This window comes from Salmo salar, chromosome 08 (assembly GCF_965601325.2).
Source record: "Salmo salar chromosome 08, fSalSal1, whole genome shotgun sequence".
In the NCBI taxonomy this organism is placed as follows: Eukaryota; Metazoa; Chordata; class Actinopteri; order Salmoniformes; family Salmonidae; genus Salmo; species Salmo salar.
In genome coordinates, this window is record NC_138298.1 from 17,197,712 (window position 1) to 17,318,987 (window position 121,276).

The following is a 121,276-nucleotide window of genomic DNA, read 5'->3' on the forward strand; positions in this document are numbered from 1 at the left end:
CAACCCTGTCGAACACCTTTGGGATCAATTGGAATGCCGCCTGCGAGCCTGGCCTAATCGTCCAACATCAGTCAAAATTGTATTTGTCACATACACGTGTTTAGCAGATGTTATTGTGGGTGTAGCGAAATGCTTGTCCCCGACCTCACTAACGCTCTTGTGACTGAATGGAAGCAAGTCCCTGCAGCAATGTTCCAACATCTAGTGGAAAGCCTTCCCAGAAGAGTGGAGGCTGTTATAGCAGCAAAGGGGGGACCAACTCCGTATTAATGCCCATGATTTTGGAATGAGATGTTCAACGAGCATGTAGTGGTCATGTAGTGTATTAGGTCAGGGCCCGTATCCACAAAGCATCTCAGAGTAGGAGTGATGATCTAGGGTCAGTTTAGCCTTTTAGATCATAATGAATAAGTCTATGATGGGGACCTGATCCTCTCGATGAGCACTTCTACTCTTGAGACCCTTTGTGGCTACAGGGCCAGGTTTTGATAAATGTTGTCTTAAAGATGGACTATGCAGAAAATGCTTCACCATTTCCTGGTAGCTAAAATTCTAAAAGTTCGCTTAATTTCAGTTTGCGACTAAACAAGCAAATATTTGACTTAATATTAACAACATTTGAAATGTAGATTTTGACAGACCAATGTATCAGCTATTACTCCATGTAAAGGTTTGTTGAATTTGTTGAAATTAGGACAGGGATTGAGGTGTTTTACTCTGAGCCAAAACTAACTGGAAAATGGACTTCATGCTCAAGTTAGCCTTTGAAACGTTTAACTCCATAGAAGAGCCAACCCGCAACTTTCAATAAAAAAACACACTTGCAAATGAAACATCTAATCAATCCGATTTAATCAAAGAGAACTTGAACAAGACTTAGAAAAGTTTAGGATGAGGGGGATGAAGTAGTTGTTGTTTGGCAGCGTGGGATTGGTGTCAACTGCAAAGAAACTTCCCTTAATGTATCCTGTAAACAAACAGAGAGAGCATGTGACAGTGGAGGGATCATTCAAATTCTGTGAAAGGGACACAGTCTAACAAATAGGTAACAAGTAAATAGCCTGATGTGGACACCAATTGAGGCAAACTATGGATGAAGTTCATGATGATCTGCTCAGATGCCATACTGTGCCATACTAACTAAGTTAGCTACAGAATGTAATGGAGAAATGTCACCTTTCTGCATCAAGTATCCTCTGGCTGGGCAGCTTCATCTTAGCAGGTTGAGGGACTAACTTACTTCTACTAGCTACTTCTTGCTAACATGACTATAGCCAGACGTTAGCCAGCTTACTAGCTTGCAAGCATTAACATTAGCTAGCTAGCCACCTAGTGCAAGCCAATTTCAGTTGTTGATTTCATTATATTTGCATGCTAATTTCATGGTAAATTCAGCATCTTAGCTAACATTACTATTTTTAACTTCCTGTCACACAAAGGTCTAATCCTTTCTATGTGCTGCCGACAGTGCAGATCAACCCAGACTGTAAACAAACCCCCTATGCACTGTGAATAACTAACGTGTACTTCTGGGTATGAACGAAACAAAAAATGGGATACATTTTGTTGTCTGTTACTCGACGCACAATTTTGAAACCATAAACGAGAAAAATTGTTTATATTCAATTTTCGTTCTTAAAATGATGAAACCAAACACAATAAATGAGCCATTTCCCAGCAAAGCTGTCATCAAGGCAAAGGGTGGCTACTTTGAAGAATCTCAAATATAAAATGTATTTTGATTTGTTTAACACTTTTTTTGGTTATTACATGATTCCATGTGTTATTTCATAGGTTTGATGTCTTCACTGTTATTATACAATGTAGAAAATAGTAAAAATAAAGAAAACCCTAGAATGAGTAGGCGTGTCCAAACTTTTGACTGGTACTGTATATATATATATATATAATTTCTTTTTTGTCAAGTGCCAGTTTCATCAGAATAACCCAGATGAGCTTGTGTTGTGAGCTCTATTGAGAAACAGTTAAGAGGGACGTGACTTTAGCATATTTTGGTTGTTGTTGCATTGATATACACAGTGACTACATCAGTATAAATACAGCCAACTTTGAGTGTGTGACTTGTGTGGCTGAGTAAGTCAATTATTGAGTGGCAATGTTTGCTACAGCCATGGGAGATTTTTGTCGCCATGGTGCCATAATAGCAGCCAGAGGTTGATCCCTTCTGTACAATTTTTTTATATTTGTAATAATTAGTTGTTGTTTTTTGTAATGGAATTGTTTCAATTGACTTCCTGTTTTCTTTTTATTAATTAAAAAAAAAATCATAATCTGATCATTTTGATGATTCAAATCAGTTAGTTGGCTTGAGGGGAAAAGAGGAGAGGGGACTGCGTTGGCTCGTAGAAGTGGCAACTGAAGTGTGATAAACTATTCTGACCTTTGTGTGGCTGCTCTTGAGTAGCATCACTCAGGTGGGTGCTACACGGTGTAAAGCCGTGTACACACCGGTTGCGTCAAACTGTATGCTTTCAGGCAGAAGTCTATTCATTTCATTGGGAGGCAATCCGCACTGGTGCAACTCAATTCAATTTAAATGTCAATATAAGGGCTTTATTGGCATGGGAAACATATGTTAACATTGCCAAAGAAAGTGAAGTAGATAATAAACAAAAGTGAATAAAACAATACTTATTAACAGTAAACATTACTCACAGAAGTTCCAAAAGAATAAAGACATTTCAAATGTCATATGTCTACATACAGTGTTGTAATGATGTGAAAATAGTACAAAAGGGGAAAAAAATAAACATACATATAGGTTGTATTTACAATGGTGTTTGTTCTTCACTGGTTACCCTTTTCTTGTGGCAACTCATCTGCTGGACTAGGATGCTGTGCATGACACTGCATGCAGTATGTCGCATACATTTGTTTCAACTTGTAGTAAACCACCGAAGAAGTTGCTAATGTGTGATTCTTTTTGATGTGATGCGTCTCGTGGATTGTGAAGACTATGTCAAATGTACAGTACAATAATAACCTGTGTGAGCGAGGCATTATGCCTCATTCACAAGCACTCCATTACCTTGCGTTGGATGTCATTCACAGAGCGGATCGCAACGTCCCCCTGCAAGTGAAGGGTCCGTTTGAATTTTTCCAAACTGTGCAGTCTTCTTTAGTCCGGCCAGAGTCCGTCGAAGAATCGGAAGTTACCAAAACACAGATGAAAATATGGGGTTTTCGAAGATGGGTTTAAGTGAGTACTATTTTAGTAGTATTTAAAAAAATATAATACGCGTTGGCTGTTAAGCCAATTATACATTGACTGTTGCCTCCTGCCTTAGTTTGTTGTGATAATTATTAGGGTTGAAGGTCACTAGCTACAATATAGCCTAGCTTTTAGCTAGCTAGCTAGTAATATAGCTTGACTTGCTGGAAAGTTATAGAAACAAGTGAAGGAAAAAGTAAGTAACCACATGTTTTATTATAAACTGAAACAATGTTTCTCCTGTCCTGAATGAAATGGTCATATTTTGTAACTTCACAAAATAAATGCGATCTCTGACGAGACTCTACCCTCTCCTCCATCTATGCTCTCCGTCCAGTAGCGGAACGAGAATGTATTAAGATGACTTATAGTGTAATGAAATACAGTACCAGTCAGAAGTTTGGACACACCTACTCATTCCATTGTTTTTCTTTATTTTTACTATTTTTCTACATTGTATCTGTGAACCCATACAAACATAGTCACTGTTCTATTACCAAAGTCAGTTAGAATAGGTGATATCTCACACACAAACAGATACTATGTTGAAGTTTGAACAGGTCAGACTAAACCTACCTGAGCGATGTGGATGGGTAGTCAGGCATGAAGTGAACAGTGAATTACATTTGGAGGTCTAAACCATTGCAATCATATTGATTTACAATACCAACCGTTGCTCCTTCTGGTAGGTCCTGGCGTCCATTCATGACAAGTGGATCAGTCTTTCTGGTTAAGTCTCTAGAGCTTTCCACACCTGGATTGTGCAACACTTGCCCATTATTCTTTAAGCTCTGTCAAATTGTTTGTTGATCATTGCTAGACAACCATTTTCAGGCCTCGCCATAGTTTCAACTTAAATCTGCTTGAAAACCTGTAACTCGGTCACTCAAGAACATTCACTGTCTTCTTGGTAAGCAGGCTGTATCACATCCGGCAGTGATTGTGAGTCCCATTATTGTAAATAAGAATTTGTTCTTAACTGACTTTTCTAGTTAAATATAGGTTAAATGGAGAAAAAAAAGCAACTCCAGTGTAGATTTGGTCTTGTGTTTTAAGTTATTGTGCAGCTGAAAGGTAAATTAATCTCCCAGTGTCTGGTGGAAAGTAGACTGAACCAGGTTTTCCTCTAGGATTTTACCTGTGCTTAGCTCTATTCTGTTTCTTTTTTTATGCTGAAAAACTCCTCAGTCCTTAACGATTACAAGCAAACCCATAACATGATGCAGCCACCACTATGCTTGAAAATATGGAGAGTGATGTTTCCTGTTGGATTTGCCCTAAACATAACACTTTGTATTCAGGAGAAAAAGTGAATTGCTTTGCCACAATTTTTGCAGTATTACTTTAGTGCCTTATTCTGTACAGGACTCCTCCTTTTCACTTGGTGAATTAGGTAAGTATTGTGGAGTAACTGCAATGTTGTTGACCATGCATAGTTTGCTCCTATCACAGCCATTACACTCTGTAACTGGTTTAAAGTCACCATTGGCCTCATGGTGAAATCCCTGAGCGGTTTCCTTCCACTCCGGAAACTGAGTTAGGAAGGACGCCTGTATCTTTGTAGTGACTGAGTGTATTGATACACTTTCCAAAGTGTAATTATATAATAACGTCACCATTTTGAAAGGGATATTCAATGTCTGCTTTTTTTCATTTAATCTACCAATAGGTACCCTTCTTTGTGATGAATTGGAAAACCTCCCTGGTCTTTGTGGTTGAATCTGTGTTTGAAACTCACTGCTCAACTGAGGTAGTCATGCAAAAAATCATGTTAAAACACAATTATTGCACACAGAGTGAGTCCATGCAACTTATTATGTGAGTTAAACAAATTTGTACTCCTGAACTGTTACTTGCCATAACAAAGGGTTTGAATACTTACCGATTCAAGACATTTCAGCTTTTCTTAATTAATTTGTAAAAACATAATTCCACTGTAGATCAGTGACAAAAAAATAAATCTGAACCTTTTTCAAATTTTTGCAAGTATGGCCCTGGAGTGTTTACCCATCCCCACTACATTTGAGTCCTATACTGTAGTTACAGAATTACTTAATTGTTGTTAAACCCATCATGGTGGACATAAATTATGATGATGTGGGTAAAAATAAGTCAGCTACGATAAGTTAAAAGTCAGACAAACATGACAAAACTATTTTGACGTGTTACAGTAAGTGTTTGTTAGTGTGTGGGTATATTTAGCAAGTGTATATTGGTTATAAAGTTCTGTTTATGCAGAATAGGGTGAAATCAGAAATCAGTGATTTATACTAAAGAGTCTCAATGATGGTCTTAGAAAAATATCATTTTATGTTCATTAAACATAAGTGTTAAATACACCATATGAAAACCACATATACACGTCTCAACTAAAAACCTGCATGAACTTGATAAATTGTATTCATTTCTTCATTAAAAATGTATTGGGAAAGCAGTTCAATGGATGTAATGAAATAGGCATTTGTGAACATCATATAGCCTACACAGTACACATACAATACGTAACAGACTTTTTAGGCTTATGTTCTTTATACACTGAGTGTACAAAATATTTAGAACACCTGCTCATTCCATGACAGACTGACCAGGTGAAAGCTGTCTTATTGATGTCAGCTGTTAAATCCACTTCAATCACTGTATATGAAGGGGAGGAGACAGGTTAAAGAAGGATGTTTAAGCCTGGAGACAATTGAGACTTGGATTGTGTATGTGTGCCATTCAGAGGGTAAATGGGAAAGACAAAAGATGTAAGTGCCTTTGAAGGAGGTATGGTAGTAGGTGCCAGGCGCACCGGTTTGTGTCAAGAACTGCTACGCTGCTGTGTTTTTCACACTCAACAGTTATCTGTGAGTATCAAGAATGGTCCACCACCTAAAGGACATACAGCCAACTTGATTACTGTGGGAAGCATTGGAGTCAACATGGGCCAGCATCCCTGTAGAACGCTTTCGAGTCCATGTCCGACTAATTGAGGTTGTTTTGAAGGCAAAAGGGAGGGTGCAACTCGATATTAGCAATGCGTTCTTAATGTTTTGTACACTCAGTGTATATCACACAATGTCTGGATACAATATTCTACCCAGGAATATTCAACAATGAAATATTTTACTCTCGTTATTCAAAATGCATCTGTGGATCTTTTCTGCTCACTACAATGAAGGGTTTGATCTAAACGTAATAAGCTATGAAGTGGAATAGTTTTTCTGCTAGGGTATCCTGAGGTAGCTCCTCTCTGAGAACCTCAGGCGAACAGCCTTTCTCCCATGTGGACCTTCAGGTGCCTCTTCAGGCTGCCAGCCTGGGTGAAGCGCATGTGACACTGGGTACAGCTGTAGGGTTTCTCCCCTGTGTGGACCCTCTGGTGCCTCTTCAGGCTGCCAGCCTCAGCGAAGCGCATATCACATTGGGTACAGCTGAAGGGTTTCACACCTGTGTGGACCCTCTGGTGGATCTCCACCTTCTGGAGGCAGCTGAAGCCTTTGTTACAGAACATGCAGAGGAACCGTTTATCTTTACTATTGCCTGATGTTGCTCCCCTTCCCTGAGCCTGGGCTCTAGCCCTGTCATTTGAGTTCAATACCTGATTGAAAAGGACGCGGCCGTGTGAATCGGAAGGCCCCTTCGACGTGGACACTGGGGCACGATCACTGAGCGTGTGTAAAGGGGAGAGGCTCGAGACATTTGGATTAGTCTCTAAGCTTTCCCTGTAATCTAAGAAATCTCTGCCTTGTGAGTGTCCTTCTCCTAAGTGAGTCTCGTCTGCATTCCATGTAAGAGGAGCGTCGCCCTCCACTTTCACACTCACTTCATCTACCTCTATAACCTCCCCTTTCTTATCTAGGCACCCTTCAGAGTATACACTACTACTGTACTGGTTCCAGTCCCCTCTAGACAGATCAGTCTGGTTCTCTAAACCCAAGGATATGTTGCCAGGGTCCATCTCTGTAGTGTAAAAACAAGACAGATCATCACCGCCAGTGTCTAACGCATCACCATCAGTATTTCCATGGGAATTAGTCTTCAGGCTCTGGTGAAATACCGGTAGGTACTCTGAGCCAGGAGCAGGACAGCCCAGTGGCCCCAGCCCCAGTCTCTCTGGATCTGATCTGTGGTCAGATCCTGTTTGTAAAAGCCTTTGTGCTACAGTTATGGTCTCAGTGTCGGTCTCGGACTTGAGGACAGCGGTCGGCGTTCCACTGACCTCCGTGGTGCTGCGTTGGGTTCTGGGCGGCGTGGTGGTGGGGTCCTCCGTGGCTACAGGGAGCACTCCAGCCGCTCCAGTCTGGATGTCTCTGCTTTGCCCTGGGTCCTCTCCTGCAGACCTCTCCAGCTTGACCCCAGGCCCTGCATCTACAGACTGACACATGAAGAGGAGGTTATTACCGGTACATGATTTGTATAGGATAACAATGTCATAGGGAAGTCTCACAAGCTCCTCTATGGCAGATAAATAAGGATGTACATGGAAGCAAGTGAATAGCTGAGGGGAGTCTTTCTGAAATAAAACGTGCCACATTTGATATGCTGTTCAAAGTAACATTTTATATGCAACACTAACCTCTATCACAATAACGTGCTGGGTTGAGGGTCCACTCCCCTCATCAACAGTGATTGGTTGATCATCTTGCCATGTATTGCGTCCTGCTGGCTTCACAAAGCTCCTGTGGCCTCCAGTGAGATGTCCTTCACCTGAGAGAGTGATTGGGGGGAAAAGAGGTGGTTAGGTTAGCTACTGTCAATGCTCAACGGTATATTGTACACTATTGACTAGGGATGCACGATATATCGGTGAACGTCGGCCGATATTATCTAAAAATGCCAACATCGGTATCAGCCCGATGTCTAGTATAACGGCAATGATTAAAAACCGATGTCAAAGCTACCGTGCATACCTATATAACGTAGGTACATGACGTAATGACACTAAGTCGAGCAGTCATTTGAAAGAGTAATACAATTTCAGTGAGACAACTCAAAGGCCAAATCCATTAAAGCCAAGATAATGGAATTCATTGCCCTTGAAAATCAACCGTTCCCTGTCGTGGGCGATGTTGGCTTTCGTCGACTGGTCGAGCACTGGTACACACTACTAAGTACGCTATTTTTCAGATGTTGCCCTACCGGAGTTACACAGTAATAGCGTCACTGCTATTAGCTTCACAACATGCATACTATGTAAAGCAGTTTGGGTATTTGGTGGTCAAAAAAAGATACAGTAGCACTGTCAAAGCTGTACAAAAAAGTCTGCAAACAAGCAAACACCGGCCACGAACAATGTTTTTACAATACCGCGTTGGTAATAAAGCATAATTTGTTTGACCGCAACTTCTGGGTAGCTAGCTTTAGCTTGGTACCAAGCTAGCACCAATACAACCACCCTGAAAACAATGACCAGGAGAAACTGCAGTAATTTTCATTATTCTTAGCAATGATTAAGGAATCCTTGTGAGTAAGTATTAGCTAGGTTGCTACTTGTTGTTCACCTATTGAAATTGAACTTCAGTTCATGAAAATAAATAGCTAGCCAGCTACTTAACCCTGTTGCCCAAAGTTAACGTTATAAGCAGCCAGCTAGCTTCATCTGGCTAGTGATGCTCAACCGGACCGGTTTGTGTGTTGTGAAGCTAGCCACAATAAGGACTAGGCACAATATTGGACTTTGCGGTTTGCCTTCAAAATAAAAGTATGTCATTGACAGAGATGCAAATTAATACAAAGAATTATGCCATACTTTTATTTTGAAGGCTAACCGCAAAGTCCAAAGTGGCTAATCCTTATGGTGGCTAGCGTCACCTAGATGGGTCCGACCACCATTAATGAAATAAAAACTGTCTTATAAATTAAGGTTATTTTAGATGATGATACCTAGCTATATAAACTTGGCAAAAAAAGAAACGTCCCTTTTCAGGACCTTGTCTTTCAAAGATAATTCGTAAAAATCAAAATAACTTCACAGATCTTCATTGTAAAGGGTTTAAACACTGTTTCCCATGCTTGTTTAATGAACCATAAACAATTAATGAACATGCACCTGTGGAACGATCGTTAACCTCTCTGGGGTATGTGGGACACTAGTCCCACCTGCGGGACACACTGCCAACAGCCAGTGAAATAGCAGGGCGCCAAATTCAAAACAACAAAAATCTCATAATTCAAATTTCTCAAACATACAACTATTATATCCCATTTTAAAGATACACTTCTCGTTAATCCAACCACATTGTCCGATTTCAAAAAGGCTTTACGGCGAAAGCATAGCATTAGATTATGTTAGGACAGCGCCTATACAAGAAAAACCACACAGCCATTTTCCAAGCAAGGAGAGGCATCACAAAAAACAGAAATACAGCTAAAATTAATCACTTACCTTTGATGAGCTTCATCAGATGGCACTCATAGGACTTCATGTTACACAATACAGTGAGGGAAAAAAGTATTTGATCCCCTGCTGATTTTGTACGTTTGCCCACCGACAAAGAAATTATCAGTCTATAATTTTAATGGTAGGTTTATTTGAACAGTGAGAGACAGAATAACAAAAAAAATCCAGAAAAACGCATGTCAAAAATGTTATAAAATGATTTGCATTTTAATGAGGGAAATAAGTAGAAATATGTCAAACGATGTATAGCATCAGTCTTTAGGATGTTTTTAACATAAATCTTCAGTAATATTTCAACCGGACGATTCCAATGTCTTCAAAAAAGAAAAGAAACACAGCTAACTCTCACGTGATTGCGCGCCACTGAGCTCATGTCATTTTCTCACTCATGTACTTCCAGGAGCTCTTGTTATCTCCCTATTCACAGTAGAAGCATGAAACAACGTTCTAAAGACTGTTGACATCTAGTGGAAGCCTTAGGAAGTTCAAAATGAGCCCTAAGTCACTGTATACTGTATTGGCAATCACTTGAAAAACTACAAACCTCAGATTTCCACACTTCCTGGTTGGATTTTTCTCAGGTTTTTGCCTGCCATATGAGTTCTGTTATACTCACAGACATCATTCAAACAGTTTTAGAAACTTCAGAGTGTTTTCTATCAAAATCTACTAATAATATGCACATCCTACCTTCTGAGCCTGAGTAGCAGGCAGTTTACTAAGGGCACGCCTTTCATCCGGATATCAAAATCATAATACTGCCCCCTACCCTAGAGAAGTTAAGACACTAACAGCTTACCAATAGTAGACAATTAAAGGTCACAGTTATGAAAACGTAGGACACTAAAAGAGGTCTTTCTACTGACTCTGAAAAACACCAACGTGCGTCAACGTGCCTTAGGCAAGCTGCAAGGAGGCATGAGGACTGCAGATGTGAACAGGGCAATAAAATGCAATGTCCGTACTGTGAGACGCCTAAGACAGCGCTACAGGGAGACAGGACGGACAGCGGATCGTCCTCGCAGTGGCAGGCCACGTGTAACAACACCTGCACAGGATCGGTACATCCGAACATCACACCTGCAGGACAGATACAGGATGGTAACAACAACTGCCCGAGTTACACCAGGAACGCACAATCCCACCATCAGTGTGCAGACTGTCCGCAATAGGTGGAGAGAGGCTGGACTGAGGGCTTGTAAGCCAGGTCCTCACCAGACATCACCGGCAGCAACGTCGCCTATGGGCACAAACCCACCGTCGCTGGACCAAACAGGACTGGCAAAAAGTGCTCTTCACTGACGAGTCGCGGTTTTGTCTCACCACGGGTGATGGTCGGATTCACGCTTATCGTCGAAGGAATGAGCGTTACACCGAGGCCTGTTGTACTCTGGAGCGGGATTGATTTGGAGGTGGAGGGTCTGTCATGGTCTGGGGCGGTGTCACAGCATCATCAGACTGAGCTTGTTGTCATTGCAGACAATCTCAACGCTGTGCGTTACAGGGAAGACATCCTCCTCCCTCATGTGGTACCCTTCCTGCAGGCTCCTCCTGACATGACCCTCCAGCATGACAATGCCACCAGCCATACTACTCATTCTGTGTGTGATTTCCTGCAAGACAGGAATGTCAGTGTTCTGCCATGGCCAGCGAAGAGCCCGGATCTCAATCCCATTGAGCACGTCTGGGACCTGTTGAATTGGAGAACTGGCAAATCTGGTGCTGTCCATGAGGAGGAGATGCACTGTAGTACTTAATGCAGCTGGTGGCCACACCAGATACTGACTTTTACTTTTGATTTTGACCCCCCCCTTTGTTCAGGGACACATTATTCCATTTCTGTTAGTCACATGTCTGTGGAACTTTTTCAGTTTATGTCTCAGTTGTTGAATCTTATGTTCATAGAAATATTTACACATGTTAAGTTTGCTGGAAATAAACTCAGTTGACAGTGAGAGGACGTTTCTTTTTTTGCTGAGTTTAGTTAGCTAGCTGGGCCAATTGTGCGCCGCCCTATGGGACTCCCAATCACGGCAGGATGTGATACAGCCTGGATTCGAACCAGGGACTGTTGTTACGCCTCTTCTTGCACTGAGATGCAGTGCCTTAGACCGCTGTGTCGATGTGTGTGTTAACTATACTAGAATGCTTAAAAGGATGCAAACATTTTAAATATCGGGTTATTGGTATTGTTCTTTTTAGGAAAATATCAGATATCTGTATCTGCCAAAAATGTCCTATCGGTGCATCACTACTATTGACACTGGCCGTATCCAAATACTAATTCTACCATACTACATACTTAAATTGTATACTTATTTTGGTGTTTTATCTAGTAGAATTCACTTATATTTTCTGACTCAAGTCAATCTTTTTTTGCATACTATTTAGTACAAAAATATGGGTATTTGGACAGTGTCTAAAATTGGCAGGGATGTAAGATGACACGCATACCTCCTTGATATACTATTTAGAGATTAATTATGTCCCATGCATTATTTTGTTTTCGATTAGTAAATAATAGAAAATGCAGTAAATTAAGAATCTGGGTAGAATATGATAGCTAAGTAATCAGGGGAATTATTGTATACTATCCAAAAACTTAACAAGACCGAATGCTGGTTAACCATGGTGGTTAATAACGCATCTAAGGTCACACATGCGCAAAGAGAAACGGGGCGACAGGCCCCGCAGCCTCCAGCAAAATGTACCTCTCGCCATTCCTCTGTGTCTGTCGAGGATCTTGACACTACAGGGACGACTGGCGAGGACGCGCTCCCGTGACACCTTCAGTTCCAGTAGCTGTAGTTTCCTCCGCAATGCCCTGTTCTCTTTTTGGCTTTGAGTCATTTCCAAACGAAACACTGCATAGTCGTCGTCTACGAGTTTACAGATATCTGCCACGGCTGCATTCGCTAGAACCTCCATGATGGAGGCTATTTGAGTGTGAAAAACCATACAGTTAGCCATGTTAGCAGTTAGCTAACGTTACCTAGATAACGTATATCAACCAAGTCCTGTCTCCAACGTGAATTAAAGACTACCTGACGTGATGCTGTACAGTTAAATCAGTCATATTTTGAGTTCCAGAGTGTTAATAAACGTCTAAAGAACAACAAAAATGCTAACGTGGAAATTATTCTTGGTCACCGTTCACTTCCGTTTACGCACTGAAGATAAATTATTTTTGTATTGGCGGATCGCAACCGTGATGTGCATACAACGCCACCTACTGTACTGGAATGTGAGGCCATTCACGGCCTACCCTTCTTCGACGAGGTTTAAACTGCGGTTGGCATCCAATATGTTGTATTACTGCCACCTACTAGACGAGTACAACTCCCTTCTACTTTATTTGAAACATTTCTGATCCCCAGTCCCATGGGCACCCCTACAATTAACACATACCACTACTTTCCCTAATGCTACACATTCCTTTGTCTCATGCCCTTCAGCACACTTCTCACACCTAGGAACCTCCCTCCTACACACTGCTGCCACATGCCCATAAGCTTGACACCTGTAACAACGTAATGTATTTGGCACAAAAGCTCGTACAGGATAACTTATATATCCTAACATCACTTTGTCGGGCAAAGACAACATCAAAACACAAAAGAACAGACAATGACTTTTGTTTCACCACTTTCACCACCCTCTCTGCGTCGCACCAAACAACGAGTATCACAAACACCGGGAATCTTCCCCTTCAGTTGGTCAACTTTTACATTTACTGCTACCCCAGTAATCACTCTTTTCAATGGCGCCCTTTTCTTGAGAGCAAAACAATTCACATTTCTTGCCACAATTCATTTAAAGCCAAGCGCCTTCTCCCTCTGATCAGCAGAAACACAAACAATTATCACAAGACCACATCTGGTTACCCTCGCGGATTCTACCATACCCAACTCTGTTTTCACCCACCCTGAACCCACAAATGGATCAGCCAAAAGGCAAGGGTCCACTTTTTCCAAAAACTTCATTCCTACTGTCAGACTCATCTTTATCCTGATCCTCAAACATGATCCTCAAACAAACATGCCAACACAGACCGTCGGGTTAACTTGGAAAAGTACTCTGCTAGCGGCTGTGAACAAGAGATTCTGTGGCATTCTCTCTGAGCCTATACTGTGTCACCACCATACTCAATGCTAGGTACAAGGACTGCTACTTCGATGCAGACAAGAAACAGGGTTTACATGAAATGTTAGACATAGCTGGACAAGATGGAAACGGACACAGTGACAGTGCGCACCGAGGAAGAGAGGCCACGGATAGACAGAGCTGAAACAGCTTGACATGTATGATGAAATCCTGGTTGAGACTGAACAAATGAACAACGAAACAGCACAGCAAGTAAGTGAAAGAAATAGGTTTTGATTATGTTTTACTGGTAGTGGGGACATACGTAAATGCCAACAAAATAACTATTTGGTCAGTATGTGTGTGTGTGTGTGTGTGTGTTTCAACTATTTAACAGTACTAGAATGCATAAAAGGCAATTAAAATGTTTAATATCGGTTATCGGTATCGTTCTTTTGGGGCAAGGATAATATTGCATATTGGTATCGGCCAAAAATGTCATATCAGTGCATCCCTAATTGTAATCCTTTTAAAAATATTAAATTAGGGTTGTATTCAATGGAGAGAGATGCTATGCTACTAGCCTCATTCTATGAATATGCATATCCATCTCGGGACAACTCTAATATCGACTTATACCCTGATTCGGTGAGTGAGTTTATAAGGAAGTGTATAGGAGATGTTGTACCCACTGTGACTATTAAAACCTACCTTAACCAGAAACCGTGGATAGATGGCAGCATTCGCGCAAAACTGAAAGTGCGTACCACCGCAATTAACCAGGGCAAGGCAATGGCAGAATATAAACAGAGTAGTCATTGCCTCCGCAAGGAAATCAAACAAGCAAAATGTCAGTATAGAGACAAAATAGAGTCGCAATTCAATGGCTCAAACACGAGACGTATGTGTCAGGGTCTACAGATAATTTTTTTATTTAACCTTTATTTAAGTATGCAAGTCAGTTAAGAACAAATTCTTATTTACAATGACGGCCTAGGAACAGTGGACCTTGTTCAGGGGCAGAACGACAGATTCTTACCTTGTCAGCTCAGGGATTCGATCTAGCAACCTTTAGGTTACTGGCCCAACACTTTAACCACTAGGTTACCTGCCGTCCCAATAACAGACTACAAAAGGAAAACCAGCCACGTCTTGCTTCCAGACAAACTAAACACCTTCTTTGCCCACTTTGAGGATAATACAGTGCCACCGACGTCGCCCACTACCATGGACTGTGAGCTCTCCTTCTCCGTGGCCGATGTGAGTAAGACATTTAAACGTGTTAACCCTTGCAAGGCTGCCGGCCCAGACGGCATCCTTAGCTGCATCCTCAGAGCATGCGCAGACCAACTGGCTGGTGTGTTTACAGACATGTGTTTACAGACATTTTCAATCTCTCCCTATCCCTGTCTGCTGTCCCCACATGCTTCAAGATGGCCATCATTGTTCCTGTACCCAAGAATGCAAAGGTAACTGAACTAAATGACTATCGCCCCGTAGAACTCACTTCAGTCATCATGAAGTGCTTTGAGAGACGAGTCAAGGATTATATCACCTCTACCTTACCTGACACCCTAGACCCACTTCAAATTGCTTACCGCCCCAATAGGTCCACAGACGATGCAATTGCCATCACACTGCCCTATCCCATCTGGACAAGAGGAATACCTATGTAAGAATGCTGTTTATTGACTATAGCTCAGCATTCAACACCATAGTACCCTCCAAGCTCATCATTAAGCTTGAGGCCCTGGGTCTCAACTCCGCCATGTGCAATTGGGTCCTGGACTTCCTGATGGGCCGCCCCCAGGTGGTGAAGGTAGGAAACAACATCTCCATTTCACTGATCCTCAACACTGGGGCCCCACAAGGGTGCGTGCTCAGCCCCCTCCTGTACTCCCTGTTCACCCATGACTGCGTGGCCATGCACGCTTCCAACTCAATCATCAAGTTTGCAGATAACACAACTGTAATAGGCTTGATTACCAACGACAACGAGACAGCCTACAGGGAGGAGGTGAGGGCTCTTGGAGTGTGGTGTCAGGAAAACAACCTCTCACTTAACATCAACAAAACAAAGGAGATGATCGTGGACTTCAGGAAACAGCAGCATCCCCCTATCCACATCGACAGGACAGCAGTGGAGAAGGTGGAAAGTTCCTCAGCGTACATATCACTGACAAACTGAATGGTCCACCCACACAGACCGTGTGGTGAAGAAGGCGCAACAGCGCCTCTTCAACCTCAAGAGGCTGAAGAAATTTGGCTTGTCACCTAAAACCCTCAAACTTTTACAGATGCACAATTGAGAGCATCCTGTCTGGCTGTATCACTGCCTGGTACGGCAACTGCACCGCCCACAACCGCAGGGCTCTCCAGAGGGTGGTGGGGTCTGCACAACGCATCACCGGGGGAAAACTACCTGCCTTCCAAGACACCTACAACACCCGATGTCACAGGAAGGCCAATAATATCAAGGATAACAACCACCCAAGCCACTCCCTGTTCACCCCACTACCATTCAGAAGGCAAGGTCAGTACAGGTGCATCAAAGCTGAGACCAAGAGACTGAAAAACAGCTTCTATCTCAAGGCCATCAGACTGTTAAACAGCCATCACTAACACAGAGAGGCTGCTGGCTACATAAGACTTGAAATCATTGGCCACTTTAATAAATGGAACACTAGTCACTTTAATAATCCATTGTAATAATATGTACATATCTTGCATTACTCATCTCATATGTATATACTGTATTCTATATTATCTATTGCATCTTAGCCTATGCCACTCTGACATTGCTCATCCATATATTTATAAACGGGACAGTTTTATCTCCATCTCTTCATGGACGCTCTTACTGACAGTTGTGGCTGCTTTGTGTGATGTATTGTCTCTACCTTCTTGCCCTTTGTGCTGTTGTCTGTGGCCAATAATGTTTGTACCACGTTTTGTGCTGCTACCATGTTGTTGTCATGTTGTGTTGCTGCCTTGCTATGTTGTTGTCTTAGGTCTCTCTTTATGTAGTGTTGTCTCTTTTGTCAGCAGGAGGCTTTTTGGTAGGCCGTCATTGTAAATAAGAATTTGTTCTTAACTGTCTTACCTAGTTAAAGGTTAGATAAAAAAAAATAAACAAATCCATTCCTTTACTTAGATTTGTGTGTATCATTGACCATACAAAAACTCCTTGCTTGATTGGCGAAACAAAGAAAAAACGTCACCTGCTGGAAGGAGACAGATTTTCTGCCGAGTTGGGCCTGCCTCTTCCTCTTTCTATGGTATTTGAAACTGTGAAAAAAGCGGTTAGTCTGCCGGAAAATCCCACGAAGAAGAAAACGGAAGTGAACAGTGACCAAGAACAATTTCCACTTTAGCGTTTTTATTGTTGTCATTTAGACGTTTATGAACACCCTGGAACTCAAAATAGGACTCATTTAACGGCACAGCATCACATACTTACCAAAGGTAGTGTTTAATTCGCATTGCAGACAGGATTTGGTTGATAGATTGTATCTAGGTAACGCTAGCTAGCTGCTAACAATGGCTAACTGTATGGTTTTCCACACTCAAATAGCCTCCATCATGGAGGTGCTAGCGAATACAGCCGTGGCAGAGATCTGTAAACTCGTAGACGACGACTATGCAGTGTTTCGTTTGGAAATAACTCAAAGCCAGAAAGAAAACAGGACATTGCGGAGGAAATTACAGCTATTGGAACAGAAGGTGACACGGGAGCGCGTCCTCGCCAGTCGTCCCAGTAGTGTCAAGATCCTCGACCGATACAGAGGAATGGCAAGAGGTACATTTTGCACAAGACCATGGCTGTCGCCCCGTTCCCGTCTGCGCATGTGTTCAGATGTATTACCCAGAATTGTGTCTTGGTCAGTTTTTGGATAGTATGCAATTCTACCCCTGATTACTTACTTAGCTATCTTGCACAAAGACACAATATTTCCCGGAAGGCCGAGGCTGCGCTGCCTGTCGCCGTTCAGATATAGCTTAGTGCCTGTCGCCCCGTTCCCCTCTGCACATGTTTTTATATGTGTTACCCATAATTGGGTGATGATCCGTTTTTGAATAGTATGCAATAATTCCTATGATTACTTATTTTGTGCAAAGACACTATCATATTCATACCATATTCTTGATTTACTGCATTTCCTATTATTTACTCAATGAAAACAATATGATGCATGAAACATAATCAATCAACCTATAAATAGTATATCAATAAGTTATGAGGTGTTACCTTATATCCTTGCCAATTCTAGACATTGTCAATAGTGTACAATATACCATTGAGCATTGACAGCTAATCTAACCACCCTTTTTCCCCCCAATTAATCTCCGGTGAAGGACATCTCACTGGAGGCCACAGGAGCTTTGTGAAGCCAGCGATGGACAATACATGGAGAGATGACCAACCAATCACTGTTGAGGGGAGTGGAACCTCAACCCAGCATGTTATTGTGATAGAGGTTTGTGTAATCGTATTACATACAGTACATCAAATATGGCCAGTTTATTTCAGAAAGGCTCCCTTCAGCTATTTACTTCTTTACATGTACAATACCAGTCAAAAGTTTGGACACACCTACTCATTCAAGGGTTTTTCTTTATTTTTACTATTTTATACATTGTAGAATAATAGTGAAGACATCAAACTATAAAATAACACATATGGAATCATGTAGTAACCAAATAAAGTGTTAAACAAATCAAAATATATTTTAGATTCTTCAAAGTAGCCACCCTTTTCCTTGGTGACAGCTTTGCACACGCTTGGCATTCTCTCAACCAGCTTCAGCTGGAATGCTTTTCCAACACTCGTGAAGGAGTTCCCACATATGCTGAACACTTGTTGGATGCTTTTCCTTCACTCTGCGGTCCAACTCATCCCATACCATCTCAATTGGGTTGAGGTCTGGTGATTGTGGAGGCCAGGTTGTCTGATGCAGCACTCAATCACTCTCCTTGTTCAAATAGTCCTTATGGGTCATTGTAAAACTAAGCGCAAACCAGATGGGATGGCAATTCGTTGCAGAATGCTGTGGTAGCCATGCTGGTTAAGTGTGCCTTGAATTCTAAATAAATCACTGACAGTGTCACCAGCAAAACACCCCCAAACATCACACCTCCATGCTTCACGGTGGGAACCACGCATGCGGAGATCATCCGTTCACCTACTCTGCGTCTCACAAAGATATGGCGGTTGGAACCAAAAATCTAAAATTTGGACTCATCAGACCAAAGGACAGATTTCCACCAGTCTTATGTCCATTGCCCGTGTTTCTTGGCCCAAGCAAGTCTCTTCTCATTGGTGTCCTTTAATAGTGGTTTCTTTGCAGCAGTTCGACCATGAAGGCCTGATTCATGGGGCGGCAGGTAGCCTAGTGGTTAGAGCATTGTATCCCCGAGCTGACAAGGTAAACATCTGTCGTTCAGCCCCTGAACAAGGCAGTTAACCCACTGTTCCAAGGCCGTCATTGAAAATAAGAATTTGTTCTTAACTGACTTGCCTAGTTAAATAAAGTTGAAATAAAAATTCACGCAGTCTCCTCTGAACAGTTGATGTTGAGATGTGTCTGTTACTTAAACTCTGAAGCATTTATTTGGGCTGCAATTTCTGAGGCTGGTAACTAATGAACTTATCCTCTGCAGCAAAGGTAACTCTCGGTCTTCCTATTCTGTGGCAGTCCTCGTGAGAGCCAGTTTCATCATAGCGCTGGATGGTTTTTGCGACTGCACTTGAAGAAACTTTAAAAGCTCTTGAAATGTTCCGTATTGACTGACCTTCATGTCTTAAAGTAATGATGGACTGTTGTTTCTCTTTGCTTATTTGAGCTGTTCTTGCCATAATATGGACTTGGTCTTCTACCAAATAGGTCTATCTTCTGTATAACCCCTACCTTGTCACAACACAACTGATTGGCTCAAACGCATTAAGAAGGAAAGAAATTCCACAAATTATCTTTTAACAAGGCACACATGTTAATTGAAATGTATTCCAGGTGACTACTTCATGAAGCTGGTTGAGAGAATGCCAAGCTTGTGCAATGCTGTCATCAAGGCAAAGGGTGGCTACTTTGAAGGTTCTCAAATATAAAATATTTAAATTTGTTTAACACTTTTTTTGGTTACTACATATGTGGTATTTCATAGTTTTGATGTCTTCACTATTATTCTACAATGTAGAAAATAGTAAAAATAAAGAAAAACCCTTGAATGAGTAGGTGTGTCCAAACTTTTGACTGGTACTGTACATCCTTATTTATTTGCCATAGGGGAGCTTGTGAGACTTCCCTACGACATTGTTATCCAATTCCACTCATGTACCAGTAATAACCTCCACTCTTTTTGTGTCAGTCTGCAGATACAGAGGTTTCAGGTCCTGGGGTCAAGCAGGAGAGAACTGAAAGAGAGGACACAAGACACAGAAGAGACGTCCAGACTGGAGCGCCCCCTGTATCCAGGGAGGACCCCGCCGCCTCGCCTCAGCCCAGGACACGACAGAGCATCACGGAGGTCAGTGGAACGCCGAACGCCGTCCTCAAGTCAGAGACAGACACCAAGACTTTAACTGTAACACACAGGCTCTTACCCACAGAATCTGACCACAGATCAGACTCAGAGAAACTGGAGCTGGGGCCACTGGGCTGTCCTCCTGCTTCCAGCTCAGAGTACTTACCGGTAATTCACCAGAGCCAGAGGACGGTTCTTTCCTGTGGAGATGGGGATACGTTAGACACTGGTGTTGATGATCTGTCTTGTTCTTACGCTACAGAGATGGACCCTGGCAACATATCCTTGGGTTTAGAGACACAGACTCATCTGTTTAGAGGGGACTGGAACCAGTACAGTAGTAGTGTATACTCTGAAGGGTGCCTAGATAAGAAACGGGAGCTTGTAGTGGTAGACAAGGTGAAAGTGGAGGGCGACGCACCTCCCACATGGAATGCAGATAGTCACCTAGGAGACGGACACTCACAGGGTAGAGATTTCTTAGATTACAGAGAAAGCTTAGACACAAATATAAATGTTGTCACCCACTCCCCTTTACATGCATTCAGGGATTGTGACCCAGTGTCCACGTTGATGGCACCTTCCGATTCACAACGCTGTGTCGTTTTCGATCAAGTGTTGAACTCAAATGACCAAAGGGCCATGGCTCGTGGAGGGGGAGCAACATCAGGCAATAGTAAAGAGAAACGGTTCCTCTGCATGTTCTGTAACAAAGGCTTCAGCTGCCCCCAGAAGGTGGAGATCCACCAGAGGGTCCACACAGGGGAGAAACCCTACAGCTGTACCCAGTGTCATATGTGCTTTTCCCAGGCTTGTCACTTGAAGAGGCACCATAGGGTCCACACAGGGGAGAAACCCTACAGCTGCCCCCATTGTGAGAAGAGGTTCTCCCGCCAGGACCAGCTGAAGATGCACCTGAAGGTCCACACTGGAGAGAGGCCATTTGCCTGTACGCACTGCAGGAAGAGGTTCTCAGAGAGGAGCAACCTCAGGATACACCAGCAGAAACACCATTCCACTATGTAACATAGAAAGTAACCATTCCACTCTATAGCGTCTGACGTTTAGATCAAACCCTGCATTAAAAATATAGATTCATTTTCAGTGTTATCAGCAGAAAAGATCCACAGATGCATTCAGAATAATGAGAAACAGATTTTAGTGTTGAATATTTGTGGGTAGAATATTGTATCCAGATATTGTGTTATATATATATATATATATATGTATGCAATAAGTGCTTGAGGTGTTCCAGAAGACTTTTCTAAAAAATGGACCTCTGTAGGAGATGAAAAATTGGCCTAGTCTTGTACAGAAAAAAGGGGTGTGGAGATCTGTGCCAGTTCTTGTGGAGTAGTGGTGGACCTGAGTATTAAATATGAATAGTGATTGAAAAGAAACAGGGAGTACATATATTTTTTTAATTGAAGTGCATAGAGATTTTAAGTTGGTTGATGTCATAAATATTAAGAACTTGAAAGCGATGGAAAAGTGGAGAGGAACTGGCACGACTGTCTGAAATGAGTTGCCAGCATCACAAAATGTTTTTGGAGAATTAGTATGTTAACGTTACTTTTGTAAGTATTGGCCTAGACCAGGGCTATTCAACTCTTACCCTACGAGGTCCAGAGCTTGCTGGTTTTCTGTTCTACCTGATAATTAATTGCACCCACCTGTTGTTTCAGGTCTAAATCTGTCCGTGAGTAGAGGGGAGTTTGAGTTGAGTTTGAGGGGCCTAGACTATATTGCAACATAAGGATGCATTAAGGTGTATTACAGATTTAATATTATTTTACTTGGGATGAGATGTTGAATTCATCTGATGACACCAATTCCTCTCGCAATTTTATTGCAGACAAATGAAGTGGGATTTGCCCAGTTTATTTTTTTCGTCAATGAGAACACCTAGGAATTTGGTAGTTTTAACACTGGGTAGTAAAGGAAATGTATAATTTTTTTTATTCGACTCTTGGACCGAGGACAGACACTGGTTACAATATGCCAGTTGATTATATTCCAATCGGCTAAATTCTGTAGGCTACCCGTAAAAGGCGTTGCATGGTCAATCCGACGTCTGCATTGGCCATGTAGCATTTACGGTGATACGGCCTCTGCAGAAGTCAGGGAATTCATATTTTTTGTGCATCGCAGAGCTGTTGTGAAGGAACTTGTCAAGGAAGTGAGTTTGTGTTTATACAGGACCTTCCGCCGCCCAAATTCCGTCAGACAATCATGTCAATGCGGAGATATACGGAGCCCTCTGCATTGTTACAAAATTTGGGAGGCGCAAGGCGATGCGGTACGGAGCTCAATTTGGCCTCTGCATGCTTCCGTAGGCGCCGCTATTGCTTCACACCTTCCATACGGAGCCTCCGACCACATTTTCAGATAAAGCATAAATTGGTTTTTAGCCTATCCATTGTCACATTATGAAAGGTGTGAAAACTTTTTGTGTCCCTGGCTGAATTGATGAGCTGATTTGGGCAATCAGTTGATTGACAGATGTAGTGTAGAATGATACATTTTCCTCCAGTGTTGAAGCTCGCCTACGTTTTATAGTTAGGCTGTGTATAATTTGTCAACTTAGTTATTGTCTTTGGTGTGGATTGAAAGCCTGTATTGTGTGGCCTTAATTTTTCATTTTGTAAAGCTGTCAAGATGTTTGAGCCTATCCAAAGATGATTTTGTTGAGCTGAGACACTTTTCTCTGGATAGTAAATTATCAGACTTTGTTTTACTTCTTGAAAACATTGAAATAAATGCAATTCACTTGTGGGCCTAATGTAGACTCAGGCTTGCCACTAGATCACCCAGCACTGGGCGAGAACTCATGAGGCTCGGAGCTGGAGCATGCTGCTTAGACCTCTGCACTACTGCAGGTCACAATGCAAGCCGTAAGAATGCTATGAATACCAGTGGCGGTCAATGTCGTTTAAGATGAGGGAGGTCAATTATATTTTTTTACGAGCATGGCCTTATTTATATTACAGCATATTGGATGCCAGTCATTCATATTCCATTCACCCAGTTCAATGTAACATCGATAGGTTTAGGCTACAACGTGTTACTCTATACCCATCATGAGGTTGATACAACCTAGCCTATGAATGAAAGTTTACAACGTAGGTGCACACAGGTTGAGAGAAAGATTTGAGGTGACAGACACTGACACACGGACAGACAGTGACACTGTCGTAGAAGCTTTTATACAGGGAGACGCAGTCAATCTTAAATTAATCATTGTTTATTTTCATGCATGTGACAGACCAATACCTCATGAGACTTCTTCTCTCTAAGCTGAAACCTTGAAACTGAGATATCCCTTTCTCTAAACAAAGTTCTGGGCATACTGCCAAATTGCAGATACTGATAGTGAGGATTCGTTCAATCAGTCACTTGCATGAACACAGAAATTGGTTGTTAGAAAAGCACACACTTAAAAATGTCTATCACATTATCAGTTGTGGGACAATAATCGTTACATTTTAAGGTAAGCATTCGATTTTAGCTTCTATATCATATTTATATCATTTCAAACCCATCTTTCTGGGTTCGGCAATCATTCTGGGTTGTACTTGTAAAACCATTGCATTATAATGTTTTAACTTAACCTTCGCTTCATACAGTTACACATACAGTTGAAGTCGGAAGTTTACATACACTTAGGTTGGAGTCATTAAAACTCATTTTTCAATCACTTCACAAATTTCTTGTTACCAAACTATAGTTTTGGCAAGTCGGTTAGGACATCTACTTTGTGCATGACACAAGTAATTTTTCCAACAATTGTTTACAGACAGATTATTTCACTTATAATTCAACGTATCACAATTGCAGTGGGTCAGACATTTACATACACTAAGTTGACTGTGCCTTTAAACAGCTTGTAAAATTCCCGAAAATGTCATGGCTTTAGAAGCGTCTGATAGGCTAATTGACATCATTTGAGTCAATTGGAGGTGTACCTGTGGATGTATTTCAAGGCCTACCTTCAAACTCAGTGCCCCTTTGCTTGACATAATAGGAGAGTCAAAAGAAATCAGCCAAGACCTCAGAAAAAAAATTGTAGACCTCCACAATTCTGGTTCATCCTTGGGAGCAATTTCCAAACGCCTGAAGGTACCACGTTCATCTGTACAAGCAATAGTACGCAAGTATAAACACCATGGGACCACGCAGCAGTCATACCGCTCAGGAAGGAGACGCGTTCTGTCTCCTAGACAAAAAAGTGCAAATCAATCTCAGAACAGCAGCAAAGGACCATGTGAAGATGCTGGAGGAAACGGGTAAAAAAGTATTTATATCCACAGTAAAACAAGTCCTATATCGACATAACCTGAAAGGCCACTCAGCAAGGAAGAAGCCACTGCTCCAAAACCGCCATAAAAAAGCCAGACTACGGTTTGCAACTGCACATGGGGACAAAGATTGTACTTTTTGGAGAAATGTCTGATGAAACAAAAATAGAACTGTTTGGCCATAATGACCATCGTTATGTTTGGAGGAAAACGAAGGATGCTTGCAAGCTGAAGAACACCATCCCAACCGTGAAGCACGGGGGTGGCAGCATCATGTTGTGGGGGTGCTTTGCTGCAGGAGGGAATGGTCCACTTTAGAAAATAGATGGCATCATGAGGGAGGAAAATGATGTGGATATATTGAAGCAACATCTCAAGACATAAGTCAAGAAGTTAAAGCTTGGCTGCAAATGGGTCTTCCAAATGGACAATGACCCAAGCATACTTCCAAAGTTGTTGCAAAATGGCTTAAGGACAACAAAGTCAAGGTGTTGAAGTGGCCCTCACAAAGCCCTGACCTCAATCCTATAGAAAATGTGTGGGCAGAACTGAAAAAGCATGTGCGAGCAAGGAGGCCTACAAACCTGACTCCGTTACACCAGCTATGTCAGTAGGTATGGGCCAAAATCCACCCAACTTATTGTGGGATGCTTGTGGAAGGCTACCCATAACGTTTGACCCAAGTTAAACAATTTAAAGGCAATGCTACCAAATACGAATTGAGTGTATGTAAACTTCTGACCCACTGGGAATGTGATGAAAGAAATAAAAGCTGAAATAAATAATTCTCTCTACTATTATTCTGACATTTCACATTCTTAAAATAAAGTGGTCATCCTAACTGACCTAAGAGAGGGAATTTTTACTAGGATTAAATGTCAGGAATTGTGAAAACTGAGTTTAAAGGTATTTGGCTAAGGTGTATGTAAACTTCCGACTTCAACTGTATGCTTCATTACACAATTTCATTTATGGATTCTGGCCATGACATTTCAGCTGGAGCTTTTGTTGCGAGTGGTATGTTAATGACAGATCGTTATCTCAATGCATTTCTAGTCTAAATTACTATACATTTCGCAACATGCAGACTAGACGTCGGCCGATTTATGATTTTTCAACACCGATACCGATTATTGGAGGACCAAAAAAGCCGATACCGATTAATCGGCCGATTTATTATTATGCTCTGAAGTGACAACGATACTGAAGAGTCTGCTTAGGAGACAAATACTCTCAACTGTTTGAATAATAAAAATAGAGTTTAAGTTACCTGTGATGAATGCTGAAAACAAAAACTGTAATTTCTATATGCAGAAAATCCTATTTTAATAATGGGCATGGTAAGAATTGACTACCAAAGTTCGAGTCATAATTCCCATGACACCTTCTAGCAAAATCTGAAAAGCGGTTCCGTCATTTATTCCATAGGATATTTTTAGATTAACTTAAAATAAGGTCTGTGTTTGGTTTAGGCTTACACCACCTTGCCAATTTTAAAACGGTGTAGATATCCATAGGATATAACTCTGATCAATATAAGCGAAGATCATTTTTTTTGTAGAGTGGATTTATGAAAATATGTTGACAAACGTTACCTAGTGAGATTTACACGGGTATCAAAACGCCGAGGCGGTTTAAGCACAAAACACAGACCTTATTTGAAGTAGATCAAGACATTCTCTATGGAAGACATGAACGGTAAAATAACGAAGGAACCCCTTTCAAGTTCAGCCGCAAGTTATTACAGGAATTATGACGCGTAGACTATTTCTCTCTAAACCATATACCTTTGACTATTACGAGCCTGCTGCTGCCTACCACCGCTCAGACTGCTCTATCAAATCATAGACTTAACTATAATATAATAAACCTTAGGTCATTAATATGTTCAAATCTGGAAACTATCATCTCGAAAACATTTTTCTTTCAGTGACATACGGAACCGTTCCGTATTTTATCTAACGGGTGGCATCTATAAGTCTAAATATCCCTGTTACATCGCACAACCAACAATGTTATTTCATAGTTCCGTAAAATTCTGGCAAATTAGTTCGCAACGAGCCAGATTCTGTATACCCTGATTCTGCGTGCAACGTACGCAAGAGAACTGACACAATTTCACCTGGTTAATATTGCCTGCTAACCTGGATTTCTTTTAGCTAAATATGCAGGTTTAAAAATATATACTTCTGTGTATTGATTTTAAGAAAGGCATTGATGTTTATGGTTAGGTACAGTCGTGCAACGATTGTGCTTTTTTTCCGCCAATGCGCTTTTGTTAAATCATCCCCGTTTGGCGAAGTCTGCTGTCTTTGTTAGGAAGAAATAGTCTTCACAGTTCGCAACAAGCCAGGCGGCCCAAACTGCTTCATATACCCTGACTCTGTTTGCAAGAGAAGTGACACATTTTCCCTAGTTAAAATAAATTAATGTTAGCAGGCAATATTAACTAAATATGCAGGTTTAAAAATATATACTTGTGTATTGATTTTAAGAAAGACATTGATGTTTATGGTTAGGTACACGTCGGAGCAAAGACAGTCCTTTTTCGCGAATGCGCACCACATCGATGATATGCAAGCAGGACAGGCTAGATAAATTAGTAATATCATCAACCATGTGTAGTTAACTAGTGTTTATGATTGATTGATTGTTTTTTTATAAGATAAGTTTAATGCTAGCTAGCAACTTACCTTGGCAACGTAAAGCAGGTGGTTAGAGCGTTGGGCTAGTTAACGTAAGGTTGCATCCCCAAGCTGACAAGGTAAAAATCTGTCGTTCTGCCCCTGAACAAGGCAGTTAACCCACCGTTCTTAGGCCGTCATTGAAAATAAGAATGTGTTCTTTAACTGACTTGCCTAGTTAAATAAAGGTTTTAAAAAAATAAAAAATCTCAATCTGCAAATCGGTGGCCAAAAATACCGATTTACCGATTATGAAAACTTGAAATCGTCCCTAATTAATCGGCCATTCCGATTAATCGGTCGACCTCTAATGCAGACCTCCCCAATCAATCTGATACTCCAAATAAACAATTTTGGATAAGCCTAAATTAATTACGAGCACAGTTGACCAACCCCCTCCCTCCCGGAACTCATCCTTCTGCCGTTTCTTCATGTTCTTCTTCAGATAGTGTTTCAGTTCGTCCTCCCACTTTCACATGTACAAAGTGGATGGCCCTTGATAATGTCCTCACCTGAGCCGCCACTGTCCTTAAGTCTTATGTCTTGTCCATTTTCCTACCAGTATACCAGCAGCATGAGAGAAATTTAGGTGGGATCTCTCTCCATGCTCACTCCACATGGACTCATGTCGCACCCCTGAGAGAAAAAGCAGTTGATAGCTTCGACTGGACACTGTGCACAGGTTGCTGGCTCGGACTCAGGTCTCACGGTAGAAGTTGTGAAGGATCGTACTGAACGCCATTACTTCAGCCGGTTAGGGGGAGTTGAGATTCACACTGTTCTTGGTCAAATTATCCCTTCCATGTGTTGGTTCCGGTTTTCTGTGCTCCATTTTTTACTTAACAAATAAGGAACACTCAATGTGCACTTATAAATCATAACAATTTTAATCAAAATACAGCTGTAGACAGAAGTCAAACATCACACATAAAACTGATGTCTCCTGAGTTCTGCAAAATAGGAAAAGTCCCAAGTTATTTTATTAAGCCAGAAGTCCAGCCCTAGTGATGTCACTGCATACGTCATTACCTTCTACTCATCAGACCAAGCCCATGCATACACAGCTATACAAACTTGCAAGAGAGATACAATAGTTCCAGTGTTTTCTAAGGGCTCAGCAGTAAATGTCCACTCCCCAAGTTGATTTATAGTGGTATGTCTGACTAGTCTCTTATCTCTTTTACTCCCATGCAGGGTTCTGTGTTTATCTTTGAAGTGCTTTCTCACAGACCCCATGCAATAACTCACACATCTCTGACCTTTTCTTTATAAGAGGCAGAGACTAGAAAAGAACTGAAACAATTTTAAACCTTATGTATATATATTGTTAATCTGTAGTCTAGGACCCAATAAATGTAGTGGGGGAGGGGTCTTAACCCTTCCCCTTCTATTAATATAACATAAGCATAATCAATTTTTATAATACATAAAAAAATTGGTACAGCCCCTATCATGACTCCAATTTGACCCCATCACATGCATCTAGATACCATCTGTGGTTACCTTCACCATAACCTTGAGCGAGGACAGACCAGAACAACTGTTTAGTTTAGAGCATTTCTTATTTGGGAAATCCAGTTATTTGCTGTATAACAAATACTAAATTATTCACTGTATGATACATTACTACTACCAATATTCTTAATACACATTTCTAAGACAAATGTCAAAGATAATAACAACACAGTTGAATATTATTTTATTTTCAAATTGGTTTATACTCGCCTATCTTGGCGATCTCACTGCAGAGTTACAGGGTCGGGGAGTTGAGGGCTAATCCTTAGGCAGAAATCCCGACCATCCAGCAGACCCAATCTGGTGAAATTTGTTATTGAAGCAAGACAAAAAACAAAGAAAACAAAAACAACAGCAATATACATATCACTTGATGTGGGGAAAACTTCAATCCATTTGGAGTAACTGTCAACCATTACCAACACATATGTTCCTTTTACAAGCAGGCATGTGAAGAAAATCTATTTGCATATTTACCAAAGGGCTACAGGGGACTGGTAATTACCCCTTTGGACACGACTCACATCGTGATTCATGCGTCCAAAAAAACAACACTGCCTTTTCCCTTGATGACTCCATCTTAACTTAATTGTATTCCATAAGGTAATGGTAAAATAGACTAGAGACAGGTGTCACTCATTCAGGGGCAGCGCTCTCTCTCTCTCCTTCTCGTGTTCCAAATCACACACAGGACTGTTGATAAATTATAAAACGTATTCTTAATTATTGTTTCCATATTACATTTAAATGTCACCCAATGTCTCCAGTCTAGTGAGGGTGATCGGGCCTCACCAGAAAGTCAGATCAAAAGGTCATTCAACCCCATTAACCTCTCTCGGACATATGGGACGGTAGCGTCCCACCTCGCCAACAGCCAGTGAAATAGCAGAGCGCCAAATTCAAAACAACAAATCTCATTCAAATTTCTCACACATACAAGTATTATACACCATTTTAAAGATAATCTTCTCGTTAATCCAACCACATTGTCCAATTTCAAAAAGGCTTTACAGCGAAAGCATAGCATTAGATTATGTTAGGACAGCACCTAGACAAGAAAAACCACAGTCATTTTCCAAGCAAAGAGAGGCGTCACAAAAACCAGAAATACAGCTAAAATTAATCACTAACCTTTGATGATCTTCATCAGATGGCACTCATAGGACTTCATGTTACACAATACATGTATGTTTTGCTCAATAAAGTTCATATTTATATCCAAAAAACGCATTTTACATTGGCGTGTAATGTTCAGAAATGTTTTGCCTCCAAAACCTCAGGTGAATGAGCACATCAATTTACAGAAATACTCATCATAAACTTTGATAAAAGATACAAGTGTTATGCACAGAATTATAGATAAACTTCTCCTTAATGCAACTGCTGTGTCAGATTTCAAAAAAGCTTTACGGCGAAAGCAAACTTTGCAATAATCTGAGTACAGCGCTCAGACATCAAAACAAGCCATACAGATACCCGCCATTTTGGAGTCAACAGAAGTCACAAATAAGATTATAAATATTCACTTACCTTTGATCTTCATCAGAATGCAATCCCAGGAATCCCAGTTCCACAATAAATGTTTGTTTTGTTCGATAAAGTTCATATTTATGTCCAAATACCTACATTTTGTTCGCGCGTTTAGTCCAGCACTCCAAATTCACTAAGCGCGTGAGTTTAGTCCAGACGAAAAGTCAAAATAGTTCCATTACAGTTCGTAGAAACATGTCAAACGATGTATAGAATCAATCTTTAGGATGTTTTTATCATAAATCTGCAATAATATTCCAACCGGACAATTCCATTGTCTTTAGAATTGAAAGGAAAGGCAGCTCGCTCTCACGGCCGCGCGCATGTTTGAGCTCATGCCAATTTTCCAGACACATGACTGAATCAGCTCTTATTCTCTTCCCATTCACAGTAGAAGCCTGAAACAAGGTTCTAAAGAGTGTTGACATCTAGTGGAAGCCTTAGAAAGTGCAATATGACCCCACAGACACTGTATACTGGAGAAGCAATCACTTGAAAAACTACAAACCTCAGATTTCCCACTTCCTGGTTGGATTTTTCTCAGGTTTTTGCCTGCCATATGAGTTCTGTTATACTCACAGACATCATTCAAACAGTTTTAGAAACTTCAGAGTGTTTTCTATCCAAATCTACTAATTAAATGCATATTCTAGCTTTTGTGCCTGAGTAGCAGGCATTTTACTTTGGGCATGTTTTTCATCCAAGCTACTCAATACTGCCCCCTTTCCGAGAGAAGTTAAGTGAGTGTTTGTTTCCCTGTACCTCAGACATTATTTAAAGATATTTCAAACATTCTGTGTACCAGGTTTACATTCAGTTTTTCAGTACATTTCATATCAAGAGAATTTACATGTGCAACCAGAACTCTGAAAATTTAAACTTCCAAAAATTTGATGTGTACCCTTTAAGTTGCATAATTTCTAACCCGTGAAAAACCACTAAAACAAAAGACCCCACACAATAAATCAGAGTATAAACCACTAACAAATATTCATTAACAAGTGGGTTGTGTGTGGGTGCTGGAGTGTGTGTGGTAAAAACAAACAAAATGGCCAGGCCTTAGCAGTCAAGCTGAATAGGCCTCTTCTAAAGTAAACAATCCCAGAGCTTGTCTCTTGTAATCATTGTCATTTTGACCTGTTCCATTGACATACAGTTCTGTACAAACTCTCCCTGGGACATAAACTAGTCAAAATAAGAAACCTGTTGTTTAACAAATGTACTAGGACCTTCAAAAAGTTGGTGCTAGCTTATCAGCTCAATATTCGTGACTACAAACATTTACTTGGATCTACTTCAATTCTGGACACAGTTCCATGTAATGGAAACAGATTGTTTTAAATGATATTACCTTCTTACTTAAATCACTGGTGCTACCCAAACTAGATTTCCCCACCGTGTCCTTTACAGACAGGTTTTTTTTTCAGTGAGTACTGGCGGCTAGCTGTTGTTCCACAGGAAGCTTATCTCTAACCCAAACACCAGGTGTCGGCCTCTAATTTAATATCAGTCCTAATACTCAATCCCTCTGTTCATAATGTGACCTTGTATTGAAACATTTACTTATTCAAATTACTAAGATATTGCATTAGAGAGGCCATCTGAAAGCCACTTACCATTCACTTTGTTCCGTCACACTTATTAAATGTCTATTTTAAGATTCATATGTAATGCTTTGGAGGGATTAATATGTATTAACTGGGCTGGCACTGTCTATCAATCCCCTGTATATCGCATGCTCTGTCCATAATGCGTCTCTACCTAGCATGTTCTGTATTCACCTACTCAACCGTTTAACATCATTGGTTCTATTTAACAGGGTATGGGGTTTATTTCAAAATGTATTACCAGGGTGAAAGGAATCTCACAAGTGTTTATGGTTTTACTGGTTAGGGGTAAGTCAAATCCCATACAATGCTTTAACCTTATCTTTCTCAAATGATCCATAAAGGGACCACTGAACATTTCTCAGAATACATCTACGTGTGGGTGTGCAAGTTGTATATATATTTTTTCTATTGTTACTAGAGTCTTCTAGAGTCACAAACTCCTCCTCTACACCAGTGTTCTATTCATACAGGGGTTTACATATTCCCTCTAGTGTTCTATATAACAGCATATTCGGGAATAATACTCTATCTCCATACAGAATCCCTATATAATGTTATAGATCAGAACTGGTTGGGGTATTCATTATTTTCCTTATATAACTATACTTAGGTATTCACATTCACACCACGTGCATCTTCAACGATTCTAAATTCCTACAATAACACCTTCTGCTATTATCAGTGGTTCTAAAACCACGTAGACTTTTCTATCGTTACATCCTATGCACCATATGTATCTTCAACGGTTCTCTTGCCACTACTTCCTGTACACTTGTAGTCCCAGGCTACAATGGGCGGTGGTAGATGGAACCCCTAGATTGAAAAACTCTAACACAGAACTGGAAAACTCAGCTTACACAGAACTGGAAAACTCGGCTCACATTCACTCCATATTCACACTGGAGCTAGTCCCCAGACTCAGTACGTTATAGCTACATTTCAATCTCTTACTATCCAATTTTCTATCAGCTTATTATCCAAATTTCAATCTTAATAGTAATAATTTCAATCCATTTATTATCTAAATTTCAATCAGCTTAATGTCATCTTTTACAATCACACAACTTTCACATCCACATTCACTTAGTACTAGTCCCAAACACACTCTAATCTCCATTATTACCCCATGTGCATCTTCAATGATTCTCTTGTCGTTACTTCCTATGCACCATATGTATCTCCTATATACAGTGCCTTCGGAAAGTATTCAGACCCCTTGACTTTTTCCACATTGTTAGGTTACAGCCTTATTCTAAAACGTATTAAATAGTTTTTTCCCTCATCAAGCTACACACAATACCCCAGAATGACAAAGCAAAAACAGGTTTTTAGAAATGTTTGCTAATTTATAAAAAATACAAAAAATATCACATTTACATAACTATTCAGACCCTTGTCCCATAGCCACTCCTGCATTGTATTGGCTTTGTGCTTAGGGTCGTTGTCCTGTTGGAAGGTTAACCTTTTTTGTCACAGTCTGAGATCCTGAGCGCTCTGGAGCAGGGTTTCATCAAGGATCTCTCTGTACTGCTCTGGTCATCTTTGCCTTGATCCTGACTAGGGTTGCACATTTTGGGGAATATTCAGAGGTGGAAACTTTCCCTGGGAATTAACAGAAATATATGGGAATTGACGGAAATATATGCAAATTAATATTAACACCATTTAAGTGTAGCTGTTTTTTTTGCATTGGATATATTTACCATATCATATGGAGACAGAAACATAATCCTTTTACCTTATAAGTAGACATAATTGCAAATTATTAAATAAAATAAAACGATTTAGTTACGAATTGAACTTTAAGTGAGTTGACTCTAAACATGGGATGATTTTACTGAACAACAAAAGAAAGGGAATATTGAATGATCCCCAATGATCCATCGCATCTCCCAAAAATGTTTAACATACATCTGTAAAATGACAGTCTAGAAACTAAAGCTTTGGTTGTCTTCCTCTCAGGCTTTCATGTCTTCTCCCTAAACCTCCTCAATGTCCACCTCTTGAACATCAGACTCTGAGGCCTCATCTTCACTGTCACTTTCCAACCTTATTGAGGATGGCTCATTGTCAGGCTCAAAAAGCCTAAAATTTGCCCGGATGGCCACCAATTTTTCAACCCTTGTATTGGTCAGCCTGTTATGTGCTTTGGTGTGTGTGTTCCCAAACAAGGACCAGTTGCGCTCTGAGGCGGCTGATGTTGGTGGGATTTGGAGGATGATGGAGGCAACAGGGGAAAGAGCCTCAGATCCGCAAAGTCCCTTCCACCAGGTGGCTGATGAGATACACTACCGTTCAAAAGTTTGGGGTCACTTAGAAATGTCCTTGTTTTTGAAAGAAAAGCAAAAAAATGTGTCCATTATAATAACATCAAATTGATCAGAAATACAGTGTAGACATTTAATGTTGTAAATTACTATTGTAGCTGGAAATATATACAGCAACCATCACTCCTGTGTTCCAATGGCACGTTGTGTTAGCTAATCCAAGTTTATAATTTTAAAAGGCTAATTGCTCATTAGAAAACCCTTTTGCAATTCTTAGCACAGCTGAAAATTGTTGTTCTGATTAAAGAAGCAATAAAACTGGCCTAATTTAGACTAGTTGAGTATTTGGAGCATCAGCATTTGTTGGTTCGATTACAGGCTCAAAATGGCCAGAAACCAAGTACTTTCTGATGAAACTCGTCAGTCTATTCTTGTTCTGAGATATTTAGGCTATGCCATGCGATAAATTGCCAAGAAACTGAAGATCTCGTACAACGCTGTGTACTACTCCCTTCACAGAAGAGCGCAAACTGCTTCTAACCTGAATAGAAAGAGTGGGAGGCCCCGGTGCTGGCCTTCTAGGCAGAGTTCCTCTGTTAAGTGTCTGTGTTCTTTTGCCTATCTTAATCTTTTATTGGCCAGTCTGAGATATGGCTTTTTCTTTGCAACTTTGCCTAGAAGGCCAGCAACCCGGAGTTGCCTCTTCATTGTTGACGTTGAGACTGGTGTTTTGTGGGTACTATTTAATGAAGCTGCCAGTTGAGGACTTGTGAGGCGTCTGTTGATATTTATTTTTAGGTGGGGGGTAGGATTCATTTAAGAGGTAGGGTTTAACTCTCAGACCAAGAGAAACCAGATTCTCTGGTCTGACGAAACCAAGATTGAACTCTTTGGCCTGAATACCAAGAGTCACATCTGGAGGAAACCTGGCACCATCCCTACGGTGAAGCATGTTGGTGGCAGCATCATGCTGTGGGGATGTTTTTCGGCAGCCGGGACTGGGAGACTATTCAGGATCGAGGGAAAGATGAACGGAGCACAGAGATCCTTGACGAAACCTGTTCCAGAGCGCTCAGGACCTCCGGCTGAGGCGAAGGTTCACCTTCCAACAGAACAATGACCCTAAGCACACAGCCAAGACAACGCAGGAGTGGCTTCGGGACAAGTCTCTGAATATCCTTGAGTGGCCCAGCCAGAGCCCGGACTTGAAGCCGATCGAACATCTCTGGAGAGACCTGAAAAAAACTGTGCAGGGATGCTCCCCATCTAAACTGACAGAGCTTGAGAGGATCTGCAGAGAAGAAACTCCAAGTATAGGTGCGCCAAACTTGTAGCTTCATACCCAAGAAGACGCGAGGCTGTAATTGCTGCCAAAGGTGCTTCAATAAAGTACTGAGTAAAGGGTCTGAATACTTATATAAAACATTACATTTGTTTATACATTTGCAAAAATGTCTAAACCTGTTTTTGCTTTGTCATTATGGGGTATTGTGTGTAGATTGAGGGGAAAAAAACGATTTAATACATTTTGGAAAAAGTAGGTGGATACTTTCCAAATGCACTGTGTAGTGTACACATACTAACGAACACGTCAATATAGTTTAGTCAGGTTTGTATGATGTTGACTTGACTTCATAGCTGACTCATATTTACCCACATCATATTTATGTCAACCATGATGGGTTTAACAACAATGAAGTCATTCTGTAACTACAGTATAGGACTCAAATGTCGTCGGGATGGGTAAACACTCCATGTTGAAAGTGTGTTTATTATCTGTGTGTACGTACCTGAGGGAGTGTACGTCTGTGTAATCTGTATCACATCTCTGTACCAGGAGGAGGAGGGTCCAGAGGTGCTGTTGGTGAAGGACGAGGGCTGTGAGGAGGGTCTGGGGAACCCTGAGGGGACCATAGTCATGGAGGACAACAAGACTACACCTCCTGAACCCACAGAGGAACCAGCTGAGCAGCACAGGACCACACACAGTCTCACTGAGGTGAGCCCACTGTGAACTACTGTCTGAATGGTATTAGTTCGGACCGTATTCCACTAAGCCTCTCAGAGTAGGAGTGCTGAAGTAGGATCAGTTTTGTAATTTTAGATCACAAGACTATATAGACAGGTGCGGGACCTGATCCTCGATCACCACTTCTACTCTGAGACTCTTTGTGTATAAGGGCACAGGTCTTGATATATTGTCTGGTAGTGTGGAACCATGCCTTTGATTTATCAAACCATTAATTAAAGAAGGTCAAGTAATCAAATCAACTAACACGTTTGTATAGGACTCATAGCAATCCCTCATTGCCCAATCAGAAGATGCTCCATAGCAGGGTGCTCATATCAGATTTCTTGATCCAACATCCTCTCACTCTGTATCTCTTACAGTCAGTAGACATGGAGGATGGGAAGCCTGATCTGCTGCTGGTCAAAGAGGAGACAATAGAAGATGAACCAGAGAGCATTGATCTGCTGAGTGGACTAAAGATGAGGGAGCAAGGTAAGGGAGAAATACATATATCCTACATACAGTAATAGATCTTCAATGGAAACAGTGATGCACCTGGCTATTATTTTTCCTTAATTTTCTTAATTCATAAAATGCAATTTATGTTTACATACAAAATAAACAATGTATGAAAATGCTCAGGTAATTGACAAAGAAATCCATGTAGAATGTTCTCTGCCATGTTTGTGAAGTCTATTTTGTAACCTCTTCCTGTAGGTGGTTGGCTGGAGGCTAACAGAGGAGACTGGGCAGCCATCTTGGATTCCCAGACCCAGACCGGTGCAGCCAAAGGCCTAAGAGACAACATCACTGATCAGGCCAGGACCAGAGGCGATATAATGGAGGTCAGTGGATGGGACAGCATCCTCAACTCTCAGCGGGGGAACTACACTGTTAACCAGAAAAAGACAGTCGAACACAAAACAAAAAACAAACTTAGTCTCCATGACAACAGACTGGCTGAGACCAGGGCAAGGTGTAGATTTGGTCTGCAGGGTCAGGGAGGTGTCCGTATGCGGCTGGAGAGAACAGACACAGACTCGGCTAGCGATGCTCCATCCTGCTCCTATAGTTGTGATTCAGAGAGACTGATGGAGCCTCAGGTTAACCCCCTAACAGGTGCTGCCTTCAGCCTGCCTTCTATAGGTTCTATCAACTGGAACATGGACCCTGCGACAACACAGACACTTCCTGGCCTTCATCCTCCTCACACTCTCCTAATGTTAAACCAGACCTCAGACAATGCCAGTGACTCAACACTAAATGGCTACACAAGCCCATTGACAAATAACCATAGTAGAGACGGAATCTGTAAAGCTGGCAGCACCAAAGAAAAGCGCTTCCCATGTTCATTCTGTGGGAAAGCCTTCAGTTTTCCCAAACAGGTGGAGATCCACCAGAGGACTCACACAGGGGAGAAACCATTCAGCTGTACACAGTGTTATATGCGCTTCGCCCGGGCTGGCCACCTGAAGAGCCATCAGAGGGTCCACACAGGGGAGAAACCCTTCAGCTGCCCCCAGTGTGAGAAGAGGTTCTCCCACCAGCACCAGCTGAAGAGGCACCTGAAGGTCCACACGGGAGAGAGACCGTTTGCCTGTAGCCACTGCGAGAAGAGGTTCTCAGAGAGGAGCTACCTCAGGATACACCAGCAGAAAATGCACACAGCCCATGTATAGAGTATAGTGACATGTAATTTAGTACTAGTTAGTTTGTAGTTAATTCTGTTGGTTTAGGATGTAGTAGGGAACTGGATGAGGTAACATGAGGGAAGAATGAGTATGATAAGGTAGAGTAGATGATATGGTGATGGTTGGTGTGATGGTGTCTGTAAAAATGCTTCACTGATGTAAAGTGACCCTTGTCCTGTTTGATGCTGGTGTTTTATAATGAGAAAATGTTAGTGCCTTAATTCATTTTTACTTAAAATGAAGTAGAAGATGTGTGTAATGTTGAACCTTTTCCAAAGTATTCTAAAATGTATTTTATCAAAGCGATGGTTCCAGATGTATATAAAAGTGTTACCATAGTGAAGTTATTCTCCTTGTGATTGCCATTTTGTTTAAATGAAATACTAAATTGACTCTGCTGACTGACTTGGTTATTTTGTATAATTTTTTATATTGATTTTAGAATACACTGCAATGGCTCCATCCAAGGCTTGACATTTTATAATGTCATGTTTCTGTGTGTACAGGAAAGAGTTTTTAAATAAAGTTTTCTGCTTTTCAGTACAATCTTTGTTTGCAGTCAATGAAGACCTGCTGATCCGGTGTTACTGGCGACTGGTCCTATGAAGTGACTGGTCAGGATCATGGATCAGGAGCTGTCGCTCTTCCTTCCCAAGTCAGAACAAAGGTCCCAACCGTGAGGGACAGACTCCACCACAACCACTACATAGAACACAACCAGTGGACTGAACCACCTCAGTCCTGGTGGTCATCAGAGAGATGGATGGTCCAGTCAGGGATCCAGTCTGCAGCACAGACCCTTCCCAGTCTCAGTGCAGGGATGAAGCAGGGCCTGGGGCTGGTAGAGATAGACCCTCCTGTTCCCATGATACAAACACCACAGTATCCATGATGAACAGAGCAGGTCACCCTGGGCTTCAGCCTTCAGAGAGAGCTGTGGGAGACCCCCCTGGTGGGAGTCTAACAGCAAGTCTGTCTTCTCCTTCAGGGTTTCGTCTAATGCCTGGTGAATGGGTTTTTCCACCTGAGGGAGCTAGCTCCTGCTTCTACCTTCTCTGATGTCACTCGGTCACAACGTGGGAGGCCGAGCATTAGGACGGACGTCGACAAGCCGAAAACCTGCCCCACCTGTACAGCGCGTCACTAATGCGAACTATGTGAAGGCACACCAGACCGTTCACACCAAGGAGAGGCCCTTAAAGTTGCAAGCTGTGTTACAAGAGCTTCTCCTTCCGGAGTAACCTTACCAGACATAGGAGTGTCCACAATGGGGAGAAATCGTAGCACTCTGGCTTGAGATGTAAGCACTTCTGGGAACAATTCTTTACCGGAAATATTATAGTTATCATGTGAAGGGTCTTGGGTAAGAGGGGAATTAACCACATACACCTCATTAACCCTTTGTTAACATATACTTTGAAACAGGCTTGTGTAAATACCTGTTTTTAAGCAACAGTAAGCCTAGACTAGAACAAGCACTTAAATATTTACCTACTGAGTAGATGGAATAAAGTAATTTTATTATTGTATTTTATCACACTGTTCGTTCTTAACAAGTCTGCTCTGAACTTGAAAGATAGTGATCATGAATAGGAGATTTGATATGTAACGTAATAAGCAGTACCGTATTTCAAAGAACAAAGCGCATACGTTTTTCAGTTAACAGACTTTGAGCTATGACGCCAACCAATAAGATATTTTCTCTTCAGTGTAAACGGAAGTAAACAGTTTCCCAAAACAATTATCACGATAGCGTTGTTAGTATTGTTATTTAGACGTTTATTAACACATTTCAACTCAAAATATGCTTAACTGCACCGCATTACATACTTACCTCAGGTAGTGTTTACTTCGCGTTGGAGACAGGACTTGGTTGGGTAAGGTAGGTAAGGCTAGCTAACAATGGCTAACTGTATGGTTTTTCATACTCAAATAGCCTCCGTCTTGGAGGTGCTAGCGAATGCCGCTGTGGCTGACATCTGTAAACTCGTAGACGACGACTATGCAGTGTTTCGTTTGGAAATTACTCAAAGCCAGAAAGAAAACAGGGCATTGCGGAGGAAACTACAGCTGCTGGAACTGAAGGTAGCACGGGAGCGCGCAGAGAGGACCAGTCGTCCTAGAAGTGTCAAGATCCTCGACCGATACAGAGGAATGGCAAGAGGTACATTTTGCAGCAGGCCGAGGTTGCGCTGCTTGTCGCCCCATTCCCCTCTGCACATGTGTGACCTTAGATGTGTTAAACACATACTGTAGAATAGATGGTTAATTTCTTAGGGATAGACCCCTTTTTTTTTACATTTTCGCCTAAATGACATACCCAAATCTAACTGCCTGTAACTCAGGCCCTGAAACAAGGATATGTATATTCTTGGTACCATTTGAAAGGAAACACTTTGAAGTTTGTGGAAATGTGAATTCAATGTAGGAGAATATAACACAATAGATCTGGTAAAAGAAAAAACAATTGTTTTTTTTTCTACCACCATCTTTGAAATGCAACAGAAAGGTCCCTGTTCCAGCCATTACTCTGGTTGTAATTCCGATGGTGTCCACAAGAAGACAGCAGTGTATGTGCGGATAATTTGAAGTATGAGCGAACTACATGACATTTAGTATGAAGTCACCCAGGTACATTTGGTCAAATCGTGAAGGAGACATTTGCATTCATATTACATTTTTCTGCAAGAATATCGTAAAATCTGTATACTTGGACTTTGATTTAGCTTTTCCAGTATTAGTAGCCATATTAAAAGTTCAACATTTGCTAAACAACCAGTTTTCATAACTCTGAATATTCGTATAATTTTTGTCCAAAAGGAAAAGGCATGCTATCGTACAAGGTTAGTAGCTACATTTTACGACAGATAAAAGGTTTGCTCTCGTAAAGCCCAGCTCATTGGCTATCTAGCTAGCTTTGTTTGACCCTGATTGGTCAAATTTGACAACGTTAGAGTTGTTCAAGTGAAGACCATGAAGGCGTCGCTCTCTGACCAAATATGGTGTCCTATAGGATATACAACACCCCAAATGATATAGTGAAGTCTTGTTACGTTCTAGGATCTCTGAGGAATACATACGGACTCGGATTTGACTGGTTGAAACAACTTTTAGGGTTAGATTTTCACAGATTCCTTTCTTTGCAAATTGAACAAGTGGAAATACAAAATCCATCGTGCATGCTATATGGACCTTTTTAGGATATGAAAAAGGATTTTATCTAACAAAACGACACTTCATGTTATCTCTGGGACCCTTTGGATAATAAATCAGAGCAAGATTTCAGACTGTAAGTACACATTTCACCTTCAGAGGTGAATTTATCAAACCTATCGTGGTGAAAAAAGTGTTATGTTTAGGAGCTTTCCTCAAACAATAGCATGGCATTTTTTTGCAGTAATAGCTACTGTAAATTGGACAGTGCAGTTATATTAACAAGAATTGAAGCTTTCAGCCGATATAAGACACTTATATGGTGACACAAGGCGCTGCATGATTTACAACTGTCCAGTTGATGGGACTTAACCAGAATTGGGTGTTGGTCAGTTTTTTTATAGTATGCAATAACTCCCCTGATTACTTGGTTGTCTTGCGCAAAGACACTCATATTATAACCAGATTCTTGTTTTCTGCACTTCATATTATTTACCCAATGAAAACAATGTGATGCATGGAACATAATACATCAATCAATAAATAGTATATCAAGAAGTTATGAGAAGTGTTACCTTACATCCTTGCCAACTCTAGACATTATCACTTGTTTACAATATACCATTGAGCATTGACAGTACCTAACCTAACCACCTCTTTTCCCCCAATCACTCTCTCAGGTGAAGGACATCTTACTGGAGGCCACAGGAGGGTTGTGAAGCCAGCTGAACACAATACATGGAGAGATGACCAACCAATCTCTGTTGATGAGGGGAGTGGAACCTCAACCCAGCACTTTATCATGATAGAGGTTAGTGTAATAGTATTACATCAAAATTACAGTTACTTTGTTAATCAAATGTGGCCCACTTATTTCAGAAAGGCTGCCCTCAGCTATTCACTTGCTTACATGTATCTGCCATAGGGGAGCTTGTGAGACTTCTCTGACGCAGTGTTTTCGCGGCAGTCATTTATCTATGGTGTTCTCTTTACCTACTTGGCTTGTTGTTGTGTGTTCTATGCGAGAGAGATATTCCTCTCAAGGCGCATTCAAGTTATGAGTGCCATAGGGAGGGAAACATGAATTCTGCTAAGCAGTCAATGCATAACAATTCTTGCAATCACCGGGAAAACAGCAGTTTTAATGTTAAATGGCCTTTGTTAAAAATAGGGGATCCCAGTTTTCCATTCCAACTTTATTTATTTCTCAACTCCTTAGCGAACTGCACCATTTTAAACCCATAGTTTTTAACAGTGGCATGGTTAAGCACATTACCACTCCAATTCCCTGTGAGTGTATCGGGGAGAGTGGGGCTAAATGTAACACGGGTCAATTGTATGGTAACTTGGGGTAAAACACAACTCTTCCTCTAAATATTTTTGGGGAGTGACTTAAAAAAATAGTGATGAGACAGATAACATTTTTAGTTGAGCAAGAGTAGTGGCAACCAGGGAAAGTGTTGGGGGTGAAATGGTGACATGAAATGGTTTCTGGGGGGGGGTTACTCCAAGTTACAATAACAGGTAGACCTACATTATATTCGCTGTGTTTATTCAATTTTTTGGGGATTTAAAATTCAGCAATAGGATGCTAACTATTTAAAAGATAATATTTGGGATCTAGCTAATGATTAGCCCAATAGGGTAAATGCAGATAGGCAACCCCATGCTTCAGCCTATTTGTTTATAGTCACTATGCTCCATCAGTTGGGCTACAGGTGATAATGCTTATTACTAATAGCACATTTGATACTATGGACAATGCATAGGCTATATTTATGGTCCAATATGTTAAAATAAAAAAAATTGTCAACCGGGAGTCGTCCTGTTATTTCGACCAATCAATTGGTTGAAATGTTGAAACTTATTTTTCCATATATAGACAGACATGTGTTTGAATAAAATGAACTACGTGTGCACTGAGCTTGTCTAATGCTTTAAGCACACTGTTTGATTAAATAATTAAGACACAAAAATGACTTAAGAAAGAGCCTGATGATCACACTGTGCTAAAGGAAATGACAGCGAGTGCCTGTGTGGCTGGCTCACGTAGTCTCGCTTTCCTCCCTACTGCAGTGAAAAGGTACCACAGCACAGCATGTGTTTATTGCGCTGTCCGTGCTGATGCTGCGAACTCATTTCAGGCATTTTGTTTCTTACTGAAAAGTTATTTTACCGAAATCCCTAATTTGTTTAGGAAAAACATTCCCTCAACGCTTGCTTTCTTTACGTGAAACATGTAAGCATCGCATGCGACCAATATGGCCTGACCTATAGCCTATCATAATGACGTAATTCAATTGGTTATAACAAACTACAAACACAGTAACACGTGACAGCAAAACGGATGCGGAGGACGTGAAAAATAAACTTGAAATGGGTGAATGTTTACTGGTTGCTCAGGAGGTAAACGGGAAGTCAGATCTGTGGAAGACATTTGACCTAGTGGTGGAAACGACTGGGGATCAAGAATAATGAGGGTCTAGGAGCAAGCGTTGCATAAATATTATGTGTGCCAAACAGTTGCTGTTAGATTACAATATCATTATTTTTTTCTGACAATTTGGATCAATGTAAACATCACAAAATAATAACACTAATGATTTAAAAAGCCTTTATTACAGCATAGCAAAGATTACAAACAGCCGAATCTGTGAAATTGCTTTATGCAACATTTTGCTGTTGCACGAGGCTTGGTGCCAAAGGTATCAGTAGGCTATTAAACAAACACTCAAACAGGCAACAGAAGCACAATCTGTCTTCTTTCTGTAGATATACAGTGAGGGAAAAAAGTATTTGATCCCCTGCTGATTTTGTACGTTTGCCCACAGACAAAGAAAGGATCAGTCAATAATTTTAATGGTAGGTTTATTTAAACAGTGAGAGACAGAATAACAACAAAAATATCCAGAAAAACACATGTCAAAAATGTTATAAATTGATTTGCATTTTAATGATGTTTGACCCAAGTTAATCAATGTAAAGGATTAAATGTCAGGAATTGTGAAAAACTGAGTTTAAATGTATTTGGCTAAGGTGCATGTAAACTTCTGACTCCAACTGTAATATAACCACATACAACTTCTGTATCACGTCTTAGAGTAATGGACAGTGTCGTCCCCGTGGCCTCCACAATGGATTAGTCCACTGAAACAGGTGCGAATCAGACAGGTGTCTTGTGCACCATGAAATTAAAAACATTTAGACTGCTCGACTAAAGAAATCTCGGTCGACCAACAGCCTATGTGGCAAATTTCTGGAGGTATAAATTATATTTTAGATGGTGTCAGCATAATTTTACTTTCATTCATTTTGGATTAGAATTCAACCTTTTCCCCCCACTGCTACGACATTGTTATCCAATTCTACTCATGTACCTTTAATAAACTCCTCTCTTCTTGTCAGTCTGAAGATGCAGAAGTTGCAGGTCCTGGAGGATCGTCTCTGGTCAAGCAGGAGAGGACTGAGGGAGAGGATCCACGACACAGCAGAGACATCCAGGCTGGAGCAGCGGCACCCCCTGAATCCATGGAGGACCTCACCGCCTTACCCCAGCCCAGGACCCGACACAGCATTGCGGAGGTCAGTGGAAAGCCGAACGGCGTCTTCAAGACAGAGACGAACACAGAGAATTTAATTGTAACACAAAGGCTCTTACACACAGGATCTGACCTCAAGTCAGACCCAGGGAGACTGGGCTGTCCTCCAGCTCCTGCCTCAGTGTATTTACTTTATGGTGACTCGAGGACAGTTAATTCCCATCTGGACTCAGGTGACGCGTTTGAGACTGGCAATGATCCATCTTGTTCTTACGCTACAGAAATGGGCCCTGGCAACATGCCCTTGGGTTTAGAGACACAGACTGATCTGTCTAGAGGGGACTGGAACCTGTACAGTAGTAGTGTATACTCTGAAGGGTGCCTAGATAAGGGGAGGTTATAGTGGTAGATGAGGTGACTGTGAAAGTAGAGGGTGACGCTCCTCCCACATGGAATGCAGATACTCACAGGGCTGAGATTTCTTAGACTACAGGAAAAGCTTAGAGACAAATCGAAATGTCGCGACCCACTCCAAATTTACACACACTCAGGGATCGCGACCCAGTGTTCACGTCAATTGGGCCTTCCCATTCACATAGCTGCTTCCTTTTCGATCAGGTATTGAACTCAAACGAAAGGGCTAGAGCCCAGGTTCAGGAAGGGGGAGCAACATCAGGCGGTAGTAAAAAGAAGCAGTTCCTTTGCATGTTCTGTAACAAAGGCTTCAGCTGCCCCCAGAAGGTGGAGATCCACCAGAGGGTCCACACAGGGGTGAAACCCTTCAGCTGTACCCAGTGTCACATGCGCTTCGCAGAGTCTGGCACACTGAAGAGGCACCAGAGGGTCCACACAGGGGAGAATCCTACAGCTGCCCCCGGTGTGAGAAGTTCTCCCATCAGCTGAAGATGCACCTATAGGTCCACATGGGAGAGAGGCCGTTTGCCTGTGCGCACTGCGGGAAGAGATTCTCAGAGGGGAGCTACCTCAGGATACACCAACAGAAAAAACATTCCACTCTATAACATAGAAAGTAACCATTTGATTCCATTGCTTCTGATGTTTAGATCAAATCCTGGATTAAAGACAAATATTCATTTTCATTGTTCTCAACAAAAAAGATCCACAAATTCATTTGGATTAACGATAGTAACAGATTTGAATATATCTGCGTTGAATTTTTTTATCCAGACATTGTGTGATATATAAGCCTAAAAAGTCTGTTACATATTGTGTAGGCTATATGATGTTCACAAATGCCTATTTCATTACTTCCATTTAACTACTTTAATGTTTTCCAATACACTTTTAATGAGTATATTAAGGCAGTTTATCAAGTCCATGCAGATTTTTAGTTTAAACATGACCTGTATGTGTTGATTTCATATAGTGTAATTTAAAACTTGTTCATGTTTTAATAAACACAAAATGAGACTTCTGAGCAGTTCCCCCATGGTTATATCTGCAGGGCAGGTTTAAGGGTCATGAAATGTTGTGTGGTTGATGGCGGGTGGTTTGAATAAAGAGAAAACGCTAGCTTTAAAAAATCCATCATGTTTAATTATTGTGTAATTTATATCTATAGGGTACATTTAGCCTAAAATAATTAAATTAAAACCTATCTGGCTTTAGTGTATAAGCCAAAGTTTTAGCCTACACGCAAAAACGGGCAGAAAAAAAATTAAAGCTGCAACAACTTTTTGAGCGACCCAACCAAATTCACATAGAAATGTGTTATCTAGCTGTCATTCTCATTTAAATCAAGTTTAAGAAGCGGTAGATATGTTCTATTTGCGCTATTTCTATGCTTCCCATTAAGTAGCGTTTTTGCGTCTTTTTACGTTCTTTTTTTTACACCAGCTTCAAAAAGCTGTAAATACAACATTTCTGGTTATGGAAAATATATTTCTCAGCGGTTTAGATGCGACAATGAATATCTTCACTATAATTGCTTGTTTTGTCACAAACTAAAATTAGGCGAACTACTACTATAGCAACCAGGAAATGGCAGAGCGATTTCTGCATAGTCCATCTTTTAACGTTAACCCACGGAGGCTAAAAGCTGCGAAATGAATTGTTGAAAATTAAGAGAAGGGAGGGCATGAAAAGTAATGTTTGGGAAGGATTTGGTGAAGTGGTAAAAGAGGATGATAGCAGTGCCGGCTATGTTATGCGTGATGATTGTGAGGCGCTATACAAATTTGACAGTTACAAGACTGGGACTTCAAATAGGCCTATGGCAGGTCAAGGGAACTATAGCCTACTGTTCAGATGGGTTCAATGGAAACTGAAATCTGGACACTGACTGTAGTTCCTTAACCTCTCACATAGCCTCAATATTAACTCCTGCAGAATTACAGTGCCTTTGGAAAATATTCAGACCCTTTGACTTTTTCAACATTTGGTTACGTTGCAGCCTTATTCTAAAATTGATTAAATAGTTTCCCCCAATTTACACACAATACCATATAAATGACAAAGGAAAAACAGGTTTTTAGAAATGTTTGCAAATTTATTATAAATAAAAATATCACATTTATATAAGTATTCAGACCCTTTACTCAGTACTTTGTTGAAGCACCTTTGGCAGCGATTTCAGCATCAAGTCTTCTTGGGTATGACGCTACAAGCTTGGCACACCTGTATTTGGGGAGTTTCTCCCATTCTTCTCTGCAGATCCTCTCAAGCTCTGTCAGGTTGGAAGGGGAGCATCGCTGCACAGCTATTTTCAGGTCTCTCCAGAGATGTTCGATCGGGTTCAAGTCCGGGCTCTGACTGGGCCAATCAAGGACATTCAGAGACTTGTCCCGAAGCCACTCCTGCGTTGTGTTGTCTTGGCTGTGTTCTTAAGGTCGTTGTCCTGTTGGAAGGTGCAACTTCAGCCGAGTCTGAGGTCCTGAGTGGTCTGGAGCAGGTTTTCATCAAGGATCTCTCTGTACTGTGAGTGGACCAAGTCATTTGGTGTCACTCTAAAGTGGAAAGGTGGAATAAACAAGTCCAGAGTAGGTTTTCTTGATTCAACACAGTTTTCTATTGAGGGATTTCTGACAATACAAACACTCCAACACAGTCAATGAGAATCTCCAAAGGAACAACATACATCTTCTTTAGATGACACAGGATCACATTACGATTATCTTCAAACTATAACAACAATCACATATTCATCACCGTCTTAATGGCTCTTCATGGATAGCACCTCGCTCCGTAGCCATTCTCCAAAGATAGTTTATCTTCCTCCTTTCTTGCTGGTTCCATCCTCTCTCTTGTAGGGGAAAGAGAATATCTCATTAGTACCGTCAGCTGTGCTTAATTGACTCTGGTTACCTTGTCTCACATGCCTTGTTGGGCTACTATCCGTGAGCCCAGCCTGCCCTCTGGTGGTCCTTCCACAGTACTTTGCTCCGTTCATCTTTGCCTCAATACTGACTAATCTCCCAGTCCCTGCCGCTGAAAAACATCCCCACCGCATGATGTTGCAACCACCATGCTTCACCGTAGGGATGGTGCCAGGTTTCCTCCAGACTTGGCATTCAGGCCAAAGAGTTCAATCTTGGTTTCATCAGACCAGAGAATCTTGTTTCTCATGGTCAGAGTCCTTTAGGTGTCTTTTGGCAAACTCCATGCAAGCTGTCGTGCATTTTACTGATGAGTGGCTTCCGTCTGGCCACTATACAACAAAGGCCTGATTGGTGGAGTGCTGCAGAGATGGTTGTCCTTGTGGAAGTTTCTCTCCACAGAGGAACTCTAGAGCTCAGAGTGACTATCGGGTTCTTGGTCACCCCCCTGACCAAGGCTTTTCTCCCCCGATTGCTTAGTTTGGAACTAAACTAAGCAATCTGGCCAAACTTCTTCCATTTAAGAATGATGGGCACTGTGTTCTTGGGGACCTTCAATGCCGCAGAAATGTTTTGGTACCCTTCCCCAGATCTGTGCCTCGACACAATGTTTCTGAGCATCCTGTTTCTGAGCATCTACGGACAATTTCTTCGACCTCATGGCTTGGTTTTTGCTCTGACATGCACTAACAACTGTGGGACCTTTATATAGACAGTTGTGTGCCTTTCCAAATCATGTCCAATCAGTTGAATTTACCACAGGTAGACTCCAATCAAGTTATAGAAACATCTCAAGGATGATCAATGAAAACAGGGTGCACCTGAGCTCATTTTCGAGTCTCATAGCAAAGGGTCTGAATACTTACAGTACCAGTCAAAAGTTTGGACACACCTACTCATTCAATAATTATTCTTTATTTTTACTCTTTTCTACATTGTAGAATGATAGTGAAGACATCAACATTATGAAATAACCCAAAAAGTGTTTAACAAATCAAAATATATTCTATGTTTTAGATTCTTCAAAGTAGCCACCCTTTGCCTTTGACAACTTTGCACACTCTTGGCATTCTCTCAACCAGCTTCATGAGGAATGCTTTTCCAACAGTCTTGAAGGAGTTCCCACATATGCTGAGCTCTTGTTGGCTGCTTTTCCTTCACTCTGCGGTCCAACTCATCCCAAACCATCTCAATTGGGTTGAGGTTGGGTGATTGTGGAGGCCAGGTCATCTGATGCAGCACTCCATCACTCTCCTTCTTGGTCAAAGAGCCCTTACACAGCCTGGAGGTGTTTTGGGTCATTGTCTTGTTGAAAAACAAATTATAGTCCCACAAAGCGCAAACCAGATGGGATGGCGTATCGCTGCAGAATGCTATGGTAGCCATGCTGGTTAAGTGTGCCTTGAATTCCAAATTCATCACTGACCGTGTCACCAGCAAAGCACTATCACACCTCCTCCTCCATGCTTCACGGTGGGAACCACACGTGCAGAGATCATCCGTTTAACCTACTCTGCGTCTCACAAAGACACAGCAATTGGAACCAAAAATCAAAAAATGTGGACTCATCATACCAAAGGACAAATTTCCACCGGTCTAATCTCCATTGCTCATGTTTCTTGGCCCAAGCAATTCTATTTTTCTTATTGGTGTCCTTTAATCGTGGTTTCTTTACAGCAATTCGACCATGAAGGCCTGATTCACGCAGTCTCCTCTGAACAGTTGATGTTGTGATGTGTCTGTTACTTGAACTCTGTGAAGCATTTATTTGGGCTGTAATCTGAGGTGCAGTTAAATTCATTAGAGTTATTATTCTCTGCAGCAGAGGTAACTCTGGGTCTTCCTTTCCTGTGACGGTCCTCATGAGAGCCAGTTTCATCATAGCGCTTGATGTTTTTTGTGACTGTACTTCAAATCAAAGTTTATTTGTCACGTGCACCGAATACAACAGGTGTAGACCTTACAGGGAAATGCTTACTTACAGGCCCTAACCAACAGTGCAATTTTTAAGTAAAAAATAGGTATTAGGTGAACAATAGATAAGGAAATAAAAAACAACAGTAAAAAGACAGTGAATAATAACAGTAACGAGGCTATATACAGTAGCAAGGCTATAACAGTAGAGAGGCTATATACAGGCACCGGTTAGTCGGGCTAATTCAGGTAGTATGTACATGTAGGTATGGTTAAAGTGACTATGCATATATGATAAATAGAGAGTAGCAGCAGCATAAAAGAGGGGGTTGGGGGGTGGCGGGACACAATACAAATAGTCTAGGTAGCCATTTGACCTATTTAGGAGTCTTATGGCTTGGGGGTAAAAGCTGTTGAGAAGCCTTTTGGTCCTAGACTTGGCGCTCCGGATACCGCTTGCTATGCGGTAGTAGAGAGAACAGTCTATGACTGGGGTAGGTGGGGTCTTTGAAAATTTTTACGGCCTTCCTCTGACACCGCATGGCGTAGAGGTCCTGCATGGCAGGCAGCTTAGCCTCAGTTGATGTACTGGGCCATACGCACTACCCTCTGTAGTGCCTTGCGGTCGGAGGCTGAACAGTTGCCGTACCAGGCAGTGATGCAACCAGTCAGGATGCTCTCGATGTTGCAGCTGTAAAACATTTTGAGGATCTGAGGACCCAGTTTCCTTTAGGGGGAATAGGCTTTGTCGTGCCCTCTTTACGACTGTCTTGGTGTGTTTGGACCATTCTAGTTTGTTGGTGATGTGGACACCAAGGAACGTGAAGCTCTCAACCTGCTCCACTACAGCCCTGTCGATGAGAATGGGGGCGTGCTTTGTCCTCCTTTTCCTGTCGTCCACAATCATCTCAGTCTTGGTTACGTTGAGGGATAGGTTGTTATTCTGGCACCACCCGGCCAGGTCTCTGACCTCCTCCCTATAGGCTGGCTCGTCGTTGTAAGGTGATCAGACCTACCACTGTTGTGTCGTCTGCAAACTTAATGATGGTGTTGGAGTCGTACCTGGCCATGCAGTCATGGGTGAACAGGGAGTACAGGAGGGGACTGAGCACGCGCCCCTGAGGGGCTCCAGTGTTGAGGATCAGCATGGCAAATGTGTTGCTACCTACCCTCACCATCTGGGGAGCGGCCCGTCAGGAAGTCCAGGATCCAGTTGCAGAGGGAGGTGTTTAGTCCCAGGATCCTTAGCTTAGTGATGAGCTTTGAGGGTATTATGGTGTTGAACGCTGAGCTGTAGTCAATGCATAGCATGCTCACGTAGGTGTTCCTACATGGGGGGGGGGGCTCATTCTGATTGGCTGGGACTGGCTACCAAGTGGGTGGGCCTATGCCTTCCAAGGCCCATCCATGGCTGCGCCCCTGCCGTCATGTGAAATGCATAGATTAGGGCCCAATTTATTTCAATTGACTGATTTCCTTATATGAACTGTAACTCAGTAAAATCTTTGAAATTGTTGCATTTTGCATTTATATTATTGATCAGTATAGTTACAGATAAGTTGACTAACAAATAGCATACCAAAATGTGGGAAGGTATAAGCAGAATCAGGCAAAAAACAAAAACACCCCCTGTCAATTTTTTGTTGTTTCCGTCTCTGACTGTAGCCTATAGCGCATTTTCTACATTTACGTGTTATGGCTGGGTGCGGGGCCTCTGATTTTCACTTTATTACATATGGTCAGGAGGATGGGGTGGGTTATTAGCAATTGCTTGCTGGTGCGAGTGAACAAACCCATACACCAATGTCTGTGTAATTTGTACCACCTCTCTCTTCCAGGAGGAGGGTCTGAAGGGGCTACTGGGGAAGGAGGAGGGGTGTGAGGAGGGTCTGGGAAACCCTGAGTGGACCATGGTCATGGAGGACAACCAAATTACACCTCCTTCTAAACCCACAGAGGAACCAGCTGAGCAACACAGGACCACACGCAGTCTCACTGAGGTGAGCCCACTGTGAACTACTGTCTGAATGGTATTAGGTCAGGGCCTGTATCCACAAAGCCTCTCAGAGTAGGAGTGCTGATCTAGGATCAGTTTATTCTTTTAGATCATAATGAATAAGATTATATGGAAAGATCCTCGATTAGCACTTCTACTCTAAGATTCTTTGTAGATATGGGCCCAGGTCTTGATTGATTTTGTCTTAAGTGTGGGACCATGCCTTTGAATGATCAAACCATTAAAGAGTGTGAAGTAATCCAATCAACTAACATGTTTGCATAGTATACAATTTGCATGCATTGCCCAATCAGAAGATGCTCCATAGCAGGGTGCTCATATCATATTTCTTGATCCAACATCCTCTCACTCTATCTCTTACAGTCAGTAGACATGGAGGATGGGAAGCCTGATCTGCTGCTGGTCAAAGAGGAGACAATAGAAGGTGGATCAGAGAGCATTAATCTGCTGAGTAGACTAAAGATGGGGGAGCAAGGTAAGGGAGAAATACATATAGCCTACAGTCGTGGCCAAAAGTTTTGAGAATGACACAAAAATTAATTTTCACCAAGTCTGCTGCCTCAGTTTGTATGATGGCAATTTGCATAAACTCCAGAATGTTATGAAGAGTGATCAGATGATTTGCAATTAATTGCAAAGTCCCTCTTTGCCATGCAAATGAATTGAATCCCAAAAAAACATTTCCACTGCATTTCAGCCCTGCCGCAAAAGGACCAGCTGACATCATGTCAGTGATTCTCTCGTTAACACAGGTGTGAGTGTTGACGAGGACAAAGCTGGAGATCACTCTGTCATGCTGATTGAGTTTGAATGACAGACTGGAAGCTTCAAAAGGAGGGTGGTGCTTGGAATCATTGTTCTTCCTTCCTCAACCATGGTTACCTGCAAGGAAACACGTGCCGCCATCATTGCTTTGCACAAAAAGGGCTTCACAGGCAAGGATATTGCTGCCAGTAAGATTGCACCTGAACCAACCATTTATCGTATCATCAAGAACTTCAAGGAGAGCGGTTCAATTGTTGTGAAGAAGGCTTCAGGGCACCCAAGAAAGTCCAGCAAGCGCCAGGACCGTCTCCTATTGTTGATTCAGCTGCGGGATCGGGGCACCACCAGTACAGAGCTTGCTCAGGAATGGCAGCAGGCAGGTGTGAGTGCATCTGCATGCACAGTGAGGTGAAGACTTTTGGAGGATGGCCTGGTGTGAAGAAGGGCAGCAAAGAAGCCACTTCTCTCCAGAAAAAACATCAGGGACAAACTGATATTCTACAAAAGGTACAGGGATTGGACTGTTGAGGACTGGGGTAAAGTCATTTTCTCTGATGAATCCCCTTTCCGATCGTTTGGGGCATCTGGAAAAAAGCTTGTCCGGAGAAGACAGGGTGAGCGCTACCATCAGTCCTGTGTCATGCCAACAGTAAAGCATCCTGAGACCATTCATGTGTGGGGTTGCTTCTCAGCCAAGGGAGTGGGCTCACTCACAATTTTGCCTAAGAACACAGCCATGAATAAAGAATGGTACCAACACATCCTCCGAGAGCAACTTCTCCCAACCATCCAGGAACAGTTTGGTGACGAACAATGCCTTTTCCAGCATGATGGAGCGCCTTGCCATAAGGCAAAAGTGATAACTAAGTGGCTCGGGGAACAAAGCATCATTATTTTGGGTCCATGGCCAGGAAACTCCCCAGACCTTAATCCCATTGAGAACTTGTGGTCAATCCTCAAGAGGCAGGTGGACAAACAAAAACCCACAAATTCTGACAAACTCCAGGCGTTGATTATGCAAGAATGGGCTGCCATCAGTCAGGATGTGGCCCAGAAGTTAATTGACAGCATGCCAGGGCGGATTGCAGAGGTCTTGAAAAAGAAGGGTCAACACTGCAAATATTGACTCTTTGCATCAACTTCATGTAATTGTCAATAAAAGCCTTTGACACTTATGAAATGCTTGTAATTATACTTCAGTATTCCTTAGTAACATCTGACAAAAATATCTAAAAACACTGAAGCAGCAAACTTTGTGGAAATTAATATTTTTGTGTCATTCTCAATCCTTTTGGCCACGACTGTACATATAGTAATATACAATATCTTCAATGGGAATAGATGAACTGCTTGGCTATTTTTGAAATCAATACAACTTGTATTTACATACAAAAACACACATTATAGTCTATGAACTGGACCAGGTAATGGACAAACAAAACCCTCCATATGTAGTTTTCTGCCGTGTTTTTAAAGTCTAACCTCTTCCTGCAGGTGGTTGGCTGGAGGCTAACAGAGGAGACTGGACGACTATCTTGGATTCCCAGACCCAGACGGGTGCAGCTATGGGCCCAGGGGATAACATCACCGAGCAGGGCTTGACCAGAGGCGACATAGTGGAGGTCAGTGGATGGGACAGCGTCCTCAATTCTGGGCCGGGGAACAACACTGTTAACCACAACCAGAAACACAAAACAACATATCCATGACAACAGACTGGCTGAGACTAGAGCGAGGCGTATATTAGGTCTGCGAGGATGGGGAGGTGTCTGTATTCAGCGGGAGAGAACAGACACAGACTCGGCTAGCGATGCTCCGTCCTGCTCCTATAGTTGTGATTCAGAGAGACTGATGGGGCCTCAGGTTAACCCCCTAACAGGTGCTGCCTTCAGCCTGCCTTCTATAGGATCTATCAACTGGAACATGGACCCCTGCAACAACACAGAGAGGAGCTACCTCAGGATAACCCAGCAGAAAATGATTAGTGTATGGTGATATGTAGTAATAATAATACATGTATTTCTTTATTTTATATAGTGCTTTTCATACAGAATGTCAGTCTCTTTTAAAAAACAAACTAAAACAAATTCAGGGAGCTGGCAGTTCATGGGAGAGGGTCTTCCACAGCTAGATGATGATGCAGTTCAGTAAAGGAGTAGCTTGATTGGAGGTGGCATCGATGGTACAGCCAGGGAGGGAGACACATCAGTCAGACAGGCCCGGAGTTTTCATCATGCACCTCTGTCTCTACAGTTCACAGCTCCTCCTCCTCTGTAGGTAGGCTGGAACATCCACCACTGAATGTGTAGCCTCCATCTGGGTGATGTATCGGCAGCAATAAGTGCCTGAGAGACCACCACACCTGGGCAGTAATCAGCAACAGTCGAGCCTGTGTCATCCCCTCACACCACAGTCCACATCGTTCCATGTAGTACTAGTTAGTTAGTAGTTAATTCTGTTGGTTGTGGATGTATAAGGAACTGGATGAGGTGAACTGAGGAAAGATTGAGTATGATGAGGCAGAGTAGATGATATGGTGATGGTTGGTGTGATGGTGTCTGTAAAAATGCTTCACTGATGAAGAGTGACAAAAGTTGACCCTTTAGTTTGATACTGATGTTTTATAGTGAGTTAAGGATAGTGCGTTAATTTATGTTTACTTGACATAAAATAGTGAAGCTGTGTGTGTAATGTAATGTTGAACCTTTTCCGAAGTCCTCAAAATTTCATTTTATCAAACCAAGGGTGCCATATTTACAGAAAAATGTATATTACCATAGTGAGAAAAGTTATTCTACTTGTCACATGCATGGTTTTGTGCAATAAAAGTACTGCACTTCACGTTATGACCATTTAGTTGAAATAAAATAGAAACTTGACTGTGCTGACTGACAATCTTTTTTAAAATAATTGCAGGGACTGAGTTTACTTTCTCAGTCGAACCAAAACATTATACTTAATTCTTGAATCAACACAAATGGAAATGTTTTATAATAAACTCCAATCGCTACATATTGTTAGGTACTTTAATTACTGTTAGAGATGGGCTTGAGTGTGGTTTTATAATATCATGTCATGTTTGTGTGTACAACAAAGACTTTCTTATATAAACTTTCATGCTTTTCTGTTCAATTTGTCTTTACAGTCTGCAATTCATGAGGACCTGCTGATATCCAATGTTGCTGGCGGGATAGAGTGGACCTCTGAAGGGGCTGGTGTCAAACCCTGGACCCGGATCTGGACCCTGGATCAGGAGCCTTCGCTCTTCCATCCCAAGTCGGAAACAGGACCGAACCACGAGGGACAGAGACTCCACCACCACCACACAGAACACAACCAGTGGACAGGTGAACTGAACAACCTCAATCCTGGTGGTCATCAGAGAGACAGAAGTTCCAGTCTGCAGCCCAGGCCCTTCTCTTCACAGTCTCAGTGCAGGGATGGAGTAGGACCTGAGGCTGATAGAGATAGACCCTCCTGTTCCTATGATACAAACACCACAGTATCCATGATGAACAGAGCAGGTCACCCTGGGCTTCAGCCTTCACAGAGAGTAGTGGGAGACACCCCTGGTGGTAGTCTAACAGGAAGTCTGTCTTATCCTTCAGGGTCTCGTCTAATGCCTGGTGACTGGGTCCATAGAAGGCCTGGGTCAAGCCTTCCTCAGGTACCTCATGGTTACCCCACCATTACAGACCGAGTCAGGATGGGCGTTCACCACAAGATGTACTTAACCTATAACACAGAGCACCATCCCAACAACACCCAAACAATGGCTAGAGGTCAAGGAGGGAGCTCAAAGACTAACCACCTGAGGTTGGTGACTCCTGCTTCTTCCTCCTCTGGTGTCATTGGGTCACAACGTGGGAGGCAGAGCATTAAGACAGACGCCGACAAGCCGTATGCCTGCCCCACGTGTGGGAAGTGCTTCGCTGAGGCGAACTATGTGAAGGAGCACCAGACCGTTCACACCAAGGAGAGGCCCTTCAAGTGTAAACTATGTTACAAGAGCTTCTCCTTCCGGAGTAACCTTATCAGACATAGGAGTGTCCACAATGGGAAGAAACCTTTCAGCTGTACCCAGTGTCATATGCGCTTCTCCCACTCGTCCAACCTGAAGAGGCACCAGAGGGTCCACACAGGGGAGAGCCCTAAAGCTGCCCCCAGTGTTAGAACAGGTTCTCCCACCAGAACCAGCTGAAGATGCACCTGAAGGTCCACACCGGAGAAAGGCTGTTTGCCAGGAAGATGTTCTCAGAAAGGAGCTACCTCAGGATACACGAGCAGAAAAACAATTCCACTCTATAACATAGAATAGAACCATTCCACTCGATAGCTTCTGACGTTTAGATCAAACCCTGCATTAAAGACAAAGATGAATTTTCATCGTCAGCAGAAAAGATTCAGACACATTTGAAATAACTAGAGTAGCAGATTTCAGTGTTGAATTGGGTAAAATACTGCATCCAGACATTGTGTGATATTTAAGCCTAAAAAGTATATTACATATCGTTTTTGTACTGTGTAGGCTATATGATGTTCACAAATGCCTATATTTGATCAAGTTCATCTATATTTTCTGTTGAGATATTACACTGACATTTTTGTCATTTAGCAGACTTAAAATGTGTGCATTCTTAAGAAATGCATCTTCAGAAAGCTGGGTAAGACAACCACAACACAGTCATAGCAAGTACATTTTTCCTCAAAGTACTTCATACCTTCAGAAAGTATTCACACCCCTTGACTTTTTCCACATTTTGTTCTGTTACAGCCTACATTTTAAATTGATTAATTGTCAAAGTGGAAATGTGTTTTTCGCAATTGTTTTAAGTCAATGAGTATTCATGCCATTTATTATGGCAAGCCTAAATAAGTTCAGGAGTTAAACTGTGTTTAGCAAATCACAAGTTATATGGACTCATTCTGTGTTCAATAATAGTGATTAGCATGATTTTTCAATGACTACCTCATCTCTGTACCCCACACATACAATTACATGTAATGTCCTTCAGTTGAGCTGTGAATTTCAAACACAGATTCACACACAAACACCAGGGAGATGTTCCAATGCCTCACAATGAATGGCACCTATTGGTAGATGGATTTTTTAAAAAGCAGACATTTAATATCCGTTTGAGCATGGTGAATTTATTAATTACATTTTGGATGGTTTCTCAGTACACCCAGTCACTACACAGATACAGGCAACCTTCCTAAGTCAGTTGCCGGAGAAGAAGGAAACCGCTCAGGGATTTCACCATGAGGCCAATGTTAACTTTAAAACAGTTACAAAGTGTAATGGTTGTGATAGGAGAACTGAGGATGGATCAACACCACTGTAGTTACTCCACAATACTAACCTAATTAACAAAGTGAAAGAAGGAAGCCTGTACAGAATAAAACTATTCCGAAACATCCATCCCGTTTGCAAATGTGGCAAAGCAATTCACATGTTATGTTTGGTGCAAATCCAATAAAACGCATTACTGAGTACCACTCTCCATATTTTCAAGCATAATGGTTGCTGCATCATGTTATGAGTATGCTTGGAATCGTTAAGGACTGGGGAGTTTTTCAGGATAAAAAAAACAGAAAAAGAATGGAGCTAAGCACAGGAAAAACCCTAGTTCAGTCTGCTTTCCACCAGACACAGATTATTTCACCTTTCAGCAGGACAGTAACCCAAAGTACGAGGCCAAATCTACACTGAAGTTGATTACCAAGACGACAGTGAATGTTCCTGAGTGGCCGAGTTACAGTTTTGACTTAAATCTACTTGAAAATCAGGCAAGACCTGAAAATAGTTATCTAGGATTGATCAACAACCAATCTGACAGAGCTTGAAGATTTTTGAAAATAATAATGGTCAAATGTTGCACAATCCAGGTGTGCAAAGCTCTTAGAGATGTACTCAGAAAGACTCACAGCTGTAATCACTACCAAAGGTGATTCTAACACATTGACTCAAGGGTGTGAATACTTATGTAAATTAAATATTTCTGTATTTTATTAATACATTTGCACACTTCTAAAAAAAAACATTTTCACTTTGCCATTATGGGGTATTGTGTGTAGATGGGTGATAAAACAAATCTATTTAATCCATTTTGAATTCAGGTTGTAACACAAAATGTGGAATACTTCAAGGGATATGAATGCTTTCTGAAGGCGCTGTATCAGCAAAATCTGTGCTAGTAGGAAGAGACATTTAAATGTTTTGGTGGTGGGAAGGGGCACCATGGGATTCATTTAAGGTACTCTTTGAAGAGGTAGGGTTTTAGGTGTTTTTGGAAGATGGGCAAGAACTGCTGTCCTAGCTTTAAGGGGATGCTTGTTCCACCATTGAGCTGCCAGGATAGAGAAGAGCTTTGACTTGGCTGAGTGGGGAGCTGATCCCCATTAGGGGTGGGACGGCCAAGAAACCAGAGGTGGCAGAGCAGAGTGCTCAGGTTGGGGTGTAGGGTTTTAGCATAGCCTGAAGGTAGGGAGGGGCAGTTCACCTTGCTGCTCTGTAGGCAAACACCATGGTCTTGTAGTGGATGCAAGCTTCGACTGGAAGCCAGTGGAGTGTGCGGAGGAGCAGGGTGGCATGGAAGAACTTGGGAAGGTTAAACACCAGGCAGACTGTGGTGTTCTGGATAAATTGCAGGGGTTTGATGGCACAAGCAGGGAGCCCAGCCAACAGAGAGTTTCAGTAGTCTAGACGGGAGATGACGAGCCTGGATTAGGAACTGCACTGCTTCCTGTGTGAGTAAGGGTTGTTCTCTACGGATGTTGTAGAGCATGAACCTGCAGGAGAGAGTCACTGCTTTGATGTTTGCAGAGAATGTCAGTGTTGTCCACAAGGTTCTTTGCACTCTGGGGAGGTGGACACCGTGGAGTTGTCAACCATAATAGTTGTGTCACGAACAGCAATGCTGCTGGGTTTTTCACGCTCAACAGTTTCCCATGTGTATCAATAATGGTCCACCACCCAAAGGACATCCAGCCAACTTGACACAACTGTGGGAAGTATTGGAGTCAACATGGGCCAGCATTCCTTGTGGAACATTTCGACACCTTGTATTGTGCACCGACGAATTGAGGCTGTTCTGAGGGCAATGTTTTGTACACTCAGTGTATACTTAAATATACCTACACATACCCACACACTAACAAACACCTACTGTACACGTCAAAATAGTTTAGTCAGGTTTGTCTGACTTTTGACTTTGTATAGCTGACTCATTTACCCACATCATAAGTATACTGCTCAAAAAAATAAAGGGAACACTTAAACAACACAATGTAACTCCAAGTCAATCACACTTCTGTGAAATCAAACTGTCCACTTAGGAAGCAACACTGATTGACAAATTTCACATGCTGTTGTGCAAATGGAATAGACAACAGGTGGAAATTATAGGCAATTAGCAAGACACCCCCAATAAAGGAGTGGTTCTGCAGGTGGTGACCACAGACCACTTCTCAGTTCCTATGCTTCCTGGCTGATGTTTTGGTCACTTTTGAATGCTGGCGGTGCTTTCACTCTAGTGGTAGCATGAGACGGAGTCTACAACCCACACAAGTGGCTCAGGTAGTGCAGCTCATCCAGGATGGCACATCAATGCGAGCTGTGGCAAGAAGGTTTGCTTTGTCTGTCAGCGTAGTGTCCAGAGCATGGAGGCGCTACCAGGAGACAGGCCAGTACATCAGGAGACGTGGAGGAGGCCGTAGGAGGGCAACAACCCAGCAGCAGGACCGCTACCTCCGCCTTTGTGCAAGGAGGAGCAGGAGGAGCACTGCCAGAGTCCTGCAAAATGACCTCCAGCAGGCCACAAATGTGCATGTGTCTGCTCAAACGGTCAGAAACAGACTCCATGAGGGTGGTATGAGGGCCCGACGTCCACAGGTGGGTGTTGTGCTTACAGCCCAACACCGTGCAGGACGTTTGGCATTTGCCAGAGAGCACCAAGATTGGCAAATTCGCCACTGGCGCCCTGTGCTCTTCACAGATGAAAGCAGGTTCACACTGAGCACATGTGACAGACGTGACAGAGTCTGGAGACGCCGTGGAGAACGTTCTGCTGCCTGCAACATCCTCCAGCATGACCGGTTTGGCGGTGGGTCAGTCATGGTGTGGGGTGGCATTTCTTTGGGGGGCCGCACAGCCCTCCATGTGCTCGCCAGAGGTAGCCTGACTGCCATTAGGTCAGACCCCTTGTGAGTCCATATGCTGGTGCGGTTGGCCCTGAATCCAATTGAGCACATCTGGGACATCATGTCTCGCTCCATCCACCAACGCCACGTTGCACCACAGACTGTCCAGGAGTTGGCGGATGCTTTAGTCCAGGTCTGGGAGGAGATCCCTCAGGAGACCATCCGCCACCTCATCAGGAGCATGCCCAGGCGTTGTAGGGAGGTCATACAGGCACGTGGAGGCCACACACACTACTGAGCCTCATTTTGACTTGTTTTAAGGACATTACATCAAAGTTGGATCAGCCTGTAGTGTGGTTTTCCACTTTAATTTTGAGTGTGACTCCAAATCCAGACCTCCATGGGTTGATAAATTGGATTTCCATTGATTATTTTTGTGTGATTTTGTTGTCAGCACATTCAACTATGTAAAGAAAAAAGTATTTAATAAGATTATTTCATTCATTCAGATCTAGGATGTGTTATTTTAGTGTTCCCTTTTTTTTTTTGAGCAGTGTATTTACCATGATGGATTTGATACAGAAAAATCCCTCAGTCACTTTGATAGGTGACAAAACATTTTTTGAAAGGAAACTCTATCGTTTGCCTCACATCTTAATTAAACTCGCAATAAAAAAAATAGTAGACTTGGAAAAGCATTACTCTAGTTGAAAATGAGCAGAAACAAACATTTACAGAGCAAAAAGGGAAGATTTGAACAGCGTTAAAACATGAGTATAACAGCTTACTACGATCTAATTTATAAATGCGTCGCACAAGAGTAACATACTATTCTCAGGGGGAGATTGCTAGTAGACTTTTGGCTGCAAGGCTTAAGCTAAATTAAGCCTTTTCTTGTATCAATACAATTCAAACACCATCTGGTAAGATATCACATGACCCAACAGAAATTAATGATATGTTTAGGCAATTTTATACATCAGAGGTTGACCCTGATCATAGAGAGATGACACATTTCTTATCAACATTCGAAGGCCCCAAACTCAATAGAGGGCAATCTGAATTCCATGATTCCCCACTTAGTCATGAGGAACTCAGGAGCACATTAACATCTATAAGAAGAGGCAAATCACCAGGGCTTGATGGTTTTCCTCCTGAGACGTTTCTTGAAATATGGAATATTGTGGGGCAATAGTTCTTCAATGTATTTGAAAAATATTTTCAGCTCTCCCTTTCGATAACTCTCCCTTTTTGGGCTTCCGAGTGGCGCAGCGGTCTAAGGCACTGCATCTCAGTGCTAGAGGCATTACTACAGACCCTGGTTTGATTTCAGGCTGTATCATAACCGGCCGTCATTAGGAGTCCCATAGAGCAGAGCACAATTGGCCCAGCGTCGTCCGGGTTAGGGTTTGGCCGGGGTAGGCCCTCATTGTAAATCATAATTTGTTCTTAACTGACTTGCCTAGTTAAATAAAATTAAAATAAATAATTAACCACTCAGCGTGAACGGTTATGTCATTCTCTGATCCAGTGGAAACGTCATAAAATAGGCCTACCTGATTACTTCTTATCCCTTGCACAAATAGCCTACAGCGGTGTCTGTCTCGACCTCGCTGGTGCAAGAGACTGAGGGCCCCAAACATTCTATACAGTGTTGCAAGTTTGTAAGTCGCTCTGGATAAGAGCGTCTGCTAAATGACTAAAATGTAAAATGTAAATGTAAGTTTGATATCGGGGCTTCGGGCTGGACCCAAGTTATTATACTGAACAATTTCTAAGATTTTACTGAGTTACAGTTCATATAAGGAAATCAGTCAATTGAAATAAATGCATTAGGCCCACAGAGAGAGAACTACTCCTTAAAACTTCTTCAGGATTGGTGGGTCCCCTGCGGGACGGTTGAGCTAACGTAGGCTAATGCGATTAGCCTGAGGTTGTAAGTAACAAGATCATTTCCAAGGACATAGACATCTGATATTGGCAGAAAGCTTAAATTCTTGTTAATCTAACTGCACGGTCCAATTTACAGTAGCTATTACAGTGAAATAATACCATGCTATTATTTGAGGAGAGTGCACAGTTTTGAACATGAAAAGTTATTAATAAACAAATTAGGCACATTTGGGCAGTCTTGATAGAACATTTAACAGAAATGCAATGGTTCCTTGGATCAGTCTGAAACTTTGCACATACACTGCTGCCATCTAGTGGCCAAATTCTAAATTGCACATGGGCTGGAATAATACATTATGGCTTTTCTCTTGCATTTCAAAGATGGTACAAAAAAGTTTTTTTTTTCTTTGTATTATCTTTTACCAGATCTAATGTGTTATATTCTTCTACATTCCTTTCACATTTTCACAAACTTCAAAGTGTTTCCTTTCAAATAGTACCAAGAATACGCATATACTTGCTTCAGGGCCTGAGCTACAGGCAGTTAGATTTGGGTATGTCATTTTAGGCAAAAATTGAAAAAAGGGTCCGATCCATAAGAGTCTGAGTGCACTTATTTCTCATTTGCCTGAACGAAAGCCTGACTGGCCTGAGTATGCGTGTGCCGAGCCTTTTGCCAAATACAATTCTTGAGGTGGAGTAACTCTGCAAGATCACGGTCGAACCAGGGGCTGAACCTGTTTTTAATTCTCATTTTCTTTATGGGAGCTTGTTTGTTAACAATACCACTGAAAATATGAAAAAAAATAAGGTCCAAGCGTCTTCGCGGCCAGTTCATGAAGGAAGGCGTGCTCATTACAATTTTTTAGCAAGCATCTATGACAAATCAGGACAGGTCATTTCACTGAGCAGCCATTATGAACACAGGCTGTAAAACAGTGACCATTACAGAAAACACCAGACTGATACCAATCAGGATTATTTGTGAGGATAACATTGAGGAGAGTAGCTTTTTCTGGGTGTTTGGAGTTATATCTTGTGGGATTGGTAATAATCTGAGAAAGATTTAGGGAGTCCCATTGCTTTAGGACTTGGTCAGGTGGTTTAAGCATGTCCCAGTTTAGGTCACCAAGCAGGACAAATTCAGACTTAGTGTAAGGGGCCAGGAGAGAGCTTAGGGCAGGTAGGGTACAGGCCGGTACTGATGGAGGACGATAGCACCCAGCAACAGTCAACAAAGAGCTATTTGAACGTTTAATGCTTAAAGCCAGCAAGTCATATTGTTTGGGGACAGACTTGGTGGAGACAACCGAGCACTGAAGGTGATCCTTGGTAAAGATTGCCACCACCTTTGGAAGATCTGTCTTGCCGAAAAAGGTTATAACCAGAAAAGGTTAACATCAGTATTCAAAACACTCTTCCTTAACCATGTCTCAGTAATGACCAACCCATCTGGATTGGAGCTGTGAACCCACACTTTCAATTGATCCATTTTAGGTAATAAGCTTCTAGTGTTAACGTGCAGAAAACCCAGGCTTTTACGAGAGCAGAAATCAGTGAAGCAGATATCAGAGCACAAGTCAGAATTGGGGCTGGCAACAGTAGATGGGTCAGAGTGTACATGCACATTTCCAGATATCATCAGCAGTAATACAATCAAGGCACGGCATAGGACAGGGAGAGCTCTGCAGTGATGATTTATGACATCTGAATGCATCAGATGGCAACAAGATCATATTGTACAGCATTTTCATCAGGTAACATGAATACAAAGCCGGCGAGAGGTGGTTAGAATAGGATGGGAGTCCAAAAGTCTGTGTAACCAATAGAGAGTCAGAGTCCCGAGTGTGGGAACAAACATAGTCTGTCCCACGGATGGGTAAACAAAGTTTGTAATCAACAAAGTATGCAGGAGTCATGAGGTAAATAGCTAAATACATAAGAAAAAATAAAATATATAACGACTTTGGGCTAGCCATTGTAAGTTCAGAGTCACTCGCCCCAACAGTGCGTGAGTGCTGTAGGCGAGCGAAAGCTCGGGAGAGAGGGGTGAGTGTGGTAGGGATACCTGTACTAGACAGGGGAGACAGGCCAGGGCAGACAGTGAACAGATTTCCAGGTGGAATCCAAGCAGCACTGCAGCAGGCAACGGGAGTAGGTGTCACACCCACTTGGGAGAAGCTTTTATTTCTGGAGGCAGATTTCTTGTAGAAAATGCCAGTGAATGATCTTCAGCATGTTAAATGTGCAACCAGAGGGAACAAATGCTGGACCAACTATACTCCACACACAGAGACGCATACAAAGCTCTCCCTCGCCCTCCATTTGTCAAATCTGACCATAATTCTATCCTCCTTATTCCTGCTTACAAGCTAAAATGAAAGCAGTAAGCACCAGTGACTAGATCAATAAAAAAGTGGTCAGATGAAGCAGATGCTAAGCTACAGGACTGTTTTGCTAACACAGACTGGAATATGTTCCGGGATTCCTCCAATGGCATTGAGGAATACACAACATCAGTCATTGGCTTCATCAATAAGTGCATCGGTGATGTCTTCCCAACAGTGACCGTACATACATACCCCAACCAGAAGCCATGGATTACAGGCATCATCCACACTGAGCTAAAGGCTAGAGCTGCTACTTTCAAAGTGCGGGACTCTAACCCAGAAGCTTATAAAAAAATCCCGCTATGCCCTCCGACGAACCATCACACAGGCAAAGCATCAATATAGGACTAAGATCGAATCGAACTACACCGGCTCTGACGCTCATCGGATGTGGCAGGGCTTGCAAACCATTACAGACTACAAAGGGAAGCACAGCCGAGAGCTGCCCAGCGACAAGAGCCTACCAGACGAGCCAAACTACTTCTATGCTCGCTTCGAGGCAAATAACACGGAAACATGCATGAGAGCACCAGCTGTGCCGGAAGACTGTGTGATCACACTCTCCGCAGCCGATGTGAGTAAGACCTTTAAACAGGTCAACATTCACAAGGCCGCAGGGCCAGATGGATTACCAGGATGTGTACTGCGAGCATGCGCTGACCAACTGGCAAGTGTCTTCACTGACATTTTCAACCTCTCCCTGTCCGAGTCTGTAATACCAACATGTTTTAAGCAGACCACCAAAATGCCTGTGCCCAAGAACACTAGGTAACCTGCCTAAATGACTACTGACCTGTGGCACTCACGTCTGTAGCCATGAAGTGCTTTGAAAGGCTAGTCATTGCTCACATCAATACCATCATCCCAGAAACCCTAGACCCACTCCAATTTGCATACCGCCCCAACAGATCCAAAGATGATGTACTCTGTATTGCACTCTACACTGCCCTTTCCCACCTGGACAAAATGAACACCTATGTGAGAATGCTATTCATTGACTACAGCTCAGCGTTCAACACCATAGTACATTTACATTTTACATTTACGTCATTTAGCAGACGCTCTTATCCAGAGCGACTTACATAGTACCCTCAAAGCTCATCAATAAGCTAAGGACCCTGGGACTAAACGCCTCCCTCTGCAACTGGATCCTGGACTTCCTGATGGGCCACCCAAAGGTGGTAAGGGTAGGTAACAACACATCCGCCACGCTGATTCTCAGCTACTCTCTGTTGCTAGTATCTATGCATAGTCACTTTAATAACTCTACCTACATGTACATACTACCTCAACTAACCGGTGCCCCTGCACATTGACTCTGTATTGGTACCACCCTGTATATAGTTTCGCTATTGCTATTTTACTGCTGCTCTTTAATTACTTGTTACTTTTATCTCTTATTCTTATCCATATTTTTTTTAAACTGCATTGTTGGTTGGGGCTCGTAAGTAAGCATTTCACTGTAAGGTCTATACCTGTTGTATCCGGCGCATGTGACTAATACAATTTGATTTGAACAGCAGGAGGGGGCTTCAGAGGACACTTCAAAGACTCCTGCCACTTGTTGGGCCCAAAGGCCTCGACACCTTTTATTTCACACATTAGTGCTAATTGAATTTGTATCTGGTCTGTCCTTGCAAGCCTGGGAGCCTTAACTCAGCATTCAGTCCCCATAAAATAAAATATATCATTGTAATGTACTTTCTTTTTCTTTTTTTCTTCTTGGCTTTCAAAATAGCATCAGACCAAACACTATTCACTAACTTCCACATTGGATGGTGTCCTCAGGTCTTTGCTCTTTGCACCCTCCGTATAGCTTGTAAAAAGAAAACCTTGGAAGCAGTAATCTCTCCAGTTAATTTTGATCAAAATTAGGTTGTAGGTTTGGAGTTTTGATCTGGAGCGAAGGCCATGCTGTGGAGGGTAGCATCCTGCATATGTACCTGCCAAAAAACCAAGTTTATCTAACTCCAAATCTATCTTTTTGTAAAAAACACGTACAAAAAAATGTGTGAGCTCACATGCAGCTGTCTCTCTCAATGGGGGGGGGGGGGGGGGGGGGGGGGGGAGTGTCCTACTTGTTTGTATGTACTGACATGCATGTGTAACTGATAGATGCACACGCACACATGTTCATAAAAACGTATGTAAATTGTTAAGTCTTTTGTCTGTAATGTCTTCTTCCTTATGTGTCGGACACCAGTGAGACTAGCCGTTGCCATTGGCATCGGCTAATGGGGATCCTAATAAATCAAATCAAATATGCTTCCAAGCCGAACTGAAATCTTATCAGAAACATGTTGGGTCGATTTCAAAGGTTTCTATTTCCTTACAACCGGTCAAATGGAAATTTTGCACAGAACATATTTGGGATTTTGCATTTTCTCCCTGGTCCCTAAATGAAAGAAGCAGAATTGCCAGTGAAAAATTCACCCATTGAAACATTAATTCAATCATTTATGACATTCTGTTGAGCAAGGGTTTATTTCGTCTTCTAGGGCAACATATCAAAATCAAATGTTATAGGTCTCATACACATTTTTAGCAGATGTTATTGTGGGTGTAGCGAAATTATTGTAATATAATAACAGGAGACAAGCTACATGTATACAATTATATATTGACTAACAAATAGCCTACCAAAATGTCGGAAATGACAAGCAGAAACATATCTAAATTAGGCAGCAACAAAATAATCATGCGGCCTCTGTCAAAAAATCGTTCCGCCATATTTGACAGTAGCCTACTGCAGATTTTCTATATTTGCGGGTGAGGGTCGGGTGCAGGACTCAGATGTTCACTTTATCACGTATAGTCGGGCGTTTGCAGATAAGTTATTAGCAATTGCGGGTGAACAAAAAACTGACCCGCACATGACTGGCGAGCATACAGTTTTCATTTAACCACACCCTTTGAGCTATGACGCCAACCAATAACGTCGTTTCTCTTCAGTGTAAACGGAAGTGAACAGTGACCAAGAACAATTTCCACATTAGCGTTTTTATTTTTACGTTTATTGACACCATGGAAATCAAAATATGACAAATTTAACCGCACAGCATCACATACTTAGCCCATGTAGTCTTTAATTCTCGTTGGATAGAGGATTTGGTTGATAGATGTTATCTAGCTAGCTGCTAACTTTGGCTAACAATGGCTAACTGTTTGGTTTTTCACACTCAAATAGCCTCCATCATGGAGGTGCTAGCAAATGCAGCCGTGGCAGACATTTGTAAACTCGTAGACGACGACTATGCAGTGTTTCGTTTGGAAATAACTCAAAGCCAGAAAGAAAACAGGGCATTGCGGAGGAAACTACAGCTACTGGAACTGAAGGTGGCACGGGAGCGCGTCCCCGCCAGTCGTCCCAGCAGTGTCAAGATCCTCGACCGACACAGAAACATAGCAAGAGGTACATTTCCCGGAAGGCAGAGGCAGCGCAGCCTGTCGATGTTCATATGGTTTAGTGCCTGTTCCCCTCTGCACGTGTTCATATGTGTTACCCAGAATTGGGTCTTGGTCAGTTTTTGAATAGTGTGCAGTAATTCCTCTAATTACTTATCTTGCGCAAAGACGCATCATATTCTAACCAGATTCTTGATTAACTGCATTTCCTATTATTTACTCAATGAAAACAATGTGATACGTGGAACACAACATATCAATAATAGTATTTTAAGAAGTTATGAGAAGTGTTACCTTACATCCTTTACAAATCTTGTCAAAACTGCCAATAGTTTACAATATACCACTGAGCATTGACAGTAGCTAACCATCCACCTCTTCTCCCCCAATCACTCTCTCAGGTGAAGGACATCTCACTGGAGGCCACAGGAGTTTTTTGAAGCCAGCAGGACAAAATACATGGAGAGGTGACCAACCAATCACTGTTGATGAGGGGAGTGGAACCTCAACCCAGCATGTTATCGTGATAGAGGTTAGTGTAATAGTGTTGCATTAAAAATGAGTTACTTTGTAAATAAAATTGCAGTAAGGCTCCCCTCAGCGATTAATTTGCTTACATGATCATCCTTATTTATCTGCCATAGGGGAGCTTGTGAGACTTCCCTACGACATTGTTATCGAATTCTTAAGAGCCAGTAGCAAACTGCTCGCCCACAGGACGCCATACACATGGTCTGCGGTTGTGAGGCTGGTTGGACATACTGCCAAATTCTCTAAAACAACATTGGAGGTGGCTTATGGTAGAGAAATGAACCTTCAATTATCTGGCAACAGCTCTGGTGGACATTCCTGTAGTCAGTATACCAATTGCATGCTCCCTCAAACATCTGTGGCATTGTGTTGTGTGACAAAACTGCACATTTTAGAGTGGCCTTTTTATTGTCCGCAGCACAAGGTGAACATGTGCAATGACTCCTGTCATGTGGATGGATTATTTTGGCAAAGCAGAAATGCTCACTAACAGAGATGTAAACACATTTGTGCACATTTGAGAGAGAGATGTTTTTTGTGTGTATGGAAAATGTCTGGGATCTTTTATTTCAGCTCATGAAACATTGGTCCAACACTTTACATGTTGCTTTTATATTTTTGTACAGTGTAGCTAAAATTGTCCGTGATGAGATTCAAAATCGCAACCCTTGGTTTGTTTTTGCATTAAGTAACCATCTGTCTTCAGTACACTCAAAACAACCTAATTATTGTAAATTCTATTCAGTCAAATAAGTCACATGTAGCAAATAAGGCATAACATTTGTTAACCAAATTCGACACTCACTGAACTCCATATAAAACTACAGTGAGCAAAAAACAGATTTTGGGCCCAGTTATCCCTTTGAGACATCTCTCTAATTGTACACGCATTATGTTTGCTGTTTGTAAGTGTGGGATATGGGGTTATAGAATAGTTCATTTTAACATTCATACAGACAAACTTTTTTATAAACAATAGAAGCTATTTGGACATTACCATGTTAATCTGAGCCTTGCTGTTGGAAAACCACTACAGTGCCTGACTTTTGGCTTTGGCAGATGCACCTCCAGACTTCACTCCTCGACTTTCGTCTAGTGGGTTCCTTACCGCTCAAACAAGCCCATTGTTGTACACCATGAAAGTTGTACTTTATTGTTTTATAGGTTAATACTTTGCATCGTAAAATTCATAAAATGCGGTCATATAAGACATCAAAATGTATGTGTTTCCGAGTGAACAGGTTTTTGTCCTGTGAGGCTGCTGAGTTGTAGTTCAAATTAGACTAACTTTCGCCAATGTGTCTTAAGCGTCAAATGTTTTCAGGTATGATCAAATGAAAACACTAATATCATTTGTGTTACGCACGCCTCTAGTAAGAGGGAACGCAACACCCTGCTACAACTCAACTCTCCGTGGTGTGAAAGAGGTATGGACTGTAGGTGTGAGTAAGGATGACAAAAAGGCAGAGAACACCGTTTACAGGGAATTTATTCCTTCACACGGTAAGTTTGGGGAAAAGGGGCTGGACGGAACCAAAGCAAAGAAAGTAAATATCAAAGCCCCCTCTCCTACCTTACCTGCCTACCCACTACTTAACTAGTACCACCTGGTGCACTAACCAAAACACAGGGGATGGTCCGCCCAGGTCTTTCCTAGTGTGCATAGACAATAAATTACTACGGGTATATGTATGCCCGCGGGCCTCTTGCCTAAGCACTCCCTAGGTCCCTTCCCCTTCCCCCCCGGGAACAAAGGAAACAGAATAACAAACAATTTCACAACAAAACTGAGAAAACACTAACCCAGGACATTAAAGAAAACTCTCTCTGAGCACCAAACACAGAACGTAACAATAAGCTTTCTCAGCAACAACTAATTAAGTACATACCAAATCTCTGTCTGAGAAACAACCAACATATATCCCTCTGCCATCAACCTTCTCTCTCAGCAATTATCTCTCTGAAATCATCTCCCTCTGAGCAACAGAACACTGGCTTATAAAGCTTTAGCTGGGGTTGGTAATTGGAGACAGCTGCGTCCTGACAAGGGGGCGGGGTCAGCTCTCCAATCAGCAATGGGGGCCGACCAATCAGCTGCTTGGAGAACTTCAGGAAGCCATTACCTGAAACACACTCACAAATACACAAACTACAACACAGAAACTGGGGAACGTAACAATTTGCCAGCCCCAGTCTGCTAACTGCTAGCTTGTTTAGCCCCGGCCTACTAACTGTTAGCATCGGCCTGCTAACTGTCTGAATCGCCGTGTCCCCAGTCAGCCCAACAACTCACTGGACCCATATGTTCACTTGGCTATGCATGCCTCTCTCTAATATCGATATGCCTCGTCCATTACTGTCCTAGTTAGTGATTACTGTCTTATTTCACTGTAGAGCCTCTAGCTCTGCTCAATATGTCTTAACCAACCATGTTGTTCCACCTCCTACATATGCGATGACATCACGATGTCAAGTTTTCATAACAATCGGTAATCGGTATTTTTGGACACCGATTTGCCGATTTTAATTTATTTTAATTTTATTTATTTAAAAAATGTTTACACCTTTATTTAACTAGGCAAGTCAGTTAAGAACACATTCTTATTTTCAATGACGGCCTAGGAACGGTGGGTTAACTGCCTTGTTCAGGGGCAGAACGACAGATTTTTACCTTGTCAGCTTGGGGATTCAATCTTGCAACCTTACGGTTAACTAGTCCAACGCTCTAACCACCTGCTTTACATTGCACTCCATGAGGAGCCTGCCTGTTACGCGAATGTAGTAAGAAGCCAAGGTAAGTTGCTAGCTAGCATTAAACTTATCTTATAAAAACAATCAATCAATCAATCAGTCATAATCACTAGTTAACTACACATGGTTGATGATATTACTAGTTTATCTAGCCTGTCCTGCATTGCATATAATCGATGTGGTGCGCTTTCGTGAAAAAGGACTGTCTTTGCTCCAACATGTACCTAACCATAAACATCAATGCCTTTCTTAAAATCAATACACAGAAGTATATATTTTTAAACCTGCATATTTAGCTAAAAGAAATCCAGGTTAGCAGGCAATATTAACCAGGTGAAATTGTGTCACTTCTCTTGCGTTCATTGCACGCAGAGTCAGGGTATATGCAACAGTTTGGGCCGCCTGGCTCGTTGCAAACTTAATTGCCAGAATTTTACGTAATGATGACATAACATTGAAGGTTGTGCAATGTAACAGGAATATTTAGACTTAGGGATGCCGCCCGTTAGATAAAATACGGAACGGTTCCGTATTTCACTGAAAGAAAAAACGTTTTGTTTTTGAGATGATAGTTTCCGGATTTGACCATATTAATGACCTAAGGCTCGTATTTCTGTGTGTTTATTATATTATAATTAAGTCTATGATTTGATAGAGCAGTCTGACTGAGTGGTGGTAGGCCCAGCAGGCTCGTAAGCATTCATTCAAACAGCACTTTCGTGCGTTTTGCCAGCGGCTCTAAGCAATGCTTCAAGCATTGCGCTGTTTATGACTTCAAGCCTATCAACTCCCAAGATTAGGCTGGTGTAACCGATGTGAAATGGCTAGCTAGTTAGCGGGGTGCGCGCTAATAGCGTTTCCAACGTCACTCGCTCTGAGACTTGGAGTAGTTGTTCCCCTTGCTCTGCATGGGTAACGCTGCTTCGAAGGTGTCTGTTGTCGATGTGTTCCTGGTTCGAGCCCAGGTAGGAGCGAGGAGAGGGACGGAAGCTATACTGTTACACTGGCAATGCTAAAGTGCCTATAAGAACATCCAATAGTCAAAGGTATATGAAATACAAATCGTATAGAGAGAAATAGTCCTATAATTCCTATTATAACTACAACCTAAAACTTCTTACCTGGGAATATTGAAGACTCATGTTAAAAGGAACCACCAGCTTTCATATGTTCTCATGTTCTGAGCAAGGCACTTAAACGTTAGCTTTCTTACATGGCACATATTGCACTTTTACTTTCTTCTCCAACACTTTGTTTTTGCATTATTTAAACCAAATTGAACATGTTTCATTATTTATTTGAGGCTAAATTGATTTTGTTGATGTATTATATTAAGTTAAAATAAGTGTTCATTCAGTATTGTTGTAATTGTCATTATTACAAACAAAAATTTTTTTTTTTTTAAAACGTCCGATTAATCGGTATCGCCTTTTTTTGGTCCTCCAATTATCGGTATCGGCGTTGAAAAATCAATCAGTCGACCTCTACTACAGACTATATCTCTCTCATCATTACTCAATGCCTAGGTTTACCTCCAATGTACTCACATCCTACCTTACCTTTGTCTGTACACTATGCCTTGAATCTATGCTATCGTGCCCAGAAACCTGCTCCTTTTACTCTCTGTTCCGAACGTGCTAAACGGCCAGTTCGTATAGCCTTTAGCCGTACACTTATTCTACTTCTCCTCTGTTCCTCTGGTGATGTGGAGGTTAATCCAGGTCCTGCAGTGCCTAGCTCCACTCCCACTCCCCAGGTGCTCTTATTTGTTGACTTCTGTAACCGTAAAAGCCTTGGTTTCATGCATGTTAACATTAGAAGCCTCCTCCCTAAGTTTGTTTTACTCACTGCTTTAGCACACTCTGCCAACCCGGATGTCTTAGCCGTGTCTGAATCCTGGCTTAGGAAAACCACCAAAAACCCTGAAATCTCCATCGCTAACTATAACATTTTCCGCCAAGATAGAACTGCCAAAGGGGGCGGTGTTGCAATCTACTGCAAAGATAGCCTGCAGAGTTCTGTATTACTATCCAAGTCTGTACCCAAACAATTCGAGCTTCTACTTCTAAAAATTCACCTTTCCAGAAACAAGTCTCTCACTGTTGCCGCTTGCTATAGACCTCCCTCTGCCCCCAGCTGTGCCCTCAATACCATATGTGAATTGATTGCCCCCATCTATCTTCTGAGCTCATGCTACTAGGTGACCTAAACTGGGACATGCTTAACACCCCAGTCATCCTACAATCTAAGCTTGATGCCCTCAATCTCACACAAATGATCAATGAACCTACCAGGTACAACCCCAAATCTGTAAGCACGGGCACCCTCATAAATGTCATCCTAACTAACTCGCCCTCCAAATACACCTCTGCTGTTGTCAATCAAGATCTCAGCGATCACTGCCTCATTGCCTGCATCCGTAATGGGTCTGCGACCAAACGACCACCCCTCATCACTGTCAAACGCTCCCTAAAACAGTTCTGTGAGCAGGCCTTTCTAATCGACCTGGCCGGGGTATCCTGGAATGACATTGACCTCATCTCGTCAGTAGATGATGCCTGGCTATTCTTTAAAAGTGCCTTCCTCACCATCTTAAATAAGCATGCCCCACTCCAAAAATTTAGAACTAGGAATAGATAGAGTCCTTGGTTCACTCCAGACCTGTCTGCCCTTGACCAGCACAAAAACATCCTGTGGCGTTCTGCATTAGCATCGAATAGCCCCCATGATATGCAACTTTTCAGGGAAGTTAGGAACAAATATACACAGGCAGTTAGAAAACCTAAGGCTATCTTTTTCAAACAGAAATTTGCATCCTGTAGTACTAACTCAAAAAAGTTCTGTGACACTGTAAAGTCCATGGAGAATAAGAGCACCTCCTCCCAGCTGCCCACTGCTCTGAGGCTAGGAAACACTGTTACCACCGATAAATCCACTGTAATTGAGAATTTCAATAAGCATTTCTCTACGGCTGGCCATCCTTTCCACCTGGCTACCCCTACCCCGGTCAACTGGCCGGCACCCTCCACAGCAACCTGCCAATGCCCCCACCATTTCTCCTTCACCCAAATCCAGATAGCTGATGTTCTGAAAGAGCTGCAAAATCTGGACCCATACAAATCAGCCGGGCTAGACAATCTGGTCCCTCTCTTTCTAAAATGATCTGCCGAAATTGTTGCTACCTCTTTCGTATCGTCTGAGATTCCCAAAGATTGGAAAGCTGCCGCGGTCACCCCCCTCTTCAAAGGGGGTGACACTCTAGGCCCAAACTGCTACAGACCTATATCTATCCTACCCTGCCTTTCTAAGGTCTTCGAAAGCCAAGTTAACAAACAGATTACCGACCATTTCGAATCCCACCGTACCTTCTCCGCTATGCAATCTGGTTTCAGAGCTGGTCATGGGTGCACCTCAGCCACGCTCAAGGTCCTAAACGACATCATAACCGCCATCGATAAGAGACATTACTGTGCAGCCGTATTCATCGACCTGGCCAAGGCTTTCGACTCTGTCAATCACCACATTCTTATTGGCAGACTCGACATCCTTGGTTTCTCAAATGATTGCCTCGCCTGGTTTACCAACTACTTCTCTGATAGAGTTAGGTGTGTGAAATTGGAGGGCCTGTTGTCCGGACCTCTGGCAGTCTCTATGGGTGTGCCACAGGGTTCAATTCTCGGGCCGACTCTCTTCTCTGTATACATCAATGATGTTGCTCTTGCTGCTGGTGATTCTCTGATCCACCTCTACGCAGACGACACCATTCTGTATACTTCTGGCCCCTCTTTGGACACTGTTAACTAATCTCCAGACGAGCTTCAATGCCATACAACTCTCATTCCGTGGCCTCCAACTGCTCTTAAACGCAAGTAAAACTAAATGCATGCTATTCAATCGATCACTGCCCGCAACTGCTCGCTCGTCCAGCATCACTACTCTGGACGGTTCTGACTTAGAATACGTGGACAACTACAAATACCTGGGTGTCTGGTTAGACTGTAAATCCTCCTTCCAGACTCACATTAAGCATCTCCAATCCAAAATGAAATCTAGAATCGGTTTCCAATATCGCAACAAAGCATCCTTCACTCATGCTGCCAAACATACCCTCGTAAAACTGACCATCCTACTGATCCTCGACTTCGGTGATGTCATCTATAAAATAGCCTTCAACACTCTACTCAACAAACTGGATGCAGTCTATCACAGTGCCATACGTTTTGTCACCAAAGCCCCATACACTACCCACCATTACGTCCTGTACGCTCTCGTTGGTTGGCCCTCGCTTCATACTGGTCGCCAAACCCACTGGCTACAGGTTATCTAAAAGTCTCTGCTAGGTAAGGCCCTGCCTTATCTCAGCTCACTGGTCACCATAGCAGCACCCACCTGTAGCACGCGCTCCAGCAGGTATATCTCACTGGTCACCCCCAAAGCCAATTCCTCCTTTGGTCGTCTTTCCTTACAGTTCTCTGCTGCCAATGACTGGAACGAACTGCAAAAATCTCTGAAGCTGGAGACTCATATCTCCCTCACTAGCTTTAAGCACCAGCTGTCAGAGCAGCTCACAGATCACTGCACCTGTACATAGCCCATCTGTAAACAGCACATCTGTCTACCTACCTCATCCCCAAACTGTAATTATATATTTATCTTGCTCCTTTGCACCCCAGTATCTCTACTTGCACATTCATCTTCTGCACATCTACCATTCCAGTGTTTAATTGCTATATTGTAATTACTTCTCCACCATGGCCTATTTATTGCCATAACTTACCTCATTTGCACTCACTGTATATAGACTTTTTGTTTTCTTTTGTTCTACTGTATTATTGACTGTATGTTTTCTTTATTCCATGTGTAACTCTGTGTTGTTGTATGTGTCGAATTGCTATGCTTTATCTTGGCCAGGTCGCAGTTGCAAATGAGAACTTGTTCTCAACTAGCCTACCTAGTGAAATAAAAAATATATATATTTTATGACTGTGTCATGAATTTGATGATATAAGGTTGAAGCCCATGCAAAAACCGTATGGGACTGGAAACAGGAAGTAGGCAGGACTTTCATAATAACCTCCTCTCTTGTGTCAGTCTGCAGATGCAGAGGCTGCAGGTCCTGGAGTCAAACAGGAGAGGTCTGAAGGAGAGGATGACCCACGGCACAGCAGAGCCATCCAGACTGGAGCAGCTGGAGCGCCCCCTGTAGCCATGGAGGACCCCACCACCACCCCAGTGCAGCCCAGGACCCGACACAGCATCACGGAGGTCAGTGGAACGCCGAACACCGTCCTCAAGTCAGAGACAGATACAGAGACTTTAACGGTGCTGGAGCAACTGGGCTGTCCTCCTGCTCCTCGCTCAGAGTATTTACTTCACGGTAACCTGAGCCCGAGGATGGTTCTGTCCCATCGGGACTCAGGTGACGCGCTACAGACTGGCAATGATCTGTCCTGTTCATATGCTACAGAGATGATACCTGGTGACATGCCTGTGGGCTTAGATACACAGACTAATCCAATGAGAGGGAACTGGAACCGGTACAGTAGTAGTGTATACTCTGAAGGGTGCCTGGATAAGAAAGGGGCGGGTCTGGTCGAAGATGAGGTGACTGTGAAAGTGGAGGGCGACACTCCTCTGATATATAATCCAGACGAAACTCACTTAGGAGAACGACACTCGCAGGGCAACAACAGTGACTTCTTAGACTACAGGAAAAGTTTAGAGACAAATCTAAATGTCGCGACCCACTCCCCTTTACATGTGTTCAGGGAATGCGACCCAGTGTCCACGTCGATGGAGCCTTCTGATTCACACAGCCACGTCCTTTTTGATCAGGTATTGAACTCAGATGACAGGGCGAGAGCCCAGGTTCAGGGAGGGGGCGCAACATCAGGCAATAGTAAAGAGAAACCGTTCCTCTGCATGTTCTGTAACAAAGGCTTCAGCTGCCTCCAGAAGGTGGAGATTCACCAGAGGGTCCACACAGGGGAGAAACCATTCAACTGTACCCAGTGTCATATGCGCTTCGCTGAGGCTGGCAACCTGAAGAGGCATCAGAGGGTCCACACAGGGGAGAAACCGTTCGTCTGCCACCTTTGCCAGGCCAGTTTCTCACACTCGTTCAACCTGAAGAGGCACCAGAGGGTCCACACAGGGGAGAACTCTACAGCGGCCCCCAGTGTGAGAAGAGGTTCTCCCACCAGCACCAGCTGAAAATGCACTAGAAGGTCCACACGGGAGAGAGGCCCTTTGCCTGTACGCACTGCGGGAAGAGGTTCTCAGAGAAGAGAGACCTCAGGATAAACCAGCAGAAAAAACATTCAACTGGATAGCTGCTGACATTTAGATCAAACCCTGCATTAAAGACAAAGTTTAATTTTCATTGTTGTCAGCAGAAAGTATCCACAGATGCATCTGGAATAACGAGAGTGACAGATTTCAATGTTCAATATTTCTGGGTAGAATATTGCATCCAGATATTGTGTGATATATATATATATATACTACATACATACATACATACATACATACATACATACATACATACAGTTGAAGTCGGAAGTTTATATACACTTAGGTTGGAGTTATTAAAACTCGTTTTTCAACCACTCCACAAATTTCTTGTTAACAAACTATAGTTTTGGCAAGTCGGATAGGACATCTACTTTGTGCATGACACAAGAAAGTTTTCCAACAATTGTTTACAGACAGATTATTTAACTTATAATTCATTGTATCACAATTCCAGTGGGTCAGAAGTTTACAAAAGCTTGGAAAATTCCAAAAATGTCATGGCTTGAGAAGCTTCTGTTAGGCTAATTGACATCATTTGAATCAATTGGAGGTGTACCTGTGGATGTATTTCAAGGCCTACCTTCAAACTCAGTGCCTCTTTGCTTGACATCATGGGAAAATCAAAAGAAATCAGCCAAGACCTCAGAAAAAAAATTGTAGACCTCCACAAGTCTGGTTCATCCTTGGGAGCAATTTCCAAATGCCTGAAGGTACCAGGTTCATCTGTACAAACAATAGTACGCAAGTATAAACACCATGGGACCACGCAGCCTTCATACCGCTCAGGAAGGAGACGTGTTCTGTCTCCTAGAGATGAACGTACTTTAGTGCGAAAAGTGCAAATCATTGCCAGAACAACAGCAAAGGACCTTGTGAAGATGCTGGAGGAAACGGGTACAATAGTATCAATATCCACAGTAAAAGGAGTCCTCTATCAACATAACCTGAAAGGCCGCTCAGCAAGGAAGAAGCCACTGCTTCAAAACCGCCATAAAAAAGCCAGACTACGGTTTGCAACTGAACATGGGGACAAAGATCGTACTTTTTGTAGAAATGTCCTCTGGTCTGATGAAACAAAAATAGAACTGTTTGGCCATAATGACCATCGTTATGTTTGGAGGCAAAAGGGGGAGGCTTGGAAGCCGAAGAACACCATCCCAACCGTAAAGCACGGGGGTGGCAGCATCATGTTGTGGGGGTGCTTTGCTGGTGCACTTCACAAAATAGATGGCATCATGAGGCAGGAAAATTATGTGGCTATATTGAAACAACATCTCAAGACATCAGTTAGGAAGTTAAAGCTTGGTCGCAAATGGGTCTTCCAAATGGACAATGACCCCAAGCATACTTCCAAAGTTGATTCAAAATGGCTTAAGGACAACAAAGTCAAGGTATTAGAGTGGCCATCACAAAGCCCTGACCTCAATCCTATAGAAAATGTGTGGGCAGAACTGAAAAAGCATGTGTGAGCAAGAAGGCCTACAAACCTGACTCAGTTACACCAGCTCTGTCAGGAGGAATGGGCCAAAATTACCCCAACTTATTGTGGGAAGCTTGTGGAAGGCTACCTGAAACGTTTGACCCAAGTTAAACAATTTAAAGGCAATGCTACCAAATACGAATTGAGTGTATGTAAACTTCTGACCCACTGGGAATGTGATGAAAATAAAAGCTGAAATAATTCATTCTCTCTACTATTATTCTGACATTTCACATTCTTAAAATGAAGTGGTAATCCTAACTGACCTAAGACAGGGAATTTTTACTAGGATTAAATGTCAGGAATTGTTAAAAACTGAGTTTAAAGGTATTTGGCTAAGGTGTATGTAAACTTCTGACTTCAACTGTATATCCAGGTGAAAGCTATGATCCCTTGTTATTATCACTTGTTAAATCCACTTCAGTTAGTGTCGATGAAGGGGAGGAGACAGGTTAAAGAAGGTTTTTTAAGCCTTGAGACAAGTGAGGCATGGATTATGCATGTCTGCCATTCAGAGGGTGAATGGGCAAGACAATAGATTTAAATGCCTTTGAACGGGGTTCGGTAGTAGGTGCCAGGCGCACAGGTTTGAGTGTGTCAAGAACTGCAACGCTGCTGGGTTTTTCACACACAACAATTTCCCGTGTGTATCAAGAATGGTCCACCACCCAAAGGACATCCAGCCAACTTGACAGAACTTCGGGAAGCCTTGGAGTCAACATGGACCAGCATCCCTGCGGCACTCTTTCAACACCTTGTGGAGTCCAAGCCCTGACGAATTGAGGCTGTTCTGAGGGTGGGGCAGGGGGGTGCAACTCTGTATTAGAAAGATGTTCCTAATGTTTTGTACACTACATGTATATGCCTAAAAAGTCTTGTTACATAGTGTTTGTACAGTGTAGCCTATATGATGTTCACATTTCATTACTTCCGTTCAACTACTTACTTTTAAAAATAACTTTTAATGAGAAAATGAATGTAGTTTAAGTGATTTTTTTTTTTTTTGACACATGCATGTGTGGTTTTCATGTGGTGTATTTTAAAACTTTGTTTAATAAAGACAAAATGGGACTTTTCATTCTAAGACTTTCATTGAGACTCTCTTTAGTATACATCACATCTGATCTCACACTATTCTGCATACATCCAACAGCGCTTTATAACCAATATACACTAAATATACCTACACATACACACACACACTAACAAACACCTACTGTGCACGTCAAAATAGTTTAGTCAGGTTTGTCTGACTTTTGACTTATCATAGCTGACTTATATTTACCTACATCATATTTATGTCCACCATGATGGGTTTAACAACAATGAAGTCATTATGTAACTACAGTACAGGAATCAAACGTAGTGTGGATGGGTAAACACTAAGTTTAAAGTGTGTTTATTATCTGTGTACGTACCTGAGGGAGTGTATGTCTGTATCACCTGTCTCTTCCAGGAGGGACTAGAGGTGCTGCTAGTAAAGGAGGAGAGTCTGGGGAACCCTGAGGGGACCATGGTCATGGAGGACAACCAGACTACACCTCCTCCTGAACCCACAGAGGAACCAGCTGAGCAACACAGGACCACACACAGTCTCACTGGGGTGAGCCCACTGTGAACTACTGTCTGTATGGTTTTAGGTCAGGGCCTGTATCCACAAAGTCTCCCCATAGCAAGGTGCTCATATCAGATTTCTTGATCCAACATCCTCTCACTCTGTATCTCTTACAGTCAGTAGACATGGAGGATGAGAAGCCTGATCTGCTGCTAGTCAAAGAGGAGACAATAGAAGACGGACCAAAGAGCATTGATCTGCTGAGTGGACCTAAGATGGGGGAGCAAGGTAAGGGTGAAATACATATAGCACATTGTCTTCCGACAGGTGGTGTCACTCCTACAAGACGCTAGCTCCTCATTGTACTGGTTTCAATCCAAGTACCAATCTCATTTAGCAAACTCCAGAAGGTGCTCTGGTCAGTTGACAGGAAAATAGAGCTCTTTGGCCATGCACACCAGTGGTGGGTTTGGTGTCGAAGCATATGGTGGTGGATCTTTGATGTTATGGGGGTATTTAGCTTCCTTTGGTCCTGGGGCCCTTGTTAACGGCATCATGAACTTTACCCGGTAGCAGGACATTTTAGCCAAAAACCTTGTTGCCTCTGCCAGGAGGGTGAAACTAGTCCGCAAGTGGATCTTCCAGCAAGACAATAACCCCAAGCACACATGAAAATCCACAAAGAAATGGTTAATTGACCACAAAAATCCACATTTTGCAAAGGCCATTTCAGTCTCCGGACTTCAACCCCATTGAAAACCTGTGGTTTGAAGAGGACAGTCCATAAGCACAAACAAAGGATATCAAGGATCTGGGAGGATTCTGTATGTAGAAATGGTGTAAGATTCCTCCCAATGTGTTCTCCAACTCATAAAACATTTTTGAAAAAGTCTCTGTGTTGTTATCCTCGCAAAGGGTGTGTGCTGGAGTATTGAAAACAGGGGTGCCAATAACTTTGACACCCATCTTTGAGATGTATTTTTATTATTTGTTAAACAAATCTCTGACCAATTGTGTTATTATAATATAATCTGAGCATACAATATCTCAGTATTTGAATTATTTATTGTATACAGTCTTTTATGCTCATCTTTATCAAGGATGTCAATAATTTGAGGTGACTGTACATATTAGAACATAATATTGGATGTTCACCAATAAACAAAATGTAATTCAAGGTTTATAACATCAGAAAAACAATAGTATAGCAACGGACGTTTGGTTCATTACGTAGGCCGGTCAAAATTTTGAAAGTTCTACCAACAGCCCTAGCAACGGAAGCTAGAACTCATCGAATCCCATTGTGATGCTGGGGGACACTATTTGGCATGACATGTTCACCCATACAATTATTCTTTCTTTCATGGTTTAATAAAATATGTCAATTCAATAATGATTTACAGCAGAAAAACAATAGTCCACTCCCTATGTCTCTACCATATATGGTTCAAATGTTAGATGATTTACTCAGAGAATTTAGCAAAATTAGAGTGAATAGAATGCCAGCACGGACATGGTCAAAAAGTGGTCACTGCTAATAGATATACCTCAATGTGAATAGTGATGCGCCTGGCTATTCTTTTTTCTTCATTCATAAAATGAAATCAATACAACTTATGTTTACATACAAAAACACATTATAATGTATGAACTTCACCAGGTAATTGACTTAAGTACATTTTTTTAACCTCTTCCTGCAGGTGATTGGCTGGAGGCTAACAGAGAAGACTGGGTGGCCATCTTGGATTCCCAGACTCAGACGGGTGCAGCCAAGGGCCCAGGTGACAACATCCCTGAGCAGGCCAGGACCAGAGGTGACATAGTGGAGGTCAGTGGATGGGACAGCGTCCTCAACTCTGGGCTGGGGAACAACACTGTTAACCACAACCAGAAACAGACAGTGGAACACAAAACAACATCCGAACTTAGTCTCCATGACAACAGACTGGCTGAGACCAAGGCGAGGTGTAGATTTGGTCCACAGGGACAGAGAGGTGTCCATATGCAGCGGGAGAGAATAGAAACAGACTCTGTTAACGATACTCCATCCTGCTCCTATAGTTGTGATTCAGAGAGACTGATGGAGCCTCAGGTTAACCCCCTAACAGATTCTGCCTTCAGCCTGCCTTCTATAGGATCTATCAACTGGAACATGAACGCTGTGACAACACAGACACTCCCTGGCCTTCATCCTCCTCACACTCTCCTAATGTTAAACCAGACCTCAGACAATGCCAGTGCCTCAACACTAAATGGCTACACAAGTCCATTGACAAATGATAGTATTAGGATTAATACTGTCAGTCGATCTGGTGGCAAAGAGAAGCGCTTCCCGTGTTCATTCTGTGGGAAAGCCTTCAGTTTCCCAAAACAGGTGCAGATCCACCAGAGGGTCCACACAGGGGTAAAACCCTTCAGCTGTACCCAGTGTCACATGTGCTTCGCTCAGACTGGTGACCTGAAGAGGCATCAGAGGGTCCACACAGGGGAGAAACCCTACAGCTGCCCCCAGTGTGAGAAGAGGTTCTCCCGCAAGCACCAGCTGAATAGGCACCTGAATGTCCACACGGGAGAGAGACCATTCGCCTGTACACACTGCAGGAAGAGGTTCTCAGAGAGGAGCTACCTCAGGATACACCAGCAGAAAGACCATTCCACTCTATGACATAGAAAGGAACCGTATCACTCAATACCTTCTGAGGTTTAGATCAAACCCAGCATTAAAGAGAAAGAATAATTGTCATTCTTGTCAGCAGAAAAGATCCACAGATGCATTTGGAATAGCGAGAGTAGCAGATTTCAAGGTTGAATATTCCTGGGTAGAATATTGCATCCAGACATTGTGTAATATACACTGAGTGCACAAAACATTAAGAATACCTTCCTAATATTTAGTGTCACCCCACCTTTTTGCCCTCAGAACAGCCTCAATTCGTCGGGGCATTGACTCTACAAGGTGTCGAAAGTGGAAGCTGGCCCATATTGACTCCAATGCTTCCCACAGTTGTGTCAAATTGTCTGGATGTCCTTTGGCTGGTGGACCATTCTTGATACATACGGGAAACTGTTGGGTGTGAAAAACCCACTAATCTACACTGATTGAAGTGGATTTAACAAGTGACAACAATAAGAGATCATATCTTTCACCTGGTCAGTCTATGTCATGGAAAGAACAGGTGTTCATAATTGTACACTCACTGTATAAGGCATTTATACAATGAACAAAAATATAAACGCTACATGCAACAATTCCAAAGATTTTACTGAGTTACAGAAATCAGTCAATTGAAATAAATGAATTAGGCCCTAATCTATGGATTTCACATGACTGGGCAGGGGTGCAGCCATGGGTGGGCCTTGGAAGGCATAGGCCCACCCACTTGGAAGCCAAGTTTGTTGTTCAGTGTATATATGATGTTCACAAATGCCTGTTACGTTACATCCATTCAACTACTTTATTTTTTTCCCCAAGACACTTTTAATGAGAATTTTTTTATCCATGCAGATGTTTAGTTGATACATGTGTATTTGTAGTTTTCATATGGTGTATTTAACACTTCTTTATGTTTAATAAACACAAAATGGGACTTTTCATTCTAAGACTTTCATTGAGAAGCTCTTTAATATACACTGCTCAAAAAAATAAAGGGAACACTAAAATAACACATCCTAGATCTGAATGAATGAAATAATCTTATTAAATACTTTTTTCTTTACATAGTTGAATGTGCTGACAACAAAATGACACAAAAATAATCAATGGAAATCCAATTTATCAACCCATGGAGGTCTGGATTTGGAGTCACACTCAAAATTAAAGTGGAAAACTACACTACAGGCTGATCCAACTTTGATGTAATGTCCTTAAAACAAGTAAAAATGAGGCTCAGTAGTGTGTGTGGCCTCCACGTGCCTGTATGACCTCCCTACAATGCCTGGGCATGCTCCTGATGAGGTGGCGGATGGTCTCCTGAGGGATCTCCTCCCAGACCTGGACTAAAGCATCCGCCAACTCCTGGACAGTCTGTGGTGCAACGTGGTGTTGGTGGATGGAGCGAGACATGATGTCCCAGATGTGCTCAATTGGATTCAGGTCTGGGGAACGGGCGGACCAGTCCATAGCATCAATGCCTTCCTCTTGCAGGAACTGCTGACACACTCCAGCCACATGAGGTCTAGCATTGTCTTGCATTAGGAGGAACCCAGGGCCAACCGCACCAGCATATGGTCTCACAAGGGGTCTGAGGATCTCATCTCGGTAACTAATGGCAGTCAGGCTACCTCTGGTGAGCACATGGAGGGCTGTGCGGCTAACTAAAGAAATGCCACCCCACACCATGACTGACCCACCGCCAAACCAGTCATGCTGGAGGATGTTGCAGGCAGCAGAACGTTCTCCACGGCGTCTCCAGACTCTGTCACGTCTGTCACATGTGCTCAGTGTGAACCTGCTTTCATCTGTGAAGAGCACAGGGTACCAGTGGCAAATTTGCCAATCTTGGTGTTCACTGGCAAATGCCAAACGTCCTGCACGGTGTTGGGCTGTAAGCACAACCCCCACCTGTGGACGTCGGGCCCTCATACCACCCTCATGGAGTCTGTTTCTGACTGTTTGAGCAGACACATGCACATTTGTGGCCTGCTGGAGGTCATTTTGCAGGGCTCTGGCAGTGCTCCTCCTGCTCCTCCTTGCACAAAGGCGGAGGTAGCGGTCCTGCTGCTGGGATGTTGCCCTCCTACGGCCTCCTCCACATCTGATGTACAGGCCTGTCTCCTGGTAGCGCCTCCATGCTCTGGACACTACGCTGACAGACACAGCAAACCTTCTTGCCACAGCTCGCATTGACGTGCCATCCTGGATGAGCTGCACTACCTGAGCCACTTGTGTGGGTTGTAGACTCCCGTCTCATGCTACCACTAGAGTGAAAGCACCGCCAGCATTCAAAAGTGACCAAAACATCAGCCAGGAAGCATAGGATCTGAGAAGTGGTCTGTGGTCACCACCTGCAGAACCACTCCTTTATTGGGGGTGTCTTGCTAATTGCCTATAATTTCCACCTGTTGTCTATTCCATTTGCACAACAGCATGTGAAATTTATTGTCAATCAGTGTTGCTTCCTAAGTGGACAGTTTGATTTCACAGAAGTGTGATTGACTTGGAGTTACATTGTGTTGTTTAAGTGTTCCCTTTATTTTTTTGAGCAGTGTACATCACTTCTGATCTCACCCTATTCTACAGTCGTGGCCAAACGTTTTGAGAATGACACAAATATTCATTTTCACAAAGTCTGCTGCCTCAGTGTCTTTAGATATTTTTGTCAGATGTTACTAAGGAATACCGAAGTATAATTACAAGCATATCATAAGTGTGAAAGGCTTTTATTGACAATTACATGAAGTTGATGCAAAGAGTCAATATTTGCAGTGTTGACCCTTCTTTTTCAAGACCTCTGCAATCCGCCCATGGCATGCTGTCAATTAACTTCTGGGCCACATCCTGACTGATGGCAGCCCATTCTTGCATAATCAATGCCTGGAGTTTGTCATAATTTGTGGGTTTTTGTTTGTCCACCCGCCTCTTGAGGATTGACCACAAGTTCTCAATGGGATTAAGGTCTGGGGAGTTTCCTGGCCATGGACCCAAAATATCGATGTTTTGTTCCCCGAGCCACTTAGTTTTCACTTTTGCCTTATGGCAAGGTGCTCCATCATGCTGGAAAAGGCATTGTTCGTCACCAAACTGTTCCTGGATGGTTGGGAGAAGTTGATCTCGGAGGATGTGTTGGTACCATTCTTTATTCATGGCTGTGTTCTAAGGCAAAATTGTGAGTGAGCCCACTCCCTTGGCTGAGAAGCAACCCCACACATGAATGGTCTCAGGATGCTTTACTGTTGGCATGACACAGGACTGATGGTAGCGCTCACCTTGTCTTCTCCGGACAAGCATTTTTCCAGATGCCCCAAACAATCGGAAAGGGGATTCATCAGAGAAAATGACTTGACCCCAGTCCTCAGCAGTCCAATCCCTGTACCTTTTGCAGAATATCAGTCTGTCCCTGATGTTTTTCCTGGAGAGAAGTGGCTTCTTTGCTGCCCTTCTTGACACCAGGTCATCCTCCAAAAGTATTTGCCTCACTGTGCATGCAGATGCACTCACACCTGCCTGCTGCCATTCCTGCGCAAGCTCTGTACTGGTGGTGCCCTGATCCCGCAGCTGAATCAACTTTAGGAGATGGTCCTGGTTCTTGCTGGACTTTCTTGGGCGCCCTGAAGCCTTCTTTACAACAATTGAACCGCTCTCCTTGAAGTTCTTGATGATCTGATAAATGGTTGATTTAGGTGCAATCTAACTGGCAGCAATATCCTTGCCTGTGAAGCCCTTTTTGTGCAAAGCAATTATGACAGCACGTGTTTCCTTGCAGGTAACCATGTTTGACAGAGGAAGAACAATGATTCCAAGCACCACCCTCCTTTTGAAGCTTCCAGTCTGTTATTCGAACTCAATCAGCATGACAGAGTGATCTCCAGCCTTGTCCTCGTCAACACTCACACCTGTGTTAACGAGAGAATCACTAACATGATGTCAGCTGGCCCTTTTGTGGCAGGGCTGAAATGCAGTGCAAATGTTTTTGGGGGATTCAGTTCATTTGCATGGCAAAGAGGGACTTTGCAATGAATTGCAATTCATCTGATCACTCTTCATAACATTCTGGAGTATATGCAAATTGCCATCATACAAACTGAAGCAGCAGACTTTGTGAAAATTAATATTTGTGTCATTCTTAAAACTTTTGGCCACAACTGTACATACACCCAACAGCGCTTTATAACCAATATACACTTACTAAATATACCTACACATACCCACACACTAACAAACACATACTGTACACGTCAAAATAGTTTAGTCAGGCTTGTCTGTCTTTTGACTCATCATAGCCGACTCATATTTATCCAAAACATCCTATTAATGTCCACCATGATGGGGTTCACAACAATTAAGTCATTCTGTAACTACAGTATAGGACTCAAACATAGTGGGGAAAGGTAAACACTCAATGTTGAAAGTGTGTTTATTATCTGTGTGTACGTACCTGAGGGAGTATGTCTGTGTAATTTCTATCACCTCTCTCTTCCAAGCGGAGGAGGGTCCAGAGGTGCTGCTGGTGAAGGGGGGGGGGGGGGGGGTCGGGGGGTTCCCCTGAGGGAACCATGGTCATGGAGGACAACCAGACTACACCACCTCCTGAACCCACAGAGGAACCAGCTGAGCAGCACAGGGCCACACAGTCTCACTGGGGTAAGCCCACTGTAAACTACTGTCTGAATGGTATTAGATCAGGCTTCACATCCACAATGCCTCTCTGACTAGGAGTACTGATCTAGGACCTTGTCATTTGAAACAGGCTTGTAAATACATGTGTTTAGAGAGACAGTAAACCTGGGATAGATAAAGCACAGTTGCATATTTGCCTTAGAGGGGATGTAGATGGAATAAAGTAATTATATATTACTCTGTTCTTGCTAAGACACTGCTCTTTCTAAACAAGTCTGCACTGAGCTTGAAAGATACTGATCACGAATAGATTTGATATGTAACGTAATACGCTTTACCGTGTTTCAAAAAACAGCGCGCACAACCTTTTCATTTAGCCACACCCTTTGAGCCAAGACACCAACCAATAAGATCCTTTCTCTTCAGTGTTAACGGAAACAATTACCACGTTAGCGCGTTTATTGTTGTTATTTAAACGTTTATTAACACCATGTTGGAACACAAAATATGACAAATTTAACAGCATCACATACTTACCCCATGTAGACCGGACTTGGTTGATCGATGTTATCTAGGTAACGCTTGGTAGCTAGCTGCTAACAATCATGGCTAACTGTAATTGTATGGTTTATCACACTCAAATCGCCTCCACGAATGCAGTCGTGGCAGATATCTGTAAACTCGTAGACGACTATGTCGTGTTCAATTTTGGACATTTCTCAAAGACAGATTTTTGTTTTTGAAGGAGGCGGAGGCTGCGTCGCCTTTCATATATAGCTCATTGCCTGTCGCCCCGTTCTCCTCTGTACATGTCTTTAGATGTGTTTCTTAGAATTACGTGTTGGTCAGTTTTTGGATAAAAAGTTATAATTCCCCTGATTACTTTGCTATCTTGCGCAAAGACACTATCATATTCTAACTAGATTCTTGATTTACTGATTTTACAATTATTTAGTCAAGATGCATGGAACACAATACATTGATCAATAAACAGTATATCAAGAAATTGAGAAGTATTACCTTACATACTCGCCAATTCTAGACAGTGTAAATAAATATACAGCTGAGCTCTGACAGTAGCTAACCTAACCACCTCTTTTCCCTCAATCACTCAGGTGAAGGACATCTCACTGGAGGCCACAGCATCTCTGTGAAGCCAGCGGGACACAATACATGGAGAGATGACCAACCAATCACTGTTGATGAGGGGATGTGGAACCTCAACACAGCACTTTACCATGATAGAGGTTAGTGTAATAGTGTTGCATTAAAAATTACAGTTACTTTGTAAATAAAATGCGACAAATTTATTTTAGAAAGACTCCCCTCAGGTATTAACTTGCCTACATGTAAGTCCTAATTTATCTGCCATAGCCACCAGAGAGTCAACAAAAAAAGGTTTTGAAATGTTTATATTTTTTGGGGTGAACAAAAATATGTTACAAAGAAACAAATGTGATCAAATATTTGTAAAGATTTGTTGTATTATATTTACACTGTAGTGGCCATTAGGACTCAGTTAGTAGTAAATATGAACAGAGGCCTTTTATTAACAAGCTCTTATTTAATCTGGAAAAAACATGCATACTCACCAAACTATTCCTGAGATATTTAACTATTAGAAACAATTTGATTATAATTGCACACACTTACCATAAAATGTGCCAGTTGTGATGGTAGCCATTTTCAAGAACCACGTGATATCATTGAAATGCCCAGAATGTCCTCTCAAATGTACAACAGGACCTGACACAGTGGCATGTATGGCCTTAATTAGAGATACGGATCAAAAAGGAATGTCCATTAGAGAGGGCAAATGAATTGCTGAGTCTCAGGAGGATAGGGGAGCTTGTGAGACTTCCCTATGACGTTGTTATTCAACTCATGTACCGGAAATAACCGCCTCTCTTCTTGTCTCAGTCTGCAAATGCAGTGGCTGCAGGTCCTGGAGGATCGTCTCTGGTCAAGCAGAAGAGGACTGAAGGAGAGGAGGACCCACGACACAGCAGAGACATCCAGACTGGAGCAGCGTCTGGAGTGCCCCCCTGTAGCCATGGAGGACCTCGCCTCGCAGCCCAGAACTCAACACAGCATCACGGCGGTCAGAGGAATGCCGAACACCGTCCTTAAGTCAGAGACAGACACCAAAAGTTTAACTGTAACACAAAGGCTCTTACACACAGCATCAGACCCAGAGAGACTGGGGCTGAGGACACTGGGCTGTCCTTGCTCAGAGTATTTACCGGTATGTCACCAGAGGATGGTTCATTCCCTTGGAGATGGTGAAACGTTACACACTGGTGTTGATGATCTGTCTTGTTCTTACAATACAGAGATGGAACCTGTCAACATGCCCTTGGGTTTAGAGACACAGACTAATCCAATGAGAGGGGACTGGAACCGGTACAGTAGTAGTGTATACTCTGAAGGGTGCCTAGATAAGAAAGTGGAGGGTCTCATCGTAGATAAAGTTACTGTGAAAGTGAAGGGCGACGTTCCTCCCACATGGAATGCAGATAGTCACCTAGGAGACAGACACTTAGATTACGGGGAAAGCTTAGAGACAAATCCAAATGTCGCGACCCACCCCCCTTTACACATGTTCATGGATCATGACCCAGTGTGCACGTCCATGGGGCCTTCCAATTCACACGGCCGTGTCCTTTTCGATCAGGTATTAAACTCAAATGACACAACTAGAGCCCAGGCTCAGGAAGGGGGAGCAACATCAGGCAATAGTAAAGAGAAACGGTTCCTCTGCATGTTCTGTAACAAAGGCTTCAGCTGCCTTCAGCTGTACCCAGTGTCACATGCGCCTCGACCAGGCTGGTGACCTGAAGAAGCACCGGAGGGTCCACACAGGGGAGAAATTGTTCGGCTGCCACCTGTGCCGGGCCAGTTTCTCACACTCGTCCAACCTGAAGAGGCACCTGAAAGTCCACACAGGAGAGGCGCTGTACAGACTGCGGAAAGAGGTTCTCAAAGCTACCTCAGGATACAGCAGTAGAAAAAGTATTCCACTCAATAACATAGAAAGTATTCATTCCACTCGATAGCTTCTGACATTTACATCAAACCCTGCATTAAAGACAATTTAGAATAACAAGAGTAACAGATTTCGGTGTTGAATATTCCTGGGTAGAATATTGCAACCAGACATGGTAGATATATAAGCCTAAAAAGTCTTATATATTGTGTTTGTACTGTGTAGGCTATATGATGTTCACAAATGCCTGTTTCATTACTTCTGTTCAACTACTCTATTTTTTTATCCAGTACACTTTTCAATGAGAAAATGAATGCAGTTTATTGAGTTCATGCAGATATTTTGTTGACACGTGAATGTGTGGTTTTCATAAAGTGTATTTAATACTTCTTTATGTTTAATAAACACATGGGAATTTTCATTGTAAGACTTTCATTGAGACTCTCTTTAGTATACATCACATCTGATCTCACCCTATTCTAAATATACCTACACACTAACAAACCTCTACTGTACACATCAAAATAGTTTAGTCAGGTTTGTCTTTTGATGAATTTTGACTTATCATAGCTGACTTATATTTACCCACAACATATTTATGTCCACCATGATGGATTTAACAACAATTAAGTAATTCTGTAACTACTGTATAGGACTCAAACACAGTGGGGAAGGATAAATGTTGAAAGTGTTTTATCTTTGTGTGCATGTAACACAGGAGGCTGGTGAGAGGACGACAGCTCCTAATAATGGCAGGAATGGAGTCAATGGAATGGTATCAACCACATGGATGTTTGATACCATTCCATTTATTCCATTGCAGCCATTACTATAGGCCTCCTCAATTAAGTTGCCACCAGCTGCCTCTGATGTGTACGTACCTGAGGGAGCGTATGTCTGTGTAATCTGTATCACCTGTCTCTTCCAGGAGGATGAGGGTCCAGAGGTGCTGCTGGTGAAGGAGGAGAGACGATTGTGAACGTAATAAAATGGTGGTCCAATAGTCCAGGATTATGAGGAAAAACATAAAGATCCACAATATTTATTCCACGGGACAAAACTAGGTCCAGAGTAGGACTGTGGCAGTGAGTAGGTCCGGGGACATGTTGGACAAAACCCAGAGTCGATGATGGTTCCGAAAGCCTTTTGAAGTCGGTCTATGGACTTTTCCATGTGAATATTAAAGTCACCAAAAATGTGAATATTATCTGCCATTGCTACAAGGTCCGATAGGAATTCAGGGAACTCGGTGAGGAACGCTGTATACGGCCCAGGAGGCCTGTAAACAGTAGCTATAAAAAGTGATTGAGTAGGCTGCATAGATTTCATGACTAGAAGATGAAAATGCAGTCCTTTTTTTTGTAAATTGAAATTTTCTATCATAAATGTTAGCAACACCTCCGCCTTTGCCGGATGCACGGGGGGTATGGTCACTAGTGTAACCAGGAGAAGAGTCCTCATTTAACACAGTAAATTCATCAGGCTTAAGCCATGTTTCAGTCAGGCCAATCACATGAAGATTCGTTCATTCATTGACTATAACTGCCTTGGAAGTGAGGGATCTAACATTAAGTAGTCCTATTGTGAGATGTTAGGTATCACAATCTCTTTCAATAATGGCAGGAATGGAGGAGGTTTTTATTCCAGTGAGATTACTAAAGCGAACACCGCCATGTATAGTTTTGCCCATCCTAGATCGAGGCACAGACACGGTCTCAATGGGGATAGCTGAGCTGACTCCACTGACTGCTAGTGGCAGACTCCACTAAGCTGGCAGGCTGGCTAACAGCGTGCTGCCTGGTCTGCATCCTATCTCATTGTGGAGCAAGAGGAGTTAGAGCCCTGTCTATGTTCATAGATAAGATGAGAGCACCCCCCAGCTAGGATGGAGTCTGTCACTCCTCAGCAGTCCAGGCTTGATCATTAGGGTGAGGCTCGGAAGCCTTCACCTCACCTGACGACCCAAGTTATTTCTCCTCACTTTTGTCAGGATCAATTTCAAATTCACTATCCGTGACTACTCAGGGTCTTCTGACGCATAACATGCATTTTTCTCTCCTGTACTTGACCCAAAGGAGAAAGTACTCAGCTTGTATTTCGCAGTCGGTTGGGGTTTGCACCTCGTGCCATTCTTGCTCCTTCAATTCTTCTTGCCATCCACCCTCTTCCTCGCCCGGTCCTCCAACATGATGACTTCCATCTCCGTGTGGGACTTCAGGAACGTCTACAGGTTGTGCGCACACATACCATTTGAGGTTCGCAGACCACGTGGCGTCAGCGCGCATAATCTGCAGCTTTAGTGGATACTCACACTGCCTTCAGGGTAGGTCTACCGGTGACTAAGTTACTTTTCATAGCAGGTTAGGATAATTTACGCAGCAGGTTAGGAGAGTTATGTTAAGGTTAAAACCTCTTAAGGATCCAACCCTTTTTTCAATTTTCACCTAAAATGACATACCCAAATCTAACTGCCCGTAGCTCAGGACCTGAAGCAAGGATATGCATATTCTTGATACCATTTGAAAGGAAACACTTTGAAGTTTGTGGAAATGTTAAATTAATGTAGGAGAATATAACACATTAGATCTGGTAAAAGATAATACAAAGAAAATAACGTGTTTTTTTGTATTTGTTTTGCTACCATCATCTTTGAAATGCAGGAGAAAGGCCATAGTGTATTATTCCAGGCCAGGCACGATTTAGATTTTGGCCACTAGATGGCAGCAGTGTATCTGCAAAGTTTTAGACTGATCCAATGAACCATTGCATATCTGTTCAAATCTGCCCAAATGTGCCCAAATATGCCTAATAGCTACTGTAAATTGGACAGTGCAGTTAGATTAACACGAATTTAAGCTTCCTGTCCATATCAGATGTCTATGTCCTGGGATTATTTTTGTTACTTACAACCTCATGCTAATCACATTAGCCTACGTTAGCTCAACTGTCCCGCGGGTGGGACACTGATCCTGTAGTTAAGGAAAGGGTTAGCTAAAATGCTCAAATTATCCTAGACCCTACTCGAAAATATCTAACTACAACCAGGCCTGCCCTGAGAACAGTCTTGTTTTCCACTAATACAATTCTGCGCTGAATTTTTCTATTTTCTTGTGACCAATGTGCAATCCGCCCTGCAGAGGGCAGCAAAACGCAACACAGCGTTAAGTCTGACGGAAATTCACACGAAGAAGAAGTAAACTGAAGTGAACAGTGACTGAACAATTTACACGTTGGCGTTTTTATTGTTATTTAGACGTTTATTAACACCCTGGAACTCAGGGTGTTATCTAATTTAACTGCGCAGCATCACACACTTACAAGGTGGTGTTTAATTCGAGTTGGAGACGGGACTTGGTTGATAAATGTTATCTAGGTAACGCTAGCTAGCTGCTAACAATGGCTAACTGTATGGTTTTTCACACTCAAATAGCCTCCATTATGGAGGTGCTAGCGAATGCAGCTGTGGCAGACATCTGTAAACTCGTAGACGACGACTATGCAGTGTTTCGTTTGGAAATAACTCAAAGCCAGAAAGAAAACAGGGCTTTGCGGAGGAAACTACAGCTACTGGAACTGAAGGTGGCACGGGAGCGCGCAGAAGGGACCAATAGTGTCAAGATCCTCGACCGATACAGAGGAATGCCAAGAGGTACAATTTGCAATAGGCGGGGGCTGTCGCCCTGTTCACCGCTGCCCGTGTGTTACCTAGAATTAGGCTCAGGGATAGATTTAGATATCTTTTTTTATTATTGTTATAGACACCCCGTTCGGCACACCATGTTTTTTTGTAAACAAATCCGTGCACCAAGATGCAATTCGTTTTATGTGGAAGGAAAGGCATCATTATAATAAAGCCATAATAACATTTGTGATGTGGCATAGGCTACAGTTTTTAGGATTTCTACACATTTGTAAGTATGGTCTTTTTTGTTGTTGCCTTTTTAAAAACAAATTTCACGCAATTCTACTTCATTTACATGACAAAATACATTAGCTAAATCGTTTTTAATATCACATAAATGACCGAAATGAGTGGCTACACAGACAGAGATAAATCTGGTCTTGAATTCGAACCAAAAAATTGCCCAGGCTCACCTAATGATGAAGATGAAGCCATAGGCTACTACTCACAGTGATGGCAGATAGGCAATTGCCAAGAGGAACACATCTCAAGATGAGCTACTTAGAAAAACAAGATGAGCTACTTAGAAAAACTGTTAGCAAAAAAATTGGGCGTTGTTGAGAAAAAAAAGTTTATATTGGTTCTACAGACATATTAGTCTTCTCTTTTCAGTGGTAGGTGTTTGCTTTACATATTTTTTTCCCCGCGATTGTATTTTGAAATTAGCAAAAGGCCAAAGGACAGCCACAACCAACCATAGAAATATAATCATAGATGGCAGTTCCCATTCAAGTCATGAGTGGTTTAAATCCACTTCTTGAATCTAAGGTGCATTGAAGCCATTCTGGCAGCTCATGATGGCCCAACACCCTTTTTTACACACTTTATGTTGGTGTTTCCTTTGTTTTGGCAGTTTACCTGTATGTGCTTGTGATCAAATTTAATCCAGTTATTTTTTTGAAACTATTGAGCCTCTGTGGCTAAATTATGCTCTCTGTTGTGTTTTGAACATTGAGAGCGGCTCCTGTGGTTGGATAACAAATAAATACATTTGCTTCTTGGTCCCAGTCCCTGACTCACACAATTGGCCAGTCACATTTATTTATTATGCAGGTTATTTTATTAATCAGCTACCCAATCAAGGCACCCACGTGCCCCCCCCCCCCCCCCCCCCCATCTGATGATTAGCAGAGCGGTAGCAGGCTGTCTACACTCATTAAGAGCGGGCTCCTGAATCCTCCTGTAGTTGACGGTTGCAGTAAAAAAAAAAAAAACATTTTTGCTGTCTGTTGGTCCACCACGGGTCTGGGCCTAGGGGCTTCATCCTCAGTAAGCCCCTGCATTAATCCGGCCCTGACTGGGGTTGGTCAGTTTTTGGATCATATGCAGTAATGCCCCTGATTACATAGCTAGCTATCTTGCACAAAGACTTTATCATATTCTAACCAGATTCTTGATTTACTGAATTTCCTATTATTTACAATGAAAAGAATGACGCAAGGAACATAATAAATCTATAAATCGGATGTAAAGAAGTTATGCAAAGTCATCCTGGCCAATTCTAGACAGTGTCAAAACTGTCAATATTGTACAATATAGTGTTCAGCATTGACAGTACCTAACCACCACTTTCTCCCAATCACTCTCTTAGGTGAAGGACATCTCACTGGAGGCCACAGGAGCTTTGTGAAATCAGCGCGATACAATACGTGGAGAGATGATCAACCAATCACTGTTGATGAGGGGAGTGGAACCTCAACCCAACACGTTACCATGATAGAGGTTAGTGTAATAGTGTTACATAAAAATTACAGTACATCAAATGTGTTTAGTTTATTTCAGAAAAGCTCCCCTCAGCTATTCACTTGCTTACATGTACATCCTTATTTATCTGCCATAGAGGAGCTTGTGAGACTTCACTATGACAGTGTTATCCAATTTCAGTCATGTATCGGTAATAACCTCCGCTCTTCATGTGTCAGTCTGCAGATGCAGAGGCTGCAGGTCCTGGAGTCAAGCAGGATTGCACTGAAGTAGAGGACCCACAACACAGTAGAGACATCCAGACTGGAGTGACTGGAGCATCCCCTGTAGCCGCGGAGGTCCCCACCACCGTCGCCCGACGCAGCATCACGGAGGTCAGTGGAACGCCGAACGCCATCCTCAAGTCAGATACAGAGACTTTAACTGTAACACACAGGCTCTTACACACAGCAACTGACCACAGATCAGACCCAGACAGACTGGGGCTTGGGACACTGGGCTGTCCTGCTCCAGACTCAGAGTACTTACCTGTATTTCACCAGAGCCAGAGGATGGTTCATTCCTGTGGAAATGGGGATGGTGACACATTAGACACTGGTGTTGATGATCTGTCTTATTCTTACACTACAGAGATGGACCCTGTCAACATTCCCTTGGGTTTAGAGACACAGAATGATCTGTCTAGAGGGGACTGGAACCAGTACAGTAGTAGTGTATACTCTGAAGGATGCCTAGATAAGAAAGGGGAGGTTATAGTTGTAGATGAGGTGACTGTGAAAGTGGAGGGCGACACTCCTCCAACATGGAATGCAGATAGTCACCTAGGAGACAGACACTCACAGGGCAGAGATTTCTTACATTACAGAGAAAGCTTAGAGACAAATACAAATATTGTCACCCACTCCCCGTTACACGGGTTCAGGGATCGCGACCCAGTGTCCACGACGATGGCACCTTCCGATTCACTCGGCCGCATCCTTTTCGATCAGGTATTGAACTCAAACGACCAAAGAGCCAACGCTCGGGGAGGGAGAGCAACATCAGGCAATAGTAAAGAGAAACGGTTCCTCTGCATGTTCTGTAACAAAGGCTTCAGCAGCCCCCAGAAGGTGGAGATCCACCAGAGGGTCCACACAGGGGAGAAACCCTTCAGCTGTAGCCAGTGTCACATGTGCTTTGCCCAGGCTGGTCACCTGAAGAGGCACCAGATGGTCCACACAGGGGAGAAACCCTACAGCTGCCCCCAGTGTGAGAAGAGGTTCTCCCGCCAGGAACAGCTGAAGATGCACCTGAAGGTCCACATGGGATAGATGGAAGAGATTCTCAGAGAGGAGATACCTCAGGATACACCAGCAGAAAAAACATTCCACTCTATAACATGGAAAGTAACCATTCCACTCAATAGCTTCTGACGTTTAGATCAAACTCTGCATTAAAGACAAAGATGCATTTTCATTGTTGTCATCAGAAAACATCCACATATGCATTTGGAATAATGAGATTAAGACTAACAGTGTTGAGTATTCCTGGGTAGAATATTGCATCCAGACATTGTGTGAAATATAAGCCTAAAATGTCTGTTACATATTGTGTTTGTACTGTGTAGACTATATGACGTTCACAAATGCCTGTTTCATTACTTACGTTCAACTACTCTATTTTTTTCCCCAACATATTTTTTATGAGAAAATGTATGCAGTTTATTAAGTTCATGCAGATTTTTAGTTGAGACTAGTGACGGGTGCATTTTCATGTTTCAGCATGACAATGCCCCTGTGCACAAAGCGAGGGTCATACAGAAATGGCTTATCAAGATCAGTGTGGAAGAATTTGACTGGCCTGCACAGAGCCCTGACCTCAACCCCATCGAACACCTTTGGGATGAATTTAAACGCCGACTGCGAGCCAGGCCTAATCGCCCAACATCAGTGCCGACCTCACTAATGCTCTTGTGGCTGAATGGAAGCAAGTCCCTGCAGAAATGTTCCATCATCTAGTGGAAAGCCTTCCCAGAAGACTGGAGGCTGTTATAGCAGCAAAGGGGGGACCATATTAATGCCCATGATTTTGGAATGAGATGTTCGACGAGCAGGTGCCACATATTTTTGGTCATGTAGTGTATTTAAGTAGAGCAAATTGATATATACAATCCCGAAGTCAGCTAACTGTCAACAGTAGAACAAAGCTTAAAATGATGTTTGAGTGAAAATGAATGGTCAATTTGCTTCCGGACCATCAGTTGATTGACAGATGTTGGCCTACTGTAGAACGATAAACTTTCCTCCAGTGTGGATGCTGACCCACGTTTTACAGTTGGGCTATTGTCAAATTAGCTATGGTCTTTGGTGTTGATAATATTTCGTAAATCTGTCGATGTTTATGCATTTGAACCTACCCAAAGACGATTTAGTTGAGCCGAGACACTTCTCTGATGTGTAAATTATACTATTCATTTTACTTCTTGAAAACATTGAAATAAATGCAACTCATGAGGCTTGGAGTGGGAGCGCTCTGCTTAGACCACTGCGCTACGGCAGGTCACAATGCTCTAGTAAACACTAAGAATGTTATGGATACTCACCCCCCAGTAGGAGCAGTCCTCCATAGGATTGAATGGAATTCTACAGTATTTCAATAAAGGACAAAATTACATGTATTTAAGTATTTTTGTTGTTGTAGTGGGGAAAGTAACATAAGTGATCTCAAAGTATACTTTAAGGAAAATGTTTTTACATATTTTCTTATTTTTGTTTAGTGCACATAATATAATAACACATTTCGCATTAATGTGTCTGTAATTAAATACATGTGGGAAAAATGTATGTGGACATTAATAAATGCATTTATATAGCTTCCAAAATATTACAATGGTGGGGGAGTTCCAAGATGGAGGCACAGTGGCTTCAACACAGTGCCCCCAAACAGTCGTCTAGTGTATGTATAAATCATTGACCGCACTGAGGTAATCAATTATGTATTCTGCCTATTTCTTGCTTTCAACATATAACCCGTACTTATCCTTTTATTATAATCCACATGAGAAGAGCTGTTGCCTGCACGTAGCCTAAGGTACGATCCTGCATTGTATATACAAACTGCTTCCAGCTGCTTATCTAAATATTTATTCAGATATTCAAATCCTTCAAATTTCCTCATGCGACGAAAGATTACGATCCTATTTTTTAAATTATTATCATTATTATTATAATATATATTTTGTACTTTTTACCCCTTTTTCTCCCCAATTTCGTGGTATCTAATTGGTAGTTAGTCTTGTCCCATCACTGCAACTCCCGTACGGACTCGGGAGAGGCTAAGGTCGAGAGCCGTGCGTCCTCCGAAACACGACCCTGCCAAGCCGCACTGCTTCTTGACACACTGCTTGCTTAACCCGGAAGCCAGACGCACCAATGTGTCGGAGGAAACACCGTACTGTGTCAGCGTGCATGCACCTGGCCCGCCACAGGAGTCGCTAGAGCGCGATGGGACAATGACATCGTAGCCGGCCAAACCCTCACCTAACCCGGACGATGCTGGGCCAATTGTGCGTCACCTCATGGGTCTCCCGGTCGCAGCCGGCTGCGACACAGCCCGTGATCGAACCGGATCTGTAGTGAACTCTCAAGCACTGCAGTGCCTTAGACCGCTGCGCCACTCGGGAGGCCCCAAGATTCAACATCTGTAGTGTCACAGTCAGTGTCAACGAAGGGCAAGTGGTGCTCCCAGTTCTGGAGACCACCATGTTCAATAGGTAAAATTGTATTGGAGCTGTCCATGGCAGGTTGGGGAGAAAGATTTTAAAAAATAAAGTGGCGGGGGAAAAAAAGGTCAAATTAATTCAAGGAATCGATCAGTGGTGTACAGCCGGAGCACGCTACTTAGACCGGTGTGCTACAGCAGGTCACGATGCTCTAACAAGCACTAAGAATACTGATGAGACATAGGAATTTGTTTTAAAAAACTTTCCCCAAACCACTGTAATATTGTGTTGGAGCTGTCCATGGTGGGTTGGGAAGAAATATACAGTACCGGTCAAAAGTTTTAGACACACCTACTCATTCAAGGGTTTTTCTTATATTTTTAACTATTTTCTACATTGTAGAATAATAGTGAAGAGATCAAAACTCTGAAATAACATGTGGAATCATGTAGTAACCGAAAGAGAGACAATTCTTCAAATTAGCCACCCTTTGTCTTGATGACAGCTTTGCACACTCTTGGCATTCTCTCAGTGGGCTACAGTTGCTTGCAGTAGGCCTACTAGGGGGAGAGGATGAATGACCAGCTAGTCGTACTTCAGGCATGCGATGTTGCCTCTCTTTTGCTGTTCAATGAGTCGTAGCAGCTGATCCTTTCTTTTGAGCCGTACCTTTTCAGAGAAGTCTTCATTGATTAAGAACTGAGCTCTTTGGCCATGCACACCAGTGGTGGGTTTGGCGTTGAAATGAGAATGCATAAGCAGATGAGAACCCCATGCCTACTGTAAAATATGGTGGTCGATCTTTGTTATGGGGTTGTTTTGCTTCCACTGGTCCTGGGGCCCTTGTTAAGGTCAACGGCATCAGGAACTTTACCCAGAACCAGGACTTTTTAGCCAAAAACCTGGTTGCCTTTGCCAGGAGGCTGATAGTTCAAATGGATCTTCTAGAAAGACAATAACCCAAAGCACACATCAACATCCACAAAGATTGACCACAGAATCTGTCTCCGAACTCAAATCCCATCGAATACCTGTGGTTTGAAGAGGACAGTCCATAAGCACAAACGAAGGATATCAAGGATCTGGAAAGATTCTGTACGGAGGAATGGTGTAAGATCGTTCCCAATGTGTTCTCCAATCTCATAAAACGTTTTAGAAAAAGTCTCAGTACCATTACCCTCGCAATGTGAGGTATTGAAAACAGGGATGTCAATAATTTTGACCCCTATATATTTGTTTGCATACAATATAGCTCAGTAAATGAATTATGTACTTACTGTATTTTATACAGTCATTTTTTTGCTCATTTTTATCAAGGGTGTCAGTAATTTCGTACACCACTGTGTCTTCCCTCAGATGCATTATGATGCAACAAGCGCAAAACATTTGAACAGAAATGACAATTATGACAACTGTTTCCATTTGCGTGACAAATAATTGTTACCCCAAATTCCATAATAGTTAGCCCTACGCACAACCATTGGTCGATGCTTGCAACGTCTGAGCAGGGGAACGCGACTATGATGTGGTTAGCTGATACGTCAAATGCCTATCCAGGTGTTGTAAGGTGTCAGCAACCTATGAGCAGAGAAGCGCACCCATTGAGATACATAGATTGCCGTCATACCTTGTCCATAGACTGGTTTCCTTGCCCTGTAAGCAATGTTTAATTTTGTAATTTGGGTGAACTATCCCATTAAACCTAACCTATGACCTGACCCATCACTTTATGTATTACTGCCCTATAGTGGCAAGAAGTGACATAAAAAAACACAACTATACAACACATAAATGGCTGTTAGCCTCCCACACACAGGTTACTTTCTGTCCCCAGAACTAAAACTGAAACTTAATTATATAAAAATGAAATAATTTTTTCATAAAAAACTTAAACTAAATAAAAACCAGTAAATCAGATCTGAAAAACAATTTCAAATACAAATCTTAAAATGAATAGAAATAAAAAGTAATATAAAAACCCAAAACTATAACATTGGCAGGAAGACAATTTATTTATTTAATGGGATTCATTTAAGATACTCTTTCAAGTGGAAGGGTTTCAGACGTTTTCGGAAGATGAGCAGGGACTGGTACCACCATTGGCGTGTCAGGACAGGGAAGAGCTTTGACTGGGCTGAGCGGGATCTGATCCCCCATAGTGGTGGGACGGCCAAGAGACCAGAGGCAGAACGGTGTCCTCAGGTGGGGTGTCGGGTTGAGCACAGCCTGAAGGTAGGGAGGGGCACTTCCCCTTGGGAGCTTCGACTGGAGGAGGAGCGGGGTGACATGGGGGTCGTTCCACCTCAAAAAGCACAAGATAGAGGATTTCGACACCCACCATCTCAGATTGTTCTGAAATCGTTTCTGTTGTTAGATACAGATAGTATTAGCGTTCCTGCAACATTATTTTGTTGAAATACAGTTACATCTCTGAGAAATTAAACTAATTGATTGCACCCAAATTGGCCATTTTAATTTATAGGATTCATATAAATTTGGGTGCAATCAATTAGCTTCATTTCTCGGGATGAAATTATAGTTCGACAAAATAATGTTGCAGGAATGCTAATCTTGTTTCTAACTACAGAAACTATTTCAGAACAATCTGAGATTGTGGGTGTCATTGCTTGCAGAAATGACATGGAACAACCCATCGGAGAACTTGGGAAGGTTGAACACCAGGGGGGCTGCGGCATTCTGGATAAATTGCAGGGGTTTGATGGCACAAGCAGGGAGCCAAGCCAACAGAGTTGCAGTAGTCTAGACGGGAGATGACAAGTCCCTGGATCAGGAACTGCACTGCTTCCTGTGTGAGGAAGGGTCGTACTCTACTGTTGTAGAGCATGAACCTGCAGGAGAGAGTCACTGATTTGATGTTTGCAGAGAATGACAGGGTGTTGTCCAGGGTCACGCCAAGGTTCTTGGCGCTGTGGAGTTGTCAACCACGATGGAGCGGTCTTGGAGCGGGCAGGCCTTCCCCGGGAGGAAGAGCAGCTTCGTCTTGTTGAGCTTGAGGTCGTGGACCGACATCCCAGCAGAGATGTCTGCCAGGCACACAGAGATACATGTGTATTTGTGGTTTTCATATGGTGTATTACACACACTAACAAACACCTACAGTACACGTCAAAATAGTTTAGTTGGGTTTGTCTGATGATGACTTTTGACTTATCATAGCTGACTCATATTTACCCACAACATCATATTTATGTCCCATGGTGGGTTTAACAACAATTAAGTCATTCTGTAACTACAGTATAGGACTCAAACGTAGTGAGGATGGGTAAACACTCCATGTTGAAAGTGTGTTTATCTGTGTGTACGTACCTGAGGGAGTGTATGTCTGTGTAATCTGTATCACTTGTCTCTTCCAGGAGGAGGACGGTCCAGAGGTGCTGCTGGTGAAGGAGGAGGGGTGTGAGGAGAGTCTGGGGAACCCTGAGGGGACCATGGTCATGGAAGACAACCAGACTACAACACCTCCTGAACCCACAGAGGAACCAGCTGAAGATCACAAGACCACACACAGTCTCACTGAGGTGAGACCACTGTGAACTACTGTCTGAATGGTATTAGGTTGGGCTGTATTCCACAAAGCCTCTCGGAGTAGAAAATTGGTCGTAAGTGCTGAGAATAGAGAGATCTCACTCCTACTCTAATGGGTCACAATAAAAGCTATGCATGAAGCCTCTTTAGTCATAAGAGTCACACCGTTGACAGATATTTAGGAGACCTCTTGAGCTGTCCTAACCGTTAAGAGTTACCAGCAGGTGTATTGATAATAGTAAAATACATTGAGTCATTGGTTGCTGAGCCACACGCAATTGCTTTAGAGTTGTTCATTCTTAAAAGTCTAAGCTGTTGGAGGGGGGGTTCTAAGCTGATGCATGGAATTGTTTTAAGAAGGTCATACCATAGATCATTTAGCTATTTGATTTTGAATTTTAGGACCCTTTTTAGGTATCAAACAAATGTTTAAGAACATTAATCAGATAAATGTAGAAATTATTCTTTACCACTATAGCCCATAGAAATGGATTGAATAACACATTCCTGAATGGCAAAAAATACAGTAAAAAAAAGAAATCATAAGGAATAAGGTTTTGAAGTGTCTGTACTATAGCTAGGAGATATACGAAAGCTCAGGAAATATATGTTTTTGACACATATTTAACCCCTAATTTTTGTTGGCACAAAACTTTTATATGGATTACCTTTAGACCAGTCCTGCGACAAGCGCATGCGATGGATTGAGGCGCTGATATCTCTAGTTTAAATTGATGGATGTCACTTAGATTGACGCATTGGTGATCCAATACTCTCTAGAGCAGGAATGGGCGACTTTAATGGGGGGTGAACTCATCATGAGGGGCCACAGTGGCTCGTGGGTCCCACATAACCCCCCCACCACCACCACCTTGCGAGCAAAACATTTTTAAACATTGTTGTTTTAAAGCAAGTTTTCTGCAATTCTACATCTTTTGCCATAGGGTGGTGGCAAATGTTTGCAGTTTTTAATATGATAACTGATTATCAATGGGCACCACGCCGGTCATTCGACCATGCTTACTACAAGTTTAGATAGCTAACCTCTAGACTAACTTACCAATCTATGAATGTTTAGCTGACATGGGTTATTTGAGTGACGACTGAGGCACAACCACATTTCAAAATTGCACCTTGTGTATTCTATTATTCTAACTCTCAACAGTATGTTGAGACCCCGACTGAGTCCCTTCATTTTTTTAAGATGTTTTTTATTTTTATTTTCCGCTGGCCTACAAAAGGAGGGCGGGTCATCAGTTGCCCATCCCTACTCTACGGGGGTGATTCACCTCAGACCTTATTTTCTGCGTTTATCATAAAACCCAATCTTTCCCCATTAATTTCACCCGTAACAATGGCTGAATGAACCAGAGGTAACTCATTTCTGTTTTTTTTTAGGACTACAAACTGGTAAGCTCCATAGAGTTCAAAGCTGGCGATACCTCATCGCGATTGGTTATTTCACATCATTTGCAACGTTTTTAATGAGCGTCTTCTCTATCTTGTACAGTAGGTAATTAAATAATCAAAAGAAAAGCGTGTTTATTTATCAGGGTTTGGGTCAATTCCAATCCTCTTCAATGCTTTTCAATGAGAAAAATGTGGAATTGGAATTTGGTTTACTTTCTCAATTGACTGAAATTGAATTGACCCCAACCCCGTTTATTCATTAGCCTTGTGGTTATTAGTATTTGGGCATTTCATGTGAAATAGGCCTCATGTGAAACCATTGTCAAAAGTGCAAGAGATAGGCCTACTGTTCCATGTAGGTCTAGATTATTTATGGATTGATCATATATTGAAGCAAGGTTAGAAGATTCAGGTTTTGGCCTTCATCAGAATAATCACACAAAGGGAAAGGACAAGATCATATAAGGCAGGGATGTGCATATCCAGTCCTCGGGGGCCTGATTGGTGTCATACTTTTGCCCCAGCTAACACCCCGGACTCCAATAATCAACTAATCACGATCTTCAGTTTAGAATGCAATTAGTTTAATCAGCTGTGTTTGCTAGGGATTGGGAAAAAGTGTGACACCACTCTGGCCCCCGAGGACTGGAGTTGCCCGTCCCTTATAAAAGGTGGTGCTTATAAGAGAGGGTGTGGTAGATTATACAGGTTAGTCTTTAGGGTGATCGGTAATGTCGCCACCTGGTGGTAAAATACAGAATAGGAAACAATAAAACACTTGGGAAGTCAGGGCAAGCATATTTCATCTGCAGTAAATATAATTGATGTAAAACCATTAGTATAATTTGTAGAACACATCAAATCAAATTGTATTTGTCACATGCGTTGAATACAACAGGTGTAGACCTTACGGTGAAATGCTTACTTACAAGCCCTTAACCAACAATGCCGTTTTTAAGAAAAAGAGTTAAGAAAATATTTACTAAATAAACTAAAGTAAAAAGAATAACACAAAATAACAATAACGAGTCTATATACAGGGGGCACAGTTTAGTCGAGGCTGTTGAACATGTTAGGTATTGGAAAATAAACAATATGGTTAAGCAAAACTAGGGATAACAAAAAAACATCAGTATAGGCAAAAAGGACCACCACAACTGGTTTAGACAATAGTTATTGAGCTTATGAGCTTTTTTCATTAATGAATAAAAAAAGTACAAATGGCTCCAATAGCCAAAGTATGACTTTGTTAAAAGAGGGGGGGGGGGGTGTTCGGGTCACTGAGCTAACAATGGGAAGGGGCCCTTCACAGAAACATACTATAGTCCTTCTCTAGGTTAAGATGATATAGCAATATCAACACATTCTTCTACCAACTCGAAGGTAATTGCATGTGGCACAGGAACCACTGACTCGGTGCTATTACCAAGACAGATGCTGCTAAATCTTAACTGGCTAGGACGGCTCGAGAGGTCTCTTAAATATTTGTCGACTAGGTGGGACTCTTATGACTATAGGGGCTTCATGCATAGCTTCTATTTTGACCCATGAGTGCATGAGTAAAATGTCTCTTCTCAGCACGTCAAGTAATCAAATCAACTTTGCATAGTATAAAATTAACTAATATGTTTTTGCGTAGTACTCATAGCAGTCCCTCATTGCCCAATCAGAAGATGCTCCATAGCAGGATGCTCATATCAGATTTCTTGATCCAACATCCTCTCACTCTGTATCTCTTACAGTCAGTAGACATGGAGGATGGGAAGCCTGATCTGCTGCTAGTCAAAGAGGAGACAATAGTAGACGGACCAGAGAGCATTGATCTGCTGAGTGGACTAAAGATGGGGGAGCAAGGTAAGGGAGAAATACATATAGCCTTCATACAGTAATAGATCTTTAATGGGAATAGTGATGCATCTGGCTATCAACACAACGTATGTTTACATACAAAAACTACACATTATAATGTATGAACTTGACCAGGTAATTGACCCCCTAAAATAGTTTTTAAAGTCTATTTTGTAACCTCTTCCTATAGGTGGTTGGCAGGAGGCTAACAGAGGAGACTGGGCGGCCATCTTCGATTCCCAGACCCAGACGGGTGCAGCCAAGGGCCCAGGGGACAACATCACTGAGCAGGCCAGGACCAGACACGACATAGTGGAGGTCAGTGGATGGGACAGCGACCTCAACTCTGGGCTGGGGAACAACACTGTTAACCAGAAAAAGACAGTCGAACACAAAACAACAACTGAACTTAGTCTCCATGACAACAGACTGGCTGAGACCAGGGTGAGGCGTAGATTTGGTCTGCAGGGGCGAGGAGTTGTCTTTATGGGAACAGTCACAGACTCGGCTAGCGATGCTCCATCCTGCTCCTATAGTTGTGATTCAGAGAGACTGATGGGGCCTCAGGTTAACCCCCTAACAGGTGCTGCCTTCAGCCTGCCTTCTATAGGATCTATTAACTGGAACATGGACCCTGTGACAACACAGACACTCCCTGGCCTTCATCCTCCTCACACTCTCCTAATGTTAAACCAGACCTCAGACAATGCCAGTGCCTCAACACTAAATAGCTACACAAGCCCATTGACAAATGACAGTAGTAGTAACACTATCAGTAGATCTGGTGGCAAAGAGAAGCGCTTCTCGTGTTCATTCTGTGGGAAAGCCTTCAGTTTCCGCAAGCAGGTGGAGATCCACAAGAGGATGCACACAGGGGAGAAACCTTTCAGCTGCCAACTGTGCCGGGCCAGTTTTTCACAATCATCCAGCCTGAAGAGGCACCAGAGAGTCCACACAGGGGAGAAACCATTCAGCTGTACCCAGTGTGAGAAGAGGTTCTCCCACCAGCACCATCTGAAGGTGCACCTCAAGATCCACATGGAGGAGAGGCCATTTGCCTGTACGCACTGCGGGAAGAGGTTCTCAGAGAGGAGCTACCTCAGGATACACCAGCAGCAAATGCACACGGCCCATGTATAGTGACGTGATGTAGTACTAGTTTGTAGTTCATTCTGTTGGTTTAGGATGTAGTAGGGAACTGGATGAGATGAACTGAGGAAAGAATGAGTATGATGAGACAGAGTAGATGATATGTTGGTGTGATGGTGTCGGTAAAAATGTTTCACTGATTAAGACTAACAACTTTTTTCCAGTTTGATGAAAATGTTTTATAATGAGAAAATGATTGGGCCTTAAGTTTACTTGACATGAAGTAGTGAAGCTGTGTGTAATGTTGAACCTTTTCCAAAGTATTCTAAAATTCATTTTAACAAAACGATTGTACCAGATTTACAGAAAAGGTTATGTTACCATAGTGAGAAAAGTTATTGTACTTGTCACGTATCGTTTTGTACAATAAAAGTACTGTACTTCACTGTGTGAGTGTATGACCATTTTGTTGAAATGAAATACAACATTGACTCTGTGCTGACTGACTTGGTTATTTTTTTGTCATTGCAGGGACTGAGTTTCCCTCATCTCAGTCAAACCAAAACATTATACTTAATTCTTAAATTGACACTTTTGTATGTTTTTTATAATAAACTCCAATGGCTCCATATTGTTAGGTTCTTGAATCACAGTGTTAGAGATAGGCTTGACTGTGGTTTTAAAATATCATCTTTGCGTGTACAGAAAAGATTTTCTTATATAAACCTTTATACTTTTCTGTACAATATGTGTTTACAGTCTGCAGTCCATGAGGACCTGCTGATATCTGGTGTTGCTTGCGGGGGAGACTGGGCCTCTGAAGTGGCTGGTCAAAATCCCTGGCCCTGGATCAGAAGCCTTCGCTTTTCCTTCCCGAGTCAGAACAAGGACCCAACCACGATTGACAGAGATTCCATCACCACCACAAAGAACAACCAGTGGACAGATGGACTGAACAACCTCAGTCCTGGTGGTCATCAGAGAGACAGAGGTTCCAGTCAGGGATCTAGTCTGCAGCCCAGAACATTCTCTTCACAGTCTCAGTGCATGGTTACCCCACAAATACAGACAGGGTCAGGTTGAGCGTTCACCATGAGAGGGACCTAGCCTATAACACAGCACACAATCCCAACAACACCCAAACAATGGCTAGAGGTCAAGGAAGGAGCTCAAAGACTAACCACCTGAGTGTGGTGGATCCTGCTTCTACCTCTGGTGTCATTGGGTCACAACATGGGAGGCTACTGTCAACCTGTACGCCTGCGCTAAGTGTGGGAAGCGCTTTGCTGAGGCAAACTATGTGAAGAGGCGCCAGACCGTTCACACCGAGGAGAGGCCCTTCAAGTGCAATCTATGTTACAAGAGCTTCTCTTTCCTGACTAGCCTTATCAAACATAGGAGTGTCCACAATGGGGAGAAATTGTAGCAGTGTGGCTTGATGTACGCAGGGGATGTCTGGGAACCATTCTTTAGCGCTGACATATTATAGTTATCATGTGAAGTGTAAGGGGGTAATTAACCACATACTCCTCATTAACCCTTTGTTAACTTATCATTTGAAACAGGCTTGTGTAAATACCTGTTTTTAGAGAGACAGTGAACCTAAGCTAGAACAAGTATAGTTGAATATTTACTTGGAATAGTAATTTGATTATTTTCTACTATATTCTTAGTTAACACACTTCTTTCAAAACGAGCCTGCTCTGAGCTTGAAATATACTGATGAATAGGTTTGATGTGTAATGTAATAAGCGATACCTTATTTCAAAGAACAGCCCGCATACCTTTTTATTTAACCACACCCTTTGCGCTGCTATGAGGTAAATCAACAAGATCATTGAAGAAAGCTGTTGGTGAGACGCTGGAGAGAGAGCGCAAGTGCTATGGGCTAGGTGGGACGTTAGCGTCCCACTCTATTCAACAGCCAGTGGAATCGCGTGGCGCGAAATACAAATACCTCAAAAATGCAATTATTTCAATATTTCAAACATACGACTATTTTACACCATTTGAAAGATAAGACTCTCGTTAATCTAACCACATTGTCCGATTTCAAAAAGGCTTTACAGCGAAAGCAAAACATTAGATTATGACAGGAGAGTACCCAGCCAAAAATAGTCACACAGCCATTTTTCAAGCAAGCATATATGTCACAAAAACCCAAACCACAGCACTAACCTTTGATGATCTTCATCAGATGACACTCCTAGGACATTATGTTATACAATACATGCATGTTTTGTTCAATCAAGTTCATATATCAAAATACTGCTTTTTACATTAGCATCTGATGTTCAGAACTAGCATTCCCACCCAAAACTTCCGGGGAATTTACTAAATTACTCATGATAAACGTTGACAAAATACATAACAATTATTTTAAGAATTATAGATACAGAACTCCTTTATGCAATCGCTATGTCAGATTTTAAAATAGCTTTTCGGCGAAAGCACATTTTGCAATATTCTGAGTACATAGGTCAGCCATCACGGCTAGCTAATTTGACACCCGCCAACGTCGGGGCAACCTAAACTCAGAATTACTATTAGAAAAATTGGATTACCTTTGCTGTTCTTCGTCAGAATGCACTCCCAGGACTGCTACTTCCACAACAAATGTTGTTTTTGTTCCAAATAATCCATAGTTATGTGCAAATATCCCCGTTTTGTTCGTGCGTTCAGGTCACTATCCAAAGGGTAACGCGCGACCGCATTTCGAGACAAAACATTTAAAAATGTTCCATTACCGTACTTAGAAGCATGTCAAACGCTGTTTAAAATCATTTTTTATGGTATTTTTCTCGTAAAATAGCGATAATATTCCAACCGGACAATGCTGTATTCATTCAAAAGGAAGAGAAAAAATGGCGAGGTCTCGTGAATGTGCATTTCCATTCCCTTTGTCCTCAGGCAGACTACTGACAAACTGAGTTACTATACTTTGCCCAGAGACAGGAGACGCCCCAATCCGCTTTCTGGCGGCTTTAGAGAGCCAATGTAACCCCACGGATACTGTAGTTTCGATAGACAAGCAAAAGGACTTGCGCTCTCTCTCCAGCGTCTCACCAACGGCTTTCTTCAATGATCTTGTTGATTTACCTCATAGCAGCGCAAAGGGTGTGGTTAAATAAAAAGGTATGCGGGCTGTTCTTTGAAATAAGGTATCGCTTATTACATTACACATCAAACCTATTCATCAGTATATTTCAAGCTCAGAGCAGGCTCGTTTTGAAAGAAGTGTGTTAACTAAGAATATAGTAGAAAATAATCAAATTACTATTCCAAGTAAATATTCAACTATACAAAGGAGAACTACAAAATCGCAGACAGGCCACCTCCTACTTGAAATCTTCTCAGGTTTTTGCCTGCCATATGAGTTCTGTTATACTCACAGACACCATTCAAACAGTTTTAGAAACTTTAGTGTTTTCTATCCAAATCTACTAATAATATGCATATTCTCGTTTCTGGGCAAGAGTAGTAACCAGTTTAAATCAGGTACGTTTTTTATCCGGCCGTGAAAATACTGCCCCCTAGCCCAGACAGCTGAAAGTGCGTCGAGTACAGTACTGAGAAGAATGAGTGGACAACAGTGAAGTCTAAGAATGGAACGAAAAGAGCTAAAATTGTGGAAAATGAGTCTGATCAATCGTTTCTTTTTGGAGTAAGTTCTTGGGATGAGGATGTTCACTTGGGAAACCCTTTTGAAGTCAGGATGGTGAAGAAGGTCGCTGGGAAAAGTGGATGCAGGCAATAACCGGGAGTTGTATATCTAAAGAGCAAAAGGAGCGTGCATTGTGGCTCGCGAAATTATCTACCCAAGAAGCAGTGGCGGTTCTAGACCATTTCAACTGGGGGGGCCAAGCTGGGGCCAGTTGTACTGTTAGAGGGGCTAGTTACATTAGACATTATTGTTGTCATATTGTTTTCTTCACTACATTGCAGGCATTAGCAGGTAAAAGACCATGTTCATAATCATCATCGTTGCCACTGTCTAATAATGGATGTAAAAAAAGAATGATAGCAAAAATGTGTAATGTAAAAATGATTTGATACTCCACATTTAGGGGGGCCACAAGGGGGTCCAAAATTGTTGTCACAGGGGCACTGCCGCTAACATATACATGAAAAAGTATGGATTTCAGCAAACAAAGAAAGTCACGGAACTACAGAGGACAAACATACGTACAAGTTGGGCGTTTAATATTTTTTGTTGTTGTTGTTGAAAGTATTGAGCTTGGGCGAATCGATGTAGTAGGAGCTAGATTCCACAAAGCCTGGTCTCGGCTCCAAACCTTTGGTAAAGTTCATCAGCACTGTTGGAAAAAGTAAGCAATTGTCATACTTCATTAAAAGTAAAGATGCCTTGATAGAAAATTACTCAAGTAAAAGTCACCCAGTAAAATAACAAAGCATTTGGTTTTAAATGTACTTAAGTATCAAAAGTAAATGTAATAGCTCAAATATGCATAAGTATTGAAAGTAAACATATAAATAATTTCAAATTCCCTTTACCAGATGGCACCATTTTACTGTTTTACTGTTTTTTATTTACGGAAAACCAGGGGCACACTCCAACATAATTTACAAACGAAGCATCTGTTTACTGAGTCCGCCAGATCAGAGGCAACAGGGATGACCAGGGATGTTTTCTTGTTAAGTGCATGAATTTGACAATTGTCCTGTCATGCTAGCGATTCAAAATGTAACGAGTAATTTGACTGTCACGGAAAATCTATGGAGTAAAACGTACATTTTCTTTAGGGATGTAGTAAAGTAAAAGTAGTCAAATATAAATAGTAAAGTACAGATACCCCCCAAAACTACTTAAGTGGTACTTTACACCACTGTTCATCAGAAACTAACTTCACCTGAGAGTTTAGTCCCCTAGGATAAATAAAAGAAATGTCATGAGAGCGTTCGTGTAAAACCCGCGTTTCAAGTGTTTGCAGACGGGAGGTGTATGTTATTGAAGAGTCTGAATGTAAAATGTTGCAACTGCGGTGGGCATCATATTCCCGACTTCCATGAGTGCCCTGTTAGGGTGAAAGAGGTTGAGGTGTCAAGGATCAGGGCTGTCCAGCAGATCTCCTATGTGGAGCTGGGGAGAGAGTCTAATGGGCAAGTGGCCAGTGGAATGGCAGTGGATGCACAACATTTACAACAGTGAATGTTCCTCGTCAGTCAAGAGATCTAGATACAGTCATTGTGAAGGTGGATTTTGTAGCGCTTATTGCCACAGTTATTAATTGTATTGTTCAAGTGTCCAATAAATCATTGTCTGTGGCTGAAAAGTATTAGGGGCATCTATATTTCACGGTAGAAGCACGGGCAAGGATGCTGTCGTTGGAAGATGGCACGACCTCCCAGGCTCTTTTCTGACCCTGTGTAGTGACCTGATTAGAATGCTTGATTTTAACAGAAAAGCAGGTTGATTTTGAAACAGCTTAAATTATTTATTTATTTTAATCGTTTGACTTATCCACCCATACAGTAGGTGGCGGCATGCACTTGAAATTGTTGCGAAAGCCATTAAACCAGAGGAAGAATTTAAAATAAAAATCGTCAGTGTAAACGGAAGTTAACATTGACCAAGAAAAATCTTACATTTAGCGTTTTTATTGTTATTTAGACGTGTATTAACACACTGGAACTCACTATGAATCCCTCGACTGCACAGCATCACATATTTACACCAGGTAGTCTTTAATTCGCGTTATCGACAGGACGATATATGTTTTCTAGCTAGCTGCTAACGTTAGCTAACAATGGCTAACTGTATGGTTTTTCACACACAAATAGCCTCCATCATGGAGGTACTAGCTAATGCAGCCGTGGCAGAGATCTGTAAAATCGTAGACGACGACTATGCAGTGGTTCGTTTGGAAATAACTCAAAGCCATAAAGAAAACAGGGGATTACGGAGGAAACTACAGCTATTGGAATTGAAGATGGCACGGGAGCGCGTCCTCGCTAGTCGTCCCAGTGGTGTGAAACTCCTCGACCGATATAGGGGAATGGCAAGAGGTACATTTTGATGTAGCAGAAGGCCGAGGCTGCCGCCCGGTTCCTCTCTGCGCATGTGTTCAGATGTGTGACCCAGAATTGGATCTTGGTCAGTGTTTGGATAGTATGCAATACTTACCCTGTTTACCTTGCCATCTTGCAAATGTTTATTTTATTTGACCAGGCTTCTTGCACAAAGACAAAATATCATATTCTATATAATATTGTAACCAGATTCTTGATTTACTGAATGTCGTGTTGTCAAACTCAATTAAAATAATATGCATGGAACAATAAATAGTTATAGAAGTTACAAGAAGTGTTACCTTCCATCCTAGACAGTTTCAATAGTCTACAATATAGCGTTGACCGTAACTAATTTAACCACCCATTTCCTCTAATCCCTCTCTCAGGTGAAGGACATCTCACTCGAGGCCACAGGAGCTTTGTGAAGCCAGCCGCACATAATGCGTGTGGAGATGACCAACCAATCACTGTTGATGAGGGGAGTGGAACCTCAACCCAGCATGTTATTGTGATAGAGGTTAGTGTCACAGTGTAACATAAAAAAATGACTGTACATAAAATGTGGCCCGTTTATTTCAGAAAGGGTATTAATTTGCTTACATGTACATTCTTATATCTAACATATGGGAGCTTGTGAAACTTCCCTTAGATATTGTTATCCAATTAACTCTCTAGGGGGGATGGGACGCTACCGTCCCACCTGGCCAACGTCCAGTGAAATTGCATAGCGCCAAATTCAAAAACCCATGAAACATACAAGTGTTATACATCAGTTTAAAGATTAACTTCTTGTCAGGAAGTTAAAGCTTGGTCTCAAATGGGTCTTCCAAATGGACAATGACCCCAAGCATACTTCCAAAGTTGTGGCAACAAAGTCAAGGTATTGGAGTGGCCATCACAAAGTCCTGACCTCAATCCCATAGAAAATGTGTGGGCAGAACTGAAAAAGCGTTTGCAAGCAAGGATGCCTACAAACCTGACTCAGTTACACCAGCTCTGTCAGGAGGAATGGGCCAAAATTCACCCAACTTATTGTGGGAAGCTTGTGGAAGGCTACCCGAAACGTTTGACCCAAGTTAAACAATTTAAAGGCAATGCTACCAAGTACTAGTTGAGTGTATGTAAACTTCTGACCTACTGGGAATGTGTTGAAAGAAATGAAATAAAAGCTGAAATAAATAATTCTCTCTATTATTCTGCAATTTCACATTCTTAAAATAAAGGGGTGATCCTAAGACAGGGAATTTTTACTACGATTAAATGTCAGGAATTGTGAAAAACTGAGTTTAAATGTATTTGGCTAAGGTGTGTGTAAACTTCTGACTTCAACAGTAGATTATGGTAATGCATCAGAACATGCAACTCATGTAATGAAGCAGACAATAAAACAATTTTCAAATAATGGCCAAAATAATTTGTGGGAAAACACCATTCTAAGCAGCGCACCTGATAGCAGTTCCATATGTGACAGAGATGAAAATCTATTTTACGAACTTACGTAGAAAGATATGATTAGGATTCTGCCTTTGGCTTCTGGACAACGAAAGAAAGTTGATAATGAAAACCAATGGAACAGGAGATTAATGGCATAGTGGTGTGTCCAATAGGGAGTAAATGCAAATAAATATAATTACTCCTGTCTATACACAAGCTCGTAGGTCTATGCCTATTTGGGAAGCCCACAATTTGGACAGCGTGCATGGCAATAGGCCTAGCTGATTATTGAGTTGCAGCTGTCAGTGAAAAGCATCTAAAATGTGTGAGATATTGTGTCTTGAGCATAATTTAAAATGTTGAGACAAGAAGAAGGGAGGGGTATGTGGCAAAGATATAGGTGAGTCTCCGCTGTCTCCCGCCAATTCTTGCGCATTCATTGTTTCATTGTGTGAGTTATTTGCCCTTAGATTATTTGTTTGAACCTCTCTAGGGGGTGTGGCCAACGTCCAGTGAAATTGCAGAGCGCCAAATTCAAAAACAGAAATACTCATAAAAATTCATGAAACAAACAAGTGTTATACATCGGTTTAAAGATAAACTTCTTGCTAATCCAACCACGGTGTCAGATTTCAAAAATACTTTACGGCGAAAGCAAACCATGCGATTATCTGAGAACAGAACATTACAAACAGTAATCAGCCAAGTAGATGAGTAACAAAAGTCAGAAATAGCGATGAAAATTAATCACTTACCTTTGATGATCTTCATATGGTTACACTCACAAAACTCCCAGTTACCCAATGTTCGATCAAGTCCCTCTTTATATCCAAAATCCTCAGTTTTGTTAGCGCGTTTTTGTTCAGTAATCCACTGTCTCAAACAACATTCGGTGAAATTGCAGAGCGTGAAACTCAACAAAAAAGAAATTCTCATAATAAACATACATAAAAGATACAAATGTTATACACCAGCTTAAACATAAACTTCTTGTTAATCCAACCGCTGTGTCAGATTTCAAAAAAGCTTTACAGCGAAAGCAAATCATGCTATTATCTGAGAACAGCGCCCAGCAGACAAATCATTACAAACAGTTAGCAGCCAAGAAGAGGAGTAACAAAAGTCAGAAATAGCGATAAAATCTTTCACTTACCTTTGCTCTTCATATGATTGCACTCCCAGGACTCCATGTTACACAATAAATGTTCGTTTTGTTCGATAATGTCCCTCTTTATATTCAAAAACCTCCGTTTTGTTGGTGCGTTTTGTTCAATAATCCATTGGAACAAAGCGCGGTCACAACAGACAGACGAAAAAATCTAAAAAGTACCATAAAAGTTCGTAGAAACATGTCAAACGATGTTTATAATCAATCCTCAGGTTGTTTTTGTCATAAATAATCGATCATATTTCAATCGGACAAAAGCTTCGTCAATAGAAAAGGAGAAACAAGAAAGGCATGCTCCCGGTCACGCGCAGGACTCATGTCTGGAAATTTCCACTGTCCTCTCATTGAAAGTGGTGTTTTACCCTCATTTTTCAGAGTAAAAGCCTGAAACAATGCCTAAAGACTGGCCACATGTAGTGGAAGCCATAGGGATCGTGAACTGCTTCATAAGTCTTTGTATGGTGGATAGGCTTTCAATGGAAAAACAGGCATTTCAAAATAATAGCACTTCCTGGATGGATTTTCCTCAGGGTTTTGCCTGCCATATCAGTTTTGGAAACTTTAGAGTATTTTCTATCCAAATCTACCAATTATATGCATATCCTAGTCTTCTGGACCTGAGTAGCAGGCAGTTTACTTTGGGCACGCTTTTCATCCAAAATTCCGAATGCTGCCCCCTACCCTAGTGAGGTTAAACTAATTTACTGGTAATAATAACCTATTTTCTTGTGTCAGTCTGCAGGTGCAGAGGCTGCTAGTCCTGGGGTCAAGCTGGAGAGGTCTGAAGGAGAGGAGGACCCACGGCACAGCAAAGACATCCAGACTGGAGCGTCCCATGTAGCAGAGGAGGACCTCAGCGCCACTGCGCCCCAGCCCAGGACCCGACGCAGCATCACGGAGGTCAGTGGAACTCCGAACGCCGTTCTCAAGTCAGAGCCCGACACAGAGACTTTAACTGTAACACAAAGGCTTTTACACACAGGATCTGACCACAGGTCATACCCAGAGGGGCTGGGGCGACTGGGCTGTCCTCCTGTTCCCAGCTCAGATTATTTACTTTACGATAACCTGAGCTCGAGGGCGGTTCAAGTTAATTCCCATCGAGACTCAGGTGACGCGTTCTTATACTACAGAGATGAACCCTGGTAACATATCCTTGGGTTTGGAGACAGAGACTGATCTGTCTAGAGGGGACTGGAACCGGTACAGTAGTAGTGTGTACTATGAAGGGTGCCTAGATAAGATAGGTTATAGTCATTGATGAAGTGACTGTGAAAGTGGAGGGTGATGCTCCTCTCACATGGAATGTGGATAAGACTCACTTAGGAGAAGGACACTCACAAGGCAGAGATTTCTTAGAGTACAGGGAAAGCTTAGAGACAAATCCTAATGTTGCGACCCACTCCCCTTTACACGCGCTCAGGGATCGAGACCCAGTGTCCACGTCGATGGGGCCTTCCAATTCACATGGCTGTGTCCTTTTCGATCAGGTATTGAACTCAAACGACAGGGCTAGAGCCCAGACTCAGGGAGGGGGAGCCACATCAGGCAATAGTAAAGAGAAACGGTTCCTCTGCATGTTCTGTAACAAAGGCTTCAGCAGCTCCCAGAAGGTGGAGATTCACCTTCAATTGTACACAGTGTCACATGCGCTTCGCCCAGGCCTGCAACCTGAAGAGGCACCAGAGGGTCCACACAGGGGAGAATCCTTCAGCTGTACCCAGTGTCAGAAGAGGTTCACCCACGAGAACACGCTAAAGATGCATCTGAAGGTCCACACAGGAAAAGGCTGTTCGCCTGTATGCGCTGCAGGAAGAGGTTCTCATAGAGGAGCTACCTCAGGATGCACAGGCAGAAAAGCCATTCCACTCGATAGCTTGACGTTTAGATCAAATCCTGCATTATAGACAAAGATTAATTTTCATTGTCAGCAGAAAATATCCACAGATGCATTTAGAATAGTGAGAGTAACATATTTCAGTGTTGAATATTCCTGGGTAGAATAATGCATCCAGACATTGTGCTATATAAGGCATATATAAGCCTACAAAGTCTGTTACATATTGTGTTTGTACTGTGTAGGCTATATGATGTTCATACAGATTGAGACATATTTTAAATGTACATTTTAGTAATTTAGCAGGCACTCTTATCCACAGTGAATTACAGTTAATGCATTCATTTTAAGAAAGCTGGGTTAAACAACCACATAACACAGTCGTAGCAAGTACATTTCCCTAAATAAAGTACTTATCAGCAAAGTCAGTGCTAGTAGGAAGACACATTCTTTTTTGACAGCGACTCTGCTGTTTTAGCTTCAGGGGGAAGCTGGTTCCATCATTGGGGTGCCAGGACAGAGAAGAGCTTTGACTGGTCTGAGCGAGAGCTGACCACTCGTAAGGGTGGGACGGTGAAGAGACCAAAGGTGGCAGAATGGAGTGCTTGGATTGGGGTGTAGGGTTTGAGCATAGCCTGAAGGTAGGGAGGGGCAGTTCACCTTGCTGCTTTGTAGGCAACCATCATGGTCTTGAAGTGGATACAAACTTCTTCTGGAAGCCAGTGGAGTGTGCCGAGGAGCGGGTGACATGGGAGAACTTGGGAAGGTTGAACACCAGGCGGGCTGCAGCGTTCTAGATAGGTTGCAGGGGTTTGATGGCACAAGAGGGGAGCCCATCCAACAGAGTTTCAGAAGTCTAGATGGGAAATGACAACTGCTCGGATTAGGGCCTGCTCCACTTGTGTGAGTAAGGGTCGTAGTTTACGAATGTTGTAGAGCATGAACCTTGGAGCGGGGCAGGCCTTCCCCGGGAGGAAGAGCTGTTCCATCTTGTCAAGGTTGAGCTGGAGGTGGTGGGCAGACATCCAAGCTGAGATGTCTGCCAGGTACGCAGAGATACGTGTGTATGTGTGGTTTTCATATGGTGTATTTAACATTTGTTTGTTTAATAAACACAATGGGACTTTTCTAAGACTTTCATTGATTCTCTTTAGTATACATCACATCTGATCTCACACTATTCTGCATACAGCCAACAGCGCTTTATAACCAATAAACACTTACTAAATATACCTACACATAACCACACACTAACAAACACCTACTGTACATGTCAAAATAGTTTAGTTAGGTTTGTCTGATGACTTTTGACTTATCATAGCTGACTTATTTTTACCCACAACATCATATTTATGTCCACCATGATGGGTTTAACAACAATGAAGTCATTCTGTAACTACAGTATAGGACTCAAACATAGTGGGAATAGGTAAACACTCCGGAGCCATACTTGTGAACATTAGAAACTGTTTAAATTTCAACAGTTGCTCTGTTTCTGCACATTAGCTAATTAACATCATTGATTTACTGGCACGTGATAGTAGGTTATTGTTTATTTTGAATTTTTTTAACTAGGCAAGTCCTTTAAGAACAAATTCTTATTTTACAATGACTGTCTACCCCGGTCAAACCCTCCCCTAACCCGCCCTATGGGACTCCCGATCACGGCCGGTTGTGATACAGCCCGGGATCGGGCCTGTAGTGACGCCTCTAGCATTGAGAAGCAGTGCCTTAGACCACTGCGCAACTCGGGAGCCCAAAATTGTAGGTGGTCCCATCAGATAACCTTCCACACGTTAGTCCTATGCTAACCTCACCAGATGACAGTGATTATTTCCTGGAACAAGTTCTGCATCAGCCAATTATAAATGTTGATGTAGATTGAGGTGAACAAACACGCGCATAAGAGCGACCTTAAAGTCAAGCACTCTCATGATCTTCCTACAGATGGCAGTATTGCAGTAACAGTGTTAGTTATTTTACAAAAGTTGATCACGAGTCCGGACTCAAACCCACATTGGCGAGCATCCACACTAGAGGAAAGTTTATTGTTTATCTTCTAAAGCAGGGCCGGTCCTAGCTTTTGGGGGCCCTAAGCGAGATTTGTTTGGGGGGCCCACCACCTCACGGCAAAACATTTTGTGTCCTTTGACGGCAGAGAGAATTTCAGTTTTCAAGTTGCTGTAATTCTACACATTTTGCCATGGGGCGCAAGCCGCTTATGCCTTGGACCGGCCCTGTTCTACAATACACCTGTCAATCAACTGATCAACGCATCCTACTGCACGCTGTAGGCCTATTAATAAGGTGGTAACACAAGACCATTCACTGCTTTCAGGGTGTCCATAGTCATAGAGACGACTGAAAGTAAGAAGCTAGATATTAGGCTTACACTAATTGTGTGAAGAGGAGAAGTGCAGGTAAAACCTTGTAAATGAAGATTACCAATACATTTTATGAGTAGCTTGTCCCTGTTGCTGACCGACACACAGGCTACTGGCACTGCTACATAAATAATCGCTACTATAGGCTATAATACATAGAATTGTAGGTTCCATTTACATGTACAATGTT

General features: G+C 42.3%; 6 protein-coding genes across 7 annotated transcripts; 5 read left to right on the forward strand and 1 right to left on the reverse strand.

The window, feature by feature from the left end:
* Positions 1-5,516: 5,516 nt before the first annotated feature.
* Positions 5,517-17,017, reverse strand: LOC123744273 (uncharacterized). Its single transcript, XM_045723204.2, has 3 exons — positions 12,326-17,017; positions 7,791-7,921; positions 5,517-7,589 (listed from the first exon to the last, which is right to left on the reverse strand). Exons 1-3 carry the CDS (start codon positions 12,582-12,584, stop codon positions 6,474-6,476), a joined length of 1,506 nt encoding a protein of 501 aa, XP_045579160.2. The 5' UTR covers positions 12,585-17,017; the 3' UTR covers positions 5,517-6,473.
* A 1-nt stretch (position 17,018) lies between these two features.
* Positions 17,019-38,230, forward strand: LOC106610132 (uncharacterized). 2 transcript variants are annotated; one of them, XM_082978400.1, is made up of 7 exons: positions 17,019-17,162; positions 17,272-17,496; positions 18,054-18,175; positions 20,064-20,222; positions 35,961-36,122; positions 36,515-36,626; positions 36,852-38,230. In XM_082978400.1, the coding sequence occupies exons 2-7, from the start codon at positions 17,280-17,282 to the stop codon at positions 37,811-37,813; spliced, it is 1,734 nt and encodes a 577-aa protein (XP_082834526.1). In that variant the 5' UTR covers positions 17,019-17,162; positions 17,272-17,279; the 3' UTR covers positions 37,814-38,230. The 2 variants fall into 2 exon arrangements, with proteins under 2 accessions (XP_082834526.1, XP_014064781.2); XM_014209306.3 differs by lacking the exon at positions 17,019-17,162 and having other exon boundaries at positions 17,238-17,496.
* A 1,280-nt stretch (positions 38,231-39,510) lies between these two features.
* On the forward strand, positions 39,511-58,652 carry LOC106610068 (uncharacterized). Its single transcript, XM_014209203.3, has 7 exons — positions 39,511-39,989; positions 41,659-41,789; positions 44,384-44,560; positions 51,605-51,766; positions 52,147-52,258; positions 54,043-54,170; positions 55,694-58,652. Exons 1-7 carry the CDS (start codon positions 39,728-39,730, stop codon positions 56,747-56,749), a joined length of 2,028 nt encoding a protein of 675 aa, XP_014064678.3. The 5' UTR covers positions 39,511-39,727; the 3' UTR covers positions 56,750-58,652.
* Positions 58,653-67,796: 9,144 nt separating this feature from the next.
* LOC106610137 (uncharacterized) lies at positions 67,797-91,678 on the forward strand. The gene is made up of 8 exons (XM_082978402.1): positions 67,797-68,385; positions 68,780-68,910; positions 76,752-76,925; positions 80,891-81,037; positions 81,166-81,277; positions 82,690-88,289; positions 89,381-89,512; positions 90,186-91,678. The coding sequence occupies exons 1-6, from the start codon at positions 68,127-68,129 to the stop codon at positions 83,652-83,654; spliced, it is 1,788 nt and encodes a 595-aa protein (XP_082834528.1). The 5' UTR covers positions 67,797-68,126; the 3' UTR covers positions 83,655-88,289; positions 89,381-89,512; positions 90,186-91,678.
* A 2,715-nt stretch (positions 91,679-94,393) lies between these two features.
* On the forward strand, positions 94,394-108,675 carry LOC106610087 (uncharacterized). The gene is made up of 6 exons (XM_014209246.3): positions 94,394-94,900; positions 96,525-96,655; positions 96,856-97,011; positions 103,712-103,876; positions 107,036-107,147; positions 107,332-108,675. Exons 1-6 carry the CDS (start codon positions 94,648-94,650, stop codon positions 108,279-108,281), a joined length of 1,767 nt encoding a protein of 588 aa, XP_014064721.3. The 5' UTR covers positions 94,394-94,647; the 3' UTR covers positions 108,282-108,675.
* Positions 108,676-113,751: 5,076 nt separating this feature from the next.
* LOC106610075 (uncharacterized) lies at positions 113,752-119,830 on the forward strand. The gene is made up of 3 exons (XM_045722610.2): positions 113,752-114,257; positions 114,650-114,780; positions 117,601-119,830. The coding sequence occupies exons 1-3, from the start codon at positions 113,999-114,001 to the stop codon at positions 118,012-118,014; spliced, it is 804 nt and encodes a 267-aa protein (XP_045578566.2). The 5' UTR covers positions 113,752-113,998; the 3' UTR covers positions 118,015-119,830.
* The last annotated feature ends 1,446 nt before the right edge of the window (positions 119,831-121,276 follow it).

Excerpts from the sequence above, each read along its gene's own strand:
- LOC106610075 (XM_045722610.2), top strand. The coding sequence starts at position 113,999 with ATGGCTAACTGTATGGTTTTTCACACACAAATAGCCTCCATCATGGAG. Across the intron at positions 114,258-114,649 it reads ATATAGGGGAATGGCAAGAG|GTGAAGGACATCTCACTCGA; the intron begins GTACATTTTGAT and ends TCCCTCTCTCAG. Across the intron at positions 114,781-117,600 it reads AGCATGTTATTGTGATAGAG|TCTGCAGGTGCAGAGGCTGC; the intron begins GTTAGTGTCACA and ends TTCTTGTGTCAG.
- LOC106610087 (XM_014209246.3), top strand. The coding sequence starts at position 94,648 with ATGGCTAACTGTATGGTTTTTCACACTCAAATAGCCTCCATTATGGAG. Across the intron at positions 94,901-96,524 it reads ATACAGAGGAATGCCAAGAG|GTGAAGGACATCTCACTGGA; the intron begins GTACAATTTGCA and ends TCACTCTCTTAG. Across the intron at positions 97,012-103,711 it reads CCCGACGCAGCATCACGGAG|GAGGAGGACGGTCCAGAGGT; the intron begins GTCAGTGGAACG and ends TGTCTCTTCCAG.
- LOC123744273 (XM_045723204.2), bottom strand. The coding sequence starts at position 12,584 with ATGGCTAACTGTATGGTTTTTCACACTCAAATAGCCTCCATCATGGAG. Across the intron at positions 7,922-12,325 it reads ACACAGAGGAATGGCGAGAG|GTGAAGGACATCTCACTGGA; the intron begins GTACATTTTGCT and ends TCACTCTCTCAG. Across the intron at positions 7,590-7,790 it reads AGCACGTTATTGTGATAGAG|TCTGTAGATGCAGGGCCTGG; the intron begins GTTAGTGTTGCA and ends TTCATGTGTCAG.
- LOC106610132 (XM_014209306.3), top strand. The coding sequence starts at position 17,238 with ATGGCTAACTGTATGGTTTTCCACACTCAAATAGCCTCCATCATGGAG. Across the intron at positions 17,497-18,053 it reads ATACAGAGGAATGGCAAGAG|GACATCTCACTGGAGGCCAC; the intron begins GTACATTTTGCA and ends TCTCCGGTGAAG. Across the intron at positions 36,123-36,514 it reads CCACACACAGTCTCACTGAG|TCAGTAGACATGGAGGATGG; the intron begins GTGAGCCCACTG and ends TATCTCTTACAG.
- LOC106610068 (XM_014209203.3), top strand. The coding sequence starts at position 39,728 with ATGGCTAACTGTATGGTTTTTCATACTCAAATAGCCTCCGTCTTGGAG. Across the intron at positions 39,990-41,658 it reads ATACAGAGGAATGGCAAGAG|GTGAAGGACATCTTACTGGA; the intron begins GTACATTTTGCA and ends TCACTCTCTCAG. Across the intron at positions 41,790-44,383 it reads AGCACTTTATCATGATAGAG|TCTGAAGATGCAGAAGTTGC; the intron begins GTTAGTGTAATA and ends TCTTCTTGTCAG.
- LOC106610137 (XM_082978402.1), top strand. The coding sequence starts at position 68,127 with ATGGCTAACTGTTTGGTTTTTCACACTCAAATAGCCTCCATCATGGAG. Across the intron at positions 68,386-68,779 it reads ACACAGAAACATAGCAAGAG|GTGAAGGACATCTCACTGGA; the intron begins GTACATTTCCCG and ends TCACTCTCTCAG. Across the intron at positions 68,911-76,751 it reads AGCATGTTATCGTGATAGAG|TCTGCAGATGCAGAGGCTGC; the intron begins GTTAGTGTAATA and ends CTCTTGTGTCAG.